A 144,179-nucleotide genomic window follows, 5' to 3' on the forward strand; every position below is an offset into this window, starting at 1 on the left:
GATTTCATCAAAAATTGAATAAATGGGGTTCTTTGATATACCAAATCTAATTGTGTATGTAGATTCTTCATTTTTGGTCCTGTTTTCAAATTGATCTACACTAAAGTCCAAAGGGTCCAAAATTAAACTTAGTCTGATTTTACAGCTTTTACATTAATGCTAGCAAGACAAATCTTTGTTTGGCTTGCTTGCTTTGTTTGTATCAGTGATTGCTCAAGCATGGTAATTAAGATAGGTGGGGCTTCAGCTTGTATACATCATACTTAGATTTTATTGGACGTTATGTCTGAGGTTAAGGATACTTAATTTTAAAACATCACATGACAAATACACTTTTTTCTTGTATGAGGCTGAGAAACTGGCCTTCAACATTAATTGACTTAATATTGTTTTTATAACATATCAATCTATTAGTTCAGTCAGTTATTTCCATGGCTGTCCTTCGATTATGCAACTCCAGAAAATATTCTAAAAAATGGGAAACAATTGTATTGAAAAGAGAAAATCGAGTGCACCTTTTCTTATGTTAGGGTGTGTTTGAGATGAATATTTTGTCTTGAAAATGTACAAAACAAGAGTATTTGATACATCATCTCGCTTCAGACTCTATCATTTTATATAGCAAAGCTACAGGTTGACTTTACAACATAAAAAAATCACAGTACTAAAAGATGAAATATAGGGGTCAAGTGAAATACCTATCCAATGGATCACAAAATCAGAGTGGGTGTGTTCGAATAGCTATTTTACTAAAAGTGCTTGACGACAGTCTTTAAGTTGGATCTCTGAAAAAAAAAATGTCTTCCGTTTCTACGATTGTGAAAATGAACAGATAATTTCGACGAAGTAGAAGCCTGTCTTTATTGTATTTTTACAGGTAAGGAAACATGTTAGAATATGTGTCATGTGATGTTTTAAAATTTAGTGTCCTTAACCTCCAACATAACGTCCAATAAAATTTAAGTATGATGTATACAAGCTGAAGCCCCGTCTATCTTAATTACCATGCTTGAGCAAACATTGATACAAACAAAGCAAGCAAGCCAAACAAAGATTTGTCTTGCTAGCATTAATGTAAAAGCTGTAACAAAAATTGAAATCTTGGGGTTCTTTGATATGCTGAATCCAAAAATGTACTTAGATTTTTTATTATGGGCCCAGTTTTCAAGTTGGTCCAAATCAGGATCTAAAATTATTATATTAAGTATTGTGCAATAGCAAGTCTTTTCAATTGCACAGTATTGCGCAATGGCAAGAAATATCTAATTGCACAATATTGTGAAATAGCAAATTTTTTTTTAATTAGAGTTATCTTTCTTTGTCCAGAATAGTAAGCAAGAAATATCTAATTGCAAAATATTGTGCAATAGCAAGATTTTTTTTTAATTGGAGTTATCTTTCTTTGTCCAGAATCAACTTAAATCTTTGTTATATATACAATATACAATGTATATTCACTTTTTACTACCAACTGATAAATTAAAATAATCTTTACCATTCAGTGATAACAAGCAGTTTTTTTACATTTTAATACTTTATGATGTATTTAAATGAGTAGTTATTGTTGCAAACTCCATTAGTAATTTTAATTGAGATTAGTTTTGGAATAAGGGAAAGGGGGATGTGATTAAAAATATTGGGTTCAATTTTTCTCATTTGAAATTTCATAAATAAAAAAGAAAATTTCTTCAAACATTTTTTTGAGAGGATTAATATTCAACAGCAAAGTGAATTGCTCTAAGAGAAAACAAAAATTTTAAGTTCATTAGAACACATTCATTCTGTGTCAGAAACCTATGCTGTGTCAACTATTTAATCACAATCCAAATTTAGAGCTGAATCCAGCTTGAATGTTGTGTCCATACTTGCCCCAACCGTTCAGGGTTCAACCTCTACGGTCGTATAAAGCTACGCCCTGCGGAGCATCTGGTTGTTGTTTGGTCTATTTCTCAGATACTATAAGCAATAGAGTAACTATATTTGGTTATAAAATGATTGCAAAATGTATATTTCAGGGTTCATTTGACCTTGACTTCATTATACAACTGCACAAATTTTTAGTCGTATATTGGTATCACATCATCGTCGTCGTCCGAAGACGGATGGTTTCCGGATAATAACTTTAGTAATTAGTAAATAGAAATCCATAAAATTTTAACACATTGTTTATAACCACAAAAGGATTGATTTTTGGGGTTATGGTCCCATCGGTTTAGGAATTAGGGGCCAAAGGGGCCCAAAACATACATTTATCTAGTTTCAGGACAATAAGTTGTGTACAAGTATTTCAATTACTCTGAAATTGTACCACAATATTTATACCATTAAGTAGAAGGTTTGGATTTATTTTAAGGGTTATGGGGCAAACAGTCTAGGAATTTAGGGCCAAAAACAAGCATTTTTGAAGTTTCTGGACAATAACTTATGTTTAACTGTATGGATCTCTCTGACATTGTACCACAAGGTTCCATATAATGAAGGGAAGGCTTGGTGTCAATTTTGGGTTTAAATCCCTGAACATTTAAGAATAAGGGGCCAAAAAAGGACCAAAAAGAAGCATTTTCTAGTTTACAGACAATAACTTGTGTTTAAGTGAATGGATCTCTCTGAAATTATACTACAAGGTTTCTTACTACAAAGGAAAGGCTGGAATTGAGTTTTGGGGTTCTTGCTCCAAGGGGGGTTTTAATAAGTGAAGGGCCAAAAAAGGGATTTTTGTAGTTTTCAGTCAAAAACTTGTGTTTAAGTGTATAAATATCTTTGAAATTATACCACAAGTTTTCAAACTACAAAGGGATGGTTATAGGGGGTAATGAATCAAATCATTAAGCAATTAGGGGCAAAAAAGGGGGGAACAAGGGTTTTTCTGGTTAAAAGACAATTTAGAAAATTTAAAAGCAGTGTAAGGGAGGTAATCCAATTCCAATTACGGCACTTCCATGAAAGCATGCAAAGCAAACCATTGATCAACTTGCTTGCTATGTTTGTTTGGGTGTTTGTAAACAACAGGTAGGTAGTTTTTTTACTATATACTGGAATTTGATTGGGCAGTAAACATTAACTTCAATTCATGTCCAATCAAACCCCAGTATATATTGAAACTCAGCCTACCTATTGTTTGCAAACATAGCAAGCAAGTTGATCAAAGTTTTGTTTTGCATGCTTTTATGGAAGAGCTTTAAAATTTAAAGAATACTGTTATATATATGTTTGATAACTTGATTACCTCCCTTACACTGCTTGAAAATTATGTTAAAGGAAGTGATAATTGTCTTGAGATGTGTAGCTGTAAATTTATTTTTAGAAGTTATTGTTAATTAATATTATTTTAACCAACACTGTAAGTTATTTTATATTTTAATACTTTATTTAATGAGTAGTTATTGTTGCCAACTTAATTAGAAATTTGAATTGAGATTATTTTCTGGAATAAGGGATTGGGGGAGGTGAAAAAATGGGGAGGGGTGGGGTGTAAAATTTTTCTCATTTCAGATTTCAGAAATTAAAAAGAATTTTTCTTCAAATATTTTTTTTTGAGGGGATTTATATTCAAGTGACAACAGCATAGTGTATTGCTCAAAAGCAAAAGATTTTTTCTTATTTTCGTTAGACCACATTCATTCTGTGTCAACTATTTGATTACAATCCAAATTCAGAGCTGTATCAAGCTTTAATGTTGTGCTCCAACTGTTCAGGGTTCAACCTCTGCAGTTGTATAAAGCTGCTCCATACAGAGCATCTGGTTTCTATTATGCAATTATGATATAAATTTAAGTAAGCATGTGCATTTTGTTCAACTGTACTAAATATACTATAAGTGATTAAAATTCTATAACAAGGGCGTCAATGCTATGCTTACCTCGGTTAAATATCTTTAAAAAGTTGTAAAGAAATTAAAATATCAAAGGTCTGCTGTCAACACCAAATTCTTTAAATAACAAAAAAAACATTGAACAGGCAAAAGTAGCAGGGTTAAATATGTTAAACCCCAACCAAGACTTAAATATGCTACTTCTGGTGGTGGTATCAATATTTGATTAGGTCACTTTAACTTTTGAGGTAGCAAGTCGGATTGAATTAAAGTGAATGAATTTTGGTAAGAGTAGTATTAGATTCAGTACATTTCATTTCCCTGGAGATTATTTGGCCTTGCTCCCTCAGTTTACAAGGAAGTTTTTGCATACTAATACATGTTGTGTGTTGTCATTTAAATTTTTAACATTTTCATTATAGGATTTATATATTTAAATCACATATACTGGTAAGTTTTAATATATAAATCCACTAAGCATTTGTTTGCAACAGTCCTAAGTCAGGAGTCTTATGTTCAGTAGTTGTCGTTTGTTGATGTGGTTCATAAGTGTTTTCATTTTCTCATCACTTGGCATCTGGTGTTGGGCGTCGTTGTTAACTTTTTACATTTTGAACTTCTTCTAGAGAACCACTGAATGGAATGGAACCAAACATGCCATGAACGTTCCTTATGAGGTGCTGACCAAGTGTTAATACTTTGTAGCGGATCCATTATCAAAGATGGCCGCCACCTGGGGGACATATTTAACATAGGACCCTATTGGAAATGCATACAAATGTCTTCATATAGAGAACAACTGAATGGAATGAAACCAAACATAGCATGAATGTTCCTTATGAGGTGCTGACCAAGTGTTGTTACTTTGTAGGCGATCCATCTTCCAAGATTGCCACCAGTGTGGGACTTAGTTTAACATAGGACCCTATGGGAAATACATACAAATGTCTTCTTTTAGAGAACCACTGAATGGAATGAAATCAAACATAGCATGAATGTTCAAGAGGTGCTGACCAAGTGTTGTTACTTTGTAGCCGATCCATCTTCCAAGATGGGGGACTAAGTTTAACATAGGCCCCTATTGGAAATACAGACAAATGACTCCTTTTAGAGAACCACTGAATGGAATGAAACCAAACATAGCATTAATGTTTCTAATGAGATGTGGACCAAGTGTTGATACTTTGTTGCTGATCAATCATCCAAGATGGCTGCCAGCAGGGGACTTAGTTTAACATAGGACCCTATGAGAAATAGATACAAATGTCTTCTTTTAGAGAATCACTGAATGGAATGAAACCAAGTACAGCATGAATGTTCTTTATGAGGTGCTGACCAAGTGTTGTTACTTTGTATCCGTTCCACCATCCAAGATGGCTGCCAGCTGGCTCTAGTTTATATAGATTACACTGTTGGATTTCCCATTTGAATGGTTTTATACTAGTCATTTCTGGGACCCTTTATATCTTGCTGTTTGGTGTGAGCCAAGGCTCCGTGTTGAATACCATACTTTGACCTATAATGGTTTACTTTTACAAATTGTGACTTGGATGGAGAGTTGAATCATTGGCACTCATACCACATCTTCTTATACCTAATGAAAACCTCCCTTAGTTTTCAACCAAGATCCTGGAGAATTTATAAAATGTTTACATACAATTTGATTTTGTGAACCTATCATTGTTAAGTTGTTTACAATTATTTTGCAATGTTCAATTCAAATTACATTGCAAAGTGATATAACTCCAGTAAAACTAATACATCAGCCTGAGTTTTGAACTCACTCAAGTCATTGCTGACACACCGGTAAACCTATGATATAGAATTCATAAACATCCTACCAGAAATATAAATATGAGACGGCTTACAATGCAATTTTAAATAATATTTCCAAGGGACATAACTATATTTTTTTTTAGGTGATCAGTGCTGATGTTTAAAAATGCTCATGAACCCTGGGAAACAAGTAATACTTAAAAGTCCCTGTATAGAAACTCCATCTGTTACTCTTCAAATAATGATTATATATTATCAAATGTGGGTCAGCAACAACAAAAATGGTACAAATTAGTATTTCAAAATAAAGGGATCCCAAAGAACTGTCAAGTGTAAATACAACATTAAAGGAAGATTTATTTATTTTTAATTATTAGATGGTTAAATTTCAATATAACAATAACAAACATTCAAAAATACAATAAACCACAAACAAACATTTCTCAACTTTTCATTATTGATCATATTTATTTTACATTTTAAATGTCACTTATCCGATCATATATTCTTTGTAATATAATTTTTTACAAATTATTGACTGCACAGTAATGTAAACCAAATTATTCTACTTTGCTAGTACTACATGAATAATTCATCTTTAAGCATATGACAATTTTCAAAAATAATCTAAAGTCAATGTTATCTCTGTAAAATGAATTACATATCTAAAGTCATGTATTCAATATACATGTAGTGATTTACTTTAAATTAACTTCCAATAAGCTTTTATTACACAGTTCTCCAGAAAAAGAAATCAAAATTGATTCTTCTTTGAAAGATTTTTAATTGAATTCTGTTTACATTTTAAAAAAAACAGGACTTTGTATTAATTGTATATTACTTTTTTCCACTTTGAATTTAAAACCTAATTTTCATCAAAGTTTATTAATCAAAAACCAGTTAAAATTCCTATAAAAATAGTGTGTGATTAGAAGGTGATTAATTATCGCCACCTGGACCTTCAGTTATACTAGCTTTTATAATATGTGAAATAACATTCAGTCTGTTGCACAGTAACTCTTTCTGCTTCAGGAGACTTTCTTCCAGTTGCTTGGCCTGCTCAATCATCTTATCTAATCGTGTTGGACACAACTTCTCAAAGTTTTCACTTTCACTAAAAAAAAAATTAACATCGCTTTGAAAATAAAAGGTTTAATTTGTTTTCAAAATACCAATGTAGGAACCTATGTCAATAATAAAACATTTTCTTTGAACTTCCCTTAACCATTAAAAATTAAAGGATTTTTATTCTAAGTTGCTCTATTGCTGGGATGTCTAATACTATGGTTTTAACTGACCAATCAAATCAGGTTTTGATTGGACAAACAATTTATGGAATTATAACCTTCTGTGTACCATTTATATCATGTTCCATTAGCTCTAACTGCAGATAAACAGAACCTTTAAGAGAATGCTAAAAAATGTTTAAAATCAAAATTATGAGTTGAAATCTACAGTTATGCAATGTTATGTATTAAGCAAGTTCATAGCTTTCAACAAAAACAAAGACCTTTAGGTATTTTGACTTTTAAAAGGTTAATACTGATTCTTCCATAAGAAGAGGTTGAAACAACCATTATTGTTTATATCTTTGTCCCTGGCCTTTATTGATAGTTGTTGTATTGGTGAGCTGAGCATTCCACATCCTCTTATTTTTATAAAACTCAGAAACACCATAATGATCTATGGTGAGCTCAACTAGCATGGTAGTTTGTGTATCAGAATAATTTGTATGAGTAAATTGACATGTCTAGTAACCTTTTGAGTTTGCATGTTAAAAACCCTTAGTGTCTGTCTTCTAGAACAAGGTTTTCATTCTTATACATCATTTATATCAATTGAAATTCAAAAGATGTAGACATTACCTAAAAGTTTCAGCCCACTGTTTATGTAGCATTTTACTATCTTGTCCAAGATCTGAAAGTAAACAAAGTTACATGATAATCATATTTTAACTCAAATTATCCTTTTATATTTTTTTATATTGATATATATATATCATTTTCTTAATTATGCACAAAGAGTTAAAAGAGGTAATTATTAAAGTTTGTTCTTATCTTTTCATATCTTATTCTTAAAGACCTATTCCCTCCCTCTCCTCCTTCCTTCCCCACCCTTTTTCCATTCACATTTTTTTAATAAAATCAATCTTCAAGTCTAACTTTGGGAATAAATTGCTATACAAAATATAAACAGAGACTTATAAAACCAAAACCAAAAGTTGTTTTTTTCATCACTACAGTCTTAATTTTATATACTAATTTATTTTTGTGCATCCCTGATAATTGGTGCTTTTATGTAAAATGTATGTCGCACATAATTTTCATGAATATATTCATTGTTTAAACCTGTGAAACATAATTGAACATCATGAATTATATTTTATTAATGACAAACTTAATTTCAGTTAAAAATAAATTATTTTATTGAATATTCCCTTTATATATTAATCAAATAAAACATATCTGACAGAGATATTGTTTTATTTAAGTATCTTTTTGCTTTCTGTCTACCATGTTTCCAACATTAAATTAATATATTCAACAGTAACACTGTTTCTTCTTGTTTTCCAACATTTGCTCTGGCTTTTATGAAATACAAAATATCACATGATAAAACGTTCAGAAATAATCATTAATTCTTGGACAAGGCATTTTGCCATTATATTATTCCCAGATTTTTTTGTCACAATGCACATATCACATTGTTTTAAATGCTACATACAACATGTACAGGGACTGTCTCAAAACATAAATCATATAATTATGTTACCATAATACTTGATATTAATAAACTTTCTCGTAAAAAAAATATATGTTTAGTCCAATTTTGCTGTATTTTGAATTAGGTTAACCTAAATATAAATTTTTAATGAAGAATAATTTTCTTGCTTGAATGCAGATTTTGGCAAAGCCACAAAATCAAATATCTATAAAAATACTATTTAGAAATTTTTGTAAAATTGGAACCCAGGAAAATAAATTAGACAACAGAATATGACATCAGTTTATATGAACAGGCAGAGAGATCTCTGGAGAATTACCTTGTACAAGTTCTGCCATACACATCATTGACCTGTCTTTGGGATCTTCATTAAACTGAGACAGACCTTGTAGAGATGGTTCACAGTGAATAGCCTCTGCTTCATAATGTTCTTGGTACTCAGATTCTGCCTCAAGTTCTGAACCTGTAATGTCAAAGTGCATAGTGACTTTTTCCATGTTTTGATTACATATCTGTTACAAGTTTGTAAAATACTCCCCCCCCCCCCCCGCAAAAAAAAAAACAAAAAAAAAACTTTTCAACACAAATCACTGGATAAGAAAAGATATCATGGGCCTGACAATGTAATGGAAAGCATTTTTAAGGGTGTACATACCTTTTCATCCCAACTTTCTGTTATTATGATAACAGAATATGCCAAGAAAACCTAAATTAATTGAAAATTATCAAAACGGTTCAGCAATAAATAACCCAAAAAAATCAATAAAAGGGAGATAATTTCTAAACGGAATGATGAAATCCTACAAAAATCCATCTGGTAAAATTCATGATGAGGTCTATCAATGGTTAAAATTGGATATTGATAACTCCAATAGAAGCGGTAGGAAGGCGTGCAAATGCTGGAAGAAAAATAAACAAAAAAACATTAGAAAAACAATAGGCGAGGAAAGATCTGAAATATAGTCCATTTATTAGGTTTGGTTGGAAGAATATATAATCTGTAATTATTACATGTTGGATTGTCAAATCATACAAATTTTAAAAAAGTAACTTGCTTTACTTATAACAGGCTCTTTTTATACATATTCTCTAAAGATTGATAGCTCTGATTTGAAAGCTGTAGGCTGAGTTGATTACACAAAGTATCATATTATCCTTGTTGAGTGTTGTATTTAATGGCTCATCATAGTTCTGTTTCCCAATTCAATAAATTAAGAAAACATTATATTTCTAAAAGTAAAATTTGTTCAGAAAAATAAAAATTTGTTGAATGTGTTCCTGCTAAGTAATAAGTGTTTAAACATCAGTTTTATTTCTACCAGGCATTTTCAAAAATGAATGCTTCTCAAAAAGAGTTATCTTATTTTATGATTTAGCTCATGAAGATTGTTTAACTATTTGGTTTACATACTTTAGCCACATCATTAAAAAAATTAGGAAATTCCTGAATTCTATGAAATTATATTAATTTGAGGGGAGATAATCTAATTCAATAAGTTGAGTTTTTTTTTTTTGTAAAGTACCAATTTTTTCACAAAACATATCTTTTTAACATCCCACTTTAAACAAAGATAACTTTGTAGGTATGTGTAACAATTAACCAAAGAATAAATTTTCAACTGTTTTAACAAAATCCAATTTTTAGTGTTATCTAAAACTAACCTATTATAATGCATCCATCTGATTATCAATCAAATTTTTCCAAGATTGAACACTGTCGGAGTTGATTTTGCAAAATTTCACTGATACACATTGAACATATATCTACTCGTGTTTAACTATCAAATTTTACCTGGCTTTTGATGAGGTGTACATTTCAAACAAATATATAGTGAAGCCAAAGATGGTCGAGTGGTCTAGCGGGTCGGATACAGTTCAGACAATTTGGTGTCACGATATCTCAGTAGCATGAGTTCGAATCCCTGCGAGGGCAGAACAAAACATTTGCGAAAGCAAATTTACAGATCTATATTTACATTGTTGGGTTGATGTTTAGACGAGTTGTATATATACATATATATATCTTTACCTTCTTGTGCATCATGTTTCTGTTGTCCATGTTGACTTGAGGTCAGTGGTATGTCTGGAGTAGCTGGACATAAAAAGCCATCTTTCTATTAAAGAAATAAAAACCAATGTTAATCTGTTTTGATAAAATAATATCACTGAAGCTTACTTCAAATTGAGATGAAAAGGTTACATCATTTAAAAATTGCAGTTTGTAAAAAAAAAAATAATATTATTTCATTTTAGTTATGTCACCCGATCGACAATGTTGGGTGACATATTGCTTTTTCTCTGTTTCTTTTTCTGTATTATTATTATTCATCCACCTATTTTGTTAGGCAGTTTTCTCAGAGCCAATGGAACCAATCTTGATGAAAGTTAACTATAATGAGGAACACAAAATTTCGGGTTGCAGTAGGTCTCAAGAACATAAAAAATGGCAACCGTTACCATGGAAACGGAACAAATGTGAAAAAATCAAGTTTTTGGTTTTGGTGAATTATTTGGACATAATTAAACTTAGAATCATTATATTTTAATACAATGTAGGTGCCCAGCATATACTGGTTTTGGATGATTTTGGCAATCATTGGAACTACTATGTTGCCATGGAAACTACACCAAAAATTTCAAAAATATCAAAATGCTCCAAATTTTTTGAAACTCCATAGTAACGATGAGCAACATTGGTAGATGTGGAATTTGGCGTTGGAATTTCGAAAATGTCTGCTGTTACCATGGAAACAATGCAAAACAGGTCAAAATGATTCAAAAACCTTAAAGTGGCATTTACTTTCTTAAAATGGTAGGTCAAATTGATCGAAACTTTGATGGTATGGTCCCTCCCATGTACCAATGTGGTATATGCCATTAAATTTTGGGAATGGTCTCTGTTGCCATAGGAACCATCACAAATGTCAAAAATTTCAAAAATTTCAAAATGCTCCAAAATTGATGAAACTTTATATGATTGTAGACTGGTAAGTCTGGATTTATTTTATGACTCCAGGGACTTAGAGATATAACCGAACGACTGAAATCCACAACTTAACAGAAGTAACCATGACATTGACGAACGACGGATACAGCAAGTGATGACTTATTCATTGTTAGGTCTGTTATCTATTTTCTGTGGTTCATTGATAATGATTCATGTACCTTGTTTAGCTGGTTGCCTCTTGTTTAGGTGTTCCTCATGATTCAGTAAACTGTGACCTTTTGAGAACTCCTCTTTTTAAGAGGTGTTCTGGGTGATTATTTTATACCCTGTATTTGTAGCTCTCTTGTTTAGGTGTTCTCTGGTGTTCTTTTATACCCTGTACTGTAACTTATTTCTTAACATACTCCTGAAGTGTTGACAAACTGACATTTAATGTGACCTTCAGACATAGACATCCCTATAAGATTGAAACCGAGAATCTAGTAGACCAAACATTATATCAGTGAGTTTGCTGCTGACAACAAGATTATTTAATTTCTATTTTTTATTAATAAAACATATAAATAATTTGGCCCTTGGGAGTCAAGTACTCAGCTAAGGGAAATTTAGCTCCAGGCCCTGTCGACGACACTTGGTGTAGATGGACCAAGCCCCATGGACATGGACACTCCGTCAACCAACCGGAACCAGATGAGTTCCTATAAGGGTATGAAGCGTTGCTCCATCTCATAGCAGGTGGCTACGATAAAGGGGGTTAGATTGACGGTGGAGAGAGAAATAAATGTAGATGTATTACATTTAATGACTTGGGGGAAATGAGAAATTAGACCAGTGGTCAATTTCGAAAGGGAGTTTTGAAATTGAAGAAAACCACTGGTTTGCTGAGACTGCTCCCATATACAGTGAGTAGTTGAAGTTGATTAAAGGGAGGTGGGTGGGTATTTTGTAACTTTATGACAACTTATGTTTGACTTTCCCTGTCAGCAGCAAAACTCAAAATGACCAACTACCTAGCATCCTTGTGAAATTTGAGAATGGAATGTATCACTACTTGCCTTATAACCAAATAAGGAGTGATCATGGGATTAACAGTACCAAAACCTGTGCTACACCCATGCAGATTATGATGTCATTAAATAAACAGCGCTTATATTTACATAATATAAGCTTCTATCAGACTTTTGATGTTGGAATTTCCAAAAAGACCACCATTGCCATGGAAACTGCAAAAATGTCAAAAATTTTCAAAATGCTTTGAACTTTATGAAACTTGATATTATTGTTAACTCGCAAGGATAGATGAGACTTGTGACTTTGAAAATTACAAAATGGCTGCCATTGCCATGGAAACGGCAGAAATGAGATTTGTTTTAAAATGCTCTAAATGAACTAAAAATTTACAGAAAGATGTATAGCCATGTATATTTGTGCATTCACTGTTTAACATTTTTTAAATAGCTGCCGGTTAGTGGCAATAGGGGGAAGGGTGACATCCGCTATTGCTTGCAATGGCAATTCTAGTTATTATTGTATTTCCAATCAAGAGTACTACTGGTAGGATTTGTAATATAAACATATCATCCTAATTAAAAACTTTAAGGCAGATATATATAGTGATCAAATTAGTAGTCCGGCACAGGACATTTGCGCTTTTTCATAGGACATTTGCACTTTAAAACATAGGACATTTTCGCTTTTAAAACTAGATGCTCTAAAGAGCCTGTGTCGCTCACCTTGGTCTATGTGAATATTAAACAAAGGAAGCAGATGGATTCATGACAAAATTGTGTTTTGGTGATGGTGATGTGTTTGTACGTCTTACTTTACTGAACATTCTTGCTGCTTACAGTTATCTCTATCTATAATGAACTTTGCCCAGTAGTTTCAGTGGAAAATGTTAGTAAAAATTTACAAATTTTATAAAAATTGTTATAAATTGACTATAAAGGACAATAACTCCTTAAGGGGGTCAATTGACCATTTCAGTCATGTTGACTTATTTGTAAATCTTACTTTGCTGTACATTATTGCTGTTTAAAGTTTATCTCTATCTATAATAATATTCAAGATAATAACCCAAAACAGTAAAATTTCCTTAAAATTACCAATTTATGGGCAGCAACCCAACAACAGGTTGTACGATTCATCTGAAAATTTCAGGGCAGATAGATTTTGACCTGATAAATAATTTTACCCATGTCAGATTTGCTCTAAATGCTTTGGTTTTTGAGTTATAAGCCAAAAACTGCATTTTACCCCTATGTTCTATTTTTAGCCATGGCGGCCATCTTGGTTGGATGGCCGGGTCACCCGACACATTTTTTTAACTTAGATACCCCAAAGATGATTGTGGCCAAGTTTGGATTAATTTGGCCCAGTAGTTTCAGAGGAGAAGATTTTTGTAAAAGATTACCAAGATTTACGAAAAATGGTTAAAAATTGACTATAAAGGACAATAACTCCTAAAGGGGTCAACTGACCATTTTGGTCATGCTGACTTATTTGTAAATCTAACTTTGCTGAACATTATTGCTGGTAACAGTTTATCTCTATCTATAATAATATTCAAGATAATAACCAAAAACAGTAAAATTTACTTAAAATTACCAATTTAGGGGCAGCAACCCAACAACGGATTGTCCGATTCATCTGAAAATTTCAGGGCAGGTAGATGTTGACCTGTTAAACAACAGTCAGATTTGCTCTAAATGCTTTGGTTTTTGAGTTATAAGCCAAAAACTCCATTTTACCCCTATGTACTATTTTTAGCCATGGCGGCCATCTTGGTTGGTTGGCCGGGTCACCGGACACATTTTTTAAACTAGATACCCCAATGATAATTTTGGCCAAGTTTGGTTTAATTTGGCCCAGTAGTTTCAGAGGAGAAGATTTTTGTAAAAGTTAACGACGACGGACGACAACGGACGCCGGACGCAAAGTGATGGGAAAAGCTCACTTGGCCCTTTGGGCCAGGTGAGCTAAAAAGGACACTTGCCCTTTTGAAATATTTGGTTTTCATGACTTCCCTCATCTTTTATCCGGGCTTTGGAATATAGATCCCATTTTTAAATCCATGAATGGTATAAAACTGTTTAAAAATTTGGGCAAAATTTAATTTTTTTAACATTACACATGATCATTCTATTTTCCCTATCATTGACTTGAAGAAAATTTTCGGATTTTGAGATCTGAACGGGATAACCTTCAAAGATAGAGTGAACATTTTCTCTTGACTTAGGCAAATTCCGTTGAGATTTTCTTCTTAATCTGTACACAGCCTTTGATACAGACTGTAAATCCTTAGGATGCAAAGAATCCTCACCCACATCTTTTAACCCAGCACGAATTATTTTTGATGGTCTCAGTGTAACTAAAGGTCCTCAACAGCCTTTCGTTTGGCAAACACTCTTAGCTGATGAGGCTCAATTTTTCTGTCATCACAGTGTGAGTGATTATGCTCATTATTTTACTCAAAATATTAGTAGTCCCACTGTCTGTTTTAATTCTAGTATTTTTATTTACAATTATTCATGGTATCTCCATGAAAGGTCTTAACGTTTGAGGGTCTGATCAAAACGATATAAAAATCCATCATGACATATACATTTTCCCCCTAAATACTAGTCTCTATAATGTCTATGACTATGTTAATGTGAACTAACCACCCACATAAATAAGTTGAATTGATTTAGAATTACGTAAAATTACAGGTAGAAAACTATAGGTGAAAAGCGCAAATGTCCGGTCAATTTAATACAGGTGAATCAAAATTTAAAGTGCAAATGTCCATAGTATTTGGAGCGCAAATGTCCTATCGTTTTACAGGTAAAAAAGCGCAAACGTCCTGTGCCCGATCATATACACAACAAAGAACTGTGCCATCAGGGCATGATACACATGTCACTTTTCAAAGAATAAAGTTCCATATTCTCAATGTGATATCAGAAATTTATATATAAAAAAAAAAAACTAAAGGGAGGTAATTCTAATAGAGATAAACCAGTCAACAAAGTATCATGATAACTGCTCAAAACACTTCTAAGTTATTGTCTGAAAACTGTAAAAATACCCTTTTTTAAATGAATAAAACCCCATAACTCGGATATGCAAAATCTAAAATTATTTAAAATCAAAACATGTTAAAGCAAACGTTTGTGAATAAACGACATGCCCTGATAAGACATATAGTACCATAATACAACATAAAAAAAGAGTTAAGTTATTTTTACATCAATCTTTCTTTTCTTTGGAGAAATTGAATCTTCAGTAATAAAGTCCTCTCCAAATGATAGTTCACTGAAAAATAAAAAACAGCTATGAAAATAATAAGAATTCATGTTTTAATAGGTATGGCACATGATTTTAAAAAAATAAAAAAATCATGAAATAAATGCATTTATCTAAAAGTGCTCACCCAAGACCCTAGAAATGAAACCTTGACCATTGACCTGAACTAACTATAAATAGCCTGTGTTCTGTCTTGCCCACCAATGGTATGTGCATCTGGAGACACTCCAACTAATGAACTTGAATAGATTTTATATCAAAAATCTCTCATATAAATCTAGTTTTGGTGATAATTTTTCTGTTATTAAACATTTTTAATCCATCTCTTTTGCGGTTTGTCCAACCAATAAAATGTAAAAACAAATGTTATTTAAGGGCGCCCACTCCTATAAAAGTCTACAATAGATTATGGCCAGATTGACTTATAAGTAAATCTTGTCTTGCTGATCATTTTTGCTATTTAAGAAATCTGTCTATCATTTAAAGTATTCAAGATAAGTGGTAGATATGCCAAAAAATAGGTACTCTTTCAATCCATCTGATCAAAAAATTTACATATTTCAATCTATAAACATTTGGCTCACTTGAGTAAGTTAATAATTCTCTTTCCTGTATCACACATTGTTAAAAATATGTGACACCTCTTTATTTTATCCAAAATAATGTATTGCTCAACACTAACTTATTTTTTTACAAGTTTCGAAAACTAATACAAGTTATCATCCCCATGGTTTCCAAAATTGATGATCTTAACATACCACTCAGGTTCATATGTGGTGTTGTTGTAGCTACAGACTGTGTCCTCCTCAGACTGCTCAAATTGTTGGCAAGAATTCTAAAATGAAAAAAAGTTATAAATAAAATAAAATGTTATTTATTCTTGTGTATAACTCAAAGGGATAAGTTGATTGCTCATCTTGTACTTGAGAAATCTAAAATTTATATAGCTTCTATCTTTTTAACCTTTACCCTTTTTTGCTTGTATATATATATATATATATATATATATATATATATATTTTTATTAAAGTACATAAATATTGGTTGAAACCATCTTAATTGCAACACATGACACACCTCTTTAAACACATTTAATGCATTTTCGTGTTTGAAATTTCATTAAAATTAGTTCGTCAAATCAATATTTGTTATTAAAATAAAATTTTACAACAATATTAATAATTGATACAAAAATCTACTCCGATTGACAAAACAAAAGAAATTAAAGGGAAACACAAGGCCATGATTGATATTTCCATTTTACCTTGTATACTTTATGGAAATAAATGTAGATGATAACTTATAATCTTATTGGCTTATAGTATAAAACACTGAAAAGCTAATACAATAAGGATTTCAGGATTTTATTTTTTTCTCAAAATTTTCTAACTTATTGGTTCATTATTTTCTTTAAAAAATTATCCTTAATGGTCAAAACTCCGGAAACATCCAATAATAATGAAATACATCTTTATTATATAAAATCACTGTAAAAGACCATTAGCTGTCAAATTAATGTTCACTAATTTGACTCAAATTCTCATGTTTGATGTAAAATGTATATCCAAATTAAAGAAGTCTAAAAACTAGTACTAATGCATGGACTCCATAATATTTATCAGCATTTTTTGTGTATTTAAGTCTAGACCCATATAATTAACCATTGAATTGAGAAGACAACCGAAGAGGGCAGAAATTCATTTAACTGGATATAAACATAAAATAAATAGAAAGCCACCAGCATGCAATTGGATTTTTCTAGTTCTGTTTGATTTCATGTTATAGGGTCAATAATTTTGGAGTCAATCAGCCATTGTTTTAACCTGTATAAATATGCATTTTTTTGTGAATCTAACCAGTAAACTGAATGGTTCATCTTTGTGGTCCTTTACAATGTTGATGTTTTTTTCCTATTAATAGCTGAACAAGGCTTTACATGCCTAATCTATCTCCAACTAAGTGGTTCAATTGAAGTTCACATGAATATGGATTCATATGATATATGGTCCAATTATTCACTTGCAACTTGCAAGTCAATAATACATCAGCAATGTTTTTGAGCTTATTTTGACCAATTTTGGCACCAAAATAAATGCTTTTAGAGAAATATTATATCAAAATTCCACTTTAATTAATAATTGATACTTGAATCTAAAAGAATTTGTACTCTTTAATTTTTGTCTAACTCATGTAGCTTATGTCCTTTAAAAGCAAATCTTTATTTCAGCTTAAAAGAACTTTGACTATGAAAGGGGGAAAATGAGAGATATTTATGAATAATGATTCCCCAGTATATATATGACATACCATAAAAGTATTTGATAATGAATGGCCATGCAAAAATGATTAGGGGGGTATCCTCCATATTATAAAGCTTCATATATCATATGATAAATGCATAGACATTTTAAGGAATAACCCCAAATGTTGGCTTGTCAGAAACCTACCCCTATTTCAAAATCCTAGACCTTTGATCCTGATCCTTTGGTCAATAATTGACATGACTTGTCTCTATTGTACTGAATATTCCTCATACAGTGCACCATTTCTCCTGGTAATTTCTCATGAGTACTTAGAAAATTAGTTTAGGGGCAGGATCAGGTATCAGGACTTTCTTGTTCATGAAAATGCCATGATTTAAATATATATTCCCCTATAATTTGTACACTTTTTTCATATGTTTCTCTCTTGATGGTGAAAGTATTGATTGAATGTCCAGTGGAATGTTCTTCTGTTGTTTCTTCTTCTCAGCATTCACAATATGGCATGAGGGATTGGCCTAATTGGTTTCTGTATTTGTTTAGTTTGCTGTAGCCTGTTCTTAATTCCGATAGTATTTTTCCAATTTGAGTTGTGGCAGTTAGGATTATTATGTCATTATTATTTCCTTTGTTTAAAACTATAAATTTCATATTTCTTTATTTAAAGATTTACATGATGCTTATTCAGTACATATTTGTTAAATAACATAGTTTTTGCTATTTGAATTCATTGGTTAAAGATATTTATTTCTATTGTAAAGTTTAATATTTGCACCGTCGCAAAACCTTTGATTACCTTCTTTGGAAAACTTATATATTTTAGATAATTGATTTGAAATCATTATGTTGAATCCTCTGAGGACTGACTATCAGTCCAAACAAAGGAAAGCCAAGCTTTCCAATCATCATTAAGGTTAGTACATTAGGTAATTTGAAGTCGTTGAATGCTCCATTTCTACTTACTTTTGGCATATAACAATAATAGTTGTACTTTGTTGATTAAATTTTATATTGTCTTCAGTTTTTGGTTTTCATTTACTTAGATATATTTTAGTGCATTGCATTTGACATCAGTCGTTTCTGTACACATCAGTTTACAAACTAGAATTAGCTGTCTGCATCCCGAATCTCCAGCAGAATTTTTCCTGCTACAGAGTGTTAGGGAGATCTAGTTGAACTATTTTCCCAAGATAGGTACCAGATCATATAGGTGTTTTCCTGTTTCACCAATTGTCCATCAGTTTTGTAAACATCTTGACTGCACTTCTGACATCTGACAAAGTTATGATATTATATTGTTCATTTAGTGATGAGGCCTCCTTTGCAGCATTTTTCACCAACTGGTCTGCTATCTCGTTCCTGGTTATATTAGCATGGCCTGGGATCCAAGATAGGGTTGTTAGTATGCTGTTTCTCAAGACTGTCCCCATACTTTCTTTAATGTCTGTTATGGTGTCTATGTAGTTTGAAAATTTCCAGTGCAAATTAAGTCAAGATGCCTACACCAGTCTGGCTATCTGATAGTATTTTGACCTCAGAAAACTGGTCCTTAATTGACGTAATAAAGTGCTCCAGAACCTGTAACTGACAAGGTATCTTAATAATTGATAACATTTGAAAACAAATAAACTAAAAAAGGAGTTACAATCCAACTGACAACACAATCCAACTAAAATTGTCAAAAAATTGAGCTTCAGGCTGGTGGACTCACAAATAAATCGTTAAGGCTGCGCTAAAAATAAAATGTTTGTCCTGTTTATTCTGTTCAAACCTGTTCAAGAGACATATAGGTGCTTTATACTGCGTACGTCGTCAACAGTTCTTCAGACAGATAACAGAACTTTCACACCAAACGGAACTTTAAATTGAAGAGCTAAATTATCTCCCTTCAAACAGTCACCACTTTGTCCAAGTGAAATCATAATTGTTTCGTTTAGTTTTGTTCTTAATCGACCTTCATTGTCCGAAATAAAAAATAAAAATGACCAAGTTATGCCGGCAACTAAAACACGAAGCTTTAAGGAATTTCTTATATAACATCATATCTTATAAACTATATAAGATATATTCTACATTATATAAGATATCTTATATATTAATGAGATATCTTATATATGACATATATTATATTAGATATCTTATATTGTTTATAAGATTTCTTATATTGTTTATGTTTAAAATATAGAGAGATTAAAAAACAGATTGGTTCAATTTTATTCGGGAATGATCAAATCAGGATAAAAAATAGCTAAATATAAAGTTTTCATTGCTTTGAGACTATAGACTTTAGCCGTTACTTTTCCCTTAAGCCTGATTAGTTTTATGAGTAATAGTGTAACAATGCTACAGCATGCCAGCGAATAAGCCAGCATAGTCACTTCTATGTATGTGTTGCATGGCCAGACTAAACAATCTGCTTTCCGTCATTGTTGAACTGTTCCATGCAGGGCAGAAAACGAGCCCTCACAACTGCATGACCTAACTGGCATGACTAACAGAACCATAGTATTTGTTTTATATTTGGATAGAATTGCGTGTTTGATTGCTTACTCTATTGTACATTTTGCCCCAATCTCATAAATAGACTATTTTTTTCACCTATGAAAGCTAGTATTATATTGTATAAACTGTTTGCTTTATATGCATGTCCATTATATTATACTATTATTGTAACTTTATATTGTAATATGTAGAAGACTTCATAAGTATGATTTAATTGTGTCTAATCCATTTTGCTTTAATTCAACAAGTAAAATATATTTAAACTAATAGACGTATAAGTATCAACCAGTGCTATTAGAATAATGCAAGGTTTTAACAATTTTTGTCTCGCCTTGACAGAGCCAAAAAGCGAGACATATGTATGTTGTTTCCGGCGTCGGCGGTAGCGTCAACAATGTTTTAATGTGTGATTAGGTCTAGTTTAAATGCAGTTGTATAAGTATTGGCATATCCCAAGGAGTTTATTACCCTGTCCCCTCAGTCATGGTCTGTTGATCTTGAAACTTTTGGCTTAGCTTACATGAGTATGCAGTTGTATAAGCAATGGCATTTCTCATTTCCATGGAGATTTTTTAGTTCACCTCACTCTTTAGTGATGGTCTTTTGTCTTTATTATTTTGCTTAGTTTACATGTATTAGTTTGTGATAAGATCAGTTTAAAATTGCAATGTCAATGATATTTGGTATTTAGATTTATTGCCATTTACCAGTATCGTTTCCATGGATATTATATAACCCCAGCCCCTCATCACGGTTCATTGACTTTGAAACTTGTACACAGTTTACAAGTTAATACATGAACAACTTATCATAAGTAAATAGTTGCAACAGCATTGGCACATATTATTTCCATGGATATTGTTTAACCATGTACCTTTAGTCATGGTTCATCGACTTAGAATGTTCCCATAACTTAAATGTTAATCTATTGCTATTTTGATTTCAACATTTGCATTATCAACAGTACAAAAAGGCGAAACATATATCTCTGTGATAACAGTTTATTTTTCTTTTCAATGTTTTTTCTTCATTTTTTCTTTTTTTTTTTTTTTTTGTCAACCCGCAATAGGAGACAACTACCTTCATGCCTCTGTGTAATTTACGCCCCAGGAATAAAGATCCAAACAACATATGGAGTCTTCAACGATACATTTATGTTCTATATGTCAACCTAAAAGTCGTCCATGGTCTATAAATTAAACGGGAACTATTCGAGATTAGCCTTAGATACCAAATTATCCGAATAGTCCAAACATATGACATTGTACATCCACTGGAGATCTAAAGGTTTCTAACTTAAAACATGAACATATATATGTGACGGGGTTATATTCCAATGACAAAAACTTCAGGACCATATTTCATCATATATCAAGAAACTATATTGAAGACCCAGTATTATGTTTAATTATATTGAAAAGTATCATGTTTTATTCTTTTGAGTGTGTCAATATAAAGCGAAAAAATGCTTTAAATCAATAAATTTTCCATAAAATCCATTGTTATTATTGGTATATACAATCCTGGATATCATCAATAATCAGTATAATACACTGAAATGACGGGAGCGCATGATTTGACATGGAAACTGGCTGAAAATGAAAAGAAATAAATACATATAGTATATGGAATTAGAGATAATTGAATAAACCAAACTTCAAGGTATGTTTAAGTATATAAATGTAGTATGATACAGTAGATGTATGTTTCTTTTTCTACTAACCGCAATATTTATTGCAAATCTCACTGATTTTTTTCTAACTGTCCTCATACTAGACTCTACTTGAAATTGCTTTTATGGTTTCTGAGATATGAATACATAAACACTGACTGTAAACACAAAATTTAGCTAAAGAAAAATTCAAGGAAATGAAACTTCTTTTACCCTTCGAATTAAATTTTTTTAAGTACTATTAGTTCATAATACAATAGTATAAGAAATCGTTTTTTATAGTTTTGAATTTTGTCTTCGTTATTCTTTTACCCCTTCAAACTTCTCTAATGTAAGAATAAACTAAAACAAATCTGTCAAAATGACATAGACTGCGTCATTGATATTACGATTTGAACCCCAATATTACCCCAAAAGGATACTTTGTGGCTTAGTGTCTTATATATAAAGATGTTGATGTGAGAAAAGTATTTTGATTTGGTTAGGGTTTTCTTGTACTTTTATACCCAAACCATGTGTAAAATGGCCGTATTCGATCAAATATGTGAAATCAGTTGCAGTCACAGTATATTTAATTTCTACTCTGGTGTGACCGTTCTAATTTATTAATTGACGAATAACATGACTTTGATAAGACTGAAGAGTTGAATTTTTGCAAGCTTTGGAGGCGAATGCTAGTATTTATCATATTTTTTTAAATGTGGTAATTTCCATTAGAACATATTTTTTTCTACCCGTATCCATGTCTACAAGAAGGGACACATGATATCGTCTTACTGGTAGTTTTTCTGATTCCATAAATCTCGGACTTCAGGCTTCAATGAACCAGGATTGCTCGCCTACAATGACTAGATGCATTGTTTAGCACACTCGGTCAACTTTCACGAATTTTGTGGACATTTAACCAACACTTATTTTTCTTTGCCTGAAGTGAGGTTACTGTTGGATAACAATACATATAATAACGGTGGGAGATTATTTATGTAACTAAGTATTATTTCTGATAGCAAATTCGAAACAAGTCAAGTTTTGTTCCAACTGCAAAGATGATAGTGAGGAAGAAACATTTGGAAAGTTCTCTTTTTTTATATACTTGTTTTTCGTTCATTTTTATACATAAATAAGTCCGTTAGTTTTCTTGTTTGAATTGTTTTACATTGTCTTATCGGGGCCTTTTATAGCTCACGGTATATATGCGGTATGGGCTTTGCTCATTGTTGAAGGCCGTACGGTGACCTATAGTTGTTAATGTCTGTGTCATTTTGGTCTTTTGCGGATAGTTGTCTCATTGGCAATCATACCACATCTTTTTTATAGTATATACTTTTGGAGTGCTTAGGTTAACTGTAAAGATTATCTTGGTCAACTGGTGGACTCACTAACAATTTTTATGCAAGACATATACTAATAAAATTGAGAAAGGAAATGGGGAATGTGTCAAAGCGACAACAACCCGACGATAGAGCAGACAACAGCCGAAGGCCACCAATGGGTCTTCAATGTAGCGAGAAACTCCCGCACCCGGATGCATCCTTCAGCTGGCCCCTTAAACTTAAACTAAGACTATTTCACCAAAATCGTTAAGTTTTTATTTCTAAAGTTATAACGACGATACATGTAAGGAGTCGATGAACCTAACTGACACAATGTTTCAACTAGTCAAACATAGAACTAAGTACTAGTATTTAGTGAAAATTAAATAAGTGTTGCCAATCGATCACAAGACAATTTGGGCAAAAAGAAAATACACGCAAAACCCGACTTAAAGCCGATTGCATTGAGTGTGTAGGTATAGGTTATATCTTTTAAAACTAGCTTATTTGCTAACTGAACCGTGAAGTCATAATTAGGTAAGGTATAAATACATAAATAAAATTCTTTATTTGACGTAAATTACACATTTAACAATGACATGTTAATCTTCCATGAGGCCTTCAAAAACTATTAACACAAATAGAAAAAAAAAAATACAAAATACAAAATACTATATATAGCAGCATAAATATTGAATAAGACAAGTACACACGAATTCAAGAGAAAAAAAAAATACATTAGAATCCAGCATCCTCTTTCTGTACAGTTAGAAAAAAGTTTGAACATTTGAATTATCTAAATTATTTATCTCTTTAATATTATTTGGTAAATTATTCCAGGTAATAAGACCAGAATATTTAAATGTTCTTTTTAAAAATTCAGAATTAGATCTTGGTACACGAAGAAGTCTTGATGCTGTCGACCTGAGACAATAGTTATAAAGATCAGTACAAGCAGTAAATTTAATAGATAGATAATCAGGTGCTCGTAAATATAGCCATCCATGCAAGCTTTTTAAAAAATAATCTTGATTGAAAATCAAAAGAAACAGATAAAACCAATCTTGCAGCACGTTTTTTGGAGCTAATGCATCTTCTCAAAATTACAGTTTGTGGTAAGACTCCATACTGTATAACAGTAGTCAATATTGGGTAATATATAGATATTTTTAAAAAGAGTAATCCCTTTAATGGTAAATAACATTTTAGCCGTTTTAACAGGTATATTCTGGGTAAAATAGTTTCACAGATTTTATCAATATGATTTGACCATGATAGATTTTTTTCAATATGAATTCTAAGAAGTTTTTCAACTTCAACATTGTTATCTAAAGTAATATTATCTTGTGCTAAAACACATAAACATTCATTGCAGCTTTCCAATTTTCTGTCTGATCCAACAATCATACATTGTGATTTCTTGCTATTTATCATCATATCATTTTCTTTACACCATTAACATTATAAAACATTGCCAAAGTCTTTATTCAAACATATATTTAGATTTACAATAGATTCAGATGACAAATGCAAAGTTGTATCATCAGCATATAGATCAGATTCTGAATATTCTAAGGTTAAGGTATGGAACCTTGAAAAACTCCAAAAGTTACAGTTTTATATTCTGATTCAGATTTTCCTTACTTAACTTTTTGCATTCTCTGAGAGAGGTATGATGAAAACCATTTTATACAGATTGGTCATCACATTTGTATAGTTTTAGTTTCGATAGAAATATATTGTGATTTACTGTATCAAATGCCTTCTTAAAATCTAAAAAAGAATAGCGGTAAAATTTCCATTGTCCAATTCCTCTAACCAATTATCAATTATTTCTATAAGTGCTGTATGCCAAGAATGTTTTTCTCGAAATCAAGACTGCTGTTGTATTAATAGTTTATGTGTGGGTAAGAATAAATATAGTTGTGTAAAACAGGTTTTTTTCAAATAACTTATATTGAAATGGGTCGATAATTGTTTGGAACCTCCTTTAAATATGGGAGCAACTTTAGCAAATTTTAATATATTAGGAAATATTCCTGTACATAAACTAAGGTTTATTATGTGAGCAAGGGGGCATGCTACAATCGATCTTGATAATTTTAAAATTCGTGGTACAACAACATCAGATGCGGTTGATTTAGTAGAACCTAAATATTTGTGAAAGTATATAATGAGAATTTAGCATCATCATTTATTTTTGATTTGACATAGTTATTAATTTTCTCAGATTTAAAACTTTTGTGAGGATTTGATATCAGCTTCTCACCCACTGTGCTAAAATGATCATTAAAGCAGTTAGCAATATCATTTTTATTTATAAGTGCTTTTCCTTCGTGTGTTAAAATGTCAATTTCCTGTTTTGTTGTTAAATTCATATCCTTTAACACTGTGTCTAAACCACACCGGCGAAATTTGTTCGGACTCGATGGTATCTAACATCCGGCACAATGACGGAACATTAATAGACAGAAGAAAGCTAGGTTTCTCCTTATTTTTTTATTTTTTTTATGATATCGAAGAATATATATACATATACAACTATTTTCTATTGTGAGATGCAATATTTTCTACAACCGTTCTGTATTAACGGAGAAATAAGTCAAAATGCATGTCAAAATGACGAATTGAGTGAACCTTGCCTCGAAATTGTTAATTTTCTCGTTAAATTGTTCACATTGTACGGAAAGAAAGGTACGGGAAGATAGATATTGACACGGAGATTGCAAATTTAGTTATTATGAACATCTCCATAATTGTATCTCTGTGTATGGAACGAAAGAAATGGGTCATGTCAAAATGGAACTGGCCGGTTTCGTCAATGTATACAACCCGGTTTCGTCATAGATTTCAAAATGCATAACCCGGTTTGGTCAAATAAAAAAAATCATAATTGCATTACATTATAATTGATTATTTAACTTCAGCGTTCAAAAGGAGTTTTGTGGGTCGTTGGAAAACAAGTTCGTTCGCCGGACAACGGCTTATTATTTATATGAGTCTCAGATTCAAATAAATAATAAGCAAAAACTTGCCATTCCTACTCTTATAGAACACAAATATTTTAATTTACTTTGCATTCCGAAATTTTTTAACAGCATATTGAGATTAAAGCTCTCTAAATATGCGTTTTCTATATGAGTTATGGGAAAATATGTTGAACATGTTTAAACTTGAAATTAAAGTTTACGGTCTTAAAAATCGAAACACACAATTGATATGTGATTTTCTCGCACAAAAGGATGGACACCTTTATAAGTAAACTAATCATTCTATGTATGTAATCTTTTCTACAATCGTTAAAAATAAATCTTCTTAAGGATAAATGTTGATATAAGACAACTGTATATGCATGCATAATCGACATAGAAAATGAATGTAGGATTACAGCTACCATGCATTAATTTTTTTTTTATCCCTTATTGTAACTATACTGCTATGTCCAAATTAGTGTAATAGTCTCAGGTCATCGACAAAATTCAATAATAATTATTTTGTTAACATTACTTAAAAAAACGAGTCTGTATTGTCGCCGTTGTGTTATGATGATCGTACACTGACGTTGGTCAATATATTTTGACAATATATACGGACAGACGGATTCAGTTTATTTCAAAGTGGACATAACTCGAACAACTTTTACATACCGCCGAGCGTAGCGAGTCGAACAATATTTTGATTATTTTTTGTTTTACAAAATCTTTAAATACAGGAATCAATATAGTTTTGGCAACCAAAGGTGGGGTCGGGGCGTGCAACCTATACGTCATCTAGATTCGCCACTTATCTTATAAAGTGTATACCGAATTAAAATATTGTAAGAAATGAGAAAACAGGGACACCCGGGAAATCGGATTATGTGAGTTGGATTATGTTTATTAAAATAAATGCCGAATATCAAGTTCTTTTTGTCGATTTCTATACATTTTTTTCAAATATATATAAAAGTTATATAGCAAAAATGATAAGGCAGACAAATATACAAATAAATCGACTTGGCCGATATCCTAATAAAACTTATTTACCTTTAATTACGAGTTTTTTTTTCCGATGATTTCTTTGCGTTTTTACACGCCCGTCCCAATTTTGACAGGACGTATTATTGTATACACCCGTCTGTCCGTCCGTCCGTCCGTCCTTCCGTCCGTTCCTCCATCTATCAGTCAGTCGGTCCGTCCGTCTGTCCGTCTATCTATCCGTCTGTCCAGCATAAACATGTCGCACCGTAACTTCAGGACAGCTTATCTGTATAAAAAAACAGATTATTTAAAAATGTCTATCAACATTAAAGTTCATACAAATTCCAAGCGACAACAACCCGACCATAGAGCAGAAAATAGCCGAAGGCCACAATGGGACTTCAATGAAGCGAGAAACTCCCGCATCCGGTGGCGTCCTTTAGCTGGCCCCTTCATAAATATTCATACTAGTTCAGTGATAGTGGACTTCATAGTAAACTGCGAATACATTTATATTTATTATATTTAAGGGATAATTTTAATTATGATACAAGTTTTGGCACACATCGCGCATTTACTATACAGGCTCTGTCATTGGACGAGTTAAGTTTTTTTCATCATTTTTTATTATTTGTACTTTTGTTGTACTGTTTGTGTCAGCGACAACACTTTAACTCAGTCCATTCCCGAATCACACGCTTGTAATTCCATGGTTGTCTTTGGTTGCTTTATACCATATGCGTTTTGAACATAAAATAGGCAGGTAGTTTTCTTGTTTGAATTGTTTTACATTTATAATTTAGGGCCTGTTATAGCTTGCTTTCATACAGTTTGTGTGTTTTTCTCATTGTTTAAGGCATACGCTGACCTAAACTTGATTAATTCAACATAATTTTTGTGTCTAAAAGAAAGTTGTCTCATTGTCAATGTTTATGGAATAAGTGGTTACCGTCACTTCTTCTTAATAAGACCTAGATATAAATGACGGTCATGTTTTGCAAACCAACTTTTATTCACATTGAAAATACAAAACTGTCAGATATTGTTTTCGAAAGTTATCTTGAAGTTTCAATTGAATTTGAACTGTACAAAAAATGAATTTGAACTGTAAAAATAATGTGAAAAACATGCCTATGAAAATAAATGTACCAGAAACGGGGAGAACGTTACAAATCTCACTGCTATGTTATGGATGCTTAAGTGTGAAAACTCTCTTTAGTGCGCAAGTAACACAGTATATATAGTACCAGAAAATCTGGCAGGACTGCATGCATGATTAATTTGTGTAGAACAGTATAAACTATAGTCGGTTTGGGACTGTTCGTCAATGATTGAATGCATAAATGTATTAATAATTGATAGTAAATATTGTAAACTAAGTGTATATAATATAGTATAGTAAATTAAAATTATGGCACAATCAAAACACATCCTTTTATTTTTCATCTTTACATACTAATATTATAAACAAAGAAAATAAAATAATGTTACCAAATAATTAGATACCAGTGTTTGCTATTCAGTATTTATATTCCATTTAAAATTAGTTTGAAGTTAAGTGAAATAAGGGATACGCATTTCATTAGGAAAATGTGTATTATCATAATTAACTATGTCCAAAAGTGCCCGTTTAAAATAGATTTAACACGCCAAGTTTACTTTACAATAAATATATATTTAAATTCTCGAAAGACAATGTTCAGATCCGTGCCAAAGTTTCTTTTCATAAATTGTTTGTTAAAAAAAACAAAAAAAAACGGGTGATATATATAGACGAAACCGGGTGATTGTGGAGTAACAACATTGACGAAACCGGTTTATTTTAATTTGACATGACCCTTTTCTTTCGTTCCATACACAGAAATACAATTATTCAGATGCTCATAATAACTAAATTTACAATCTCCGTGTCAATATCTATCTTCCCGTACCTTTCTTTCCGTACAATGTGAACAATTTAACGAGAAATTAAACAATTTCGAGGCAAGGTTCACTCCATTCGTCATTTTGACATGCATTTTGACTTATTTCTTCGTTAATATAGAACGGTTGTAGAAAATATTGCATATCACAATAGAAAATAGTTGTATATGTATATATATTCTTCGATATCATAAAAAAAATAAGAAAATAAGGAGAAACCTAGCTTTCTTCTGTCTATTAATGTTCCGTCATTGTGCCGGATGTTAGATACCATCGAGTCCGAACAAATTTCGCCGGTGTGGTTTAGACACAGTGTTTAAATGCCATCTATTGCATCCATAAAATATTTAGCCACTGCAGAACGAATTAATTTACTAGTTTTATTCCTATATTTTTATAATTTTCAGTGTCTTTCTTATTTGTGAAAATAAACTCATTGGAATTTTGATTTACTGATTTCATTAGTATCCATTCTGGTAGATATTTATTTTTTACACGTCTAGTAATAACAGGTGCATGTATATATATAAAAAAAAAAGATGTGGTATGATTGCCAATGAGACAACTGGCCACAAGAGCATGCAGAGGCGGATTTAGGGGGGCAGGGTGCCCGCCCCCCCCTTTTTGGGAAAAAATTGGTTGCTTAAATAGGGAATCACTGAAGCGTGACTGGAGCGGACACCCTCCTAGGCAGTCAGTGGGCCCCCACTTATGAACATTTCTGGATCCGCCACTGGCATGTTTATTTAAAACATTGACAAGTAAGTAATACCACATGTCCATTGCTTCGTTTGGATCATTGAGTTCGAGTATTATATCGAATGGTGTATACTACCCTCCTCCCGAAATAGTCTTGTCCGACAGACAGATAAATTGGTTATCTGTCGGACTAGTCTACTCTTAAATGTGGGTAGTTTACCCTAATAATATGGCTTCACGGTTCAGCTTGCAAGCAAGCTCACCAAAGATATTACCTTTACCTACACAATCAATGCAATCGGCTGTAAACCAATTCGTCTATGCTTATTGTTTTGGAATGCTGACTTACATGAAAATGAACTGTGAGCTAGATTCACATCTATCAACTCGAATATCTTATATATATATTCACGGGTGTCATTCGGTTTATCTAGAGAATTGATAGTGAAAGAATATCTAGTGGTGGTCAAGTATTGCGAGACGGATCGTGAAAGAAATTTAATACGAAATGTCCAGGGGCGGATGCAGGAATTTTCGAAAGGGGGGGTGCTAACCCAGGGCACCCAGGGCAAAGGGGTGGTGCAAAACATATGTCCCGATACAAATGCATTGATCGGCAAAAATAAAGGGGGGTGCGCACCCCCGGAACCCCCCCCCCCCCCCCCCCTGGATCCGCCACTGATGTCGGTAAATAATCTAATTTAATTAACTACACAGAGAAATTTACAACAAAATAAAACTGTCTGTCAAAATGGTTCAACATTATGATCAGTATGTGAGAAAATCCAGTTCTAAATGTGCATAGTTTTTACAAAACAATAAAAGGCAGATTGCTCCTCAACATTTCAGTGACATAAAAAATGTAAACAAACAATATTTTTTTCACAAATTCGAATGAATTAAAATCATTTTTCTCCAAAAAAAGGGCATTCTATTTGAATGAATAAAATGCTTCTCATAGTTATTATGTATAAACATAATCTGAATCTTGGTAAAAAAAGAAATATATACACAAAATTTATATTCTGGATCGTGAAAGATCACGTACCGGTTTTTGAAGATCGTGAAAAGGATCGTGAAAGATCTAATGCTACGAAGACGTTCAAATTATTCTTCAAATTATATGATAGTTAATATCTTTATTGGTATTGAAAAAAAAACTAGACTGACCCGGGTCTCATTTGTTGGTGAAAAGGTCTATAATCGTGCAATGCCATTGGATCAAATTATCTAATAATACCACACAGACTTGGTAAATTGTATCCATGTCAGTCTATTTGTCCGTCCTTTTTGTTTTCTTAAACATTAAGATGTTTTATTTTGTATTTATAACTTTGAATTCTCATTTTTATGCCCCATTATATTTATAAAGCTTATATACCTGTATGTTATATATTTGGCTACGGTATTTGGTGCACATGTCTGTTTGCATGTTTCATAAACAATTGCTTCGCATCACGATGCGGAGCTATTAGTTTCAGTCGACATACACGCCATCTTGTATTAATTACTAATCACATATATATTCCGATTGGTTGAATAATGATGGGGTTGAGAAATACGCAGTCTCTATTGGCTTAAATGAAATAAATAATTACAGACTTTTCTCGTCCAGGATAGACATCAAATGCCGGAAAATTAGCTATGTGCATTTCGGTTCCGATCATCAGTCATTAATTCATGATAGTTTTATAATGCACATATTTCACAAATAAATTCAAAATTGAAATATCAATTATTAATAAGTGCATGTGTATTTGCTTTGTTACTCTGCAATATGCACGATTTGCTTTGCTAGACAATGCTCCAATACAATGTTTACAAATCGTCCATTATCACTGAACTAGTATATATATATATTTGTTAAGGGGTCAGCTGACGCCTCCGGGTGCGGAAGTTTCTCGCTGCATTGAAGACCTATTGGTGACCTTCTGTTGTTGTCTGTTCAATGGTCGGGTTGTTGTCTTCTTCACTCCTTGATACATTCCCCATTTTCATTTTCAATTTTATTATCTGTATTTTATAACTTTTGACAATCTAGGTAAACCTCCAGAGAGGCACCTCAAGAGTCCTATCTATTTATAAGTATTTTAATTTTCAACAAGTAAGTTAAAATTTCAAAAACATGGGTATATAACGCACACTCTTAAAGAACATTCATTTTATATCAATCAATATCTTAAAGTACCACATTTTCAATACTAAATCAGCAACCACATGCACACATATTATCTTAAATTAGGATAGAGCTAAGCAGTTCATAGATTTTAAGTTAGCTCAAACTTGTATCAATTGTATTTGATATATTGAATGATAGTAAGATGTAGATCTGCGCTCTGGTATTATTTGGTCTGTAATAAAATTGAGAATGGAAATGGGAAATGTGCCAAAGAGACAACAACCCGACCATTGAAAAAAACAACAGCAGAAGGTCACCAACAGGTCTTCAAATATAGTTATCTCATTGGAAATCAATTCACATCTGCAACGTTGTATATACAGATACATACAACTTAAGAAAGTATTGTTGCACAAAACGTTGGTGATCGTTCAATCTTAAATTGTTCATAAAAGATGCTGTTTTTGCTATAAGTTTTATGGTTGATGGTTACTATAGCTTTTTGGTTTAAACGTTGCATACCCATATTATTGGCTGAATAGTGGCGGTCTGCCTGAATTGTACTAGACTGATTCTCAGAGTGAAGTGTTGAAAAACAAATGATAGCTTCCATGTTCGTTCTGATCAAAAAAGTTACAGATTTCAACCAGTTACAGGTATATCAAGTGGTAAAAGAAATATTGATTTTTATACCCCACCTGGCATTAGGTTTTCTGGTCTGTGCGTCCGTTTGTTCGTCCGTCCGTCCGTTCGTTCGTCCATCCGTTTGTTCGTCCGTTCGTCCGTCTGTCCCGCTTCAGGTTAAAGTTTTTGGTCAAGGTAGTGTTTGATGAAGTTGAAGTCCAATCAACTTGAAACTTAGTACACATGTTCCAAATGGTATGGTCTTTCTAATTTTAATGCCAAATTATATTTTTTTGCCTAATTTAACGGTCCGTGGAATATGGAAAATGATAGTGCGTGTGTGGCATCCGTGTACTTTGGACACATTCTTGTTGACTATTACTTCTGGTCTTTCACGATCAAAATAATGTGTTGCCTGATCTTTCACGATCAAAATAATGCGTTGCCTGATCTTTCACGATCAAGTTTGATGAAAAATTCAAGGTTTTCATAAACAAATGAACGGTTTTATGGAAATAGCATACTTTAATTTTACTGTACTTTCAGACACAACAAAGATTAAATTTAAAATACATCATGATATATTGAAATGTGACCATTATTGGTACAAAAAACGAATTTTTCTTAATTCATCCCACAGACATGCATTACGCCTTTTGTGCTTTTTTCATAAAGTGCTGCATATTTTCTTTATCCGAGTTATTGCACAGTAATGTTGAGAAAGTTGAATCATTTTGATAGACATATTTTTTGTTCAGATTTGTTACACGTTTTGAAAATTCAGCGATTTTTTCACACATTCTGAAGTGGAATTTACATTTAATTACATTCACGATCCGGTACCAGAGCTTTCACGATCGATGTCACAATACTTGACCACCGTTAGATATTTTTTCACGATCATTTCTCTCGATAAACCGAATGACACCCGTGATATTGATCATGCTGTAACTAAAATATATTGGTACCGTAGACATTAAATTTAATATTACAACTTTGTGCGGTTTTCTGGTACATAGGCAACCCGAACATTATCAACCAATAGCCAAGTTTCACCATCTTCTACATAATCACAACAGACGGGATACCACTGAAAGCTATTCCGACAAATGTTACGGGAAATGTTACAAATTCTTTCTCGATTCATCTCACGACTAGATATACGAACTGACTTTCAAAGGGTAAACAGTACACATATACACGTGTATGTTTTTAACTTTTTAAAAGTACTCTGAAGTTACCGTAAGAGTTTCGAAGATGTAGATACCCTGTCAGTTTGTTATAACGATACAAATACTGTAGTCTATACATGTCAACATCAGATTGGCGGTATTTGTAATTAATGTCCTTTTTTCAAATACGTTTTATTAATTTTTCATGTCATTCAGTATAAGCATATTGATTCTGTGTACTCCAGTTTCGTATTGAAATAGAGATTTTCCGATCAGATTTTTTAAAAAACAAAAATGTACGAGGAATTAAAGGCATATAAGTATAAAATCTCGTTAAATCAATAATGGAGGGGTTAAATTTCATGGTTTTGGAGATAATACGATTTCAAACCAGACAGCTTGACAAATATTGTATTACCGAACAGGACAAATAGTGATAATGTTAAATGCAAAGTAACTTGTTTTTCACACTTTTGACCCTGACGATAACTTGAAAAAGAGGCGAAAGATATATACAATAGGGATATTCAAACTCATAAGTTTGAAATAAGCTGACAAAGCCATTGCGAAAAAGGTCAAAAAACAAATATCTGCTCCGTTTGTCGTGTTGCAAATCAGGTTAAAAGTCTAGTTCGGTAGGTCACATTTGGGGAAAAGAGTACGGGATGTGGGTTTCGACAATTGAAACATGTCCGATGCATCTGTGTTCACCTGACCAAAGCTAAACACCAAAACATATAAAAAAAAAAAAAAAAAAAAACTAACAAAGGCGGCTTCTGACTTGGGGCAAATATGCGGCGGGTTTAACATGGTTTGTGATAAATCAATACTCCCACTTCTCCTCTAGGCATTAATATGCAACTATTTCATATATTTTATTAATTAATGCAAGGAATGTCAAATTTTGGGGAAAATGAAGCCACTTATATAAATTTGATGTTTCATGTTAGTTTAGATTTGTTTTGTATCAGAAACGGTGTCTCTCAGCAGACAAAGTATACTTACGACAGAACACTAGAGGTTATTCTTAGAAAGCATATCTGAAATATTATGAAAAATAAAGCTGTTCAGTCGATTGTACACTCGTTTTCGTATAATTTTTCCATGTTCACAATAGTTTCAAAATAAAATTACTATTGCCTAAAACTACATGTGATAATTAAGCCTATCTGAAACAATTTTGATCACTTTGACTTGGTATATATATCAGAACATTCAATATGATGGTTGAACTTACCTTTAGAATTGGTTCATTAAGAGCGACGACCAAAACGTTTACTTAAACACAATTGCGTATTTTACTTTTTTTATACAGTTTATACCGTTGGTTTTCCCGTTTGAATGGACACTACTATTTTTTTGGCCCTTTATAGCATGCTGTTCGGTGTGAGCCAAGACTCCGTGTTAAAGACCGTACTTGACCTATAATGGTTCACTTTTACAAAATGTGACTTGGATGGAGAGTTGTCTCATTTGCACTCATCATACCACATCTTCTTAAATCTATTGCATATGCCTTAAGTTTGTTATTCTGTGTACTTCCAGATGTCGATTTTATACAAAGGGAATGAAGAGATGTACATCGGATTAATCATTGGATTTAGTGTGATGATCCTGATATTTATCGTACTATGTATCGTATGGAGATGCCTTTGTATCAAAACAAACACTATGATTCAACAAAGACAACAACAATCCCAAGAAAGAACTCGTGCCTGGGGAGACGATAGCAAAGCAATGAAAAAGAGCTACACAGCAAAGAAGGATAAAGATTTCTATAATGACGGTAAACATAACAGAGTGGTGACAGAAGAAGGAAAAGTTCAAATGAATGAGGCGGAATTCTTACAAAAATATATTTAGTTCAAATCCATTACTGTAAAGAGTTCAAAATTCAAATTCAAATAAATGGATTTTTGTTAAACCTTAATGGTAAAACCTGTAATAATATCTAGCACCTTTGATACATTGACCCCCTTTGCATTGCACCACTAACGAATTGGATTACAGTTACTTAAATTCGTTTTGTTCAATTTGAGGAATATATCAAGAATTTTACATCCAGAGGTAACCTGACAATTTGTAAAAAAATTTGTGTGGTTAATTTGCATTACATTACATTTCATTTCATTAGTTTATGTTTATCTTTGAATTATAGTTTAACTTTGATGCTATTTGTTTGAAACACAGATTGTTTATCGATATACCTTTTATTATTAACCTTTTATTGAAATTTATATTAACCTTTTATTGAAATGATATTAACCTTTTATTCAAATATATATTAAAATCAAAAAAATATTGAACATTTTAATTGCATTTGACTAAAATTTGTTATTTGAAGTAGGTGGTATGGAACATGGCAAAGTCATCATTCATACTCTAAACGCATGACATTTTATTTCAATATATCCTTTTGATAAAAATAGTTGCCAATTTCGAATGATAAAGAACTTGGTTTATTTTCACCCATTTTCCATTTGTTCTTCAAAAGATTAACCTACTTACATGTGAAATATTTATGAAGATGTTTCAAAATGTTGTTCTCTAACAAACATATCTTGTGGACATCTTTGAAATATTAACCGATAGGTTCATAGAGACAGTATAGCATTCCATGTACGACGTGTTGAAGTGGGTTATTTTGTAACTTATACAAAATACATAAATATTTGATTACTTGTCGTTTGTCTCTTGATAGAAAAAAGCAGATCATTAATGGTTTTATCTTTTAAAAACATTTTATGGAAAAGTTTACTTTAGCATGCTGAACGAAAAAACTATCTGGATTTTATCTATGCTTAACCGAAAATTTCCAAAAAATATATTTGGGAAGGCATGCAAATTTAGGGTAGATAGGGATAAACTACTTGTTGTTAATTTCTGTGTCAATTGGACTCTTGTGGAGAGTTGTCTCAATGGCAATCATACCGCATGTTTATATATTATTTTGCCTCATATTTTTTATGTTTGATTGAATGGAGTTATTTTGTATGTCATAATGTTAAATTATTAAATGTTTGCTCTAGGATTTTCTTGTCAGCACGCTGGTTATCGCTAATTTTGATTAGTTTTATGTGTTTAAATTCCACATTATGCACAGTTTGTTACACATTTTCAATTGTTTATTCCAGTGAACCGTTAGTTCTTGTTACCGTAACTACAATACAGATATAACCCTTTAACTATCTTTATTTCTATCTAATCAACAAAGTACATGTACGACCATTAAACATACTATTAGATTTGATACTTAAACTACTTTTTGACTTGTTTTATATTCATAAATGTTTTTCATCATTTATAAGAATAATCTCTATTTTTGTTATAACTATGTCTGTGATATTCGGGTATGTTAACATTGTCTTTCATATACACGTATTGTGCGATCTCTGAAATAAAAGTTGTTTATCGACCAGAGTCTATTTTATATTTTAAAATTGAAAAAAAAACACGAATGGAACTTGTTTTAGATACATCTACAGCAAAAAATCATCAATAAATCACTATTTAATTAGAAGTTTAAAGCACAGAAGGAACAGAAATCATCGAAACTGCAACTGAAATAATTATATAGCTATAAAATATAACCCGGCAGTTACAGGAATGTATAAAATGACGAGATCTACCTACTGTTCACTTACACCAAAACTGCGAGGCGACTTCTTATAGTAGTTATTGCCTTTAAATGAAGAACATTTGCATTAACAGAGCAACATGACAAGATCCACAATATGTACAAATAAGTTACTTGACTAATCCTTGGAAACATTTATGTACGTTTCGGCAATAAAGTTTATTGACAAGTTGTAGGTAATCATTTGGGCACCAATTGGAATTTGATGCGACTGTCATACAAGTGAGAGGTTTAGCTAGCTATAAAACCAGGTTCAATCCACCATTATCACATAGGAAAATGCTTGTACCAAGTCAGGAATATGACAGTTGTTATCCATTTGTTTGATGTGCATGTTTGAGCTTTTGATTTTGCCATTTGATTAGGGACTTTGAGTTTCCGTTTTGAATTCCTTAGTTCTAATGATTTTACATTTTTCCCGTTAATAACAGACTTATTCATGTTATGCTATAAATCACAGTTTATTACCAAACTCAGAAAAGACCCGCATAAATTTCATTTCATTGATAAATTCAACAACACTTACCGTTATCTTGATGATATATTTTTGTTAAATAAACAATGAATCTTGAAAAAATACGGCCGAAATTTACCCAAAAGAACTTAGTTCTATAAATACATCAAATATTAACAGGAAAAACTGTTCTTTCCAATATACCTTTATATATATATTTCAGTTTTACACAAGAAACTCTTTACACAAAAAATTACATCTGAAGGGAAGATCCCCCCTTTTACTGTTAGTTTCCTTTTTTTCCCTTGTCACCGTGTTACGTTTTTTATGCAAGGTTTTTACTGCTCATGATTCGACTTAATATTCCTGATGCAGATTTCTGTTAAAATGAACATTTAGCTCATGTACAAGTTGTGTTATCTTGTTCACAGTCAGATTCAGGATGAAGGATATCTGATTAACATTAACATACCAAGGAGAAAAGAAACTAGTATTACATTATTATTTACCAGAATTCTAAGTTGTTAAATAATGTTGTCACTACAAGTGTTATAGTGTTATAACGAGAAAACTAATTTTCTAATTTATAACAAAACTATTATACATGTACACCTAATTAATAGATCATGTTCCCCTAGACTCAATTACCAATCAATACCTATTCGAATCATTTAGCCTACAATTGTTTTTTTCCACTTCATTTTAACTCTGTTTGAAAGTGGTCTTATCGACAATCATACTACGTTTCCTTACGTATTTTTATAACAAGATCTGCAAACAGGTGAACAAAGATCAAATGATCAGACAACTCCTTATATAAGTTTTGTACTTAAATGACGATTTTCATATTGTGAAAATAATGATGATTTTTTTTTTTATTTCGTTCCAGTTAATTGTACAATTTTCAAGATTACCCTTGATAATATATACGTTACAAGTTGATTAGTTCATGTGACGCGCAGATTGTGGTGTCCTGTGCAGTCATGGGAGATGTCTGTTGTTATTATGAGGTTTACATGTGATAATGTATTATTACATCATTTTGAATGGCAAAATTATTTTATTTATTAATATTACTTTTACTGTTATGTCTGTTTTCTGTGATACACATTTGACGTGACTCTGTACTTATGTATCTCATCATACTTTGAACCACACTATTATTTTATTTATTATTATTACTTTTACTGCTAAGTCTTTTGTTATATCTATTTTACGTGACTGTATTTATGTATCCCGTCATACTTTGAACGACAAAATTTTTTCATGTCTACCTGTGCGAATTTCAAACGCGCAATTTTATACCAGTACTTAAAAACCTCCATCCTTTATTGGTGCATTTTACATAGATAAATTAAATCGTATAATATACACAAAATGAGGTTGTTAAATTTGATGTATGCCTCTTTGTGCTTCTTCGTTACATTAATTGTTTTTATAGTGATTTAGATGATAACACAATGTTGACTGCTGTACTCCTATTTTTTTTACCTTTTTACCTATTGTGTCTGTTTGTTTTGTTCACGCATCGGTGACAATATAATGGAATTTAATGCGACTGTCATACAAGTGAGAGGTTTAGCTAGCTATAAAACCAGGTTCAATTCACCATTTTCTACATTTGAAGATGCCTGTACCAGGCCAGGAATGTGGCAGTTCTTGTCCATTCGTTTTTGATGCGTTTTGTTATTTGATTTTGCCATGTGATTATAGACTTTCCGAATTGATTTTGCTCTGAGTTCAGTATTTTTGTGATTTTACTTTTTATTTGTGTATATCTCTGTGGTGAGTGTTCTAGCGTTTGTTTGTACTGTATGCCTGTCACGCAGTGTTGTCAATTAAGCGGTATCCTTTGACATTAACCTTATAAGCGGGATGTTTGACTAGCCATAAAACCAGATACAATGCACAATTTTTCCTAAAAGTGTCCTGTACTAAGTCATGAATATGGCAGCTGTTATCAAATAGTTTGTTTCTGTGTATGTTGGCGCTTGTTTTTGTTGTTCCGTCGTTTTCCTCTTACAGTTTATGTGTCCTTCTCGGTTTTAGTTTGTAACCCAGATTTTTTTTTCTCTTAATCGAGTTACAACTTCTAAACATCATTTTACATTGTTGCCTTTATTTATTTATTTTCTATTTTTTTAAAACAACTAAGCAATGAAATGATCAAAGTTGTCGTTCTTTGCACATTTTGAACATATCACATGGTGAATTTTACACACAAGAAAGAATGATAGATTCGACCATATTATGCATACTTAGTTACTTACATGCAGTACTTGTAGAATTACTGCAAACACCATCAATGTCCTCAGCCGAGGCCATCCGTCATCATGTGTTTCGACCCCTAGCTGGGTTCACTCTTAGGACGGGGGGTCCACAGTAGTTATCAATCACTGCGCATTGGTGTTTGGTTTCCTGCTACTACTGACTCTCTTCATCCTTATCCAGCAAGAAGCTTTCTCTGCTGCTTGGCCCTGTTTCTGAATTTCTGCTCTTCTATTCTGGCCAGTCACTCCAACTGCAGAAAACATCCTCCACACTGACTGTGCAGGGAAGCCTCTGCAGCCAACATCAACAGGAAAGTTCCATGTCTGCCATCCTCTATCTCTATACTCTGCTAACAGTTCATCATAATGTGCCCTCTTTCTTTCATTGGCTTCGCCCCCCCCCCAAGGGAACCGTTAAATCTATGACTTCTTTTTTACTGCTGGTAGACCAGAGAACCATGTCTGTTCTTAGGTTAGTTGGCACAATATCAGGAAATTGCAGCTTCTTTCCTAGATCAACTTCTAACTGCCAATCTTTCGCCAGATCTAGCATTCCTGATATGTTTTATTTTTTATTTTTCTGGCCTACTTCACAATGCTTCACAAACTGGATCTTGATATGTTCGTTTCTAATATGTTTTGCATCTTTCCTCTGTACTCTATCAAGTCAGCAAGTTTCCGGTGTACTTGGTTGTATCGCCATGTACAAGAGCGGTATTGCAGCCTGAAAGTACATGTTGTACATAAAACCACAAGTTTTCCTAAAAGTGTCCTGTATCAAGTCATGAATATGGCAGCTGTTATCAAATAGTTTGTTTCTATGTATGTTGGCGTATGTTTTTGTTGTTCCGTCGTTTTCCTCTTATAGTTTATATGTCTTTCTCGGTTTTAGTTTGTAACCCGGATTTGTTTTCTCTTAATCAATTTAAGACATCTGAACATTGGTATACATTGTTGCCTTTATTTATCCATTTTCGAATTTTTTGAAACAACTTAGCAATGAAATGATCAAAGTTGTCGTTCTTTGTACATTTTGAACATATCAAATGGTGAATTTTACACACAAGAAAAAATGATAGGTTCGACAATATTATGCATACTTAATATGTATATCTAATGTAAAGCGATGTATTTGTTGAGAAAAAGATGGGCATTATTGTACTACAAGTATAAAGGGTTCATTGATTTCGTCCCTGTCTTCTTCTTAAATATTCTTTGCAATTGAACATGTTTTATTGCTTTTATTCTCATTTATTCTCAGCTGATTATTTTTGTCATTAATGTTACAAAATTAGGTTTCCAGATGCTAACAAAAAGTTGACCTTGTGTGGTTTTGATTCATGATATCTTTAGGTCACTTGATAATACCCCTGACAAGATAAGAAAAAAAGGAAATGCCATGCAAGTCACATGGATTCTTCCTGTTAAAAAGTATTTGACACTACAAGTGTTTAGGACTAAGCATACACACGAAGAAGCAAACAACCAAGATAATAAATCGGCAAATAGCTCTTGTTTAAAATTCATACAATCGTAAAGGTTAAATAACTATGTCAACCTGCAGATGTCTTCGGTTTTATTTTGATATTGATATTCACTGCCTGTTTTTGTTTAGTCTGTTTCCCGGCCGTTATTGAAATTCTTGTTATTATTTGTATATTCCGAAGGCATACTGGATACTTTACGGAGGGGTCCAACCTAGTTTATGTTGTACTTTTGGAGTCGAATGTACCACCTTTTTAGATGAAGTGGGTTTTTCCTATCAGACCTTCTAACTGTTTGTGTTCATATTGCTGGGTGTTTGATGACTTTATCAGTGTTCGCCTATGGAATTTGTATGTTGGTTTGTAATATAAAACTGGTTTGTCTGTTGATTTGTAATATAAAACTGGTTTGTATGTTGGTTTGTAATATAAAACTGGTTTGTCTGCTGGTTTGTAATATAAAACTGGTTTGTATGTTGGTTTGTAATATAAAACTGGTAAATTGTGTGGTGATTTTCTAAATACAATGCATTATTTTTGCTTTGAACTCATTTTTTCCTTTTTCTCGGTCTTCAAATGAATTTAAAATCTCTCTGAAAAAGACCAATGTTAGCTAGGTTGATGAGGTTTGAAAGCATCGTCAAATATTTTGGTCTCCGATTTAGTTGCTGTTTCTGACATGTCGTTGACGCAGACTCGAAACATGTACGGTTCAACATACTGTGAATTTATTACAGCAGAGAGTATTGATACTAGAATCGAGACAGTTATCATGTATAACACTATGCCTTATAAACTGAAGCAAATATTAAATGCATTTGTTGGTTTTAAGGTTTACGCTGTAGTATTTTTACTTGTTTTGTTAGTGGTTATGTTGCACTGTGTCAAACGCTTTTGCAAAATCAAGAAGGATTATAATTGTACCTTTTGCCATTCGATCCGTTGTACATGATTATGATTACATTTATTATATACTTAGTAGTAAATACAGATAAATTGTATGTGTAATACACTCAATGGCAAGCGTGCTGTGTCAGCCATCCGTGATGATATCGATATCAGCACGGTTGCAAAAGCTTTATCACACCTGTAATCTGTATGACGTCACGTCATCGATTGCAGTCACTGTTGCAAAGGCTTTATCAAATCCCTAATCTGTAGGACGTCATTTCAAACCTCATGTTACATAAAACACATCTACTTGAGGTATATGTATACAATAAAGTGTATATGATATGGCTTTCTCAATATCACACACCATATCAACCCTCAACCAATATAATCCCTCGACCAGAGCTTGGGATTATATTGGTGTCTCGGGTTGATACGGATGCGATATTGAAAAAGCCATATGATATTCTCTATTTATTACATTTCTGTTTTTGTCCAAGTGGTCCCTTATGTTATTTTGTTGTTGTTTGTAATATATATTTTTATTACATTGTATTTTCATATCATTCTCAAATCTCATCTACAGATAAAGATGTACAAACAATAGTTTTGTAAATTGAACTCATAGATATATATGGTTAAACCGTTATTGTTACTAAACTATAACATACTAGGTTAATTATAAAACACAGAATGCATCTTCATTGAGCTCTATTTCTTAATAAAATTATCAATATTTGACCATTTTTATTTTATTTTTATTGCTGTATTGGTCGAGCACAAACTCATAGAGACCATGTCAATTCTATAATAATACCTAAGTAATTCAATTGCTGCAGCAACAGACGGGACTATAAATCTTACTTTACATAGTTAAGGTAGCACAATACAAAGATTTTTTTACTTCCAATCACTAACCTTTGAAATGCTGTAACTTTCTTATGAATGCATAGAAAATAATAAAAGAGGTATATATAGATAGATAAAAGGTTAATCTTTTAAATAAATGCAATATTTTTATTATGCAATCATTATGTAATCAATTATTATGTAATTAGTGGCAAAATCTGGGTAAGTTCAATTGAATGAATTTAGCTCTATCATCTCTTTAACTATACAGAAAATTTTAACGAAATCTTAATCAACACATCATGGGCTTCAAAAGGGTGTCTCAGATTGTCTCTATGGTATTCTATTCTCTCATAAATCTCTAATTAGTGTAAACATTCTGACCACATTAAAGAAGATAATGTTTGATTAGGTGTAAAATTTGTTCTATACATTCTATCTGAAATCTGAGACACCTTTTTGTAGATAATGGCCATAGGAACAACATATAATAAAATCAACCCTCTAGGGATACCTATGCAGAAGCTAATTTCATTTGAAAGTGGAAATTTGGTGAAAAATATTTTAGACACAGTTAACATTATAATTGGTTACATAATTGTTACATAATACTAACATTGCATTAATTTGAAAGTGTAATCTGTTAGCTATCCAAAACTACCACTTTTATAAATTTTCAAGCATTATTAAGAAAGTTACAGCATTTTAAAACTTGGGAGTTGGAGTTATAAAATCTTTGTATTGTGCTACCTTAAACATATCTCTTCGATATGAAAATACATGTATCAAGAATATCTTTAAAGACATGATATTTTACACCCAATATTATACTTGATAAGATTGGATGAAAACTTATTTTACATAACTCTTCCAACTTTTAAGAATGATAAGCCGGAATGTTCGAATATATCTACATTTAAAAAAAGAGATGTATATATGTTTCTTTCGTTTCTGTACAAAATGTGCACAATTCTGTTTTTCTATACTTAAAATTGAGAATGGAAATGGGGAATGTGCCAAAAAGACAACAACCCGACCATAGAAAAAAACAACAGCAGAAGGTCACCAACAGGTCTTCAATGTAGCGAGAATTCCCGCACCCGGAGGCGTCCTTCAACTGGCCCCTAAACAAATATATACTAGTTCATAAGTAAAGTATTTGTTCCTAGAATTCTATGAAGTAATCTGTATTGAAATACCCTTAGTGTGGGATCTTCCGTTATAAGTAAAGGCAGACAAAAAAAAAACTCTATTCTTCGACCACGATATTAATTCCCAATTTTCTTTTCCATTTCTCTTGTATACGAGATGGGGTTTCCTTTATTTTATCTAGAAAAGTTTTATAAAAATGTTTCGATACTATCCACTGTTTTTATGGTGCTCCCTTATGTTACTGTGTACCATTAGATATTGTATGTGGTGGAGGTAATGCAATTGGAGATTAAATGCCTTTCGCATTTTTTTGAAAACGAAAATGTTTGTGCATATTTCCACTCTCGTGGGATTTCGTAGGCATTAAACGATGTGCGATACAGCTTTGTAAAAATTAGAGCAAGTGGATCAGCTGCCAGAAAAAAAGAAAAGCTAGGACCAGTTGGTATATGAGATTTAAGGCTTTCATAGCTTGGGATTCCATTGGTGTTAATTTAGATATCCTTCATATTGGAGTATAGACTTAATTAATTTCATGCCATTTTAAAGAAATCTAGGTTCATCTTTTAGTCTTTAACAGTCCTTTGCTTTTGACATTTGACCCGAACTTGTTTTTGTTGTCCTAATAATCAGTGCTGATTTCTTTCGTGTGATACTTGTTGTCTTACCTGAATTCCAATTGTATTCTGGTTAAAGTCTTTCATAACTAACTACGTTCCCTTTTCTAGCGTGCGTTTGGTTTCTTGTTTATTTTACGTCTAATTTTTTTTTGTGTTTTGTTTAGCTGATTTGAATATTTGCCACATAGATCCAACATTTCTGTCTCTGATGGTTTGAATGTTGCTTTGCAAGTTTCAATGTGTATTCTAATGTTTTCCATACATATATTTTCGTCTTACTCGTTATGGTTTAGTGGTTTACATGGCATACTTACGATGACGATATTGTGGTTTCTATTTTATATTGATGTTTGCGTCGTAGTTTAAATAAGGATGAGTAGTAAGTATGTACTCCCTAGTAATCCATATTTGTCTAAAGTTTGTTCTCAACTACAATATCTAGAAAAGTTTCGTTGATTATTGCTGCATGTTTAGTGATTGTTAGTTTTAGTGACTGTCTGGTAAATTAAATTCGCCTCAAATGAAAAACACTTCTTATGATGTTTCAATCTGATTGTATTTATTTCTTCCTTAATTTTGTTCAGGTGAGTTACGTATTTTTTTTTATCTGGAGTACGATATAATGCTCATACATGCATTGACTGTTTCCTTCTTAGCAGTTCTATGTCTGTGCTTTGAGTTTTTTTCCAATGTTCAACAGAGTGCGTGTTTTATGTATCTTATCTGAGAAAGCGAAGCTTGTTGTCTTCTCTATTTGATATAATATATATTTTTGCTGAAGAGTTGTTTGGTGAGGAATCCATTCTCTTCCTTTTGGCATTTCGTTGTTTAAATTCTTTGTTGACAGTCCTATGCAAATTCTATGTTTTCACTGGTCGAAGTCGTTACAAGCTATATTTGTATTTTTAATGTGCATGATATTTGACATGTTTTGAATTAAAAGTCGTCGTACCTAGGTTTCATTTTATACCATTCAGTAAGATTAACAAAAGTCTTTGTGTACTGTTTGTCCCTGGCGATTATATATTTTGGATAATTCATTCAATGTTTTTTTTAAAGAAAAGAAAATTGCAACAACTCGGTTCATTGAATTCGATGTTCAATTTAAATGTCCCCACTTCAATATCATTGTAAACGCAGTCCCGGTTTTTTGATTTGTATCTATGATATGTTGCTAACAACATATATGATTTACCATGAAATTTCTGCGTGTGAAAAGAGTATATGAAAGCATGAAGACAGTATAATAAAGTTGTTTATGCACCTACTAATGTAATTAAACAGAGGATGCTTCAATCTGAGTTTCCGTATTCTATTGTAACCATCTTCAATCGTCCACTTCAAAATTTAGGTTGATTATGGTGTTTTGTAGTGACCATAAAAAGCAGCAAAATTTGTTTGTGAAATAAAACATGATAGTAGTAATGCTAGTGTCATTATTCTTTCTGGCCATTCAAATGATCTGGTGTTGATGGCACCTCTTTGTTACTTTCTTTAGAATTCTATTTTCTTCTTTTTTACTGGTGTGGAAGTAGTTAGAGATCGAGTATATTAGAGTCACTGGTCTACTCTTGGATAATTAAGGTTGACGTCAGAAGTTGATAACGGGATAAAGGCTCCATCCATGTTTTAATTTTAAGCTCCACATTGTGGGATCTTGGATTCTTTATCCGATTTTTGTTGGTTTTATGCATAATGTACACTGGCATCAAAAAGACTTGAGGAACCTGTCTCATTGCACATTAAAAACTAAAGGGTGTCATAAATACATTCAATCAAAATTAAATATGATGAATAGTATAAAGTCACTAACCAACACTTTTAAATGATTGGACAGCAAAATAATAATAAAGACCATACATTTCAAACTCTTTAAGCCATATAAACCGTATATATAAAATGATGTAAACTGATTTCAATTAAGTAACAAACGCAAAATGCAATCTGAGCGAAACACAATGTGATGATAAAAAAAATAATTCAAATTATCACATGGTACAAGAATTCCAATGACTGAAAACAATTTGGTCATAGATGAATCTATTTTTTACAACAATCACAACGAATTATTTTCTAATGACTTATAATCTCCCACATGATTACGCACAAGGACAATTAAGACCACTGTATATTGTGACATCATACATTCGTTAGCCAATGTTTTGACAGCATCGATTATTGAAAAATCATCATAAGTCACAGAATCTTGCAGGAATCTACACAGACTATCCGGAGAAGATATCAAAGCTAACGGTATGTCATGTTTTATTTTTTTTTTAAACTTTATAATCATAAAAGTTACAAAAATAATAATATAAATACTGCAAAACTGTTGGTCGTAGGTAAAATGTGTAAGTTGATAGCCAAATGTAAACAAATTTGTCAAATATCTTTTAAAAAAATATATCAACTGCCAACAAGTGGCACAGAATAAAGTTTATTGAAAGCAAAACAAATTATTTTCTAATTTCAAATGAGTTTATATACATGTGATATCAAATTCTAAATCACGATGCACATTTTTTAAAGGAATGACTTTTTAAAAAGTGATATTAACACAATTCGATTATGTCTGTAAATTATTCCATCAGCACAACCTCTCGGAATAAAACATCTATTGTCCATTCATTCAGATAACATTTTTTTACTATTATATTGAATCTCATGTTTGTATTGTGCAACACTTGTTTGTATTTGTGGCCTCCCGATCTTTTGGTTTTGGTTGAACCTGATAATGTTTATTCCACAAATACAAGTTGTGCAAACAGAAATTGTATCATGTGTTTTTGTATCCTCTTTGCCGCATTCACATTCATACGAGTGAAATTAGTTTGTTGTCAAAATGCTCATCCCGTGCAGTGACTGCCTTATATTCATATCATTTCATGCTACATTAAAAAAAAAACATGAAACGATTTAATATTTGTAAATAAAAAAATGAAATATTGGTATATTATAGCTCATTATAAACCAACTATTGAATATACAAAGTTTCAGAAATTTACCGCATCCTGAATTTTAGTAAGAAGTTTTTTTTACAACCATGCTTAAGTTGCCATAATTTTATACATGTTATGTTCGTTTGATAACATTCAAAGTAAATATTTCGTTTAACTGTTGAATATTTTTATAACAGTTTATACAAATACGTCTTTTTTGTAAGTTTGTTTTATTCAGACGACATTTACTTCAAGTTACAGGATACGTGTATAGTTTTGTAGCATTAGTATACGGATATCTAAAACGAATATATTATGAATATCCATATACTTCCATTAGACAACAACAAAACTGAATAAAAAGAAAGACATAATGAATACACACAGTTTTTGACAATGAAAATAATAAATAATGGATAAATATTAGATATAATGTCAAGCTTTTAATCACTAAAATTCTACAAAAGAATTGCAAATGAATCTGATTTAAAATTAATCTATCATCAATATCACACTCCCTTTTCGAAAACACATTGAGTTGAATATCTTACAACATTTCCTTATATTTATATTATTACCAAGAAAAAAGTACTAAAGAATTTGGAAGCCAAGTAATTTTTTTATAAGTCGATAGGTTAAAATTAATATCATCTTAAATGTAGTAAAGAATAAACGAGGTGCACCACAACTGCCCTCCAAAACATGCATGTTACCATCCGGATCAGATGAACTATTAAGGTTAGGGGTTGATGAATTCTCTTAGCATAAAAGATGGTCAGCGAAACTTTTAAACAACAAAACAAAAAAAAACCTTATCAATCCTGTTGTATTTGTAACAGCATAGCTGCTTTCTATAACTTCAGATGTATACATTCTTTTCAAATATAAAAAAGCATATTGTACATTATATGTTGGCATTATATCTATATAAAATACTGTGGTGTTGTAGCGTCTTGAACTTATTTTGATATTAAAAATGTAATTTTATCTTTACTAGGTTTTGTCCCTTTTGTAGATGTACATTATATTCCCTTTGCAAAGGGATTTCCTTTCAGTATTTTAGTCAAATGGGGTCATTAAATTGTGTATGTTTTAGAGGCTTCACTAGAGTACCCACCTCTCGTCATAGTGCAATGAAAAGCATAGGAGGAGCATGTCCTCCGGAATGTTGGACTAATAACTGTATCTGAAATCTAAAAAAAAGTGAAAGTTTGATATTGTAAAATCACTTTACTTGAAAATCATTTGAATAGCACTTGATTGATTTCGTGTGTTCGAAACAATTTTCTTGATTTACCTCCGCCAGTACAAATTGAGAAATATTAGTCAGTTACTGTTGAAACATTTTTCAGTACTTTTAGTTAAAGGAATGCTTTGTATAAAGGAGTAGTAGTGCACGATCTGCAATACGGTTATTTACTGGGGATGTACCACACAATAAAAACGAAATGTTTTAATAACTTCATATTTTTCTGTGGACTAGACATAAGTGAACTATCCTGTAAAATAGTTATACAAAAACCTTGATGATCATTTATCTTTTGTGTTTTTGAAACTGAAATAGAAACTACACAAAGACAATATCTCCTTGTTATAAGATGAAAGTATTCATGAAGGTCACAATCTCCACTACAATGTTTATATTAGGATCAATTACGATCGTTCAAATAAAAAAATCAGTTGGTGCCGTCATTACAAAATATATAAGCCGATTGCAATGGGTCGAAACAAACATTTACATCGATCTAAATTAATCTCAATCTATTTTATCGTTCTTATTAGACCGAACTCGAGGTCTTGTGTTTATTTTCACCTAAATCTTAAAATGAATACATATAACAGGTGATTTATCTTGCATATAAAACTTTCAAAATTATCAAATATGTCAATCGAAGCTTTTGTTTTATATCTTTTGAGAAATTTAAATAAAAGGAGAACGTTTGCTTTAAATATGGTATTCTTTTAGTTATTTCATTAACAAAGTACACGCCCTCTCTCTAAACTCAAAAAACTAATACGGCAAAGTTAGATTTATGTAACTTTACAAGTTATGATGTTGAAATCATGAATTAGTTGATTGTTATTGTATATGTTCTAAATTCATATGTCAATTAATGTCAATCTGACCATGGATGCATTATATTGATATTACTAGATAGTACTGCCATGGTTTGACATCATTGTCATTGTGTGATGATCCTGTCTTTGACACACACTACGGGAGATTTGCCTGGAATCACTACACGGGTGATTCGTGCTTGGCATGATATGATTATCTTGTCAACATAACTGATCCCTGTCCTTTTGTAGTTCATACGATAATTGTTTTCGACCCCGTTTTGTCACTTTTATACCAAGACTAATGCGATCAGTTTACTTTCTTTATGTATAGGTCAAAGATTTGTTGATATTCAGAGCGATTCTTCACAAGGAGCTTGGACTTGAAGACAATGTAACAAGCAACTGATGGAAATAAAGAAATTTAAAATAAAAACAAAGATATTCAGAGCGATTATAATTTAACCTATCAATCAGCTTAAAAAACTAAATACCCGTTATATGACACAATCAATCTTTAAACAGAGAAACCAAAAAACCATTTGTAAAGATATAATATTGTTTTTAAATATCAGAGAAACTTCACATGAATATGCAGGAATCAAATTGTATATATCAATATTAAAGCATCTTTTGTATACTAATAAATCGTAGCAATGTCAAGTTTATCTGGTACTGATTCTATTTGATTCCAACTTTTATTGATGATACAAAAAATGTTATTTAACACTTAGCACCAAACTCCCTTAAGCAAAATGTTTTTATGGTATTTTTTGGTCGTTATCTGTAGTTCTCTTACTTCTTTTATATGTATTTGATTAAAAAAATACATTTACCTGGTGGCTATTTGGGTAAGTTTATTACAGAAACATTTGACCGTGAGCGTACACGAAGAAGTTTATTACAGAAGCACATGTCAGACGTATAAAAAGTATCAAATGTTCTATAACATGAAAGGAAATATCATGTTTACAAACATAAATAAAACAATTGTGAGAATTTGATATTGACAATATGAATAACAAGCAATCGTAATGAAATACTCATGATTTAATCTCACGAAACAGGAATTGAAAGGTAAAATACTATCATAAACTTCATTGCTCACATCACTTGAAGATTTTATATAAATTCCTTGTACTGTTATTTCAACTCATAATCTCATTCATTTGACATGTTTCTTCAGAAATACATTTTCATCATACTTTCGTGGTAACTGTCGGGATATCACATCCCTGCCTTTAAATTTATTGTTGAAGTTCGAATAACCCGATTTGCTATGAACCTGTTTTCTTTTTTTCAGACTACTTACTAATGTTTTAGGGTGGTAGTATTTGTAATCATGTTTTCTTTTAGATCAGTTGTCTCAATCTGTCTGTTCCGTTAGTTATGTAACTTCAAACATTTTTCTTGCTTTATGTCTCTCCTTTTTTCACTAGGTTTCTTTCTGTATTTCTAAACGGCTTTGTTTGAGCTTCTTAAAAACAAATAATACTCAAAAGATCTAGGTCAGATTTTGGTATATCCTCATTTAGTAATTATATAAAAAGTATGCGATGTACAAGAATTATTGTGTTAGTTCATTTGTTCCTTCGTGACTTCACTTTATGTATGCAACTCAAATGAACTCAGTGCCCATTTTTCAATGAATCAATGTCATAATATGCACACTAAAACTGCTTTCCTTAATAAACGAAGGACATACAATAATATTCGCATCGATATTGGTGATCAAAATACAAGTTTATTATGATTATTTTGTCTGTAAATTACGACGACCCATTCCCATATTTACTCAATAAGGACTAAAGTTAATAATATGTATTGTTGCACGATACTTAAACTGACTAGAACTTACAGCCTTAAACATATTTACTGACATTGATGTGACCTTATCAACATGAAATATGTTGTACTTGATGAAGGCACCGTGTATCTTGGATAATAAAACTATAAAAAAAGAATTGCAAACACCATCCTCTAAAATTGAATTAACTTTTAATATTACGTCATTTTATGTTCCCTAAAAGAGAAAATATTTAACTTTATTTTCTTTCAAAATTGGTTTTATCATTTAGATTATTGCTACCAATAAGAAATCCCAATTTATTGATATTGAGCTAAAGTCAATAAACAAATAGAAACCATAAAATGTATCAAAATACTTGATTAGAATAAACATAATTTACAATGAAAAAACTCAGATCCGTCTTTCTAAACATTATTTTAGTTCAATTAAACAAAAGTCTTCTCTCGGTATTGCAATAACAACACTCCTTACACAAGCATATTTATATCCGTGTTTGTTTTTTTTTTTAATTTGGTCTTTTACATTAGACAACTTCTGGCAAAACATATTTTTGAGTAAGGCTTTTGCTTATATTTGATTTTGCCGTATCAAGAATTCACCTTTGTCATCTCAAGAAAATACCATAATTTGGATTGGGTACTAGTAAGTGTCGAACATACTTTGAATCTCTATAATCCATGAATTCATAAAATTTGTTTTAGAAATTTAATATGAAAAATTGATTCCTAACTGTTTATGTGCAGTTTCTCGGAACTTTTTTTGTAGGAAAAATTAAACATTAATGATCATTTGGTTTTTATAGTTTAAATTGAGTCTGATTCTACCCTGCAATGGGTATTAAGAACTGTAAAACTGATTGAGATATTCATTAACTGCTAAATATCAACAAATCTTTAACCTTAACATAAAGTAAGTATACTAATCAATTTCAAGTGACAATCATACAGTTGAAACTAGTAAATACCGTGGCGAAATTATCAGCAACAATCTAACCTGGGTTAACACACAAAATTCAGTTCGCATATGTAATAGAACTTAATGAGTTATATGCCGATATCTCAAATGCTACACAATGCATGTAAAGGCAACTGTGTCTGTATCCATGGTAGGATCAGCAGTGCAATATAGATGCACAGTATGGAGTGTACCAACCCAAAGTAAGATCAAAGCAATAGAACAGGTACAGAAAAGAGCAGCACGATTTGCGAACAACAACCACAAAGACCGAACACCTGGATGTGTAACAAATATGGTTAAACTATAAAATGGAAAAATCTCTAAGAACACAGGACAACAAACAGACTACGCAGGTATTCAAGAGCCAGCATGATCTTGTATACATCAATATTAAACCCCACATGATAACCGGACCATCACCTCTTAAATGAATAATTACTCTATGGATGTATTCGATGGTCTCTTAAAAGCAGATTAACTTTACAAGTGATATACATTCATTTGGAGTGTTTGGTTTGGCTACCCATAAAATCAGGTTCAAACCCGTATATTTTCTTAAGATATCCGGTACCAAGTCAGGAATATGGCAGTTGTTATATAGTCCGTTTCTGTGAATGTTTGCGTTTGTTTTTGATGCAGTTCAGTGTTTCTGTTGTTCCGTTGTTTTCCTCTCATTGTTTATGTGTTTTCCTCGATTTTGGTTTCGGATCCAGATTTGTTTTCGCTAAATTGATTTTTGACTATTGATATTGAATAGCGTTATACGACTGAAGCCTTTATTTATTCATAACTTGTTTTGTGCACTTTAGCTGCTATTTTGTTTAACAAAAAGTTTCCTATAATCACCTATGTTTCAGAGCAGCATAAAACATTTAGACCTACAGATTTTTGTTTTTATGTTATTATTTCAATGACGTATACTTGTATCTAATTTTATTCGTACTTAAGAAATACTCAAGCGGTCTAAAAATTTTGTGTTTAAGGGTATTGATGTTTTACACCATTTCATGAAAACAATTATCTCAAGGTTATTTTTTCAGTTTAAAGGTCCCGATTCTATACTTTATTGTTTGTGTGATTAGACTTGTAACCTCGAAGGAATGTGCGAGATTCTGAAAGTTATTGTCATCCTGATTATAACATCAACATACCCTCTTACAATGTCACTGTATTAGTCCATTAATAATGTGACAATTAAAGAATTCCGTTAGGCATTTGAACACTGTTATTAAGACCACACTTAGAAGGTTTTGTTGTGGTGTTAATATAGTTGAAGAGTAATACATTCATAGATTTATTAACCATATAAATAAAATTTGTATTACTGAAGAAAATCTTTAGGTTTTCAGTTTACAAATACAAATCTCATCAAACAGGTTTAACCCATATCATTTTTGTGTCGGTCCTAAGTCAGGAATATCTAGTCTTTGTTATTCTTGTGTAAATTTTTAATATTTGGTCATTTGTATGTTTCGTATTTAGATTATGGCAATAAATAGTATACCGCCCGCTGTTCAATAGTCATGATTCGATTAAGCAAAAGCAAATCAGGGTTTCAAACTAAAACCGAGGGAAACACATCAGCTTGAGCCGAAAACCACGGAACAACAGAAACACTAACCTGTAACAAACGCAAACGCATAGATACATAGAAACGGACTGTAGATATTAACTACCTTATTCCTGGGTTGGAATAGGACACTTTTAAAAAAATAATGATTGGTTGAACCTAGTTTAAATGCCAGTCAAATGTCCACTTATATGACAATGTTAAGAATACTGCTATAATGACAGTATTATGTTAAAGAAATACAGTACAAACAAACACAAGAACACTAAATAATATAACAAATAGTACATACCAACTTGTAAACAGCAGAATAACAACAGACACATCCCATAAATTTACAACACCACACCAGTTAAGTGTGGTGTCCATTTCGCTGAATAAATACACATTATTTTTTATGGGTCAGGTATCCGCCTCGGCGTGTGGGATTTTCTCGCTGCGTTTAAAACCCCTTGGTAACATTGGCCGTTTTCTTTTCCAATTCTACAAAACTACTACACTATGGGTTAAATTTCCTTGTGTAGAAAATGGTGAATTAAACCTGGTTTCAATTCTTTGACGCGTTTTAGCAACATGTCAAATAAGAAACGAAAATCTTCTGTTTAAAGTTATAATTCAAATAATTCTATATCAGCTTAGGCCAACATGATTTCATCCTTTCTTTTTTAGTAGTATTCTTGTTGTTTCATATTTTCTTTTCTGTTGAGTTTTTTGTGGACTGTTTTTCCCCGACTTAAATCATTTGGCCATGGAGTTATCTGTTTTCTATTCGACTTGTGGTTTTTGATTGCATCTTCTCAATCTTCACTCCCTTTTTGATAAATAAAGTTTCACTTTGTTGTAAATAAAGTTCGTAACGATCCACAAGATTCTATCATTTCTCTGCGTTTTGACTTTTCATTTCGTTTCATAGTAATATATTAACATTTTAATAAAAGAACTATTGTTACAATTTCAAGGTGTTCTGCCCATTATTAGCATTTTTTTTTTGCAAATGACATTTTCGTCAAACACTCATATCTTTGGTTGAAAACATATCCAACGTTTGTAACCGATTGTTTCCAAATGTTTTTCCTAATGTCAACCGCAATATTGGTGTTAACTTTTTTGTGAAGTATATAAATGATTTGAAGGTACCATCAAAGCCAAATTGAGACAAATAACACCATCAATAAAAGTCACTCTTAAACAATGCCTGATTTCATTATTTATATGTTATGTAGTTTGATTAAACTAATATCTATTATACAAAAATGTGCCTATTTCTAGTCATGCTGAAAATAAGACGATACCTGCAAAACACTATAATAATATGAATAGATTTGGTCTTTATAAACTCTGTTCTTTGTTACTACAATGACAATAAAATGTGGAATGATTGCTACTAATGGGCAAAAGGTTAGCAACAATATAACATGGTAAACTTTAACAAGGAGCAAAACACAGACCGCATATATTATAAATAAATGTAAAATAATTCAAATGAGAAAAATAACAGCCTGATATTTGACTAAATCAGTAAACGAAAATCAAATGTGATATTCAGCAAAAAACGACAACCACTGAACTACATGCTCTTGGGAACAATGGTGTCTCGGTTTGATACATAATGTGATATTGAAAAAAAGAATTAATTTTCTCTTTTTATTTGGATTTTTGGTTTCGGTTTAATTGACATACAGTTCTCATTAGCATTTATTCATAATAGACAATTCTTAAGAAGTTTACAATTTGCGTTCAACAGTAAAATGAAAAATGTTTGTCTCTTGCTATAGACTGTCTATAAAATTACAAGATTCAAATTCTGTTTTAAACAAATAATTAATGAATCCCATGTTAATCTGCTCATGTCGGATATTTGGTATCTTTACGAAAAATCAGAAACAGATTTGCAAATGAGGGCTTTAAACATTTAAAGTGTTCATTTCGTTCTTATATTGTACTGTTACACCACTGTCCCAGGTTAGGGGGCGGGTTTGGATCCCGCTAACATGTTTAACCTCGCCACATTCTGTATGTATATGCCTGTCCCAATTTAGGAACCTATTATTATGTGGTTGTTGTTTGTTTATGTGTTACACATTTAGTTTCGTTCATTTTTTTGTACATAAATTAGGCCGTTAATTTTCTCGTTTGAATTGTTTTACATTGTCGTTTCAGGGCCTTTTATAACTAAGTATGGGGTATGGGCTTTGCTGATTGTTGAAGGCCGTACGGTGACCTATTTTCTGTGTCATTTTGGTCTGTTGTAGAGAGTTGTCTTATTGGCAATCTTAACACATCTTCTTTTTATATTGTTGACATATACCGATTTACTGCCAAATTATGACTTTAACAAAATATTTGTTTGATAATAATAATAATTTCTAGTTTTAATTTTCTATCATCACTCTCTGTTTGTATGTCAGCTGAATATACGAGACTAGTCTTAAATACTTGATCTATCTTGAATAGTATAAATGATTTTCTTAAGCTGTCTGAATATAAATCCATGAATACTTACTAGTTCTGGTTGAAACATTGTATAAACCCATTACTGTGACGTCAAAAAATATATACATCATTATTATTTCATTTATTATAATTGAAGACATTGAACGGTTACCAAAATATCTCTTGATGACACACGCAATAGGAAGATTCACACGTGCATTACCGGTATATTGAAGTTGATATTTGGAAAACGATTTAGTTTGCACATTGACATAGAATAGTAAAATATTCCTATTTCGGCGACAAAACCGTTGTGATATTATAGAATACAAATCGATGTATGTGTCTATTCTAAGAATTTAATTACATATCATTATTCACAGTTTATGATATAAATTGAACCAAGTGATAATCTGCTCGCCTTTATGTTAGAATTAATGATACTAACATCGAGTCACTAACCATATACAATGGGACTTTGACAATCTGTGAAATGAAATACTTCATTGTCAACCTTACAAGCAATCTATTAAAAAGCCCAATATCATGCTAGGTTGTTAATGCCAATCTATTATTTATATGAAAAAAAAACAAGACAGTATATCACAATATTGCACTAAGTGTTAATGGTAAAGTTAGAGTAAGCCAATAATAAGAATTGCCGTTATTTCGCACTTTAATCATACTTTTCATAAAAGTTCATATGTCAAATTGCGGAGACAAAAGTAATATGGTTTTATGCATTGATGAAAATTTCGAAACTTCATTTACCTGACTTCGTTTGTCATCATAATAAAAAAAAAGTATGTATGAAGAATCAAATATAAAGGCAAAGCATATACTCATTATAGATCTCACCAGAAACCTGCTAGGTGCTAATGTAAAGTATTGTGTAAATTGTCGTCATAGTAGAGCATGGTATTAACATTAATGTTTGCTTAGATAATTGTAAATATCTAAATGATAATAAACAGATTTCAAAACAAATCACTTTTTGTGGAAAGAACATATCTTTGTATTTTATCCGACAGGCTAAGATAGTTTAGTTAGATTAAAATTGGGAAGATTTGTAATATGTAAATTTTTGTTTTCCTATTCTTTGTTCTGATGATGGACTAATATCTTTTTAAAATAAGGAGTATGAAAATATTAGGGGTAATTACTCATTAAACATATTGAATGAATGAAGCAATGTTCTTTTAATGAATTTATTACGAATTTCGAAAGGTTATGTATAGTACTAGTAATAAGTTGAATCAGGCAAAAACACTAACAGACATTTTAGGCATTAAGACGGTTGTTGTTTGGTAAAACATTTGATTTGAAATCATGAAATGCGGCGACCAATCATTAGAATGACACATTTGAAAAAGTAAATAACGCAAGCAAGGATCATAGTTTATGCCTTGCCATTACGATATTTATCTGGTGAATTTAAATGTTTGGTTTTTTTTTAGTCGAAGGTTTTAGGTTCATAAGTGTGTGGTTGTCGGTTACATACTGGTGTTCATTATCACTGAACCAGTATATATTTGTTTGGGGGCACGCTGAAGGACGCCTCCGGGTGCGAGAATTTCTCGTTGCATTGAAGACCTGTTGGTGACCTTCTGCTGTTGTCTGCTCTATGGTCGGGTTGTTGTCTCTTTGGCACATTCCCCATTTCCATTCTCAATTTTACTTTTCATGAAAATATTGAAGTCAAACGTATGAAATTTAACATATTCGACAAATGTCAATTTAAAATGTTAAGTAAAGTTCTGACAGACATGTACAGCATGAGTGGAACAAAGAACGAGAGAAGTGACAATACCACTTCTTTAAAATAATTTTAATGCGTTTCGAAAAAGGTCTAAGACATATTTTAATAATTTTCACAATGAATAGGATGACAATAAAACCTAAAGAATACTGTAACGGATCGATGTGCAAATTTATTGTTGTTATCCTTGCCTCGAGTAAGTTAAATGAAAAATATTACCGAACTTATGATTTGATTGATAGATGCTCGCTTTACGTTCAATGGTAACTATTTAATGCGTATTCAGGACGAGGGACCATAAAACAATTATACAAAAAACATGTATTGTAAAATTTAAAACATTCTTTCAGATTTAATTTTATATGAAAAATGTTGGGAATTCTTTAAAAACTAAATATATGAAACAAAAGAGGGAACAGAGGTCATAGTACTCATTTGTAAAACAAGCGTAAATTCTTTCCTAGTCTTAACTTGTACTGAATATGTTCTACTTAAACAAATCAATGGATCCGAATAAAGTTCTTAAAACTTGTCTAGAAGTTTACATTGTTTAAATTATATTGGTTAATTGTCGTCTTATTGGTGTTTACCTAAAATCTTTTATTTATATTTGCAATAGAAGTGAACCATAAGTTTCTGAATGCCATATGTAGAGATATGTTAGTACAAACTATTATGAACCATGATTAAACATATTATGTAATTTATCTAGCTGTCCGGTATATTGACATTCTCTGGGTAAGACATTGAAGGGACGAGACTTAGAGATTCATAAATACTTTTACTCAAATACATTAAATCAAACCTGACCTCTTTCTGGAAAAAGTTGTCTTTTTGTATTCTTAATTTAAAAATGTCAATAACATAATGAATGAATGAATGAATTAATTAATTAATTAATCTGTTTGCAGTACACTCTTAGAGATACTTTTGTTTCACTATGGGCCACGAGCATCACTGAAGAGACATGTATTGTCGACATGTGCATCTGGTGCAAGAAAATTGGAACCGTTAATTTGATTATTTATAGTGTGGTACACTATTTTTGAAGTAAACTCATATAAGACCTTTATTTGGTTTCCTAGAGGTTATAGTTTAGGAAATTTGTTGATAATAAAATCATAGGGCCTTCTAATGTTTCTGTTAAAGTGTGAATATGTTTAAAGTGTGATAGTCAACTTTCAAGGCCTTCATACTTATATGTGTGAACAATTTTCTGGCAGTAATCTCATAACGTCTTCTTTGGTTGCATAGTGTGGTTGGTTATTTTGGAAGTAATTGTTTATAGTTAGAGCAATCATTTGATAGAAAACTCATCAAGCCTTCTGTAAATTCCTGTTTGTAAAGTTAGCAATCGTCTGATAACCCATGTCTTCTTTGTCTTACTTTGTTTAAAGTTTGAGAAATCTTCTGTCATAAAACACATAGGGCCTTCTTTTGATTTCTATGTTTATACTGTGATTCTTTGAATTGCGGTTTATAAAGTGAGAAATCGTCTGATAGTAAACCAATGTCCCTTTTTAACTTAGATTATTTATAGTTTTGGTATTCTTCTAATAATAAAACCTTAATTCCTTTTTTGGTTTCCTATGTTCATAGTGTGAGTAATCCTCTGTGGTAAAGGTTGGTCTCCTATGTCTATAGTTTGAAAAAAACTCATGTCTTCTTTGATTTTTATGTTTATAGTTTATGCAATTTTCTGATTGTAAACTCGTAATGCCTTCTTTGGATTCCTATGTTTTAAGTTTGAGCAATCTTCTGATATTACCCTGATATGGTTTTTTTTTTTTTGTTTGTTCCCTATATTTACAGTTTCAGTTATCTTCGAGTAATAAACTTTCATGGCTATCTTTGATTTCATATGTTTAATGTGTGAGCAATGTTCTGATAGTAATCTTTTGTTCCCTATGTTTATAGTGTGAGAAATCCTCTGATAATAATGTTTGGCTTCCTATGTTTATAGTATGAATAATCTCAGATAGTAAACTCATGTTTTTTTTCAATTTTATTCAAGCTTCTGATAGTAATTAGTAATCAAAGGTACCAGGAGTATAATTTAGTACGCCAGACGCGCGTTCATTCTACATAAGACTCATCAGTGACGCTCATATTAAAATATTTATCAAGCCAAACAAATACAAAGTCGAAGAGCATTGAGGACCGAAAATTCCAAAAAGTTGTGCCAAATACGGCTAAGGTAATCTATGCCTGGGATAAGAAATCCTTAGTTTTTCGAAAAATTTACAGTTTTGTAAACAGGAAATTTATAAAAATGACCACATGATTGATATCCATGTCAACACCGAAATGTTGACTACTGGGCTGGTGTTACCCTTGGGGACGAAACGTCCACCAGCAGTGGCATCGACCCAGTGGTGTAAATAGTTATCAAAGGTACCAGGATTATAATTAAGTACGCCAGACGCGCGTTTCGTCTACATAAGACTCATAAGTGACGCTCATATCAAAATATTTATAAAGCCAAAAAAGTACAAAGTCGAAGAGCATTGAGGATCCAAAATTCCAAAAAAGTAAACTCGCTATGCCTCTTTTGATTTCCTATTTTTAAATTTTGAGCAATCTTCTGATGATGACCTCATAGATTTATAAATTTACTGTTTGCAAAAGTATGAATTATTCTGAATAATAAGGAGGTTCTTATCCAAGGCAGAAAATCTTTGCCGTATTAGGAACAACTTTTTGAAACTTTTGGTCCTCAACGCTCTTCGACTTTGTATTTGTGTTTTGGCTTTCAAACTTTTTTGGTCTTAGCGTCACTGGTTAGACTTGTGTAGACGAATCGCTCGTCTGGCGTATTAAATTATAACCCTGGTACATTTTGATAGCTATTATTCGTGTGTTTCTCTGTCCTATATGTTTTCCCATTTATTTGTATTGTAGTCCTGTCATGTAATGTTGTCATTTTAATGTTATATTTAACATTGTCATAAAAGCGGGAGGTTTTGCTAGCCACAAAACCAGGTTCAACCCACCATTTTTTTCATTTTCTGTACCAAGTCAGGAAAATGGCCATTCTGTGTGTTACATTATAGTGGTGTGTTTCTGTTGTGTCGTAGTTCTCCTCTTATATTTGATGTGTTTCATTCAGTTTTAATTTATAACATGGGTTTGTTTTTTCTCAATCGATTTATGAATTCCGAACAACGGTATACTACTGTTGCCTTTATTCATATGGTCTTTTTTTTTTTTGGTCTCTTATATATATAGTTTCAGTATTCTTCTAATAATAAACTCGTAATGCTTTTTTTTCCTATATTCAAATTGTGAGCAATGTTCTGATAGTTATCTCATGAGGCCTTTTCTGTATAATAGGTAAACATTTTTTTCTTATAATAAAATTATATCTCCTTGATTACTTTGTTTACGTATAGTGTGAGATAAATCCATTCTTGCGGGCCATTTTAAACCTCTAACGTAGCATTTTTTTACTTTTTATATTGCAAGGGTATCAATCCAAGTGTTTATAAATTTATTTTGCAAACGAAGATATAATGACGTTAATCAGTTATATCAAATAACATGTTGGCTGTTAATTATGTGTTTATTTATTCAATTTTAAGCAAAGTCAAATGGCATAAAATGTCATCGAGGAGAACTGTTAAATTGAGCAAAATTTATAATGACAAAAAAACTCATTTTGTAAATCAGTTCAGTTTATTACATAATTTTCGACATAATCCAATGAATTGTCAATATTTTGTATGCTCGATTTCATTCTTAAAGATACAGGGAATTGTCCATTATATCTTTACAAGTGACACTAATGAATTTGCACATTAGTTGTAGGACACTATGCTTTGTTTAATATTGCATAATGTATTAGTCAACAATGCATAATTTCTTCTAACTGATATTTCATCGTGTGCAACCTTTTCTGTTGACTCTGAATAAATTCATGTACAAAATGTATTTATTTCATTATAAAGATTATTTAATTTGTGTTGTTGGATGTCAGTCTCCATGACACCTAATTGGAATTTCTATTTATTTACATTTGGTATGGTTGGATCATTTCCTTGTTTTCGTGATTATTGTAATATTAAAAATTTGCAGTTGGAACAATTTTTAGGACATATAATGTGATATTTAGTTAACATGTTGTATGAACCATGATCTGCAATTCACAAAAATGTTTACAGTGTTCCCTGTCGACTATTTGTTCTTTTTTGGATTATAAATAATTCAAATAAAAAAGAGGGGTTTAGAGACCATAGTAGTATATCTAATCATATCGAAATGTACAAATATATATTTGGGAAGATCTGGTATGATTGCCCATTATACAACTTTACACCAGAGACCAAATGGTCACAGTAATATTTTCACTTTTTGTGGCTTTGGTATATTCTTGTGACGCACAGTTCATAACTGTATTGTACTGTACTTGGCAGTTGTTATCAAATAGTCTGTTCCTATATATGTTTCAGTTTGTTTTTGTAGCGGCCCGGTGTTTCTGTTGTTCCCTTGTTTCCCTCATATAGTTGGTGTGTTTCCCTCGATTTTGGTCCTCGATTTTTGTTTATGAACCGGATTTGTTCCAGTTAAAACTATCTATGACTATTTAACAGAGGTGTAATACTATTGCCTTTATTTTTCAATAATGAGAAAAACTTATACCACATAGTAAGTTATTGAAGCCGTTTGCTTTGCTGTTTGACGTATGCATTCAGCCTTCTTTATTTTTCTCTCATTGCCATATGCCCTTCTCTTGATAGTGAAATTCTTTCTACTTATGCGTTTGATTTCTTTAAGGAGGTGGTTGGATTTGATTGTTTTAGAGAGAGCTATCCACATGAAACCAAAGGACAAGAATACAACATTGCATGCAAATAATACATTAGATTCTAAATATAAACCACAATTAGTGTCTGAAGACATTGCTTTAGACATAAGACATAAAATATTATCTGGTTATCAATCAAAAATAAAAGTTATAAATGCATATTACAAATTTCTAAATCTTTTTGCACATAGTATCGACCTTATTAGACATAGTATACACGTAACGCATACAGATAATTGGTTAGATCGGAAACCGATGTAAATATAAACTTTACTGGATGTCCCTGGGAGATAATGACTAATAAATCAATCACAAAACTCAATCAACTCATTATTCTTTACTTGAAAAGTTGATTTCATTTAAGATGCAGGGATTCAACCGGATATATTACGAGTCAAAAACTTCTAAATGTCTATTATATGAAGAAAATTGCATTCGATATAGATGAAACAAAAATCCTTGATAGCTTAATAGATCTATTGACAATTGCATTTAGGTACTTATTTCATAATTCCATCCCGTAGAAGTAACATGAAGACAATGAACTGTTTTATCTTATATAAATATAACGGTATATGCTTATCTAATTTGTATGATTATTTCTTACTTTAAAATGTTATCTAAATCGTCATGCCAATGGCATATATGATCAACTTTTTTAAAGATGGTTATTTTATTTACTATGAGACATGCTTTGTCCTCTAATTGAACTCTCTAATGGAACCCATTTTTAAGTTGCAGGTATAGTATTATAGTTTATATACCATTCTTTGTTAAATCTTTGTTTGTTTTTGTTCTAATTGAGATTGTTACACGGTCATTACTGCTGTACCCCTATTTTGACAATTTTACCTATTATGTCTGTTTTGTTCACGCATCGTTGTAAATTTAATGAAATTTGAACTGTCATACAAGTGAGCGGTTTAGCGCTATAAAACCAGGTTCAATCAACCATTTTCTACATTTGAAAATACCTGTCCCAAGTCGGGAATATAACAGTTGTTGTCCATTCGTTTGATGTGTTTTATCATTTGATTTTGCCATTTGATTAGGGACTTTTCGTTTCGAATTTTCCTCGGAATTCAGTATTTTATGTGATTTTACTTTTTACTAGACATTTCTTTCGAAAATAATAATCTGCATTGTACCATTTATCAAGTCAACTTTTACAATGAGAGGGTCCTATTTATTCATTTTTTTAAATAGTAGTGGTTGTTTTTCTTTAATATATTAAAACATATCAACTTAATGAACGACAATTTGATTTCTCACTTCACTCGTATTTGGCACAACTTTTTGGAATTTGGGGTCCTCAATGCTCTTCGACTTTGTACTTGTTTGGCTTTACAAATATTTTGGTCTGAGCGTCACTGATGAGTCTTGTGTAGACGAAACGCGCTTCTGACCTATTAAATTATAATCCTGGTACATTTGAACATTATTAACAAAATACAATAAAGTACACTATAGTGCAATATGTTTTAATATTTAAATGATATTGTTTAACATCTGACAATAATTGACACTATTATGGCATGTGATATTGGTAAATATGATTTATAGAGTTGTACTTGGCAATTACTAGTAGTACATTCGAACGGAATGCTGATGGAATAATTATACATTCACTTTATAGTATAAGAACAGTTATAACAAAGCAATAAACAAAAAACGACCGTTAGAAATGATATATTCAACAGCCCATGGTGACAAAACTTGTGCAGCCGTCATATAGCACATTATTGACTTCATATTAAAATATCTCATATTGACAAAATGTTAAAAATATGATTATTACTGTTGTTAACCTTTTCAGCTTCAAATCATGCCATCTATTTGATTGCGGACTTTCCGTTTTGAACTTTTTTCGGAGTTAGGTATTTTTTGTTACTTTATTTTTCATGTAAATATTTATTTTCATTCTCTATTCGAACATTCAAATGATATTGTTTAACATCTGACAATAATTGACACTATTATGGCATTTGATATGGGTAAATACGATTTGTAGAGTTGTCCATGGCTATCAGTACATTCGCACGCAATGTTAATGGAATAATTATGCATTCACTTTATAGAATAAGAACAGTTCTTTCAAAGCAATAAACAAAAAAACAACCGTTAGAAATGAAATATTCAACAGCCCATGGTGACAAAACTTTTGCATCCGTCATATAACACATTATGGACATCATATTAAAATATCTCACATTAACAAAATGTTAAAGATACTTATATGAATGTTGATATCCTTTGAGCATCATGCCATATGATTACGGATTTTCCTCGGAGTTCGGTAATTTTGTTATCTTACTTATTAATTTAAACATTTATTTTCATCTCTCTTTTCGAATGATTGAATGATGATTTTGATTTACTTTTTTGTAAATAGTTTATTGCATTCTAGTGTGATATGCCATATAAACTCAACGTTTGATTGGATGTCGTATGTCGTCAATTCTAAGATTTACACTCGGAGTCATTGGCAACATTGTTGCGCAATCAAAACCGACGCCTTTTGAATATTTCAAATGCTTTATTTCGATTATTTGACGAGTTCTCGTATCGCATAAGAAAAGGAATGAAAGCATAGAGAAGGTTTCCTCAGTCATATGGGGATTCAAAAACATCCGTTGTAATGACACAAATCCTCAACTGACGATAGCAGCTCTTCAGATACAATACTCCCTAAACGAATCATGTTGTATCTGTCTTTAATTTAATGGTTAATTAATTCTAACAGAAGACACTGATTACAGCTTAAGCTTAACATAAACTCTAACCTTAAAACGTGTACGCAGGAAATAGATTACAAGACGAACAGGCAAATCGACTATAAAATAAAGAACTTCAGTACCTCTTTGAAGATTTAATTAGATATTAGTAAATGACAATACAGTCAATTAGATTATAATGGAATCTATTGCATGATAGATCAGTCAGAGATTGAAGTCAGGTCCCATTATCATGGTAAAATCTAAAACTCATTCATTTTTATAATTAGCTTTTTAATATTTCATGAGGCCATCAACTTAAATATAAAGTAATTAACGCAATCATCATGGAAGCACAAAATAGTCGGTACAATTTATTTTTATTGACATTCGAGCTTTACGTCAATATCAACCGACTTCTATCGTGTATCATTTCATTACATACCTATTTTCTTATTGAAGTGGTTAAATATAAAAAGTTTCATTTGTAAGTGGGTTGATGACAATATTCATTCTTGTCTTCTTTCACTATTCATAAACTGTAAAATGAGTGCTTCGCGTGTTCACCATTCGCCAAACACAATGTAACATGAAGTCACATGATGCCACTATGTTTCATAGTTTTAAACTACACTTGCTCGGCTATCTTTACTTTTAGATATCGACACTGGAACTCTAAACCTTGTAACACTAAAGCGAACCTGCATAAAAAATTGTCAAAACATAGGATTTTTTAAAATGATCACTAAAGGTCAAGTAAATAAGCAAAAGAGGGTCGTATTACTTTCAAAAACATTTGTTCTGTTGACAATCAATTAAATGTTAAATACCTGTTGAAATATTCAAAAAAAATCCATTCTCAATTTTATAACACGACCGAATGAAAGAAAACTATTCGCTGGCTAACAACCTCTATAAAAAGACGAGTGTTCTTTTATTCGGACTTGTATGAACTTTAATATTAAGAACTAAATATAAGCATTAAACCACCTCCCTTTGTAAATTGTAGACAAATGCATGACTGGACATATAAATGTATTTTTTTCATTTAAAAAAAAATAGAAAAAATAAAAATCAAGATATTCAGATTCTTTAAATGTCACAAGTATAATTTTACTTATATGACAATAAAGAATTATTATTATTATTTAATTGACCAAAACCAATACATCTAAAGTTTTTAACTGACAAAACAATGATTATAAAAACAAAGTCAATTCTATGTAAGGTCACCTTTCCCGAGGAACCTCATGTTTTCTATGGAAACATTACTGAGAATATATATTTACCACAGCATTTATTAACTTCTTTTATTCTAATATCGTGTGGATAAGAACAAGAACAAATAAGATCAGCGAAAAGAATTTAAATAATAAAGAATATTAACACACACACACACACAAATAAACATGAGAAAAATTAAGAATAGAAAAAATGTGTACATGCTCCATGCGCCTGTTTGCAGCATGTACTGTTTACAGTAACTAGTGCACACCATGTTTGCCTATTGTTTAATATTGTTATATCATCGCTTTTATACTATCAAGGCCACCAAAAATGAGATTAAAATTAAAAAACAATCATTCCATTATGCAATATTTTTCACATTTTGTCGTCGTCCCATTGAACTTCTTTTGACATTTCATAAGAGCACTTAGTGAAAGCGCATTATGTAACGTAATGTATTGGAGCATGCCTCATTTCTAGTTAACATTTTAGTTTCTGTCTCAAACGTGATCCAATTATATTCTATACAAAACAGGACTAAAATATGTTTCTGTGTTGTTTCGTAAAAACAATTTCATGCATTCCTTTCTAAGAAATTGATCGAAAATTTAAATACACCAATTAACTGTATATCAAAAGTCTAAATAATATGCTTAGATTGTTCAGTATATATTCAAATGCCAATACATTCAAAACCTGTTCAGCCCTCTTCAGTGCTGACAAAGGCGTTTTGGATTTACAAAATTTTACATATTTTCAAAGTTTAATTTTGCATTAAAGCATATAAGAAACTGCAATGAAATAAAATATATCTTACACAGCGTCATGAACAGAATGTGTATAATTTTGATTTCAAAAACTTTAAGTTTTGGTTTGAAATGTTGTTTAAACATTTTAAAATTCTTTCTTCAATTTACCAAAACCAAATAGCAGATTTTATACATGCATAAAATGTATGATGACTAAGTTTGTCTACCACAACCCGCTCCCAGGGAATAGTTTGCCTTACCCGTATAAAGCACAATTTTCGGAATTTTCTGTTTCAAGTTTATGCTCTTTAAAATCGTAATCAATTTGGTCTCCTAACTGTCTGCAAATGATGAGCCGTATGTGAACGAAGCTTGCATCTGACGTGTCAAATTATATTTGATGAGTTAAAATCTGTATATAGAAAGTAAAACTGCGATACTTACTTCTTTGTGGTAAGCTAGGGTCCAAATCTGTATACGTACATTAGAAACTCTTTAATAAGAACTGAATATGAAAGAAAAGAAAATAGATTGGTGGCCTTGGTCTGTTTTCTGCTCTTTGTCTTTGGCGCAGTTTTCATTCTCAATTTTATTCCATGGTTTGAGGTCGTCTTTTGTCTTTTACTAGTATCATCAAATCATAAAAAGACAAACAACGCTAACGTATGTCAACCTCTATCTTACCGCTATGTATTATTCTTTAGTCTTAATTGTTAAGACCATTATTTAAGCCCGGATAAGCAACATGGCCATATCTTTATTTTTAACTGTTCTTAAGTCATTTGTCAAACTTACTTTTCTGTTTCGTTGAATTTGATTAGTCTTTGGTAGATGCAAAAATATATCCAATTTGTCAAATGAGAAAATATCCATTTGTTTTGAAAGCAATTCAAGAAATTGCATACTAATAGCTTTTGCTAGAAATTCAAATTTGTCTGCTAAGCACATTAAATTATTTTGATTTCAATCTACTGAAGAAACAGTAGGATTGCATGTTACAAAATTATTTTAAATACTTGCACATAATAAAACTAATCATTTAAAAAATAAATAATGATAACTAATGTAGGTAGGTTTTTTTCGCAATGATTGTAAACTTTCTTATTAAACATAGTTGACAATTTTAATATTCAAAAAATATTATACATCCGCAGACTCACATGCTCACATAAAAAAACACAACCACCACACAAACAAACAAAAATATTACCACCAAAAAACAAAGGATTAAAATAAATCATCATATGTAAGTAGAGTAAGAACAGGAATATCACCATATACTATACTAGTAGAATCCTTTTGCTAGTAACGCGTATTTTAAAAATAGTCAAGATTTCATCTTTATATTTTTCTGTTTATATAAGTGTCTTACAAATATCCAATAAATAAGTAGTACATTGTAAGTAGATAAAACCAAAATAATTGAGAAGAAGGAGCATGGTGGCGGTTTATATGGTGTGTTTGTTCTGTCTAGGAGGAGTTGGTTGTTGATGGTTAATGTGGTCTGTTGTATACTGTCTTCTATGTTTGATGATTCATAATTCTCATCTTGTTTATTATATCAAATAAACTCAATAATATCACAATTTTAAGAATTTTTAGAAATGAAATTTGATTCTTAAATATAATTACTCTAGTAATAGGATCAAATTAGTAAGATTATTGCCATTACATATGATGCAGAATCTTTCAAAATATTCAACATCACCAGACCTAATAAAAACACTCAAATGTAACAACGCAGAAATTCACTTAAATTCATTTTAAAAAGTGAAAATGAATTCATAATTGGATTCCTTGATATTTAGTATCACGTGTACTGCCTGTTCTATGCTGTGTCTATGGCCACTTTTAATGCTTTAGCTTTCATTCCTGTCGGATTTTATAAATATAATCAGGTTTTTTACCATCCATTTCAGTTTGATTTGTGATAAATTCAGTAGTTATATTTTTTTCTAATTTTATTTCAATTTTAGTCTGATTTGTAAGAAAGGATTCAGATCAGTATAACACAGGCTTATTTTTATTCGATTTTTATCAACAGTTAAAAGTTTTCTGTTCTAACATTTATGACTTTAGTATGATTTAATGGTATCCACTACTTGAATTCTCATTGTACAAATATACATGTGATTTAATTATCACCAGACTTTAGCATCTCTTGCTTTATATGATGAAATAAATGTGATTTGAAATTTAATTGGTTATTTCCTCGATAACTTTGACGATATTTAAACCCAGTAATGTATGGTTTCCTTTAGTTGATTGCTAACTAAGAACTTGGAATAAAAATCTCACCATTATTGGCTTTTACATTCACACTGGGAAATACATATGAGAAAAAAAAGAGTACGGACCGGAAGATAGGAAATACATTTAACAGGATATTAAATATTTAGATATTGTATTTGTGTTCTTCTTTTTTCTTTCAGGCAAAATGAATAGTTGGTATGCAGGAACATTCTTTGTAGTGGCGATGACCGTGTTCATTTCACTTATTGCTAATGTCGTCTCGTTTGAAGCAAAGGCTCAAGGTTTTCAACCATTCACCATGAACCGTGCTCAGTATCAAAAATGGAATGATCGCTATCAGAAAAGATTCGGATTTGGATATCCTTCATCGTACAACGGATTTAACACTGACAGTCGACAACTTATGAGCTTAGGTCAACTTCTACATCGTATACCCAAAGAAAAAAGAATGGGAAGATATTCAGCAAACAGTCCATTTGCATTTGATCCATACAGCAATACATACCAAAACTGGAGAGAAGTTTTCAGCGGAATGAAAAGAATCAAACCAAAGGAAAACTAACTTTTAAACAAAATTAACTTTTCTTGAATAAATTTCACATTTAAATTTATTAGCATGAACAAATGTAACTATAAAACTTTTTAAAGGCAATCATATCTTAAAAAATACTGTACTCAATTTTCAGGAATGTTAACAGTTTTGCTTATGTTTCCGAGCAGTTTGTCATTATTTAGGACTTTGAATAGACTAGAACAGTACGCATTGTTACGTAGTATGCGTGATTAAAATATGTAAACCACTAATGTCTTGATTATTAAATATTTAAACAATCGCAGGGATATAAAAAAAAAGTTTCTCAAGAGAAAGATCAGCTATACGATGGTAAAAAAAAAAGAATAAAGTTTAAGCATTTGTTTGGTAGCCTCTTACAGGAACACTAACATTAACAAATTATTTAGACAGACTCTTAATCTCTTGACGCTTATTTATAGACTACTTCTCTTCAAGATAATAAAGGTATTGAATATGATTTCTTAAACTATTGCTTATATGAGTTGAGTAAACCCAGTGGCTAGAAATGAAAATTTATTGAGACTGAACAACATGTCATGTATCCTGAGTTTGTTGATGCAATGAAGGAATAAAAAATAGATTTGGTTCAATTCAAGCATTCTATATTAACCCAGTAAATCTAATAATCAGATTCATGGTTGCTCAAGTGTTCAATCTTGTCTTACTTTATAAGTCATACAGGAAGTATATATTCAGTAATCAATCCACCAAATGAATAACGACATTTGACAAAAGGAAAATACAACCACTTTACGGTACGAAATGGCGATAACGTATGATAATCGGACAAATGAAAATAGTATAATCGGAAATAAACAAGGACAGAAACACTTCTAGTTCATATTGAAGCTCAAACTGAAAGAAAAAAGGGAGATATACTGCTTAATTGGTATGACCAAATGCATTTGTATTGTGAAAATTGATAAACGAAGCTAGGAAGAGGCATTCTGTCATGAATCTTTTTTTTATTTTAGAAATGATCTTAAAATGCAGTTGGTATCTTTTCAGAAATATTCAGGGTATAAGATAAAACTGGGAATCCTGTCTCTGAAAAGAAGTCAATTAAATTATGTTTGAATTAATAATGTACCATTTCAAAATACTATAAATTTGAAAAGTTGTGAAAATCCCCTTTTCCAATTCAGAATTTCAGACTCACCTAAGATCTCTTACTGGTATAGATTCTATATAAGAGAGAGAATGATTTGTATAAATTAAACTTTACTCATAGATTTTATATAAAAGAGAGATAATATTCCATAAAAGTTTATATAAAAACATGTATTGCACTACCAAGGTAAATTCAAAACGTTGGTCAAGTCCATAAAACGTAACAAAATCAAAATTTTAACTTATAATGTTATATCAACTAATGATGCGCATGTGATATTCATGACTTGGTATAGGCATATTCCGCAGCAAATGGTGTGTTCATTTTGGTTTTAGAGCTAGCTTAACCTTCCACTTGTATAACAGTTGTTTATAGTACCGTTATATTGACAAAATTGGATGCGCTACCAAAACAAACATATGTGACAGTTATTTTGATCCAGCAGCCAAAATTGTGTAAACATACATCATTAACATACAACACAACTGACTTTATACTCAAACAAACAAATGTACAAATAAATACGACAAAGATATGTTCTTTGATATGGTATTAGTTATTATTGGTCTTGTATTTACGTGTATTTTCGTAACTAGAATTCTCGCCAGTTATTTTCTTTGTCATAAATTGATAGTTTATTATTTTTTATATTATGGAAATGTGGTAATGACGGTAGATTTTTTACGGTCTCTGGTTTTATCAACAACTTATCATGACTGTAGCCGATTTAAAGCTTGATATTTTGTATTGACATCTGTCTATAATTGAATGTCGTATGTTCTTTTTTGTAGACTGGTGTTTGCTTTTTGGTCGTTTTCCTTGTTTTGCCATGACAATGTCAGTTTGTGTTTGACTCGTGAATTTGACCGGGAAACAGTATATCTCAATATGTTTGTTCTTGGTTTTTGCTATCATTTGAGTATATTACGGCATCCAGATATCTTTGGTGTTTGCGTCACTGTGTTTTTGTTTCACTGATGGATATCTTAAATCTTCTTTTACTAACATTAATACAAAAGATGAATATAAGAAGATGTGGCATGAGTGCCAATGAGACAACTCTTCATATGAGTCACAATTTGTAAAAGTGAATCATTATAGGCCAAAGTAAGGAGCCTTGAATCACACCAAATATGCATGAATTGTGACGAAGAACATGATGAAGTGTAAGATATATGACATTTCAAATTGACATTGAAACGCTCAAACGAATCTCATAATGTAAACACATCGTGAAAACAACAAGATGAGCCACATATAATGGTAAGGAATACAAGCAATGTTAAAGTCGGTCAAATTCATGAAAAATCATGAATCCTTCCTATTAATTTCACAATATAGTGAGTTAAATGATTTTTTTTTATAAGTCCTGTGTTAGTTTTTGTTCACATATTTGGACATGGTTCTTTGTGTCATTTTGTGCATTATAAAGACCAATTCAGCTAAAGATAAAGTTAAATCACAAAAATACTGAACTCCGAAGAAAATTCAAAACCGAAAGTCCGCAATCAAATGACAAACTCAAAAGTACACATCAAACGAATGGATAACAAATGTCATATTCCTGACTTGGTACAGACATTTTCTTATGTAAAAGCTAAACGGTTTATTTTTTTTTATGACAGTCGAATCAAATTCCATTATATTGACAACGACGTGTGAACAAAACAAATAGACACAATAGGTAAAAATGTTAAAAAAAAAAATAGGGGCACAGTAGCCAACATTGTGTTATAATCTTAAAATCACTGTAAAAAAAAACAAGTATGTAACAAAGAAGCACATAAAGCATACATCAACAGCCTCATTCACTGCTTTTTTATTATAAGAAATTATTTATCTATGTTAAATCCATCCTTAAAGGATTCAAATATTTTAGGTACGAGGACCGAATTCTTACCCTGCCAGGAACATGGCTAGCATTAACTCTGACATAGAATCGCGCGTTTGACGTACATCAGTTGATCAGCATGTAGACGTCACACAGGTAGACATAAAATAATTTAGTCGTTCAAAGTATGAACACAATAATAGTCTATGTTTATTTTAGGCATATCCAGTCTGCAGAATCTAAATGAGAAGTTTCTCTATATGCTTATTGTGCATTTCTTTTAGAAAGGGTATCAAAGAAACACAAAAGGGCATATAGATAAAGCATTAGCAAATATGAAAGACAAGAATACAAAAATCATCATAGAACAATAATACAATGGCGTTGGTGTTTAAGTACAGAGCCACGTCATATAATACAATGGCGTTGGTGTTTAAGTACAGAGCCACGTCATATAATACAATGGCGTTGGTGTTTAAGTACAGAGCCACGTCCTATGTTTCAATGAAAGACAAAAAGTCATATAGACAAAACATTTTAGTAAAAGTGAAAGATAAAAATACAAAAATTATAGAACAATAATTATAGAACAATAACGCAATGACGGGATGCATAAGTATAGAAACACGTCAACTGAATATCACCAAAAACTCACTAAACAGTAAAAGTAATAAATCAAATAAAAGAATACTATAACACGTTATTAACATAAAGATGTTAAGGATGTACTTAGATGAGGTTAGGTGAAAATTAATAAATTTAGAAGTTAAATTTGATACTACAAGCTGGTAGAGCATCAATTAAGGATAAAAATAAGCTAAACATATGATAGGTCATGGACCTCCTTTTCGAGATATTTGAGATTTAAAATATGGTGGGAAAAGGCTGACTCTGACTTTTACCTTATATTTGCATTGGTATTATTAGGTCTAAAAACAAAAGAAAGAAAATTAAGAATCTTCTAAAATTTTGGTAAATGACCTTGAGCTATTAAGTCTTATATGAAATAATAAATGGGTGTTATGGGGCAAAATATTTCACATTGTATTGTATGGAAAAACACCAAGGAGTCCGAACATTTGACACACATTCCAAAACCTCACCTAAGTACATCCTTAAACAACATCAATATCTATACTTCAAGACAATTGTGTATTATTTTTGAAGTTGATGCGGAATATATTTACCAACAAGGTCTTGGTACCTTCCGATGAACTTATTTTTTTAGAAAAAGGACGAGACTTTCTTTGACATACCCCTGGTTCATCAACTTTCTGCTCAGGCACTGGTGACGTTTTACAGTCTGAGGAGAAGCTGTAAGCTTTTGAATACCGAATAAGTTGGAAAATGTACATCCCATGTGCAAGTGAAGTTGGTAAATTGCTAATAAGGTGGGGTCATTTATAACTTCAAAATTAAAAGCATCTCGTTTGTCACAGATTCTGGTACTGAGATGACTGTGTGTGTCACAATTCGAGGTTTGAGTTTTAAAATGAGGCGGAGGAAGCCTTGTCTTACATTTCTAGTTCTGGGGGATATATTAATGAAACTCAATCAGAAAAGTTCGGATTGAGTGTTTGTCGTATTTGCTATTCTAATATGTGTTAATTTCGTTTTTTTTTTGTTTCTTTTCATAGTTTTTCTTGTGTTGTGCTTTAACACCCCTGCATCATATTAGGGGAGGGTAGCCTATAAACCAGTTTAACTTTGCCACATTCTTTATGTGCCTATTCGAAATCAGGAACCTTTGGCTGAGTGGTTTTCGTTGGTTCACGTCTATCATATTTGTTTTTCGCAAATCGTTTTGTTATGAATTAGAGCGTTAGTTTTCTCTATTGAGTTATTTCTTATTTTTCATTTCGACCAACTATATGGTATTGGGTTTCTCACTGTTGAAACACTAATGGTCGTCTATAATCACCAAGCTATAACTGCTTACATTCACTTCATTTGAAATTTTAAGGATAGTTGTCTCTCATTTGCAGTCATACCACATCCGTATCATTGAAAGTTTTTTTAAGAACCAAGGCTTTTTATTGTGTTTGTTAATTTGAAAGGGTTGATAAATGTTTAACATGACTCGATTTAACAGAAGGCATTTAAGGCAACGGTACAGGTATTCTTGTACACCCAGCCTATATGCTTGTTCTTCGCAAAATTACTGTTCTACATACAAAATAATCAAACCGAAACCCCGTCCCTGACAATAAAAGCATTCAACACATGATTTAACGTTAGTTACCTCTTCGTAAATAGTACATTATTAAAAATAGTTCAAATGAACTAAACACATAAAATAATAATGGGAAAGTAATTACTCAAACTCGAATGATAATTTCATTTGGTTTTCAAATTGCGTTCCTCTGATTTACTGAAGTATATAGTTGTAATCCATCGAGAAACAATTAAATTGTTCATTATTCCGAATGACCACTTCCCACACGCAATTTTGCTGAAGTTTTGGTTCAGACAGAGATTTATTAAGGCAAACAATTTCCTAAACTTGTTATTTGGACGTTTCATTTAAATATAATTACATTAGATGTATGTTTCATTATGATACCTTATTCTGATTGGCTTACTGAACATCACGTGTTATTCCGTAAGCAATTGCATTGCCCAATAAAACTTTTCATTCATGATAACACGTGGTCCCACAATAAAGTGCACAGGTGAATTAAATAAAACAATAATAAAATACGTGTTTTCATGATCATTGCTAAAAAAATGTAGTTATAAGTATTGAATGCTTCTTTTTGTAACTTCATAGGGTTGTAATAGCGTTAACCGTGCGCACATTTTTAGTATGAAGCGCGGAAAGCGCTTCCGCGCTTCATACAAAATGTACTTCGGTCAACGCTTTAACACCCCAATCAAGTTACAAAAAGAAGCATTCAATTCTTCAGTATTTTGCTAAGAGTAAAGGAATTTCAGTTATGAGTATTTTGTACATTAACTCACAGACAGTATCGTATCATTGATAGTTATATAAAGAGAAAAATACAACTATAACCACAAAAATGTGACACTTCTACTTATAAGAGGAACTTTGAAATCGACATATTTTCTTTATGACCTATTACATATCACTTCGATTAACTAGATCATTTTACGTCTACGCTTTCAGCATAGGTATATATATATATCAATGATAACTCAATATCCAGACCTCATATGTGTGCTAAAAATAATTTTCTACGGTATAGAAAACTGCATATAATTTTTCTCTTGGGGTTGAGATCGAAGTTGAGCAATCCAAACGTATTCAAAGGACAGGGAGTGCGTGGCCCTTAGGACTAACCCTGTATGCCATTCGAATCATCTTGTCTTGACAAACAGAAATATAATAGTATATGATTCAAGGGTGGGAGTCTCAACCATACACAAGATATTCGAACATTCTGAAATTGCAGGAAATTAGGTGACCATTGTAACTATATGTAGAACAATTGGTATACGTCATCAAATCAAGAATTCTCGTCCTTTTTTCTCTGATGGAAAGTTGTATGATTAGCAATCAATTTGCTACATGCTTTCAGAGCTATTGGCAATACATATTTATATAGAAATATTTTTTTATTTTTTATTATTTTATGAAAAGTTTATCTGTTTTAAAAAAAAAGATCAAAGAAAGAGAATTGATAAATGGAAATAAAGTAACCTCGCAACATATGCATTTCTTGGTCCCAAACCATGAACCTTTTCAGTAGTTTTCTTTGATATATGAATTTCTCATTTAGAGAAAAACTGTATTATTTATAGATACTTACTATTGACCACAACCTGTATTGCTTATATCTTAATGAGACCGTCGATCCAATTACAGTCTTTAAGAAGTGAAATAGAATATTTGCTTTTTCTAGTAATATTGTATGTGTTGTAATTTGTGTTTTTTGTTTCTTTGTCACAACCATTTAATGTCACCGTGTTCGAGCAAATACATATTGTCTATGTGATAAAGGAAAAATGCATTAAACCAGTCACATATATTAGAAATATATTTTAATTATAAAATTAATAAATTTCTTAATACATATATATTATGAAAAGCATGAAATTGTATTAATATGCTTGGTCAGTATTTAGCAGAGGACATTAAATGCTTAAACACGCATGCATAACCTATATATAAATGTGTTTTAAAGGTGAGACCCCAAAACATGTATGTTGTCTTGTCTTGTTTTGACCGAACCACCAAGTCCAAAACAAGTAATTTTCATTGTTTGATTAGCTTAATACTTACTGTCAGAAAGAAAAAAAATAACAACGTTTAATTGAGAAACTATCATCAATATGAAAATAGTTGCAGAAACTTTCAACATTAAAACATACAATACCCAACACAAAATATACGATGTAAGGATAATTTATCCATGAAACCAATTTGACAAAGCAATTTCAAATATATTGAAAGACTCTTTCTGAAAAATTTCGACGTCACGCCAAGCGAATTTTAACTAGACAGTCAACGATGGCTGGTTTTTAGACAATCTATTGCTAATATTGGTCTTTAAACGAATAGCATGTTGAATTGTGATTAAATAATAAAAGGTATTATTGACAATATATATCAAGTCACGTGACATAACTTACAGTCGAAAGATTAAATTATTTCTAACGCATGTGTGGAAGATCATTTATACCTTAAAATTACTAGAAGAAAACCATTTCTAAAAATAGTAGATATACTCTAGTTTTTCATCTGCCATGGAATACAATCTGAATTAAAAAAAAAACTCATTTGAAAGGTAGCAAATTGTTAAATATGTTAATAATGTTGTCATTCGTTGAGAACGTGTATACTTTAAAGTTATCATGACCTATATATATTATAAATATTGATAATTTCCGCATGACATATTACATTAGCATACAGTATCACTTAGTTCCCACATGTTGTAGGCTAATTTTAGACATAGCTAGTGTTCGCTTCATACTGTTGCATCATTTTTCTATCATCTTGCACGAGATACGGTAAGATTTTAACAATTTTCTATTTTCTTCTTTCTTTTTGTATAAATTTTATCAAATCTAAAGTTTTTTCTATAAATCGTGAACACTATAAAAATTTCAATTTTAATATAAATATCTGAAATTTGCAGAAAAAACAAAATGTGTGGAATCTGGGCAATTTTCGGGAGCCCCGATGATACTAGTATACAATGTAACGCTGCTCACAAGATAACGCATAGAGGCCCAGATGCTTTCCGAATAGAAACAATTCATCATTTCCCGACATGCTGTCTCGGATTTCATCGATTGGCTATTGTGGATGATCTACAAGGGATGCAGCCAATGAGAGTTTTTCGATATCCACATGTATGGTTGATCTATAATGGAGAAATATACAACCACCAACAGGTATGTTCAAACGATTTTTTCTGCTTTTAAAATACCACAGAAGGTGGGGAATAGGCATTTTTAATTAGACCTCCCCCTTTTTTTCAAAAACCGTTATGTTTTCTATTAGTTTTAATCATTTTGCAAATCCGTCAGTAAACTTAAAACTGATAGTAAATACCAAATAAAATTTTCTTGTATATCTAAATTCACATTAACATTAATACAGAAAAATTTATCGCAATTAATAAAAAAAAAAAAAAAGAAAATAACGAATTTTGGGGGAAAAGGGGGAGGCAAAAAAAAAATGTCCAGTCCTCACGAACATAGGCTTAATACCGCAAATACATTACCAACAGATGTTCGAATATAAACATTATCATTCTTTTAAACAATTTTTAGATTTATTTTTTCTTTCAATTTTGCCAGGCATTGTGCTTTACTGTCTCCGTTTAAATGTAAACATTTTTTTTCATATCTTGCTTTAATAAATGAGTAACGGGAGAGACTTTGTTGAAAATATTCCCCAACATATATATATATAACGTTATATATATATATATATATATATATATATATATATATATATATAAGTCAACTTATTTATTGGTATTGAATCTTCTCATTGCAGTTGCAGAAAGAATTTGATTTTCACTATGCTACAAAATGTGACGGAGAAGCCATTATACATTTATATGCACAAGGAGGGATCGAATTTGCTGCAAAGCATCTAGACGGTGTGTTCTCTTTCTGTCTACTTGATACTGCTAACAGAAAAGTTTTCCTTGGAAGAGATACTTATGGTGTCCGGCCAATGTTCAGACTTTACAATGACAATGGGTTTCTTGCTGTCTGCTCTGAAGCAAAGGGTAAGAGAGGACAAACAATGTTAAAGTAGAAGGGTGTTGTGTGATATGTAACCCTTACTTTTTTTGTGTGAAAGCTTGACAGAGAAATTATATATTGACAATTCAATTGGTAACCTAAACTTTATGCAACGACATTTGCTGACGTATACAACCTTTAATGACATAATTGTCCTTGCATAGTTTACAACTTTATCTACTGGATCTGTTAAACGTTCACTAAATCTTTTTCATCCCCCATCCGCATCAAGGGCCCATGTTTGTCTGTACGTCTATACATACGTTAGTCCGTCTATCCGTAAGTCCAAAAATAGTATACGTTTTCGAAATTTAGATTTTTAAAACATAAAAAGCAGGATTTATTGTATATTCTTCATATTTTAGCAGACACAAGCGACATTCCAAGCTCTTTGTACTTCAAAATTTTCGTTTATATTTGGATGTATCTCTGTTTGATTGATCAGAGTGTCAAACACTAACATTTAGCAAGACACCTTGACTCAATATCTGCCATGACATGCGCTTTAAGAAAAATTAAATAATTTCAACCAATCCATTCCGTAACAAAGCTGATTAGTTCTGTTATGCAACGAGATTGTTTTGAAGTTAATTAAACTAATTTCTTAAGGTCTTCAATGAACGAATGAATTTAATATTTTAATGAAACTGATTAAAGTGTTCTCTTTCCTAAATCCCCAGTGTGTTTGATGTTTTCTACATAACGAAATGAAAACATAATGATTAAAATGTCTCAAAAACAACAACTTTATTTGAAATGCATGTGTTGTTCACTTTGAAAATTATTTTCACTTCGATCCTAATTATTTTAATCCAACTATAGCATGTTTTTTAAGGACTGGGGTTTAATTCAAGCTAATTCTTTTGATAGGTGAAAATCTGCAAATAAAATACCCAGTTCAATTGATAATACAAGAGCGAAACCGACAACATGAAACATTTGAAAAATAAATATATTTTGTATACAATTTCAAAATAGATGCCTTGTATTACTATTTCTAGAGGGACAATTATGTTATACCCCTATATATTTTTCACAGGTTTAATAGGATTGTCCCAGGAAGCCTACAGTGAACATGTAGAACCATTCTTACCAGGACATGTTGAAACTTATAAACTAGACATGCTAGGTAAAGCTTCATTCGAAGAACGAATTAGATTCCACAAAATAGGAGAAACACCAGCATATAAAACAGTAGCTGAAATTCAAGGTATTACATATAGCATTTTGCGAAAGTAAAATTTTCAGTATATCAACGTATCGAGCATAGATCATGATATGATGAATACAAATGGACAGATTAAAAAAAGTTCAAATCCCTCATATAAGTTCGAATTTTTTGCTCTGAGCATTACCGAGGACGGTAATTAAATCCAAAAATGCTCATTGAAAGAAGCAAACAAGGTTTACTAATACCCAAACCCGCCACGAGGCTTTGAGAATACTTTGAGAAGACGAATAGACAAGAGTGATTGAACAATTGATTAAGTCCTCTGTAAATACTTGACAATTTTATGATTTCCCAGCCAGACAAAGTTGACCGAGGCTGACCAAAGGCCAAAATATTAATAGAAAACTATCGACAGCTGAAGCTTTAATGAAGCTTTGGAATCATTTCTTTTATTTACTTGTCTTTAGGGGCACGACATCGTCCTTTTGTTTTGTGCTTAAAAATAGGATTGAACAACGGTGGTGTATATTAGAATCTGTATGAGGATAAAATAGTCTGTCAAATAACCATCTACAATCAAAGTCAAATTCATATGTACAAGTCTTGTGCACGCCAAACTCAAGTATATTTAAACTGACAATTATATATATTTATTTATCTTTGAACAGATAACAACGAAGTAGAAAAGAATATACGCATCTTGTTTGAAGCAGCAGTTGAAAAAAGATTGATGGCAGAAAGACGCATAGGATGCCTATTATCTGGTATATAATGGATGAGTTAAATCATGTCTGATACACATATTTAAAGTACTACAATACTTGTTTCTCTATCGGTCTTATTCGTAGACTTCAATGAAATAATACATTGATATATGCTATTGCTTAATGTCTAGTAAATATAAAACCTTTTATCTTTTATTGTTACAAATTCAAATACATGTCTGATGCAATACAACATTATGGAGTAATATGTAATCATTAGTTATATTTTCTAAAGCATTAACTTGAAAATTTTACATAAGAAGAAGTATGCTTTGTTTATTTGTGGTTTAAGGCATTTAAACAGGACAAAGACGCATATTTACTATTAGTAATTGAACTTTATTTCCCCAGGTGGACTTGATTCTAGTCTTGTAGCTTCAATACTTGCAAAGAAGGCAAAAGAAATGAAACTGTCCTATCGTATTCAGACCTTTGCAATAGGAATGGAGAACAGTCCAGATCTGTTAGCAGCAAGAAAGGTGCAAAATTTTAGATATTTACATATGTTCTCAAATATATTGTTCTCTGTCTTTGGGTTCTTCTGAAGACATGGATATAATATTCATTCAACTTTCTTATAGTCCTAAACATGCATGAAATATTTTCCACTAGACGTTAAACAGCTTAATTACATGAGCATTGCAGTGGCTAATAATGACACGTTTGATATTCTAACACAATGATTTGGTGACGACCAGCTATAACCATTCAGCAGCAACATCATGTCCCCTGGTGTCGGATAGAAAGATGCACTATTACCTTTAAAAATAAGAGAAAACAATTATAGGCAACCGAACTGTCTTCAAAAATGAGAAAACTCATACCTTTTTGTCGGCTATAAAAAGAAAACGACATCAAAATTAAGAAACAATCCAACTGAGAAAACTAATGGCCTATAATTTTATAACAACACACTTTACCATAAACAAAGATGACGGACATGAACCAACGACAACCACTGAAGTCCCTGAGTTGTGACAGACGTATTAAGGTAATTTATGCTCATACCTACTCATTTAGTCTTGGAGGTAGTAAGTTGCTCCTCTACCTAGTAATAGGGACGAATGATAAGCAGCACACACACACAAATCTGTTTTATTAATAGCAAAAGGTCAGGAACCTGTTATTCAGTGGTTGTCGTTGGTTGCTGTGTTATATATTTGTTTTTCTTTACTTAGGGAGCTACCATTTGATTTTTATGGGGGGGGGGGGGGGGGGGGGGGGCCTAGGATGAAATTTGAAAAAAATAGGCAGGACAGGAGTTTTGAGTAAAAAAAAAAGGCAGGATGAGACACTTGCAAAAAAAAAAAGTCAGGACGACAATTTAGGTAAAAAAAAGTCAGGATAAACTAAAAAAAAGGCAGGACCGAACAGAGTGAAAAATAAAAAGGCAGGACAGAGATTACAACTAAAAAAAAATGCAGGACAAAATTTTTCATCCTAGCCCCCCATAAAAATCAAATGGTAGCTCCCTTATTTTGTGCATAAATTATACTGTTAGTTTTCTTGTTGAATTGTTTTACATTTGTCATTTAAGGGCCTTTAACAGCTGACTATTTCTGTGTCATTTGGTCTCGTGTGAATAGTTGTCTCATTGGCAATCATACCACATCTCCTTTTTTATATGAATTAAAGAAAATGATGAATTTGGCTTTTTTTTGAAAGTATGTGTAACACAGAAAAAAGAAGGGCTCATGCCAAAAGTACAAGTGCGAATGACAACATCATAAAATGAACACAAAATAAAAATAAGTTTTTTTTTTCAATTTGCTTCAGGTGGCAAACTTCTTAGAAACAGAACATCACGAGGTTGTATTTACCCCAGAAGAGGGTATCGCTGCCCTCGAAGATGTAATTTATCACCTAGAAAGTTATGACGTCACAACCATACGTGCTTCGGTCGGTAAGTTGTCGTATCTTAAGTTATGCAATGTAAGGTTTATATATAAAGTATTGCTAATTATGAAGTTTAACAAACAAAACATAAAAAAAGATTGATCTCACATATTTTAGAAATCCAAGGAATATGATAAAAATAATATAGTTCCTGTCCAAGTACAAAATGTATATCGTATTCGTATATCAATCTTAGAGAACTAATTTGTTTGATTCAACAATCAACAAAGGGACCACGACGAAACTTCTCACTGTGCTACTTAAAATGATTTTATTGATACAACCACGATTTATATTAGGAACATGGAATTATACTGGTAATATGAGTACTTCCAGAAATAGCAGGTGTTATTATGAATCCTTCAAATATTTACCATAAGAGGATTCTGAACAAAAACAATATGTCAAGTGAACGAGCACTTCTCTTTTCGTGTAATTTGTAATGTCACTGGTTATTATCTGTTCTATATATTGTATTCATCATTATGTTTTGTTTTCCGGTATAAAAGTGACGACTTAGATATGTGATTGATTTTTATACGACCGCAAAAATTAAAAAAAAAAATGGTCGTATATTGGTATCACGTTGGCGTCGTCGCCGTCGTCGTCATCCGAAGACATTTGGTTTTCGCACTCTTACTTTAGTAAAAATAAATAGAAATCTATGAAATTTAAACACAAGGTTTATGACCATAAAAGGAAGGTTGGGATTGATTTTGGGTGTTAAGTTCCCAAAAGTTAGGGCCAAAAGGGTCCAAAATTAAACTTTGTCTGATTTCATCAAAAAATGAATTTTTGGGGTTCTTTGATATGCCAAATCTAAAAGTGTATTCAGATTCTTAATTTTTGGTCCGGTTTTCAAATTGGTCTACATTAAGGTCCAAAGGGTCCAAAATTAAACTTAGCTTGATTTTAACAAAAATTGAATTCTTGGGGTTCTTTGATATGCTGAATCTAAACATGTACTTTGATTTTTTATTATGGGCCCAGTTTTCAAGTTGGTCCAAATCGGGGTCCAAAATTATTATATTAAGTATTGTGCAATAGCAAGAAATTTTAAATTGCACAGAATTCCGCAATAGCAAGAAATCTTCAATTGCACAGTATTGTGCAATAGCAAGAAATTTTCAATTGCACGGTATTGCACAATAGCAAGAAATTTTCAATTGGACAGTATTGCGCAATAGCAAGAAATCTTCAATTGCACAGTATTGTGCAATAGCAAGAAATATCTAATTGCACAACATTGCGCAATAGCAAGAAATTTTCAATTGCACAGTTTTGCGCAATAGCAAGAAATATTCAATTGTACAGTATTGTCCCGTTTTCAAATTGGTCTACATTAAGGTCCAAAGGGTCAAAAAATTAAACTGTTTGATTTCAACAAAAAATGAATATATGGGGTTCTTCAATATTCTGAATCTAACCTTAGATTTTTAATATTTGTGCCTGGTTATCAAATTGGTCCACATTGAGGTATAAAGGGTCTAAAATTGAATTCTTGGGGTTCTATGATATGCTGAATCTAACCATGTATTTAGATTTTGGATATTGGACCATAATAGGTAAATGTCCAATTTATTTTTTTTCAGTTTTTAAGTTTAAGTTCTTAGGCCACATTCATTCTGTGTCAGAAACCTATGTTGTGTCAACTATTTAATCACAATCCAAATTCAGAGCTGTATCAAGCTTAAATGTTGTGTCCATACTTGCCCCAACTGTTCAGGGTTCGACCTCTGCGGTCGTATAAAGCTGCGCCCTGCGGAGCATCTGGTTATTCTATGTCTTAGTCAGTTTCAGTAGTATTTTTGTCTGTGAAAAAGTGGTCTTTCTAATGTGCTTCTGTACCTATTAACAGATACAAATTTAACATATGGATCAAAATTATTTTATCGTGGACAATACACTTTCTTAGACTTTTTAAGCATACAAAAGAACCCAAAAATAAAAGAATGAAACAAAGTTTTAAAACCAATTTATGATAAAATACAAAAATAAAAGCAGCAAAACAAAAAAGTGTCAAAAATGTGGATGACATAATATTTTATGATAAACACAGAAATTAACAGACTAAAATGTCGTTGTATCTCACCTGTTCAAAGGGGTCAGTGCGAGCGATCACAATACTTCACCAATGGTATGAGCAAAGTTTATATCTACACATGTATATGTGTTTTTTTATAGACAAGACTGTCGCTCATGTTATTATTATTTTTTTTCGAAAACCACTACATGTTTGATTAATGCATAAGTATGATTCATGTTTAATTGACAATTGACATGACATATATATTTTAGTTTGGTACTAAAAATGACGTCGCTATGCCATACTCAGTGTTTATTTGAAATAATAATTAATAAACTTTTGAAAATATTGAAAACATTTTTTTTAATATTTTTATTCTTTTTTATTCAAATTCTGGGCCCAATGCTAGTTTCTATCAGACATTCTCCTCTGGTTTATATATATTATAAAAAGGGTTACGCAATATGATGGAAAAATTATGATAGAAGTCTAAATAATTTTTTTTTGTCATTTCAGGCATGTTTCTTCTTAGTAAATATATAAAAGAAAAGACCGACACAACAGTTATTTTGTCTGGAGAAGGGTCAGACGAGATAGCCCAGGGATATATATACTTCCACAATGCGCCATCGGGTGCAGATGCAGACATCGAAAGTAAACGACTTTGCGAGGATCTTTATATGTTTGATGTTTTACGTGGTGATAGGTCAACATCAGCATGGGGGTAAGTGCAAACTTTTTATTTTTATGAGACTATAAGTTTATTATAGCTAAAAGAGGTTAGTAATAAGTAGTAGTGCTTTACAAAGATATATATTAACAGCTTCCTATGGAAGATGTTTATTTGGGAAAAGCAAAAATCAAGTTCTTCATTGTCTAACTTTTAACATGTCTAACTTTTAACATGTCTAACTTGTAAATCAAAAGCTACATTCCTTATGGACGATTGAAATTATAGTAATTGTTTTTGAATTTACCCGAATTATCCGGACATGCATTTGCTTAAAACTGAAACGTAAAGCCTCAGTCACACCTTACCGGATAAGACGAACGGACGCCTAACGGATGAAAATAAAAGTTGTCCGTTGACAAAATTGTTATCCGTATTCGTTGATGTACTGACCAAATAAAACGGACGCTTCACTAATGCATAACGGACATGCAACGGATATGCAACGTACGAGAAACGGAAACGTACCGGACAGAACGGATGTCGAACGTACATCCAACGGACGAGTACTGCATAAAACGGACACCTAACGGAAGCGTACCGGATAAAACGGATAAACATGATATACGGAAAATTAAAGGAGACAATAATAACTGGTTTTGGTTTGTTCTTCAAAGTGCCGTCAATGGCAGTGTCTGGCCTGAATAAGAGCTGCTTGATTGTGAAGACGTGCCCTTACTCTAAGATCGATTATGAATAATAAGAATTCATGAACCTTAAGAAATCTAATTGTCATTTCTGACGCGAAATTTTCAATTGGCATTTATCCATTTCAGATCCGTTCATCATCCGTTTTATCCGTTATACGTCCGGTAGAAGTCCGTTAGACATTCGGTCAACATCCGTTTTATCTGTTAGACGTCCGTTAGAAGTCCGTTGGTGAATGTATCTGCCAGACCTCCAGCGGATGTATAACGGACACGTCACCGATACAAAACGGAAACGAAACGGACGAGTACCGTACAAAATGGACGCCTACCGGATGTTCCATGGACATTTCATCCGTTGACGTCCGTTCAAAGTTTTGAACATGCTCAAAATTTTCCACCGGACTGAACGTCGACGGCGGATAAAACGTACGCTAAACGGACATGCAACGGATATGGACGGACATCTAACGGATAAGAACGGACGTCTAACGGACATGAACGGATTGAAAAAAGTTATCCGTTAGGCATCTGTTCGAGCTATCCGTTAAGGTGTGACCTAGGCTTAACATTCTGAAAGGTCGAAGTGTCACGAAATAGAAATTCCTTCATAAAATAAGTTCCAAGAGGAAGAAATATTCCGTAACATTATTTTGACTGAAACAGATATTACAGTATTTGTTCCTATCGGAATACAGGGTATAGAATATGACTTTGTGTTCCAATTGGAACAGAAATGGGACTTCTGACTATATGTTGACAGACGTTAATCATCGGTTGTACTATTACCTTTTTTCAGGTTAGAAATTCGTGTGCCTTTTCTTGACCACAAGTTTAGTAGCTATTATCTATCGCTCTCGGACAGTATAAAACAACCACAAAAAGGGGTAGAGAAATATCTACTACGTTCTGCATTTGATGGTATTGATCTTCTACCAAAAGATATCTTGTGGAGACCGAAGGAAGCTTTTAGTGATGGTGTATCATCAAAGACAAGATCATGGTTTGAAATACTACAAGAATTTATATGTGAACAGGTAATTTAATGAGTTTTTTTTCTTTCAATTTTGAAATTTGATAAAACATATCGCACTTATATTTAAGGTCTGGAAATACATAGTATATTTACGGTTCTGAATCACTTTTGAAATTAGCGAATCCATTTTTTTTCTGTATGGCATAGACTTAAGTGAAAAACAAGAGGCTATAAATGTAGAAAGTAGACGCGGACTTGAGCTGTGTTAGTGTAAACCCGAGTAGATGCATGAAACTGAACCATATCGTTTTTCCTAATCAAAATAAATATCTGGGGACTACATTAAAATTGATTTAACAGGAGAAGGACTACCCTAAAAAAATGTACTCACAAAATTATTACTAATACATTAAATCTTAATTTCTGTTTTAGGTTAACGACAGTGATTTAGAATCTCTAGCATTAACATACAAACATAACACACCAAGGACCAAAGAAGCCCTTTACTATAGACAGATATTTGAGAAATTTTATCCAGGACAAGGTGATTGGATTCCATATTACTGGATGCCTAAATGGACTGGTGCTACAGATCCTTCAGCCAGAACATTGAAACATTATAAGCAGTAGATTATTCATGTTTCATTTTTATAATTACCATACCCATTACAGCAATAAAAACAATCATGTTGTAGAAAATTACATCAATTCATTTATTTTGAAAACGTCACCAATCAAACAATCAATCAATCATTTTGACATTTGTTCCTTTTTCTATTATTGTACTATTGCAGGTCAAGAGTGCAATAAAGGTAATCTTTTTAAAAGAAGAGTTTATATGGAGGTTCATTCAATATAAAAAAGGACGATATTGAATTACGACCAAAGGAACACAAATAAGGCTGTTAGTTTTTTCGTTTAAATTGTTAAAAATACATTGTCATCTCGGGGCCTTTTATAGCTGACTATGCGGTATGGGCTTTGCTCATTGTTGAAGGCCGTACGGTGATCTATAGTTGTTAATTTCTCTGTCATTTTGGTCTCTTGTGGAGAATTGTCTCATTGGCAATCATACAACATCTTCTTTTTTTATATAAACATAACCTTAGCTATATATCTTTCTTGTACGCAGTAACCCTATATCGTTATAAACGTAAGTTCTGCAATATTGTATCATGTCGGATATATATATATATATATATTATGATTCGTCTCAGTTGTCAAACAATGTTAAATCTTCAAATTTCCACCTGCACCGAAAGTTTTTTGTTTATATAGGACTAACATCATAATAATATATTTGTAAGCCTCAAATCTATGTCCGGCCTCAAATCTATGTCATTTCCGCAAATCTGTGTCCTTTTTAATATTGCGTCATAGACTTCCAAATCTATGTCCTGTATTGTCTCACATCTATGTCCTTTATTTACTCATATCTATGGCCATTTTTGGCTCAAATCTATGTCCTTTCATTGACATAAACATAACAAAACGTCACCAAGTAAACAATGACAATGCCATGACAACGCAATGGCAAAAAACCCAATAAACGACCAAAAGTCGAACAACAGTCCACACAAAACATACTTATCAATCGAATAAAATACATAAAAGGCCTGCGCTACAATTACTTACCAGTACCTACATTTTAATTAGTTTGGCTCGCTCATCTTACGTTCTAGAACCAAATCAAATGATAGAACATTGTATTTCGAAACACGTGCGCACTTAAATTGATATAGTCGGTTTAAATTTGTACTCAATTCCACGTTGATTTTTGAATCTATCTACGAAAAAATAAAATCACAAAAATATCCGAGGAAATTCAAAAGGGAAAGTCCTTTATCGAACGGCAAAATCATAAGCTCAAAACACAATAAACGAATGGATAACAACTGTCATATTGACTTTGTACAGGCATTTACTTATGCAGAAAATAGTGGATTAAACCTGCTAGCTTAACCTCTCACTTGTATGACAGTCGCATCAAATTCCATTCTATATTGACAACGATGTGGGAACAAAACAAACAGACATAATAGGTAATGATGTCAAAATTAGGGGTACAGCAGTCAACATTGTGTTATAATCGTAATCACTATAGAAACAAACAAATATACAACAAAGAAGCATAAAATGGCATATAGACCAGGCATATTATCAAATGGTTAAAAACCATTATACACAAATTTGCCATAGTACAAAAACACAATGAGGGGATGTATCAAAGAAACATAAAAAGGTATATAGACAAAGCACATAAGCAAAACGAAAGACAAGAACACAAAAATGTATGCAATAGCACAATAACTGGATATATAAGTGCAGAGCCACATAGTATGTATCAAAGAAACACAACAATGCATATAGACAAAGCACATTAGCAAAAATGAGGGACAATAATAAGAACCACGTCAAATGGGTATCAATAAAAGCAGACTAAACAGTAAAAATAATATTCATAAAGACAAATAAAATAATAGTATAACACGTTAATAAGGTGATAAAAAACGTTAATACCCAGAATCTGTACTTCAAGACCATCGTGTATTATTTGTGAAGATGAAACGGAATATTTATCAACTAGGTCTTGGTACCTTCCGATGATTTTTTTTAGAAAAATAAAGAGACGTTCTTTGACATACCGCGCGTTCGTCAACGTTCTGCTCAGACACTGATTTTACAAAGTCTGAATAGGAGCTAGCTCTTGTATACCGAATAAGGTGGGAAATGTATATCCCGTATGCAAGGGAAGTTAGTATGTTGCTACTAAGTTGGGGGAAATTGGCTATATCAAAATTAAAATCTGCTCGTTTGTCATAGAATCTAGTACTGAGATGACCGTGTATGTCAAATTTGATGTATAGATCTTAAATGAGGTGGAATAAGCCGTGTCTGGTGTTTCCTTTAATTTCAAGTTCTAGGGAATATATCAATGGAATCCAATCAGAAAATAGTGCATACGTGGGGGAGTTATTAAATAGTTTTACAGATCGCAATAATGCTAAAGAAAAATCTATAAATGTAAAAGTTTCAACTAAGTCAATGTTGCAAAATATTATAAAACAACTGGAGAAGGCCTCATATAGACATAAGTTTAATGTTAAACCTGTACAATGTTGTAACAAACGACATATTTTGTGATAGCTGCTGCAGTTTGCAAAACTGGAATTGCCATCTTTGATGAGTTTTAAGTAGCTATTGTCCATGATCTGGGGTTCAAACAGTAATTTGCTTAAATTTGTGTACAAATATTATGTTAGACTAACTGGAATGAAGCCTATAACTTTACAGTGACTAAAAGAAAACAAAAGTAACCTTTTATAATCCTGGGTTAGATTCATTGAAGTCTTGTGATGACTTATGTCATCAGATACGGATCCAGAAAGTTTTAAAATGGCGGATGGACCGGGGACCCATAAAGTTAGCATTTTTTTGGAGCGGGACGAGTAAAAGGTCTTTGCTTTACGCATATACTAGTATGTAGCTCCATAAGATGACATTTTACGTTTGTAATCGCCATAATAACGGACTAAACTACGAAACACTCCAGATGAGTTTTTCCTGGTACCTTTGATAACGTTTTTGAATAACAGTTCCAAATCAAACGAGACATTTATTTTTAAGGAACCAGACATTCTGATTTAAATCAAACCTCTCACTTGCTATCGCTTATTTATATATCGCGCTTTACGTAGGCCACGAGACATATCAGAAAACGGGAGCGCTGAGAGGTTTGATTTTAAAAAGAATGTCAGACTAGGAACGAAGAGGTAAACAAAGGAGATGATTTGATGATTTAATTTGAAAATGAAACCGTGTGAAAGTGTCCGAAGCTGCTCAATATTATGGCAGTTGCAAGGTACTGCGTGAAAAAAGAGATAACTATGGACGATCTTTTAACAAAAGATTGCAGTTACTAAGAAGGTGAAAAAGAAAAGAAAGACAAAAATGAAATTGTTCAGACTTTAGAGGAAAAACAGTTTCTTAGAAGAAATGTTCAGGTTAGACAGTTTGCACTTAATGAAGTAATGAGAAAGAATCTTGAACTGGAACAAAATATTGTAGATGATTTACTACCAATGACCAGACACAAAGAGGAAATATGGGAGGAGAAAAAAAAACATAGTAGTGAGAAAGAATCTTGAATTGTAGATGTAATGCTTTACTATAAAGGACCAGCTAGAGGACATATTTGACGAGAAAGATAGTCACGGTGTCAACGACGTGATTTTTAGAAATCAGGATGGAGCATGACCTATATGAGGGAAGATACAGGGTAAAAAAAACTGGAACTGAAAGAGATAATGAGATATGCAATATTTTTTCTATATAAGAAATTTATGGTGAACGAGCAACTACAGAAAAACAGATTGATATAATAGTTATTTTTACTTTACAGTTTTCCCCCTTTTTAGGAAAAGTATTGAAATTAGCATACAATTAAAGAAAAAGGACACATTCTTGATATAAAAATAAAATGTCAGAGAAGAACTCTGTGTCATTTCGGTCTCTTGTGGTGAGTTGTCTTATTGGCAACCATACCAAATTTTTTTGATGCCCCATTTATGGGTATTATGTTTTTTGGTATATGCGTCCGTTCATCCGTCCGTCTGTCCCGCTTCGGGTTAAAGTTTTAGGTCGAGGTAGTGTTTGATGAAGTTGAAGTCCAATCAACTTGAAACTTAGTACACATGTTCCCTATGGTATGATCTTTCTTATTTTAATGCCAAAATAGAGTTTTTACCACAATTTCACGGTCCACTGAACATACAAAATGATAGTACGGATGGGACATCCGTGTACTATGGACACATTCTTGTTTTATATTCAATAACAATAGAGCATCGAAACAAACGAAACCCAACATGCAAAACATTCATCGTTGTATCATTTAATGATTTTATTTGTCCGAAGAATAATTGTTTACCGAAAGATGATTACATTGTATATGTTTTATTCATAAGCTGTACTAATTGCAAGACGATGAATTACATTTGGGACAAATTTCCGAAGGCATAACTGTGAAATGACTGATAAAATCGGTAAAAACTATGTCGTTTTAAATGAAGATCTCTGTCATCCTCTTGCACTGGAATTGTTCTACGAATTTGTAATACAGATAATCATAATAAGAGCGATAACTCACAAGGTACTAGTATACCATCTCCGCTGGTTATGTCAGCGCTGTCTGGCCCTGATATTGCACATATGCATGCAAGCTAAAGAATTTGTAATAATGATGTCAAAATTAGGGGTACAGCAGTCAACATTGTGTTATAATCTTAATCACTATAGAAACAAACAAATATACAACAAAGAAACATAAAATGGCATATAGACCAAGCATATTATCAAATGGTTAAAACCCATTATACACAAATTTGCCATAGTACAAAAACACAATGAGGGGATGTATCAAAGAAACATAAAAAGGTATATAGACAAAGCACATAAGCAAAACGAAAGACAAGAATACAAAAATGTATACAATAGCACAATAACTGGATATATAAGTGCAGAACCACATAGTATGTATCAAAGAAACACAACAATGCATATAGACAAAGCACATTAGCAAAAATGAGGGACAATAATAAGAGCCACGTCAAATGGGTATCAATAAAAGCAGATTAAACAGTAAAAATAATATTCATAAAGACAAATAAAATAATAGTATAACTCGTTAATAAGACGATAAAAAATGTCAGTACCCAGAATCTGTACTTCAAGACCATCGTGTATTATTTGTGAAGATGAAACGGAATATTTATCAACTAGGTCTTGGTACCTTCCGATGATTTTTCTAGAAAAATAAAGAGACGTTCTTTGACATACCGCGCGTTCGTCAACGTTCTGCTCAGACACTGATTTTACAAAGTCTGAGTAGGAGCTAGCTCTTGTATACCGAATAAGGTGGGAAATGTATATCCCGTATGCAAGGGAAGTTAGTATGTTGCTACTAAGTTGGAGGAAATTGGCTATATCAAAATTAAAATGGTCTCGTTTGTCATAGAATCTAGTACTGAGATGATCGTGTATGTCAAATTTGATGTATAGATCTTAAATGAGGTGGAAGAAGCCGTGTCTGGTGTTTCTTTAATTTCAAGTTCTAGGGAATATATCAATGGAATCCAATCAGTAAATAGTGCATTCGTGGGGGGAGTTATTAAATAGTTTTACAGATCGCAATAATGCTCAAGAAAAATCTATAAATGTAAAAGTTTCAACTAAGTCAATGTTGCAAAATATTTTAAAACAACTGGAGAAGGCCTCATATAGACATAAATTTAATGTTAAACCTGTACAATGTTGTAACAAACGACATATTTTGTGATAGCTGCTGCAGTTTGCAAAACTGTAATTGCCATCTTTGATGAGTTTTAAGTAGCTATTGTCAATGATCTGGGGTTCAAACAGTAATTTGCTTAAATTTGTGTACACATATTATGTTAGACTAACTGGAATGAAGCCTATAAATTTACAGTAACTAAAAGAAAACAAAAGTAACCTTTTATAATCCTTGGTTGGATTCATTGAAGTCTTGTGATGACTTATGTCATCAGATACGGATCCAGAAAGTTTTAAAAAGGCGGAGGGACCGGGCCCCATAAAGTAATCATTTTTTTGGAGCGGGACGAGTAAAAGGTCTTTGCTTTACGCATATACTTGTATGTAGCTCCATAAGATGACATTTTACGTTGTAATCGCCATAATAACGGACTAAACTATGAAACACTCCAGATGAGTTTTTCCTGGTACCTTTGATAACGTTTTTGAATAACAGTTCCAAATCAAACGAGACATTTATTTTTAAGGAACCAGACATTCTGATTTAAATCAAACCTCTCACTTGCTATCGCTTATTCATATATCGCGTGTTACGTAGGCCACGAGACATATCAGAAAACGGGAGCGCTGAGAAGTTTGATTTTAAAAAGAATGTCAGACTAGGAACGAAGAGGTAAACAAAGGAGATGATTTGATGATTTAATTTGAAAATGAAACCGTGTGAAAGTGTCCGAAGCTGCTCAATATTATGACAGTTGCAAGGTACTGCGTGAAAAAAAGAGATAACTATGGACGATCTTTTAACAAAAGGTTGCAGTTACTAAGAAGGTGAAAAAGAAAAGAAAGACAAAAATGAAATTGTTCAGTCTTTAGAGGAAAACAGTTTCTTAGAAGAAATGTTCAGGATAGACAGGTTGCACTTAATGAAGTAATGAGAAAGAATCTTGAACTGGAACAAAATATTGTAGATGATTTACTACCAATGACCAGACACAAAGAGGAAATATGGGAGGAGAAAAAAAACATAGTAGTGAGAAAGAATCTTGAATTGTAGATGTAATGATTTACTATAAAGGACCAGCTAGAGGAAATATGTGATGAGAAAGATAGTCACGGTGTCAACGACGTGATTTTTAGAAATCAGGATGGAGCATGACCTATATGAGGGAAGATGCAGGGTAAAAAAAAAACTGGAACTGAAAGAGATAATGAGATATGCAATATTTTTTCTATATAAGAAATTTATGGTGAACGAGCCACTACAGAAAAACAGATTTATATAATAGTTGTTTTTACTTTACAGTTTTTCTCCCATTTTAGGAAAAGTATTGAAATAAGCACATCATTAAAGAAAAAGGACACATTCTTGATATAAAAACAAAAAGTCAGAGAAGAACAGAAACTTAATATAATAGCAGAACGAACCCCATTATAAAATTTGGCATTAGCATTTTATCGACCTTCAGATACAAATCAAGATGACAAACATAAACTGTGAGGGAATAACATAAACTCTAAAGAGGCAGGGTGCATTGAGAGGGTATCTATCGCTTGATTTTCGCCATATGCGATCAACACTCAGAGAAAATGCACAATCAGTCGACTTTTGTGATAAGACAGCGAAAATATGTCACGTAAGTGGAGACAATTCGAGTACAGGTCAACAAATTTGTGATGGTAACTTCAAAAGTTTCGATTTGAGACTATTAGATCATTTTTTTTGTCTGGATCACACCCCTTGCAATGATATCTGTATAGGGTGAGCATGCACGCTGGTCAACTGATATTTTGTGAAATGTTTACGCCATACGATGGGACAGAGAAAATGTTACTGCTGAGAAATAGCCGAAGACAAAGGGAAAGTTACGTTGAAATTAGCATAGATTTAACTTTGAAATCCATCAGAGAAGATATTGAGTTTGGAAGTAGACCTTTTGGTTTAGGTAGAATTCTTAGTATTATCTTTAATAGTTTAGGACAAATGAGATGTAAGCACTGAAATGCAGGTTACTGAGTGATAAGACATCATCAATGCCTCATATATAGTGAGAGTAAAATTGGGGAAGAGCTATGTCGAATGCTTTCTCAAAATGTCTATGTACGGCAACCCATCTACAAGATCAATAAGATGAGTGTCCATCACAACTATACAAGGTCAAAGTTTCTTTGGCGCCTCTAGGCATTTGTGAATCAATTAAACAAAAAAAAAAACTCGCAAGTTTTGTAAACAACCCTATTTTACCAAATGACTAAAATTCAAAGATATGATGACGTTTTGTATCTTATAATGTTCGCAAAGATTATTTCAACTCTATCAGGACTATAAAAGGTCCCTAAATGGCAATTTTTAAACAATTCAAACGAGAAGAGTAACGGCCTAATTAATGTACAAAAGAACTGAACAAAAAACAAATATGTAAAACAGAAACAAACGACAACCACTGAATTACAGGCTCCTGAATTGGGACAGGCACTCGCATACAGACTATGGAGAAGTTAAACATGTAAGCCGTATCCTATGAATACATAGGGTGAGGGTTGGAATCCCACTAACATGTTTAACCCTTCTGTATATATGTGTTAGTCCCCAAGTCATGAGCCTGTAATTCAGTGGTTGTCGTTTGATTATGTGTTACATATTTGTTTTTCGTTCATTTGTCGTTTTCTGGTCTGTGGCTCCGTTCGTGGGTCCGTCCGTTCGTCTGTGCGTTCGTCCATTCAGGTTAAAGTTTTTGGTCAAGGTAGTTTTAGATGAAGCTGAAGTATAATTTATGCCCCACTTACGATAGTAGAGGGGCATTATGTTTTCTGGTCTGTGGCTCCGTTCTTGCGTCCGTCCGTTCAGGTTAAAGTTTTTGGTCAAGGTAGTTTTTGATAAAGCTGAAGTCCAATCAACTTGAAACTTAGTACACTTGTTGCTTATGATATGATCTTTCTAATTTTAAAGCAAAATTAGACTTTTGACCCTAATTTCACGGTCCACTGAACATAGAAAATGAAAGTGGGAGTTTCAGGTTACAGTTTTTGGTCAAGGTAGTTTTTGATGAAGCTGAATTCCAATCAACTTGGTACACATGTTCCCTATGATATGATCTTTCTAATTTTAATGCCAAAATAGAGTTTTTACCACAATTTCACGGTCCACTGAACATACAAAATGATAGTACGGATGGGACATCCGTGTACTATGGACACATTCTTGTTTTATATTCAATAACAATAGAGCATTGAAACAAACGAAACCCAGCATGCAAAACTTTCATCGTTGTATCATTTAATGATTTTATTTGTCCGAAGAATAATTGTTTACCAAAAGATGATAACATTGTATGTTTTATTCATAAGCTGTACTATTTGCAAGACGATGAATTACATTTGGGACAAATTTCCGAAGGCATAACTGTGAAATGACTGATAAAATCGGTAAAAACTATGTTGTTTTTAAATGAAGATCTCTGACATCCTCTTGCACTGGAATTGTTCTACGAATTTGTAATACAGATAATCATTATAAGAGCGATAACTCAAAAGGTACTAGTGTACCATCTCCGCTGGTTATGTCAGCGCTGTCTGGCCCTGATATTGCACATATGCATGCAAGCTAAAGAATTTCTCATTGATATCTTGTTCCAGTGCTGTCTCTTCCACGATCTTTGCATGCAGTGTATCCTTTTCATCTGATAGAAACTTATTTTCTTGTGTTAAGGCAGGAATTTTTAGTTGAATGTCACACATTTTCTTTGAAACTTCTTTTGTTGATTTTCTAATTTTTGAAACTGAAAGGATAGTTTAAAAAAAATACAAGCATTACTATTTCTTTGCGTTTTATATATGCAATGGCGTAATACTAAGCTATGTTTAGAAAAAGGCAGAACTTCATGTATACACTTGTCGCATCAAAACAGTCTCACAAAAACTTTATAGATCCTTGTACTTCATATAAACCTAGAATACAAATTACATTTAATTTTATCTCATGGATCAAAATCTCTTCGTGATAAAGACAGTTTTAGTATATACATATGAACGGAGAAAGAAAGACCAAGGAGTTGCGATGTTCCCCTAAAGTCAGCATATTTGATTTAATTGGCAGAATGAAGCTCAAATAACTAAGTATAAATCTACCATGTATTCATAAGTTTTTAGAAGGTAAGAAAACCTCTGGTTCTTTCTCAACCTAATTATGCTGTATAACTTACTCTTAGATGTAAACAGCTTCCTGAACTGTCGGATGTCTTTGTTAATCTTGGCGAGTTTTGAGTGATGATTGGATTTCAAACGTTCTGTTAAATCGTTATAGTCTCTATGGTCTGTCTGCGTGTCAACTGATATCTTTTTGATAGGTTCCTGATGATCTTTTTTGTTGTCATCAACGATTTTATCAAATTCTGTGGGCACTTCCAACTCAGCAAAAATATGATTAGAAAATCTTTCTGAAGAAGAAGAAAAAAAAGATAATTCTTCAAAATACGAACTGAGTTACTCATATAGTTTTATGATTTCTTTGTATAAATAAAAAGAGAAAGAACAATACAGCAACAACAACAATAAAAAAAAAACCATTTACATATAAATGACAACAAATGATCTTTAACAGTAGGCATTTTTTTTATATATATATTTTAGCTCTATATCACCCCGATTCATTTAAATTCTGAAAAAGTCTTAAACAATATTGGTATATTTGAGAAAAGAATAGCTCGCATCTAACGTTTAAACAACACCGTGTCGAAGATGGCTAGCAAATTCATGTCTTATTATAAAAAGTTATGAGTTATGCTTGCCAATGAGACATCAGAGATAAGAGAACAAACATTTAAACAATTGCAGATCATCGTATAGTACAGTCCTCGATCAACAATAAGCAAAACCAAGACCGTAAAGTGAACTTTTAAAGTAATTGGATGACAAAATGAAAAAAAGATAAAAACAACGACCTTATTTATAACTATAAAAAATCTTTTTCCAGAAGACCGCAACCAATTACATCCACTGATCTACGGGCTACTGGCTTGAGTTATGCCAATAAACAAAGTGGTCAGGTTTAAGAATGAGCCTTCAATGCTCGTCCTTGTATTAGACAGTAACGTAACAACCAACGCACGAACAAATCATCAATAAAAACTAAGTTTGAAGGGACTTAATTCATTAGACGGGCAATATGATCACAAACAAACACTATAGTAAAAAAAAAAAAAACACTCACAAAGTTCCGAGCTAAGAATATTTGCAATTACACAGCAAAACCCTAAACAACTAAGGATTTACAATTAGAACAAAATTTAGAGGAAGCTGGCATTTGGTGTAATATTCTTATAGCAATTTCATAGGGTAAGTTAACAAAGGAAAGGGAATCCCAAAAACACATAAGGTAATTGTTCACCAAAATTCTGAAAAGGATATCGCCTGGCCAAAAAAACATGGTATCTTGCTCGAACCAGTTTGAGGTTGCTAATCATCTCCTTTTGGGGGGTACCTATAGATGTTTTTACTGAACACTTTATTTCTCTTAGGCGGGTCATAAATTCTGAATCGATATGTGAAAAAAAAAGGTTTTCTTAAATATGGATATTGTGGTAAAAACAGATTTGAAGCATATTATTTTAATCTATTGTGTTTAACATTTTAATATATTGTGCCTAACATTTAAATATATTGTGCCTAACATTTAAAAAAATAGAGTTATCATTTTGGTATTTTGTGTTTAACATTTTACAATTTATGTTTATACAGTGACATGCTGTTTAAATATGATTTTATAGCATACATTTTTTTACTTTTATTCATTTTCTTTATTAATAAAACTATTTCTTCGTTTCAGTTATTATGTATAATCCCTGACGTTTTTCTAGTGATTATACATAATCCCTGAAAATTTTAGTGATTATATATAATCTCTAAACTGGCCAGTGATTCTACATAATCCCTGAAAATTTCAGGGATTCTACATAATCACTGATTATACAAATTCATGGTAACGTATATATGCCGTTGTCAGAAAATGTATTTATTTTGTATTCGGCACGAAATGATAGAAGAGCTAAACCTCGCACTTCCCGAGTTTCTTAGCCTCATACAAAAACTTGTTTCACTATGAATAAGGCCATTTCTTTCAATTGAATATTTTATCATTCTTCATGTCGGGAATCTTTTATAGCCGACAACACGGTATGGGATTTTGATATGCATTTGAACTTCGATTGATAGTCGTATCATTGGCAATCATACCACATCACCTATTCTTATATCGGAAGAATTTACCTTCAACTTTCCGTGCCACTGCAATGCATGTATATACCAGTAAAAGTGATTCTAGTAAATACCACTGAAAAAAAGAAACAAAACATTCAATGGCCTCCACAGGAATTCGTCAATAATTTGCTAAAATTAATATTTTCATGAAATGTGATTTCATTTTAACAAATAATAAAAAAATTACAGAACTGGCTTTTTATATTACACATTTTATGGTTGAGGTAATTTTGAAATCACTTTCTTATGAGAGATATTGCATCTATATGTGCTCAATTACTGTACATGTATTTGTATACCAGTAATAAGAAAGGAGAAACGAAATTTACATATATATAGTTTGGCCCTTGTTGGCCCTACTTATTTTTTTCATAGTAAAGTTAATACCTTTGATAATTATTAGTTTCATATCAATGTTCTACCTTCTTTTTCATTTAGGTTTTCTACACTTTATTGTTAGGGTTTGTTTATCGTAATGATTCTTCTTAGCTATCTATTACATACGTACAAATACTGAGCTGTGTTGTACTTCTCCTATTTCTCGAGAGAAATCTCTACCAAGAGTAACTGCTGCAATGAACATACTTCCAGAGACTGACCAGTGTCCCCACCATTGTGAAGTCTCTGCCTTTTCTTTTCCTGGAGAAACGAATTACTATGAGTTCATTTCTGTATCATTCTAACTATGCCAATGGTGTGCACCCAAGAGTTGACAAGGGTATAGAAATATGGTCATCCCTTGGTATTAATTCTCTCGCGAAGATGTTAAACCTTTACCGAAATTGTGTCGTCGGTTTAGCTGTGTGGGAAGTCTGATTGTGTATGCATGTAATTCAACGTTATCCACAAAAAATGTAAATTATGTCTCGGGACAAACAATTAACTAATATTATTTTTATTTGAAAACTTCAAAGATTATTTTTTAAATCACCCGTAAAGATACTGCATAAACAGAGAGGTGTTTCGCTGAAACATGAAACTTCGGTCCTAACCTTCTGTCAACTAGATATGTTAAAAAATATCAAATATCAAATAGCGAGTTTTAATTATTTTATGCGAGCATATTACAAAGAAAAACACGCACACAATTTTAGGGAGCAACCGGAACTACCATTTAAAAATGGATACAAGGACTGTTCGTTTGGGTCTACGAAATCCTATTTCAGAAAATTAAAAAAAATGGATTCCATTGATGAACCACACCAGCAAAGTCACAAAGAGTGTATGCTGTAATACCCTCAGTTGTTGCCAATACAAACTTATAAAAACAGTATGAAACACTTACCTGTTATGTCCATGATTATTACAAATGACGTCGGAATCGGAAGTAGCAGAAAACGCCGCCAATTGGTGTGTGCAAAAATTTCACCATTTTTAGCGTTCGAATTTTTGGTAGTTATCATGAACATTATGTTTGGGTTTCGATTTAAATATTAATAGCAAAATTTTGGTCACACGGTAAACATATGATCGATTGCCTACACAAGATAAGGAAAGGAGTTTATTTCATATATATTTTTTTCTTAGCAGTTATTTGAACGCGTTGGAAAAAACAAGGAGCACTAGTCGTACACATAAAAGGAGCTCTAGTTAGATAGTTTATTCTCATAAAAAACATGCAAATACAAAGGTTGCAGAGGAGTTAACAAATAATATACATAAAAATAGAAATGCATTAAAAATGCATGAAATTCAAAATTTCAAAATTTCGGATGAGATAACATATACTGTTTTTATAAGTTTGTATTGGCAACAACTGAGGGTATTACAGCATACACTCTTTGTGACTTTGCTGGTGTGGTTCATCAATGGAATATATACTTATTCATTGAATCCCAACAAAAACTGGATGATTTCATCAGACATGCAAACAACGCCCACCATTCAATTAAATTTACGTATGAAATTTCCGACTCTAAGATATCTTTCTTAGACACAACCACATCTATAAAGGACGGTGTCATATCAACAGACCTCTACTGTAAACCCACAGATAAACATCAGTACCTTTCTCCCCAAAGCTGTCACCCCAAACACTGTACAAAAAGTATCCCGTACAGTCAAGCTCTCAGAGTCAAGCGGATTTGCTCCTCTGAGGAGGCTGTCACGAAACGGTTACAGGAACTTCACGGATTTTTGACAAAACGAGGTTATAAGAAATTGGACATAGACAAGGGGTTTGCGCGCGCTTACAATAAAAGCCGCAATGACCTCTTACAGTACAAACGGAAGAGGCGCAGCAAAATAGTCCCGTTTGTTCCAACATACAATCCAGCCTTTACTAACCTTTTACGTTTGATCCGTGCCAATTGGCAAACTATTGCCAAACACCCTAAATTATCCAAGATCTTTCCCAATCCTCCTGTCTTAGCTTTTCGGAGACCAGCAAGTCTCAAAGACTTATTTGTTAGAGCTGACGTCTCCTCAAATAAAAGCTGTTTAATTGCAGGATGGTGCAAGTCATGTGGTAACAGACGTTGTCTGACTTGTCAACAAATACTAAATACTCAAACATTAACTTGCCACTCGACTGGGTCTGTGTACACTATATTTTGCAATGTAACTTGCAAAACCCAGAATGTTGTATACCTCCTTCAGTGTCGATGTGGCATGCAGTATGTTGGCGAGACAGAGCAGCCATTCAACAAACGCATGAATGGTCATCGAAGTGACTACACTTGCAAGCCCGACCTACCCGTAAGTCGTCATTTGAGATCACCTGGGCACACACAAGCTGATCTCAAAAATCTTACCATCACAATCATAGACCACAACGAGGGTTGGTCGAAGGTCGCCAGAGTCGCTCGGGAAAGATTTTGGATAAGAAAGTTACGGACAGTTTCCCCAGAGGGCAACAATGAAAAAAACATAGAATGAGTCCCTCATTTTCCTTTCATCACTTGTTTCCAGTAACTCCGGCTTTAGTACTGGCTTCACAGTTCGAAATTCGTTTTAAAATACCAGTTTAAATTACAGGGCTTCAGTCATTCGGGATGGATGTATAAGTACGTAGCCACGTTCAAGTATTTTACCTCATTAGATCAAACTTATTTTACTAATCATTATTAGACTGCTACTCGTTTGGGAGGCTTAAATATGTAGTTTCTGTTGCAATTTCCCTACCGTTGTCAAATTTGAAATATCCTACAAACTTGGATCGGTTAGGGCATTTTTGATTTTTTTTTGTTTGAGGACTGCCCTCAATGCAGTTATAACATCTAAACTGTCACAACCTTTGGAAATTTAGAGTTGTGCCAGTTCACATCGAAAATAACTATTTTCATTTGGCATATCTTTGTAATCTTTGCGCCGTGTTTGGAAATTTTAAAATTGTATCAGCGTCTGTGGTGTTCGCTTAAATTGTATAAATTTCAAGATTTAGAAAAAGTTTCCCAATTTGAATATTTTGACATGATTCATTTGACTATATATTTAATGTTCTTTATCCATAAAATATCATCACCGTTTGTGTGATATCGGAAATATACAAATTTATATAAGATTGATGATAACTGATTTTCATCTAAAAGCAGCCTGCAGCAATATGATATCATTCGACATTTAATGCTTATTTCCAATGGATATCTTCCAGTTTCACCGTACACAATCATGCTTGGGGTAAATTTCTTTAGGTGTAGTAAATGCTTTAAGAATTTAAGGTGAACTTATTCAATGATATCATTTTTTCCAAATCCCCATACTTCACATCCGTATAAAAGAATTGGTTTCACAAGTTTATCAAATAAATCTAATTGGCATTCAATTGATAAATTACACTGCCTCCCTTTTTATACGCCCGTCAAGTATTATGGTATACAAATGTCATGCGTCCGTCTGTCTGTCCGTCTGTCTATCCGTCTGTCTCTCCGGCGTAAATATGTCGCTCTGTAACTTGAGAACGACTTATCCAAATTTCATGAAACTTATTATAGTTGTTTCTTCTGATGGTCAAATGATCTGTATACTTTTTGGTGAAAATAGGATTAAAACTTTTTGAGTTACGGCACTTTGTAACTAAAACAGGGGTGTGTTTTTTTTTTTTTTCACATGTCGCAATGTATCTCAAAAACGATTTTTGATTATTGCTTAAAACTTTACACACTTCTTAGTTATATTAATCTTAAGATCTGTATACTTTTTGGTGATGATTCAAAATTTCGTTTTTGAGTTATTGAGTATTTTGTAAAAAAGGGGGAGAGTTTTTTTACATGTCGCACCGTATCTCAAAAACGATTTATGATTATTGCTTAAAACTTTACACACTTCTTTGTTATATTAATCTGAAGATCTGTATACTTTTTGGTGATAATTCAAAATTATATTTTTGAGTTATTGAGTATTTTGTAAAAAAGGGAGAGGTTTTTTTTATATGTCACACCGTATCTCTTAAACAATTTATGATTAATGCTTAAAACTTTACACACTTCTTTGTTTTTATTTTAGTGATATTTAGTTTTTTTGTGAAAAAAAAAAAGAGGGGGTGTGGTTCAATGTCCCGCCGTATCTCAAAAACAATATATGGTAAATGCTTAAAACTTTCTCAGAAACTATTTATGATTATTGCATAAAACTGCCACACAAGACGTCGGGCGTATCATGCGCTCATGGCACAGCTGTTTATTTAATAAGTTGTACATAGCTTTTGTTGCTTTTTCTGATAGACTTTTCTTTGCGGTATTGGAGGATCCAGATCTGGTTAACAATAGTCCAAAGTAGTTGAATTCTTTCACTATTTCAATTTCATTTTCATACTCCTCTAGTAATATATTGATTGCAATAGTAAGACAACTATAAGTGCCGACCGACAACTATCCACCAATGACCAGACAGCAAGGAATATGTGAATTTAATCATGCTATCTGATTCAGATGTGGCTATATGTTTTCATAGAAAAACAAAGGCTATATATATGGAGTATCCATCCATGACACAAAATATGTACATGCACAGCAACGTTTGTATAGGTTTTTAATCTTCATTTCATTCATTTGTTGCACGAACATGAAGACAACCCCCATTCTTTTGAAAAAAATAGGAAATTGTATTATATCAGTATGTGTAGTGCATCTAAAGATTATCTAAACAGATAATAAGACAAGACAACATTAGTGTTTTAGATATTTTTAACTTCAAGAAAATTATGAAAGAAACGTCAAAGAAATTGCTTTAAGGTCCAGGCTAATTTTTGCCTGATTAAATCAAATATGTAATAAAAAATATACCTTCATGTGCTACTTTTTGAGTTAAATGAGGTCGAAATTTTGTATATTTGCTCAAAATTCGGATTTGTGGCCGTATTTTTCCTTTCGAAAGACAGACATAACTAACAAAACAAAAAAAAAATATTTCTTTCTTTCGAAAGGAAAAACATAGCCTATATGGAAATTTTCATCAAACTGCAAATACGGGATGAAATTTGAAAAAAAAACAGGAAAGGAGTCTTGAGTAAAAAAAAAGGCAGGATGAGAAACTTGGCAAAAAAACAGGATTACAAAATTATGTAAAAACAAACCATGACAAATTAAATTAATAAGAAAAAGGGCAGGACCGAATAAAGTGAAAAATAAAAAGGCAAAACAGAGATTTTATTACTATACTATATATAAAAATATTAATTTTCGCGAACCATTTAGGTCACGGAAATTCCAAAATATGGCATCAGTAAGGAGAGTTATACAAACAATGTAAATACACAGAACCCCATCCAAACTTGCTTTAGCTAATAGTATTCATCTTTTTCTATTTTATATGTACTAACAACATTCCATTTTTCTATAATTTCAATTAAAAAATTCCAAAATCTGAGTCCAATGCCCCAAATAAACGTTGTCTGATTGGTTGAAGTACTGTGGCGTCGATGATAAGCATAGAAAGCCTCGATGTAAAGCACACGCTTCACAGGAATAAGGAGAGTTTTACAAATAATGTGAATACACAGATCCTCCATCCTATTTATGTTTTGCTGAAAATGTTCCAGTGTTCATCATTTCTGTTTTGATTCTGCTAACAACATTCCATTTTTTCTATAATTCCGATTTAAAGATGTGGAAACCCGTAATAAAAATAGATGGCCTCAATGATTTAAAAGCAACGCAAAAAATTCCGTTAATACGACCCTGAGTTCAACCGGGGTTATATAAACCGATTCACAAATAAAGATCTTGCGCTCAAATGTAATTCTTAGTGAAGTAAACTGGTAAATTCGTTTACGGAAATTTTTACACACTTTATCATTAATATATTACCAGGCTTTTGCATATTCACGTTTTTTTATGCTCAACTTTAGTCAAATTCAATTCTATACATTTTTTTTACGTAAAGCAATAGGAGTAAGAATATTATTTCGCGCCAATTTAACCAGCATCATCAAAATTATTTACCGTTATCTTTGTGAAATTTCAGTTATAATATAGTTTATTAATTAGAGAAATTTTGGTAAGTATTACTTATTAATGTTAAGTTCTACTGATGTGCTTCTCTAGACCTTTTTGACGGTCAGTGTTATTCCATTTATCTCAATATTATCAAAAATAGGTCGAATGCCCCAAAATAAACATTCCCTGATTGGTTGAAGTACTGTGGCGTCGATGTAAAGCATAGCAAGCCTTGATGTAAAACACACGCTTCACAGGAATAAGGAGAATTTTACAAATAATGTGTATACATAGACCCTCTATCCAATGTATGTATTGCTGAAAATAATCAATTGTTCATTTATTTTCTGTTTTGATTCTGCTAACATTCCAATTTTTTCTATAATTTCGATTTAAATATGTGAAACCCCGCAATAAGAATAGATGGCCTCAATCATGTCAATGGTAAAGGCAACCGCTAAAATTTTTCGTTAATATGTTAACATCTTAAACTTTGACCCTGGGTTCAAAGGTATTAATTAATAAACCGATCCACAAATAGAGATCTCCTTGCGCTTAAATGTAATCCTTAGTGAAGTATACAGGCAACTTCGTTTACAGAAATATATACACACTTTATCAGTAATATATTGTCATGCTTCTGCATATTCACTTTTTTTTTAATGCTGAACTTTAGTCAAATTTTATTCTATACAAATTTTATTACGTAAAGCAGTAGGAGTAAGAATATTTTGAGCGCCAATTTAACCAGCTTCATCGCCATCAAAAGCTATATTTTGTATTAGAAAACTGTTATTTTCTGAAGATATCAATGTATTACCTCACTTAAAGCTTTTTGATGCTTGTGTTAAACCTATACTTCTTTACTGTAGTGAAGTTTGGTCTCTGTATATGATAAAAGATATTACAAATCTAGAGTCAAAATATTGGTCATTGGCTACCATCAAAGTCCAAATTAAATTTGCAAAAACTTTAATAGGAGTAAATAAATCAGCTGTCAATTTAGCAGTACTAGCTGAACTTGGTATGTATCCAGTTTTTACAGAAGCTTTAAAACTGTCAATTGGCTTCTGGTTGCATGTGATCAAATCTGATAACAATTGTTTACTAAAAGATGTATATTGTTCCAACCTGCAATTAACCAATGGATTTGCTAAAAAGATTGAACAGTTACTTGCTACATTAAATTTTTCACATGTTTGGAAAAATCATGATACTATTTCAAAAAGGCGTTTATTATATGCAATTCATACCAAACTTAATGATAGATATCTTAATTATTGGAAAGAAAATATATTTTGTGATAATAAATCAGTACATGGTAATAAGCTGAGAACATATAGACAGCTTAAAGAAAATTATAAATTGGAAAACTATTTATTGTTAAATATAGACAGAAAAGTAATAGGGCATTTTGCTAAAATTCGTATTAGTAACAGTGTTCTTAGAATTGAACAAGGGCGTCACACTAAAACCCCTGTAGAAGAAAGAATTTGTCCTTTGTGCCTCTTAGAAGTTGAAGATGAATTTCATTTCACTTTAAAATGTACAAAACTAAATATAATTAGAGACCAACTGTTTTCCAAAATTAGTGAAATAGTTCCCTCTTTTTTAAATATGACTAATGAAGCAAGATTTAAATTTTTATATACGTGTGTTGAGACTGATATAATTAGAATTATTGTTAAATTTATAAGCGACATGTACATTTCTAGAAATGCTTTATTAAGCACTAAATAACTTTGTGGTACCACCTCCTCATATAATGTTTATGAAATTGCTATGATATATATATGTTTGTATTTTTGTGGATAACAAATTTGTATTGTCTTGGTATCAATCCTGTAATTTTGGATTTTAAACCAATAAAAATTACTTACTTACTTACTTACTTACCATCATCAAAATTACTTATCGTTATCATTGTGAAATTTTACTTACGTAAGATTTATTAATAGAGAGTAATTTTGGTAAGTATGGCTTATTAATTATAAGGTTCTTGAGATGTGCATCTCTAGACATTTTTGATGGTCAGTTTAACCCCATTTATCTCAATATTATCCCGGATGACAGAAATGTCAACCCGACCTATTCGTGTCAAAATCTATTTGATGAACTAATTTCTTCTAAAACTGTACATGCATTAATTCTGTATTATTTGATAACCAATTACATTCACTTTACATGTTTGCATGATAATGGGTTCTGTATGAGTGAACTGTAGTGTATTGCAAGATCAATGCAAATTGTGACGTATGTTATTTATGTGTCTGTTTTTAGCTTTGCATATTAGATGATCAGTAGTCGAAGTAAATCAGGCTTCGTGTCATTTTTCCTGTTCTGAGTTGCATTTTTTGTATAGAATTAGAAGGTAAGTCTAAATAAGTCATTATTCAAGAGTGGGATTGGAGTTGTCCTGATCACGAAATCCTAACATAAAAAATATGAAATCCTGAAGTCCTAAATTAAAAAGATATCAAATCCCTACATCCAGATTGAGAAATTTAAAAAAAAAAGACACACACCGAAAGGGTCAATAGAACATGGGTTTGAACGCATGAAATCTCTACTCTAAAAATGCCAGTGATAGAAAGATAAACAGATAAGCAACTGTCTAGGGCCAAATAAGGGAGGGGAAAAAAACAGTATTAGTACTATTTCGCAGGACTATAGACAGATGCATAGACAGACCAAGGGGGTGGGGGAAATTAAGTTGATTATATACACGTAGGAAATCATTGAACCATGACGGGAGAGGGCAACCCTCTGGTCAGTCAGAACCCCCCACCCCTTTATGAGAAGTTCTAGATCCGCCACTGAGATTTGCAGGTTTTCTAGGTAACGATACCTTAAAATATCACCAACTCTGATTGCATGAGCACACAGTTTGATTAATTTTAGCTCATTAGCTGGGCTCACTTGCTAAAAATGTTCATTGTGGTTCACTGGCAAATATTTTTTGATAATCATGTGCAGGTAAGCTGATAATTTAAACATGTGTGCGAGATAGAATGATAAACAGATAATCAGGTTTTCTTCATATAGATCCCTTATATATCCCCCACTGAGGACACAATTTGATTCACATTAGCTCATTAGCTACACTCGCTCGCCATTAAGTTCATTGCGGCTCACTGGCTTATATGAAGAAAAGCTGATAACATGTACATACATGAGGGTGGTAATGCACTTAAATTTACTGTCAGGTGTCAAACAGTCATTCTCCGCTACCCTTAGCTTCAAATTAGTTTAAATTTAACTCGCTGTGATTAGTGAAAATATTCTGAAGGTGATTCTCAAATAATTATCATTACTGTTATTTTTGCAAAACATATAGCGTGATTTGTCAAAATTCAGCTGATTTTTTTATCTTCTGAAAAAAAGTGTACATTTTATCCTCATGTCTAAAAATTACCGTTGTTTTCATTTGGCAAGAATACTTCAATAAAGTACCCCATTACTACCCTCATACATGTACATGTACATTTGTATATGGTCAGATCATATGTTTTCATATGTCATTTGAATTTGTACTTCGCTTTTTCAAATGAAATTGTGACGCCAGAATGCATTCTTAATAGCACAATAACTGATGAGAAGAGGACACATATGTCAACCAAAATTTTTGCAGCCACGTCAAAATGTGTGAGGACACCCTTTCAAGCTTGCGTTCATGTTGTGTGAAAATTGTTTTAGGAAGCTGAAAAATACCAACAATAGAACAATAAATAGATAATCGGTATTGAAAAATATCAATGCATTGAAAAGCCAATGATCTACATACATGTACATGTACAAATGTATATACATAAATATGTCAGCCATAAAATACAACTGATTTAATTTACACCACACCTGTTGGAAAAAACCTTTATGTTTTTTACTCTCTATAACTTATCTCATTCTACAATGTAGTCCATTCAACTGACAGAATAGGTGTAAATTTCATGAATTCTTTAATATCATGTACATGTCTAATCATGGACTATTCTCTATATGTTGTTTTTTTCTATGGTCAGGTTGTTGTCTTTGAAACATTCCCCATTTCGATTCTCAATTTTATCGATAGCAATTGTATCTGTTAGCCATTTAGGGGTCTTTTGCATTTAAAGTTAAGTTTTAGTGGGTTTATTTTGCAATAAAGAACTCAATTTCCAGATCACAGTTAACATCTTTTTTTTATTTTGCTGTTTTAAAATGACCTAAATATAAACATGATAAAGGACAGTATATAGACCCAAAAATGGTATATCACATTCTACACGCAAGATTTTAGCTGAAAAGACTGCCATTGGAGTATTTAACCATTGCAACTTTTTAATTTGATCTCCTCCACTAATTAAAGTCATTGAAGTAAAATACTTAATGTAAGTTTGTCCACATTTTTGGAATATATTAATACATGTATAGAAATAATGTTGAGCCTGTTCCTAGATGCCTGAGATAGACTTCAATATTTATTATTTATTGAAAATAAATGGAATCAATTTTTTCAGAAAAGTCTTATTCTATGGAAATGTATCCCCCCTTTTATAAGTTGGAAAGGCTCCATAGAGGTCATATACGGTCTCGAACAGAAAACAAAAAAAGGAAAAATATTGTGAATTTTGGAGAATTAATATTATTAAATTAACATGCATTTGAAATATTTAAGATCTATTGTTTCAATTTTTTTAGTTCCACCTAGATACCATTTTAGAAAACTGGGATTTCAATGCTAGTCTATTAGAGGGGTATTGATTTTCATTGGTTGTAGATATTGAATATTATTCAGTGGCAATTGGAAAATAGACACTGACAAGTCTTAGATAACATTTTATAGTTTTGTCAGTTGACTAAAATTGGCGGAGGTGTGTTCTTATTTCTGACAGAGGGGCACTCAACCTATATCAATATGTGCATGAATTAAAATGGATAGTTGCTAGATACTGAATGATTATACCACAAGAAAGTTTTAACCTGTGCATATATACTTAAAATACGATAAAAAAAAATCATGTCTTTTTCAGGACTTCTGAATCCAACCATGTACATGTAGTATGGAATGTTATTGAGATATGGTTTTGGTGGATGGATGTTCATGAAGGACCTGTAGTACAAAGTATATCACTGGATTTAGCTCTTTGTCTAAGTGTATTATTAAAGTACTTTGCTTTGAGCTCAGTTCACTGTTATGCAATTCATTCTTTGTGAAATAAAGATTTGACAGACAACTCTCATGGACAAGGATTTGTCAAAGTAGTATCACCTCTATGTACAATGTAAGTATTGGGGAGATAAAAGCATTCTATTTTGATTTGAACCAAACATTTTATGAAAAAAAAGAACAAATTTACCCGACAATGCTACTCCCGCTACTTGCAATATGATGCTAGGTTGTTTTAATACATCTGTACTGCCTGCTGATGACTCGGTCCTGAGTATAAATGGTCCTTCAATTATTTTAAAAAAAATTATAAGGCCTATCTAGTCTAATTTATTTCTTAAACTATATTTCATTGTACATATTCAACATTTTTATACAACCACAAAATGCGGTCGTAAATTGGTATCCTGTGCGAAGACGGATGGTTTCCGGATAATAACTTCAGTATAAGTAAATAGAAATCAATAAAATTATAACACAATGTTTATAACCACAAAAGGAAGCTTGGGATTGATTTTGGGGGTTATGGTCCCTAAGGTTTAGGAATAAGGGGTACAAAGGTGCCCAAAACAAGCCTTAATCTAGAGTGTCAGTACAAAAAGTTGTGTATAAGTATTTCAATTGTTCTGAAATTGTACCACAATGTTTCATACCATAAGTAGAAGGTTTGGATATATTTTGTAGATTATGGGGCAAACATTCTAGGAATTAAGGGCCAAAACGTCCAGAATGCCCGAATGGTTATTGAATAACCTAAAACCAATGCTTTATGATATTTCCTTTGAAAATTAGAGTTATCTTTCTATGTTCAGAATAGTAGTTTAATCAACTTAAATCAATGCTATTTATACAATATACAATGCAATATTCACTTTACTACCAACTGATAAATTAAAGCAGTCATTAATTACCATTCAGTGATTACAAGCACTTTGATTATCATTCTAGGGTTATGCCCTTTTACAAATGGAAAGATTGAAGAATTTTTTATTTTCTGATCTCTTAACTTAAGTTTGTCTCCACTAAATTAAATGAAATGTGTATATAAGGCTTATTACCTCTAAACTTAGTTTAAGTTTAATATTTGGCAGCTTCACTTTTACAGTTCTTGAATTATGTCCCTTTATAAAGTTGTTTGCTAGCGGGGACATCATCTTTGTCCCTTCGGACACATTCCCCATTTATTTTTTTAGAAGTTACTATTAATTATTATTAATTTTAACCAAGACTGTATGACATTTTATATTTTAATATTTTATGATGTATTTAAATGAGTAGTTATTGTTGCAAACTCCATTAGAAATTTAAATTGAGATCATTTTTGAATAAGGAAAAGGGGGAGGTGAAAAAAAATTTGTGGAGGGGGGGGTCAATTTTTCTCATTTCTGAAATTAAAAAGAAAATTTCTTCAAATATTTTTTTTTTGAAAGGATTTTAAATATTCAGCAGCATAGTGAATTGCTCCAAAGCAAAACAAAATATTTTAAGTTCATTAGACCACATTCATTTTGTGTCAGAAACCTAAGCTTAGTCAACTATTTAATCACAATCCAAATTCAGAGCTGTTTCCAGCTTGAATGTTGTGTCCATACTAGCCCCAACAGTTCAGGGTTCGACCTCTGCAGTCGTATAAAACTGCACCCTGTGGAGCATCTGGTCCATTCTTTTGTTTATTTCTTAATTTGTGTGAATTAACATTGTTACAGTAAATGATAATTACTACACTTTCATACCACAACAAATATTGTATTGGTAAAATGTACATGTATCACTTATATTTGTATCCATATAACAAACAAAAAATGAAAAGGAATAACTTTGCATTACCTTTTGAATACTATGACTTTTTAGATATTTAGACATATTAAGACTAATTAAGTAGATATTGATAATATTGGGTTGACATGCGTGAAATTCTATCAGATTACTTTTGGAGCAGTTATGAGTCTTTGAAGCATGCTCACAAAAGTTCTTTTGATGAAATCATTTTCATATTAGTCAAAATTTTCTTTACTTCGACCAGCTTTGGAGGAAATATAATCAAAGAATTGATATAAATCAGCACAGAGGTTTACTGCCTAGCTCATCTATCCCCAAGCATCATGTCAGGCATTGTCATTACTAAAAACCAATAAATGTATTCTAATCTGAGGAACATATGAACATTTTAACAAAACTTTAACTAATGATACCGAAGATCCACCACAAAGTAATATAAATAGAACCATACCAATAGTAATCAAATACATATAAAAAAAGAGGTGGTATGATTGCCAATGAGACAATTCTCCACAAGAGACCAAATCGACACAGAAATTAACAACTACATGTCACTGTATGGGGATAAACCAGCAAAGTCAATACCTCATAATCAGCTATAAAAGGCCCCGGAATTACAATGTAAAATAATTCAAGCGAGAAAACTAATGGCTTTATTTTTTGTCAAAAAAATAAACAAAAAACTAATATGTAACACATAAACAAACGACAACCACTGAATTACAGGCTCCTTATAGCATGTTCTCAAAACTAGATATCATGTCCCATTTAGAAAAAAACACGTGAAAAAAGAACCTAGCTATTATGTGTTGCTCTCCTAGCTACAAAATGTATCCAAAATCAAAGATGTAGAACATATTATATCATAATAATTTGGTAACTAATGTAATTACTGTCTCCTACATGACTTGAACATATATTTTTTTTTAATAAATAACACTCCTAATGCTCAGATTGGTTTTCATCGTGCAACACAGTTAATAACACCATATAGGAAAAACATAGAACTCTTTTTGTCATAAGACACTGTCAAACATCCAAACATACTATCAGGGGCGGATCCAGCCATTTTAAAAAGGGGGGGGTCCTAACCCAGGACAAAAGGGGGGGTTCCAATTACATGTCCCCATTCAAATGCATTGATCGTCCAAAAAAAGGGGGGTTCCAACCCCCGGAACCCCCCCCCCCCTCTGGATCTGCGCCTGTACTATCCACACTCATCTGTGTCCACACTTGTTCAATAATAAAATGTTTAATAACAAAGAGCAATTTATTCTAAGTTAGTCTTAACGTTTTCTAATCTTATAACCATATATAGCCTACAAACTTATGAAATCACTGTATGAAATTAACAACAAATCCAAGATGACGACGCATTTATCGACTTTTATAAAATTCCATAGCTGCATATGATCAACATCTGTATAGATTATTGATTTATCTTGACTTTTACTATGTATCAAAATGTGTGATCCAGCTTTAAATGACACGTTATATCGATGACGTTTTGCTTATTGTAATAAATATTATACTAATGCCACCCACATATTTTATACGTTTTAAAGATGCAAAGTTATTAGTCGGTCGCCAAACCCGACCGTATAAAACTTAACTAACCACAAAGTTATCAACATAACTTTCACGAATACGGTTCCATTTGTTACATAGCAATTTGCCGAAAAAAAAAAGATGAAGAACCAATTTCACCAGCATTTGTTTCACTATAAAAGGCGACGGAATTAAAAAGATACTTAATCGTACTACATTTTAAAACATTTAAGAAGAGTCTGTGTATTATCAGGGATTGGTATAGTAAGAAATATTACTATGCAAATCCTAGAATCATCCTTGGTATCATTCATTAAAACAATATTTAACAAAAACGCTATTTTGACTTCATCTCTTTATAAAAACACTGGAACAAAATACGATTACCATAGTGACATAGCACACTATAGAGTGGACCTACACTAATGATAATATGTGGTAAAATAACTGATACTTTGGTGCTGACATTGTAGCCAATAACTTACACATATCAACATAATGTGTAATTTTATGCTTGTGACAAAATTTTAATATAACACTTGTATTATTTCATTGACTTATGTAATAATATGACATCGAGTACTTTATGACCTATAGTATCCACGATCGACTACTGTATATAATAGTACAAATGTAGTCTATACGGCTTTTTCGAAATTTTAAAAAAGAACTAAAATAAACGCCAAACTATAGCATAACTTAATGCATTCCTTTTATGACGTCGACATTCATTGTACTTCAAGTGACGTCATACAAAGCTTCAAAAATGGCCGAAACTGAGCAAAATGGAAGCATAAACTATACAAATGTTGTAGCAACTAGTATTGCACTAGAAATGATAAATGATAGACATGCAGAAAGTTATAAAACCGTAGATTTAGCAACTGTAAAAGAAATGCCAGCAGATTCGGAAGACTCCAATGACGAAAGAATACCTCTAACTGAAAGTAGCGATGACCAATCGATGCTAGCAACAGGTAGTACAAACCCAAACCCAAACCAAAGTGACACAAGTTGTACAAGTAACGAAAGTGCGGGATATTTCACGGAAAATTCAGAAAATTCTTTACAATTTGTTGATTTTCAACAGCAATCTAACGGAGTTACTGCAATACCATATCCTGTCCAGCAACACCACCAGCAAACAATGTCTTATTACATGCACAATGGACAACTTTACAATGCATTAACACTTTATCCTTATACACAACCAGCGACCATGTATCCGGTATTTGATGGACAAAAATTGATTTATTACCCGGTGCAACCATTTTATGCATCTGCCTGTAACGAATATGACCAAACAACGCCCCCGAGTTTCAGCGAGAACACTGAATTGACACCAGATGATGAAAGAAATGAAGGTTCAAATAATTCTACAGACACTGCTTTAGAAATCGAAATAAAAAGTGATATCGACGTCGATTCAATTGAAATAGACAATGGGAACAATGGCGAGGTTTCAAACACAATAACAAATACAGATGGCCAACAACAGTCAAATAATCAACAGCAAAACAATTTTCAACAAGTTGAACGAAATTCGTTTAATTCAGAAACGACCAACTCTTTCAATCACAGTGTTTATAACAATCAGCATCCAGATTATGCCTACAGGAACGGAACTAATATCGCTGGTCAACATACTACAGCTGGTACACATCAACCTGTTTCACATCAACCGTACGTTTATTCCAACTTTCAACAAACTGAGACTAATACTATACAACCAAACATTCAGTATTCTAATGCAGTTTTTAATCAAGTTCAAGACAATTATGGACCAAACTTACATTCTCAAGTTTCAGAGAAACAGAAGTTTCAATATCCTGCTATTTATGTTTCAACAACAGGACTTATTACCGTACTCATGAAGCATGATGTATCGGTGGAGACCACTATCGACCAAACTTTGCGACTGGTCAGTCACCAACAGAAACTTGTTGTTTCGATAAACAATCGTGGAAATGCAAGTTATTTGTTTCACCCAGCAGCACATATTATGCAAGATCTGACGACTACAGAAGCCGAAATATTTCTCGGTAGGAAAGTTAAAATGGCAACCGATTTCATAACATTTGCAAATAACTTTAACTGTTACAAGTTTGATCATGATCAAATTGATAAAACGACTCCTCAGTTTTCAGATTTGTCAAAAGATAGGTCTGTTAATTTTCTATTTACAGACAATCAGTCCAATCCAGAACTGTTACAACAATGTTCAGACATCATCTCAAGAGCAGAATACGAGCGTAACCAGAGAGGTGGAATCTGCATTAGAATCAACGGCTACAAAATTGTTCAAACTGTTAAAGGTGACGTGATAGTATCCGGAAAAGGTAAATACCTCCGCATGTCTCCTATCACTTCCGTGTTGCGGTTAGATACAAATTTTGTTACAATGGACGTTGAAATGAACTGGAATGTAAGGATAAAGAGAGGCGCCCATGCACTAAATGCTAGTCATTTAGGTTTAGTGGTTTCAAACGGTAAAGTTGAAGCTGCATTTGACGAACGGAATAAAGTGCACGCGTGTAAACTGCCAAGTCGTCGGCCTTTATTGATAGGAGGAGCCAACAACCGTAGAAGTAGAGAACTTTCACCAGTCGATTGATTATGGTCAAGATATGTAAAATATAACAATTGAGAACTGTTGATCAGTATCTGTGATATTTTATTTATACAAGTTATACAATAAAAGCAGTAAATCTTGGGAATCGAGCTAAATGTTTTTGGTGCGGATTTCTTTATCCATTTGAGAGCTGTTTTTATAAATTGTATACTCTACACTGGGTCTTGGTACGATAATCTTCCACGAATTTTGTATGATCAAACAACAAATAACTAAATTCGGTGTTTTGATCACAAATACTGTACTAACATCATGCTCGAACATGAAATCCGGCATTTTGATTAATCGATTTTTGAGTGCGAGAGTTTTTTGAAGTCTTCAAGAATCTATTCTTTCTTTTTTTTTAATTTTCGTCGAGGAAGGCCCTGTATATGACTCAACCCTAAATATATTGTTAGTGATTTTTGGACTTTTATACTTTTTTTACACTCAAGGATTTTTGTATTCATAACTCACGAAATTGATTGCTTCTTACATGAGTTGAATGATTTGTGTTACTATACGTTACCTTTTAATGGAGGATGTTCATTTGAAATGATTTTCCTCATTCGTACATCAATTGCTGACCGTTACCAGTTCGTAAGTCAATGAGACAGAAACCAAACAATACATAACATACTAACACACAGTATGGGAAATTCGTATTTGGATGAACGGGAGATGTGGGGTATATGTCAATGAAACAGAAACCAAACAATACATAACATACTAACACACAGTATGGGAAATTCGTATTTGGATGAACGGGAGATGTGGGGTATACGTCAATGAGACAGAAACCAAACAATACATAACATACTAACACACAGTATGGGAAATTCGTATTTGGATGAACGGGAGATGTGGGGTATATGTCAATGAAACAGAAACCAAACAATAAATAACATACTAACACAGTATAGGGAATTCATACAGAGCTTTGACGGAAGGAAGTGTGGGTATACGTCAATGAGACAAAAACTAAACAATAAATAACATACTAACACAGTATTGGAAATTCATACAGAGCTTTGAATGGACGGGAGGTGTGGGGTATACGTCAATGAGACGGAAACCAAACAATAAATAAATAACATACTAACACAGTATGGGAAATTCATACAGAGCTTTGAATGGACGGGAGGTGTGGGTATACGTCAATAAGACAGAATTCAAACAATACATAACATACTAACATAGTATAGGGTATTCATAAGAAGCTTTGAATGGGCGGGAGATGTTGGGTATACGTCAATATCAATAAGACAGAATTCAAACAATAAATAACATACAAACACAGTATGGGGAATCCATACAAAGCTTTGAGTGGACGGGAGGTGTTGGGTATACGTCAATGAGACAGAAACCAAACAATAAATAACATACTTACACAGTATGAGAAATTCATACAGAGCTTTGAATGGACGGGAGATGTGGGGTATACGTCAATGAGACGGAAACCAAACAATAAATAAATAACATACTAACACAGTATGGGAAATTCATACAGAGCTTTGAATGGACGGGAGATGTGGGGTATACGTCAATGAGACGGAAACCAAACAATAAATAAATAACATACTAACACAGTATGGGAAATTCATACAGAGCTTTGAATGGACGGGAGATGTGGGGTATACGTCAATGAGACGGAAACCAAACAATAAATAAATAACATACTAACACAGTATGGGAAATTCATACAGAGCTTTGAATGGACGGGAGATGTGGGGTATACGTCAATGAGACGGAAACCAAACAATAAATAAATAACATACTAACACAGTATGGGAAATTCATACAGAGCTTTGAATGGACGGGAGGTGTGGGTATACGTCAATAAAACAGAATTCAAACAATACATAACATACTAACATAGTATAGGGTATTCATACGAAGCTTTGAATGGGCGGGAGATGTTGGGTATACGTCAATATCAATAAGACAGAATTCAAACAATAAATAACATACAAACACAGTATGGGGAATCCATACAAAGCTTTGAGTGGACGGGAGGTGTTGGGTATACGTCAATGAGACAGAAACCAAACAATAAATAACATACTTACACAGTATGAGAAATTCATACAGAGCTTTGAATGGACGGGAGATGTGGGGTATACGTCAATGAGACGGAAACCAAACAATAAATAAATAACATACTAACACAGTATGGGAAATTCATACAGAGCTTTGAATGGACGGGAGGTGTGGGTATACGTCAATAAAACAGAATTCAAACAATACATAACATACTAACATAGTATAGGGTATTCATACGAAGCTTTGAATGGGCGGGAGATGTTGGGTATACGTCAATATCAATAAGACAGAATTCAAACAATAAATAACATACAAACACAGTATGGGGAATCCATACAAAGCTTTGAGTGGACGGGAGGTGTTGGGTATACGTCAATGAGACAGAAACCAAACAATAAATAACATACTTACACAGTATGAGAAATTCATACAGAGCTTTGAATAGACGGGAGGTGTTGGGTATACGTCAATGAGACAGAAACCAAACAATAAATAACATACTTACACAGTATGGGAAATTCATACAGAGCTTTGAATAGACGGGAGATATGGGGTATACGTCATATCAATAAGACAGAATTCAAACAATAAATAACATACTAACATAGTAAAGGGTATTCATACGAAGCTTTGAATGGGCGGGAGATGTTGGGTATACGTCAATATCAATAAGACAGAATTCAAACTATAAATAACATACAAACACAGTATGGGGAATCCATACAAAGCTTTGAGTGGACGGGAGGTGTTGGGTATACGTCAATGAGACAGAAACCAAACAATAAATAACATACTAACACAGTATGGGGAATTCATACAGAGCTTCGAGTGGACGGAGGTGTTGGGTATACGTCTATGAGACAGAAACCAAAGAATAAATAACATACTAACACAGTATTGGGAATTCATACAGAGCTTTAAATGAAAGGGAGATGTGGGGTATTAGTCAATAAGACAGAAACCAAACAATAAATAACATACAAACACAGTATGGGGAATTCGACCGTACAGAGCTTTAAATGAACGGGAGATCACGGTGGGGTATACGTCAATGAGACAGAAACCAATCAATAAATAACATACTTACACAGTACTAGTATTTGAAAAACATACAGAGCTTTGAAAGGAAGTAAATGTTATAGCATATATCAATGCCACAAAACCAAACAATAACTAACATACCAACACAGTTTTGTGAATTCATACAGAGCTATGAATGACAGAAGATGGTGGGTATACGTCAATGAGCGGATAACACAAAGACACATAAAAAAACAACTGTAATAAATTTTATATTTTGTTCAAAAAGCATGTTTTCCCATGTTTTTGATTCACTCACAGAATCAAAACAAGAAAATCAAGGAAATTGTGTTCAACTAAGCGTATTTGACAATTTATTTTTTTAACGTGAGGAACATAACATACTAGCACAGTACGGGAAATTCTTATTATTGAAGAATTGAATGCTCCTTTTTGTAAATCTATTGGGGTGAAAAAGAGTTGACTGAAGTACATATATATATGCATTCTTAAAATGTGCGAAAAGTCAACGCTTTTACAACCATATAAAACTACTAAAAGAAGCATTCAATACTTATCAATAATTACATTAGACGTAAGTTCCATTTTTAAATACGTTATTTTGATTCGCTAACAACAATGTCGCTTTTCTGTGTTACTTTTCATTTTAAAATGAAGGTTAGTTTCAGAATGACGCGAGATTGCTGTTAGCCAATCAAAATATTACATACATGTAATGTAGTTATATAGCTATGAATGAAAGGAGATGTGGGGTGTACATTAATGAGACAGATACCAAACAATAAATAATATTCTAACACAGTACGGGGAATTCATACAGGGTTTTTAACTGAAGGAGATGTGGGGTATAAGTCAATGAGACAAAAAAAAACCCAATAAATAACATACAAATACAGTATGGGGGATTCGTAAAGAGCTTTGAATGGAAGGAGATGTAAGGTATATGTCAATGCGACAGAAACAAAACAATAAATAACAGTGGTGTAACCGTAAAACGTAAGAACGAACTATGAAAATTAGTTGAAAAAGGCATAACTCATCAGATGGATATAAATACAAATATATATAACAGAGAAAAGTGGAGATTGACCGGGTACTTGAACATCCCTGAGATTAATTACTATAACACATGTGTTATAGTAAACTCAGTACATCCCAACAACCGCATTAGTTCCGGAAGGGTATGAACTTCCTTTTCTATGTGTTGGACTCGTCGTGTTGCTCGGGACACTGGTTAGTACATTGTTAACATGGTTAAGGAAATTTAACAACGTCACCATAAATAGAATTGAATTGTTCAATTCCTAAATTCATTATTGTGTTCATTGTGTTGGTTTGATTGGTTGATTTATTGGTGTTTAACGTTATTTTAACGGTATTGTGCCATTACGTGGTGGTTAGTTTTTATTTGTGGAGAAAGTCGGTGTGCCCGGAGAGGACCACCGATTTTTGGTAGGAAAAAAACAATACTAGTCAATTAAGATTGGAGTAAGTTTGGAGTCGAGCGCACCTGGCACGTGCACGGGTAGAATTCGAACTCGCATCAGTGTTGACATGCTAATGATACAGTAGTTAAGACTACTTAGACCACTGGGCCAGCGAGACCTTTTTCCATTTTCATCGTGTTTGGCAAATGGTCCCTTTTTTTTTAACTCGAATCTCCCAATAAAATAGAATCGGTTACATCCATTGCATACATAATATAGTACTTACACCAAAATTCAATTTGTGTCATTTGTATGACTCACAAATTGTTATAACTTCAATTGCATATACTATAGCCACCCAAAACACCCATATACACCCAAAAGTCCGTACATAACATTTAAAGACTAATAGCTGTTCCTATAACTTCCATCGTATGGTGTAGCTTTCTACTATTTTCATTGGATATAACGAGCACGTGTTAAAAATAATATTTTACGTATCCGTAGCCTTGTTTCTATTTTTTCGTATATTGACGCTATGGTTTCTATATACATGTATACTGGTGGTGAATTTACAAAAAAATGCTAAATCTAGATTTATATTTTTTTCATTATATTTATTAAATAAATGTTGTCATCTTGCTTGGTTCTAACTGAGACTACTATAACAGTTGAGGCTCCCGCAGGGTCAAAAACGACCTGCGACCTCTGGGCTTTTTAGAGGCGACTCCCGACCTGAGGGCCTTCTAAACACGACCTGCAACCTGTAAAATTTGGAAAAAACGACCTCCGACCAACTTCCGTCCTCTGTGTTAGGAAAAACGACCTGCGACCTGTACATTATCCTTAAAAACGACCTCTCGACGAACTTAAAAGCGGCGACCTGAGGGGGGTACCCCGTGGGAGCCTCACAGTTAGTCTAAGGTTCCAAATATAAATGTAGTATCTATTTAAAATGATCTATAACGTTAGGTCCATCGAAGGCTAGTCAAATCGGCACCTGGTTAAATCGGCACCCGGTATAGTTAATTTGGCACCTGGTTAAATCGGCACTTGATATAGTCAATCCGGCAACAATGTTAGATTTGTTAATATAAATTTTTAACAGTATTTTAAGCAAAAACAGTAAAAATAAGGAATGGGTTGTCCAGAAATTTTTCAGTATTTACGCAAGAAGAGTTAAACTAAGGAAGGGATTGTCCAGAAATATTCACTTAATTTTATTCACATTTTTTGGGGTTGATATATATATTTTTTTCTCTCAACTATTAAGATGTGTATTTTTGATTATATATATATATATATATATATATATTAGGTATTGGATATTTTTATGCATTTTTTAACTAGTTGAGCATTTTGCAGGATTGTTTGCTTAAATAATTAACATTTGTGCATGATAAAATCCAACCCCCAAAATAGACCATTTTATTGTTTAAATTGGTGCCGATTTGACTAGATGTAGATTTAACCAGGTGCCGATTTGACTTTTTCTATGGGTGCCGATTTGACTTGTACCCGGTCCATTGGGCCGGGTGTAATTTAATTGAAATATTTCAATAATGTACACACTCTGTACATATTTTATTTTACACAATGTCCCTATAATAAACATAATTATATTGTATTGTGTTGTACAAATAAATCCTGAAAACCGGTAATTAGCATTTTCTAAGACGGCGTCGCCTAATAAATCAAAGGTGTGTTAGGTGCAAGATATTCCATCAGCACTGTCAGCGCTTGCCTGATGTTTTCAAGTTAGAGTTGTTTCCCTTGAATCTGAAACAAACAAATGCTTGATTTGAAATGGACTGAACTTGGAAGCACACTAGACAAAAAAGATGCCTTAAATTAAGACTATAGAACCGAAAAAACTGCAAAATGTGAAAGAATGGGATTTATATTAATTTTTTTCTATGGAATTGTTTTTGTTCAAGGAATACCCGCTGTAAATTCTGGTAAGATATCAATTTTTTTTTGTCATCGCTGTCAAAAAATCGATACACGTGAAAACATCAAAGGATATGTTCTTTGTAACTGAATGACTCATCTTTGCATCTCATTAATTATTATGTTTCATGTAGCATAAAAAGAACTTATAACACGAACAAAAACTCGTATAATATTTTCTTGAAACCATTCATCTCTGTAAACATGTAAAAAGACACAATACCTGTACCTATATTTAATTTTACACCTTTGCCAAACAAAGCAATAGTATATTATTTCAGAGACAAGTTCCTATGTTTGCAGAGGAAAGTTTCACCCATTGATGGATATTGACAAATGAATTGTTTTTTCTATGTTTTAATTTTAAAATATTGCTGCAGCAACTTTCACATTTGTGTACAAGTTGTAGGTGGGTAGTGCATATATAGTGTTATAGTAGTCTCAGATATACATTGTACCTTCCTGACAAATAATGGTAAAAATTCTTGCCTAATGACATTTACGGTGATTTTTGAACTTCACTCTAAAAAAATTCCAAAACTGACGTAAACAATAAATATTCGTGACCTGCAACAAATTACTAAGGATCTTGTGACAAATCATGTTAAATTTTTACCAATTTGACGCTAATGGTAGCCGAAAATTCCTGTTTGAAGCCTGACGGTAAAGGGCATTACTACCATCTTGTAGGAAGGAGTTAAACACGTGTAGCAGGAACAATTCTGCCTAAGATTCAGGGATGCGGACCACAGCTAATTCTAGTTTGTAAACTGATGTGTGCGGAAAACGACTGATGCCAAAAGTGATGCACTATAATATATCTAAGTAAATGAAAACCAAAAACTGAAAACAATATATAATTTATTGAACAAAGTACAACTTCTATTATGAAAAGCCAAAAGTGTAGAAATGGAGCATTCAGTGACTTCAAATTAACCCGTACTATGGAGGCATGTAGCAAATGCACTAGCCTAATGGATACTTGGTTGGAAAGCCTGGCTTTCCTTAGTTGGACTGAATGTCAGTCCTCAGAGGATTCAAAATAAGAATCTAAAACTAGTTATATAAAATATATAAATTTCTCACAGAAGGTAACCAAAGAATTTGCAACGATGCAAATATTAAACTTTACAATATAAATAAATATCTTTAACCAATGAATTAAAATAGCAAAAGCTATGTAATTTAACAAATATATCCTTAATAAGCTTCATGTAAATTAATTAACAATGAAATACATCAAATATGAAATTTAGAGTTTTACCAAAGGGAGCTAAAAATTAACTAATAACTCTGTCTGCTACACACGGTTAAGAATGGTAACAGACTTCATACCTGTATCAGTTTTCTGCATTTCCAGTCCACACTTATCTGGTTCAGCAACAGACTTATCGCTTTTTGATACGAGACAGCATGCATATGACAAACAATGAGTTACATAGATAATAAGTGTTTGTGTTTATATGATTAAGGAAGGCAACAATGATCTAAGTTTGCAATATTCTTCATTTTGCTAAAAAAAAAAAAACAACAACAATTAAGTCCGTCCATTACCATGATTACCAACTTACAAAGTGTTACAGAAAAAAATTAAATGACTTTCAAGACATCATAATTATTTTGACTAGTATGGGACATATATATCTGTTGGATTAAAAATTATATAATTCAATGATGATGAGAACTTTAACATAATTATATACTCTCAAGAATGCCTACAACAATGTAGATTCTGTGTTTAATAAATTACATGTGTAGAAATTTTCTAGGATATCAGTAAAAGTGAATGATCTACATGTACATGTACAATGTATGGTGTAAATGTTACTACATAAAATGACATCAAGTAAATGCACACACTTTAACGAAAAAGCAAGTTGTTGCTGTTCTTCATCTTTATACAACATGTACAATGTATCTCAATGAGGTTTGCAACATGGAAATTCCGAATTAAGATGACCCAGATGCTGTTGAGATGTTTTTGGCTTACTAAATGTAACAGTTCAGCCATAGTTGATTCAGCTACACTTCTTCATATTGACATGTCCTTATATAATTAACATATACATGTATACCTTTTTGTTTTGACAGAAGATTGTTAAAAACTAAAAGAATTAAGATTTTAAAAAATGTATTTGCTACAGTTTTTGTACATGTACATTGTATGTGTGCATCTGCTTTTAAAGTTTTTACATGGGAAAGTTATTCCTTATATTCATGTTCTTTGATAGATCTTTATGATAAATTTTTGGCTAGGGGATCATTTTCAATCAATACAATGTAGCAATGATTCTGTTTTTACAGTAAATCTCTCAATACCAGCACAAAACGATTTTTATCTGAATCAAGCTTTGATTTATAATTACACTGGAGCACACATAAGTTTGTTTTTGTGTGATTATATTTTTTAACATGTAATCTCATGTGCAGACCAGGCATGGGGTAATCGTAATCAGTAATCGTAATCAGCTGTAATCGATTACAGTTTGCAGTGTAATCCTATGTAATCAGTAATCATGCCATTTCTGATTACAAGTAATCGTAATGCAATCGATTACATTGCAAAAAACAGGTGTAATCATGATTACTTTTAGATTACTTTAAGATTACATTCATATGATTACTTGCCGATTACAATCTTGTATATATATGAAAATAGTTTTTGATAGACAAGATGAAAATAAGAAAATGTAAAGCTTGAATGAAAAATCATGAGACTAGTATTCACAATGATGGGACCTTGTTTAATGTGATAAATTGTATCATCTATATAACAAATTTGTATAACCAAGTGTTTTATTTTGTTAACAGTTTACTAAAAGTATACATATGGCATAATATTACAAACAATATGCATATATATAGTAAACAATAGGTGACATCAGAAGTTTCATCGTTACAAAATATCTTTTATTTCAATAAACTGTGTATTTAAAGAGAAATGTATATACTTTTCTAAATACAAAGCTGTTTTGTGTTTTCACCTGGCAATAATTCTATTAATTAGATCAAGTAATAAACATTTTCAAACAAATAATGACAATCAACCACTTTTAACTTAATTGATATTGTTATTAAGACAATACAATTTTAATACCCAAGCTCACCTATTGTTTGTTAAAAAAAATGGAAGTTGTGATTAACACCTGTAAAAACATTAATGGATGTGTCAATTATGTCCCAACAGACAATAAAACTATACTTAATTAATTATTTCTTTATTTGTTGAGGTTTTTTGTTAATTAGGCAGTTGGTTAAAATTTGTAGAAAAAAATAAAGTTTTATCTTTTACACAGAGAAAGGACACTTGTCTATAGCTATTTTATCAAATTACACATGCTACACTGTACTTGTCTATAAATTCTTTCAAATAAGATGAATAAATTAAGGCTTTTAAAAAAATCACCAAAAATAGCTTTTTTAGTGAGGATAAAAAATTATAAAAAAAACTTTGATACTACAATATACAATGTAATCATAAGTAATCTAAAGTAATCATGATTACTTTAAAGAAAAGTAATCTAATGTAATCGATTACATATGAAATAGGGTGTAATTGTAATGTAATTGATTACATTTTATTAGCTAAGTAATTGTAATTTAATCGATTACATTTTAAAGTAATCGACCCCATCCCTGGTGCAGACTATGTTACATGTATATCAATGTATATATGAATTTTTATTGTAGAATCAGACATAGCTAAGTTACTGGAGCATCCCTACAATAAATACCTTTGGGATAACATTCCAAGACCATTTGAAATTATATTTCCTAAAAGAGTCCATAAGAAAGCAGACCAGATTGCCATCTCAACTCGTGAAAAACAGATTAGACATCATGTAAGTTCATATTCATTGATTGAAAAGGATGAAATAATGTTAAGTGTTTTGTTAATTGAGAATAACAATGTTTTTTTTCTCAATGAAGACTTCACACACGTTGTTGAAAAAGTGCATTTTCAAAAAAATTGAGACTGGAAATGGGGAATGTGTCAAAGCGACAACAACTGGACCATAAAGCAGACAACAGCCGAAGGTCACCAATGCCTTTTTTCAGGAAATTAGTATGTCTAATTTGAATGAAAAATATACTACACCTTCTTGAATATTCGTATTTCCATTTGCATCAAAATCATTGACCCTTCAGAGCTTCTAAAATTAAATTATCGAAAGAATGCATCAATATTTAAATATTCTCTATCTTGGGGCAATAGTACATGTATAAAAATTTATAAGCAGATTATGGAAATGAAAATAATCCTTCAGACTATTTGTTTTCAGTGTCATATATGTTTGTTTTTTTTTTTTATCAGATATCAATATACATCATGTACATTTTAAAAATGTTCTTAGATACAGAAAACATAGAAATACTTTCAAAAGCAAATATTAACAAGTAAATTTAGGGAGACAAATGGGGAGTTGTCTCATTGGCACTCATATAACATCTGCTTATTTATATCTCTAGACTTTAGAATGTCCCTTTTGCCTCTCCTATCTCTCTTATTTTAATAGAAATTTTGTCATACATTGTATATGTAACATTTTGGCCCAAATGACTTATCCCAAGTTTTGATGGTTGCCTTAAAATGTCTAACAGAACTGAGGAATTGGTATACTTAAAGAAAAAGTAATGAAACTGTGATGAGAAAAAAAATTGACCAGCTAAAAAATTGGAACAAGGTTCCTCCTTTTAGCCCCTCCACTGTTAGAAATAAATGCAATAGCCAATAGCACCCTACAGTTTATTCTGGTGGATGGGAGGTCGGGATATGGAACTCTTTAAAAAAATATTTGGATCACAGTGTTGATGAAGTTTTGATAAAAACTATTAGAAATTAATTTTATTTTCTAAAAACATTGTTCATTTCAAGTCTTGCAAGTGGGTCATATTTAATAATTAAAGACTAGGACATAAACATGATAAACAATATGATGTATGTAATAATTCTGCCTATTTCTATAACTAAACATTAAATTTCTGCAGGGAACTCATGAACATCTTGAGCATGTCACCTTCCAGTTGATGATTAATGGACAAGGACAAAAGTTAAGACTGAAAAAGAATGAGTAAGGATACATTTATATATAAAATGTGACAATGTTCTAATGTATATGGTTTCTTAAAATTACAGTTCACTCTAGCTCTATATTTGTATTAGACAACAAATTAAGGGTCACATCTGTATATTGTCATTCAAAAATATACATGGTATACATGTACGTTTGTGTACAAAGAATGTTACAATGTGTTTATACTGTTTTCATAGAAAAAATGTAACTCTATTGGACACTATTATTTTCAAAGCATGATAAGATAATTCTTTATGGATATGAATTTTTATGACCAATCTATCACAGAATGGGGAATTAATTATTTTCTGGTCTGTACTTCTAATTGTGTTTATCTGTCCATTTGTCTGTCATGTATCTGTTTTTCTTCAGAAAGTTTAATTTTTGTTAATTTAGTTAAATACTGATCATTTTATGTGGATTAGAGAGAATTCTATTGATTTAAATAAATGTATATTTTCAGTGCTCTGCTGTCTTCAGGAATTCAGGTCAAACATTACCTGGAAGAAAACCAACAAATTATTAGCAAGGTATATACTTCATTGATAAATAACATTTGTCTTTGTTTTCACTTGAGTCTTCAATATTTATTTTGTTCAGTTTAAATAAATAGCATGCAGTATTGTATAATTACAGAAAATAAATGAGAATTTTAGAGAACAAATTGATTGCTTTGGTTGTATAGTTGAATTATACCCTGACAATCGCATTAGATTGATCCTAAAATCAGCTGTCAAATCTTAGAATTATTAATTTCGATCCTAAATATTTTCCTACGAGAATGGAGAAATATGAACTTTAGAAGTTTGTACTCTTATTAGAATTCTTATGTCAAGGTATAATAGAATTAATACTGTTAAACTATGATAGATATAACATCGATTTTAGATTAACTTTCTTCTTGTTGCTGGGAGTTAATGATAAATGATCATCTTCCTGGACTAAATAAAATCTAAAGTCTTTCCTGAATCAATACAGTCAAGCTTGAATATAAATCTTGTGGAGTGCATAAATTGTTGTTGGAATTCTTTTTATATCCTAATAAAAGCAGAAATTGATTTCCAGATACATGTATTGTAATTTAAAAATGGGTATTTGCATTGTTTAAAGGTAAACATGTTCAATATATTTAGAGAATAAAGGTAAATAAAATACAACAAAAAAATTACATTAAGATGCATGGTACTTGTATAAAGTCATTTCAACACTTCATTAAATAGAACTCAGAGTAAATCAGCTGTATAATTCATCTTAAAAACAAATTAGAAAAATCTCTAAACAAGATTGCAGGACAGGTTCTCTGGAAAGTTAATACATATATCATATAACAGATACTTGTTGCAGTACAACAATAAATTTAAACTAACCCAGTACAGATTTTTTGCTCCAGACACAAAATCCAGTAATTTAATAGGTTGATTTCTAAATCTGAGTAGAAAAAACAAAATGAAGAGAAAATGATGACAGGGTCTCCACCAGTTTTCTGCCCAAAAATTCTGAATCATTTATTTTTGTGAAATAAGGTTTTTTGTTATACTATATATCATGTTTCTATCAAATAATGTTCAGGGTGTTCTAAATATTTAATTGTTCTTGTGATGAGCCACATCTTCAGATGCAGATTTTGACTGTAATAGAATCTCCTGATATAACAGGTGCTTTAGCATAATCTTATAGAAAGTTGCCAGATCAGCTGTTAACTCTGCTCAATTAACAAAGAGTTCATCCATGTAATGCTTTACTTTGTTCTTATTGCTAGGATGGAACTGTTTAATTAAGAAAGTTTTACTCTAATTACATTGAAAGTCGACATTGAACAGATATCTATATGTTTAGTGGGTTTAAAAATTTAAGAATTAGGATGATTTATCTATCCAACAGACCTATCACCATGAAAAAACTGGACCTGCAATTAGTTGGTTTATGGCCATGGTCTCTGTTGTAGAATTTGTCATACCTTTCAAAAGTTCTGGTATACAAACATTCAAGATCACTTGATGAACGACACAGAGGTGGATATTTTTAATTAGTTTTAGTATTACCACTAGAATTACAAGTGACGTTAATACATTTAATCATGTAATAGAGCCACACAACCATGCAATTTTTATGTCCAATGTTTAAAATATTGATGTTCTTATTTAATTGTTTTTAGTTTGCCCCAAGTTGATCGTGAAGAACAGGATCTAGGACAAAATGAAACTTACTAGTGCAAGGTTCCTGAGAACTTTTACTTATTTGATTAATTTGTTATCTCCATTTATGAATTGCTCAGGAAATCTGGTATTAATGACAAATCTTTGGTAGTTTGCTTATTGTTGAATTGACCTTGAGATGGGTTGCTGTCTCATTGACAAAAAGTATGTTTTCATTCATTGATGAAGATTCCTGATGAATCCAATCATTCAAACTGATTCCATGTATTTCAATGAGGGTCCCCTTAAACCATACAATCAACACCATGCTAGATTGAGTGAGTGAGGAGTGCACCACATAAAGTTATATATCAACTTTATCAAGGATCATTGCTTACATAAGCAAGGCACAACACATAGAATTATTTTACTTGATCATTGTAACTTTGTTTATTTTAACTAATATTGCCAACAGCCCAAGGGCTGCAAGTGGGTCCCTTTGATTACTTAAAACTCTACAAAGTTTTAAAAAAGGCTTGCAGACCATATCCTCCCAGACATTGTTCCTCCACAGGTAAATTCTTCTAGTTCTGTTGAACAATGTCAAAGATCCTACTGTGTTAAAACTGGAATCCCTACAGATTACAATCCAATTAACCTTTACTGTTACCTATAAAAATATAACAATGATTCACTTTACATAATAGATATTCTATTTATCCATTCCGTCTATTACCTGTTGATGAGTTATAACCCTTTGATCTGATATTATCTCTTTGATCTTTTCACCTGGTTGTTTAATAAGTAAATGTTGAATGAAGGTGATCCTAGTTAATAATAAATGAATGATTTATATTGATTTATAATCTTGAAAATTATGATGTCGTGAAATACAAAAATATTATTCTGGATTCCATTAGGCTTGGGTCTAGTATATTTTTTAGTCCACAATGTTATGATGAAATACCCTATGAATAACTTTACAGCCTCTAACTTAATTTAGGTTACCTCTTTTTGTTTTTGCAAGACTATTATTTGTAGGCAAACTTTTACAATGTTAATGTGTCTGGGAAGGTCAAATTAGTTATCTTAAAAATTCAAATTTGGATGACCAGAGGTCCTAGGGTTTAACATGGTATGGTCATATGAAAGAGCAATCTATTATGGGTAGGAAACAGGCCTTTTCTGTGAATTTTATAGTGGTACTAAATAATTGTGTAGCAGTGGATAAAATATCATTTACTTGTTTATCTAAGTTTAGGACCATTCATAATTTACATTGGGAGTCTAATAAACCTGTGAAAATGTCCAGCTTGATTGATTACTAGTAAATAAAACAGGTATCAAAAGTTTGTTGTTGGTCCATTGTCTTTTAAATCATGAATGGGTGGAGGAACATAAATACTAAATAACTAGTAACATGGAGGTAAAGAATTTGTAAGGGTTCCAAGGAACCCTATGTCTCGTCTACTTTTGCTATTAGTCGCAGGCTCAACAAAAATGGAGAAAAAATTATTAAAAATGTCCCTCTAGATACTGATCATAAACAAGCTTCTGTCCAAGTTTGGTAGAAACCAGGATAGTTTAAGAAATTAAAGTTATCAAAATTTAAAAAAAATTTAACCACAGAGTGAATATTTGTGAACGCTGCCGACAACAGACTGTAGGATTGCTATGTCTCACTTTTGTAATATAGGCTGCTGTCTTTTCAAAAATGAATACCCAAAATTGACAATTTGTGATTGTACCTTTTATATTGCAGACTGTAGAGCATTGCTACTATCAGGGTACAGTTAAAAGAGATGAATGGTCTAGTGTAGCTGTCAGTACGTGCCATGGGATAAGGTAGGTAGAATTGTACAATGATATGCTGGTTCTGAGGTAGGTATGATAAGAACAAATTACTACTTATAACTAATAATAAGGTCTCAATAAATGATGGTAATTTTCTGGAATAGCTGCAAATGTTTGTCATTGAAAGAAAGTTTAGGAGCATTATTTTTTTCTGTCTGTGTGTCTGTTTGTTCGTCCGTTCATCCTTCAATTTGTTTGTCCGTTTGTCCTTCAGTCCTGCTTTTGTTTAAGTTTTTGGTAACAGTACTTTTTGATGAAGTTCAATTCCAATCAACTTCAAACTTAATACACATGTTCCCTATACTATGATCTTTCTTATTTTAATGCCAAATTATAGGCTTAACTTAAGATAGAAACACATTATGTTTTACGTGCATAGCCATAGTGTTGGAACTTTTGTTTGATTCTGAGTGGTAGCACGTTGAAAAACATAATCTCAGACAATGGGTATGTCATGATTAATAAAAACAAAGTTTTATTTATAGTGTTGAAATAAAAAATTATTGTTCACAATCAACAAGCAAGGTCAGAAGAAGATGAATGAATTAAAAAAAATGGACAAAGAACAGAAGTAAAATGGTTTCTTTTCAGATTTAAATACACTGTTATTCAGTACTCGTTTAATAATTCAAAACAGGTCAATGTACATGGCGTCTTTTCTTTAGCATCCATTTAGAGAATATTTTGTTTTATCAGAATACTGGAGACATCTCTGGATCTGGCAGTTATATTTCCAAACTCAGTAGGATAGTAAACATAAGCTTGTTTTGTGACAGTTATCATATTGATAGACATTATGTCATTTGAGTATAATTGATAAAAAACAGCATTATTATTGTGATAATAGGCAACCTCACTTTGTATAATGGATTACCATATACCAGGTCTTTGTTATATGGGAATTGATGGCGTCTGGATTTTATTTCACAAACTCATATATTATTGATATGAAGTTAATATTGCAATAAAGTGTTTGTTAAATAGTTTTATCAGTGGAATCATTTTTCATTGACGCTTTCTTTATATCTAAGCTTCAAATGTCCATGCTGAGTTAAATTGAGAAAAATATGTTGTAAATAAAAACAAAACATCAATTACTTGGTGTTACTAACAAAATTAGACTCCTTGTGGCTAAGAAATTAACTAGCAATATTTTCATTTGTTTGTATACACAAATAACTTAAACAAAGAAGCAAATTAAATATTTCTTGTTTCTTCAAATGCACATAGTTTTCCAGTGATCAAATAGCACCATAAATCTCATTGAATCATGCTACAAGTATGTACTTATATAAAAATAAAATAATGTGGTATGATTAAATAAGAAGATGTTGTATGATTGCCAATGAGACAACTTGCCACCAGATACCAAATGAAATAGTAGTTTGTTCAATTATATGTCATCATACAGCCTTCAAGAATGAGCAAAAACAATACAGCATAGTAAATATGGTATAAAAGGCCTTGCAATTACTACAAAAATGTAAGTAGTAAGTAAGTAAGTAAGTAAATTTTATTTATAGTCGGGCATGACATGTATAATTCAACAAGGTAAACATGAGCTCTGTAGAGCTCTTAACCGACTTTATATTTAAAACCAATAACAAATTACAAATTATCATGTACATGTATTTGTTTTATTGTTGTTACATAAAATTGAGAATGGGAACTGGGAATGTGTCAAAGAGACAACAACCCAGCCAAAGAGCAACAAACAGCCTAAGTCCACCAATGAGTCCTCAACACATTGAAGTAATCCTGCACACCGAGGCGAGGTTCAGTTGGCTCTAAAACAGAAATGTATACTAGTTCAGCAAAAATGGTCATCTCGCTAAACTCTGAAACACGAAAATTGACATAATTAAATATATAAAAGACTTACAAAGGTCAGAGGCTTCTTACTTGGGACAGTCCCATAAATGCATACGTGTACATGTTTGTTTTTGTTCATTTAAATATCTAGAATGAAAAATATGAATGTCTAAATAACATTCTTTAATTAGATTAGATTTTTTACCCTCAGGTTGATCAATTTATGCATTCTTCCCTAGTTTTTTGGTTGCAATTCACTTATGTGATATTCTTTGTTATGGAAACTTCTATTGGTGGTCTTAATTCAGCTGTTGTCTGCTCTTTGGTCAGGTTGTTTTCTCTTTGACACATTCCCCATTTCGATTCTTTATTTTATTCTAAAGGTGGAAATTAATAGAAATTTGAGATTACAAAAAAAAACCCTAATGAATGGAATGCAATATTGTACAACATGTTTGTTTGAAATTGCATGTACATATACCTTATTGTATGTAACTTCAAACTGAAAGTAATATATATTTGAAACTTCTTTAAGTAACTCAGTTATGATGAGTTTTAAGTAGAAATAAGATTAAAGATAGGAAGGCATGCTTCATAAAGTGCTTCAAAACATTGATCATAAAAGTGGAAATTTCTTCAAAATTATCAAAATTATCTTCATAATATTGGCAGGAGCCAAAGTCAATAATTTTAACACATTGCAGGTTGGCAAATTGTCAATCTTTGAACTATAATGGTTGTGATTCTAGGTCATACAGTTAAACTGCTAGGCCAAACTTATAGCATTTTCTGCTACATGAAGCAACAAGATTTGAATGTTGATCAATGATTCACTCCAAATGCTAATTTGAAATAAAAATACAGATTTATTGTTATAAGGAGTTGGAGTAGGAGTGACTTATGTTTTGAATTGAACTTTCGTTTATGATGAGACAGAGACATATAAAAGAATTTTCACTATAATTGTACTCCTTATGACTATTTTAAGTCAGGCCACAAATACCAACACTACATGGTTTTATTTTCAATGAACATATAAATCAACAGCTTGTTATATTTTGTTATATTTTGTAGACATATATGTCTATTGTTGATAACTATTGTCTTCCTTTTATTATTTTGTGTCACTGGGCTGCTGCCTCATTGACTGATTCAACATATCTCTCTTTATGGATAGATGTTTTATTAAAAATCTAGACTTCATGATAAGCTTCCATGAATTATTCATGATTATGTATCGATAAATATCTTATCTTATAATGCAACACATAATTTTCAAAAGTTAGCTTGTATTACAGCAGAACATCTGAAAGGATTTTGCACTTTAGATAGGAGTTAATTATATCCTAAGAGACTTTTTTCCATTCTGTAAAACAAGAATTTACAAGCCTTTGTGATAAGTCAATAAAATTATGTCATAACAAGCGATGCTGTATTCTGATTTATGTTGTTAATGATCAGATATCATTGGTACAAAACAAATTGAAATTGAAATAATGTTCTTTAAATGATCTAAAGCATGGTTATTCCATTCATGCTAAAAGTCAAACAGCCATTCAACCATGTTCCTATTGTATCTGTTTCCTGCATCAATGTTATCTACAAATTGCTCTTAGTTTTGATTGAGTTGTGAAACAAGTTTGTCAATACTAAAACACATTTAAAACATGCATTTTGTAGGAGTAACGATTATATGGCTTTACAATGGCATTATTGTTTAAGAAAGAGTTAATTCCATCAACAATCAATTTTGTCTTCGAAAGGTTGTTGAATTATCTTTCATCTATGATCCAAGTTAAGTTTAATTAAAAAATCTTAGGGTTTTTTTTGCCCGAAAAATAAATGAGAAGTTTAAAATCATATAAATATTAAGAGGTATATTGTAGGAAAGACATTTAACAGGAGTTTGCTGTCAAAACCGGGAACATCAAATACTGTTTCTCTATTTTTTAAGCATTTTTAACCTGAAACTGCAGAATAATTTAATGTTGTGTAAAGCGATTTAAAGGAGGCTTGTTATTGATTTTCTTGCTTCATGGAAAGATATTTTTATGTGCTTTACATCAAGAGATCTTGCATCCTAATTGATTTTCTTACAACACACCAATTAATTTTAGAAGTAATCTTAATTGGAAAACCTTAAGAAAGTGTGAACAGTTTTATTTTATATGTCATGTTTACTTGTGCTATCACAATAAAGAATTGAGACTGTATTACATATTCATGGAGTGTGTGTCAGACAGGCCACAGAATTCTTGATAGATTATCATTGATCATGATCTCAATGAGATTGAATTTTCTCGCTTGTACAGCAAAAGTGAAAAAAGTAATGAGTTGAGGTGACCAATGATAATCTGTTTATTGCTGAATTTTACCTATGACCACATTGTCAAATTGGGAGAGATCCGTTTGCGGCAAAAATGCGTCTTTTTGCGCCACAACTTTTTTTCTCCAATGCTACGTTTGCGCCACATGTTTTAAATTTACATGGTATCATTTGCGCCAAAAATAAAACATACGATTGTGCCAATTATAAGAAAAATGACTTCTCTACTCCTTTATTCGGACTTAGAACCGGCAGTTTACACGGCAAATGTTTCCTTTTCTGAAACATAATTTTCTCGTACTAGTGCTGCATGGGCACTTCCCATTTGATATATGTAGTATTGTAACTTCACTTTATTGTCCAAAACCACAAACATTGAAGGATGAAATGCATAAAACAGTTCATAATAATTCCTAATAATAATAAATCCCATACGCATGGTGGGAACAAAACACTGTGTCATCAACATATGTGGTTAAAACATAATCAGCAAAAGCTTCTATTTTCTTCTCTATTGGCATATCTTTATTAAATTTTCAGCAAAGCAATAAGTTTTTCTCTTTATATGTACATTGACTGTCTGATGCATTTTAAGTCAATTGTATTCAGATGCTCATCTTCATGGTGAAATATCTCCGAACATGTGATACTTTTCAAGCCAAAAATAAAAATAAATATATATTAATCGTTAATATTTATGATAGATATGTGTACAGGTAAATTGGCGCAAATGAGTTCCGAATATTGGCGCAATTGATACATTTGGAAAACAAAATTTGACGCAAATCATACCCCTGAAAAACAGTAATTGGCGCAAAAGGACTGCTGCCGTCAATTTCATGTCAATTTCATTAGCAACGCTATGTGACCCCTAGGGATAATTTTTCATATCACTTGACTCCTCTTAGAAAGGAAATTATCAGTCAGCAAGATCAAAGGAAAATAAATAAAAAATTTCTGCACCCATTGTATAAAAATATTTAATCAAAGTGTGGGTTGATTGATCTCAGTTCTGCATTGGTTAAAATCCAATTATGACGTCGAATTTTCTTGCTTTCCTCTGAATTTCCTATTGTGACGGCATGAGAAAAGGCCACCATGCCTGATGTCGTCAAATAGAAAGAACACATCTTTTGCAGATCATTCAAAAAGAAGGAATAAGTTTGCCTGCATATTGTTTGAAAATCATAAGGTCCAAGAACACAATTAATTTGTAGTGCATTTCTTTTAGAACATAAATGAAAATTTAAAAAATCCCACCTGCACTTTCTCAATGAAATTTTTACAGTGTGTTGTACTACTTTTGGGACAAATTATATCAAAATTATAGAAAACTTCATCGGCTCTAACTCAAAATATGGACAATTTTATGTTTAGGGTGTCTTGAAATCTTTTGACAGCTTCCGAAGTGCTAATTTTTAACCTTTTCCAGCTGGACCAAATCACTACTTTCTTTTAAAATTCTGGACCCAAATTTTTTTACAGTGTAATTTCACCCCCCTACTTCCAATTTGAGGCATAAAACATGGAGAAATAAATTTGGAAGGGGTATGAAAAATATTGGCAGGTAACCCACTGTCAACACTAGGGACTATATTCGTGAACAATGAAAATCAAGGGACGACAATTGTGGTCCCGGACCATTAGAGAAACAGATTCCACCACCAAATCTCGTGTAATAAGATATTTATCCACTCTCTACAGTTAAATTTTCAATATTTAAAATGCTAGGCGTGCTTCACGTTTTAAATTTGAAAATTTAACTGTCTCGAGAGGAAAAATATCGTTTCACACTCAATGCTGTCATAGAATCTATATGTATATATGTTTATATCTAAAATGGCTTGGTCAATCTTTATCAATCACCATAACATGAGAGGGCTGGCATTTTTTTAATATCAGTCTTAGAATTATTATTTTTTTGTGTTAACTGCTGCCATCATTCAGTTTAGTTCTGATAGTTGTGATATTAGTGATAATAGTTTCAGTCTTGTTTCAGTAGATTGTTAGTTAAATGAGAGTTTTAGGTGTCTGTTTAACTGTTCTGTTTCTCTTTTTAAGTCATGTTTACACTTCCCACTGAATTTAAGATTAAAGACAACACATAATGGTTATAAATCTGATTAATTATTGGTTGTGTAGCACTGTGTTAATGGGGACTGATGAGTCATCAACGATTTACTTGTAAATATCAGTTTAAAGCATAAATTTCTTAAGATCTGACTGAGGAATGATGTTTACCTGGAAATATAGCAGATAATAGATTTAATCAATTTTCAAAGAGCTAAACTTAACTGTTTAATAAGAGGTGCTTAAGATAAAATTAACTATTGTGTCAGTGTCGCTGAGCTATTATTTCTTAAAGGATTTAGAACTCCATCAATATTACATTCAAATGTAGTTTGAACATTGAAATTTACTGAAGACTGAAGCTTTGCCATCTCTTGTATTTTTTCTGATAAAAAAAAACCCATTGCCCTTTATGTATTTTACGACATGTATAATGACCCTCCTTGATTCACATTGTTTGTCATTATCTTATATTCCATTTCTTTCTTTGTCAAGGAATAATGTGAAAGATTATATGTTTTGGAGTTTAGTATTGCCTCCATTATCACTGAACAAGTACACATCTTTGTTTTGGGGCCAGCTGAATTATGCCTTAATGGGTGCAGAATTTTATCGCTGTGTTGAAGACCCATTGGTGGCCTTCGGTTGTATTTTGCTCATTTTCAGGATGTTGTCTCTAAATTGACACATACCCCATTTCCATTCCCAATTTCAAGATTGAAAATGTAGTCTCAATATTAGTTAAATAAGCTTAAAAAAACAAATTCTTGTTTAATTAGCATTTTTATGCAATTGATATGTATTATAAGATAATATTATGTCTGTAACACACCTGGATCAGATCAAAGAAATTCATGGAGGTAAATAAAATAACATTTTGTTTGGCATCAAGTAGTACCATCAAAACATGTTATTGTTTATTGTCAGTCATGTCTGGGACAGTTCATTAAAAGGGATTTAATGTTGAGAATCTTTAATACCATCTCAGAATAAAATGTAATAATTCATCACCATTATTTGTAGATACTGAATGATTAAAACAAATCATGATCATACTATTGATTGATTGATTGTTGGTTGGTTGATCAACAGCTACAAATAATACTTAAAACAAAATCATCTTAAATTGATAGATGTATAAGGCCGTGTTCACATTGACCTAAACTTGGTGTTGTGTTAGTGTAACTCACACATAAACTAAACATAATTACGTTCCCATTGATAAGACTCAATGTTTACATGTAGTTTAAATCATGTTGTGTCTACATGCAGTCGATAGTCGATGTAGGTTAAGTGTACACCAAACTAGGCATTTAGAACTTTAATTATCCCATGTATGTTTCAAATAGAAACGATTTTTATATAAAAATAGATTCTTATAACACTTATTTGATAAAGTTCTTTACAGAAATATTTGTCTAAACTTGATATATTTATTCTTTATAAAAACACTTTACGTAGCCTTATTAACCTCTAAATTATCAAGACTCATTCATCATCATTGCCGAACACATAATTCATTTGAAAAGGTCTTCCTGAATCGACTGGACGTACACACTGACAGAAATATTTACCACTGGTATTTACTCAAACAACGATTCACTCATAAATGCATAACTGAAAAAGGGCGAGGTTAATTGTTTGTTTGTGTAGTATGTCAGATCCGTTAAAATACAATTAGAAATAAAAAAAAAAAAATTACCCCCCTCCCTTTGCCACATTCTAATTGGAGAAAAAAATACCATTTGAAACAAACAGAAAAGATAGAAATGTACTAGAAGTGATCCTTACCATCGCAATTCTTTTTTCTTCGTCTGTAAGTATGCTCATGCAGCCTACGTTTTTAATGCGTTATCTAGACATCTTTAAACTACTGCAACTCATCCAAAATGACTTTCTTAAAGGAGCAACCACTTTACTTTTTTTCAAAAAAAAGGGGGGGTTCTGAGTAAGAATTTTTTCGCGCGAAAGTTTATATTTAGTTTTTTTTCAATGGTACCAATTCAATATTTAACATGTACACTATAATGTATGGGGAAACTTAGGATTCTAAATAATTGTTCATTCTAATCATATACCCGATTTTTTTTTAATTAAATTGTGGCAAAATCCATCCCCCCTTTTTTAAAGTCAAATGGTCGTTCCCTAACTGCTAGAAAAGTTGTTTAAAGATTTGAATTTGGTTCTACGTAATAAACATTTAAATGACATATAGTTTACAAGTGTGAACAAATCGTATGTACAGGTAGCTAAACAAGGTGTATAGATGTGAACAAATTTAATATGAAACTAGTGTGCATTACATGAAACTAAATGTAAACATGTTTACTGTACACAGCGTTTGGTGTGAACACGGCCTAAGATTGGACAGAGTGCTTTAACTTTCACAGCAATGAGATATCAAATCAGCCTTACAATAAACCATCTATAAAGCACCTTCATAACAAAGATTTGTTATTCAAAACTGTGAAACACCCCCATGTCTGAATTTGTGAGTCCAAACTATGTAAAGCTTTAGGAAATACTTGATCATGTTAAATAAGCACATACAAAATTTTTATCAATGAACAATGCCAATATTTAACAAAGTTCATGTAATACTCACTTCTGGAGACATTTGAGTGTGTAAGAGTACTAATTTTGAATGCATATTGTTTAGCAATGAAAGCAATGTTTTGTAAAAAATATAGGAGGGAAATACCACCCCCTTAGATCAGGTATGAGTATCAGATTTGAATTAGATTTAAAAAAAAAAACTTTTCTCATTGTTCATTTGTTCTGTTTGTAACTTTATTATGTGAATCCTATGTGCTTTCCAGGATTTGATATTCTTGATATTCTTGTGCTAGTGTTCTTCAAGTTGGTGTTCTTTACAAGATGCATGGTTTACCAATCATGTTTAGTTTGTTTACTCTGTTATGTTATCAAAGGTTCAAAATTACAACATATCTCTATAATCAATGTTAGAATGTCTGCAAAAATAAAGTCAGAACTGTAATACTGTGTTTCTTTAAATAACTTGGTTTGTAATTCAAAAGAATATATAAAAAAAATCATATTTGTAGTGCTGTCAGAACCATAAAAACTGTTGAGAATTAAATGGCATTTTCTTTTGACAGTTCTTCTGTTGAAATGTGGGAAAAGCCACTTTAACTGTATGATGTTCCTTCCCATACAACCACTTTATATTTCTATGTTAAAAAAGATAATTGATACAAAGATCTTCCATTTAAAACAATTATATATGATAAGATTTAGTATGATGGTAATATCATTATGTTAATAAACAAAATCTTGGAAGGGAAATATTTTTTCAAAGTTTAAATCAATAGATCAGTACAGTTATCAGTGGAGCTTTTGGCTGAGATAATGATCTTTATTAGTTATTTTTTATTAATAGAGTGTTTACCAAGAAACTTATGCCAGAAAAAAACACATGTTCATCTTTATTAGATAATTACCTAGAGGAAATACACAGGCCATGCTGAGCTAATTTTTTACAGGCTAAATATTTGATTCATATTTGATGGAAAATATTTTCTTCATGATGTTTTTACTGTATGATGATGTACAATTTATTAAACTAGTGAAACATTTTGTGGGTTGCTGTGGGTAAAATTACAATAAATTAAGCAGGGTCTATCATTTGTACATGACTTTAGTAAAACACCACCATTTAAGCACTGTGCTAATCTCTTGTACTTTACTGAAAATGGGCTAAAATATAATATGTCAAATGTTTACCTAACTTAGCATGAGAAAAACCATTAGAAAGAACAAGGCCCCTGTAAATTTGAGGTTTAGTAAGTCATTTACAATTAAATAGAAGCAGAATTTTGTCTTCATCATAACCAAAACCATTAGTATCTGAAAAAAAAACCAAAGTGTTTCTTCTTCTTTAAACCAATAAAGATCACAAATGTGTTTATGATCAATGGTGCTTCTAGAAATTTTAAAAAGTTGATTTCCTAAATTTGTGGTGCCACGGCTTTGTCTTCTGTATAAATCTTATAGGTATTGCTTTAAATTACTATAGAGATTTGTTATAGTAATAAACAGTCAGTGTTGTCTGTGA

The 144,179-nt window shown here is 32.0% G+C and overlaps 5 protein-coding genes and 2 long non-coding RNA genes across 12 annotated transcripts in view; 5 read left to right on the forward strand and 2 right to left on the reverse strand.

The window, feature by feature from the left end:
• Positions 1 to 5,937: 5,937 nt before the first annotated feature.
• On the reverse strand, positions 5,938 to 19,660 carry LOC143065094 (uncharacterized). Its single transcript, XM_076238439.1, has 7 exons — positions 19,578 to 19,660; positions 16,304 to 16,380; positions 15,488 to 15,554; positions 10,341 to 10,425; positions 8,631 to 8,774; positions 7,453 to 7,504; positions 5,938 to 6,701 (listed from the first exon to the last, which is right to left on the reverse strand). Exons 1-7 carry the CDS (start codon positions 19,590 to 19,592, stop codon positions 6,527 to 6,529), a joined length of 615 nt encoding a protein of 204 aa, XP_076094554.1. The 5' UTR covers positions 19,593 to 19,660; the 3' UTR covers positions 5,938 to 6,526.
• Positions 19,661 to 21,750: 2,090 nt separating this feature from the next.
• On the forward strand, positions 21,751 to 37,204 carry LOC143065096 (uncharacterized). Its single transcript, XR_012975400.1, has 2 exons — positions 21,751 to 21,970; positions 35,335 to 37,204. It is a non-coding gene; the product is annotated as an uncharacterized LOC143065096 (long non-coding RNA).
• A 9,953-nt stretch (positions 37,205 to 47,157) lies between these two features.
• On the forward strand, positions 47,158 to 71,450 carry LOC143062473 (uncharacterized). The gene is made up of 2 exons (XR_012974770.1): positions 47,158 to 47,399; positions 70,599 to 71,450. It is a non-coding gene; the product is annotated as an uncharacterized LOC143062473 (long non-coding RNA).
• A 7,167-nt stretch (positions 71,451 to 78,617) lies between these two features.
• On the forward strand, positions 78,618 to 89,072 carry LOC143065097 (asparagine synthetase [glutamine-hydrolyzing]-like). Of its 2 annotated transcripts, none has more exons than XM_076238443.1 (10): positions 78,618 to 78,683; positions 79,038 to 79,296; positions 79,907 to 80,144; positions 81,200 to 81,370; positions 82,000 to 82,095; positions 82,447 to 82,574; positions 83,872 to 83,998; positions 86,534 to 86,741; positions 88,194 to 88,431; positions 88,803 to 89,072. In XM_076238443.1, the coding sequence occupies exons 2-10, from the start codon at positions 79,048 to 79,050 to the stop codon at positions 88,998 to 89,000; spliced, it is 1,653 nt and encodes a 550-aa protein (XP_076094558.1). In that variant the 5' UTR covers positions 78,618 to 78,683; positions 79,038 to 79,047; the 3' UTR covers positions 89,001 to 89,072. The 2 variants fall into 2 exon arrangements, with proteins under 2 accessions (XP_076094558.1, XP_076094557.1); XM_076238442.1 differs by lacking the exon at positions 78,618 to 78,683 and adding an exon at positions 78,791 to 78,909.
• Positions 89,073 to 97,917: 8,845 nt separating this feature from the next.
• Positions 97,918 to 123,189, reverse strand: LOC143065099 (uncharacterized). Of its 2 annotated transcripts, none has more exons than XM_076238446.1 (5): positions 123,169 to 123,189; positions 101,422 to 101,552; positions 100,923 to 100,986; positions 98,861 to 99,094; positions 97,918 to 98,437 (listed from the first exon to the last, which is right to left on the reverse strand). In XM_076238446.1, exons 2-5 carry the CDS (start codon positions 101,494 to 101,496, stop codon positions 98,217 to 98,219), a joined length of 594 nt encoding a protein of 197 aa, XP_076094561.1. In that variant the 5' UTR covers positions 101,497 to 101,552; positions 123,169 to 123,189; the 3' UTR covers positions 97,918 to 98,216. The 2 variants fall into 2 exon arrangements, with proteins under 2 accessions (XP_076094561.1, XP_076094560.1); XM_076238445.1 differs by lacking the exon at positions 123,169 to 123,189 and adding an exon at positions 102,199 to 102,276.
• On the forward strand, positions 116,513 to 118,477 carry LOC143065098 (uncharacterized). Its single transcript, XM_076238444.1, has one exon. It carries the CDS (start codon positions 116,527 to 116,529, stop codon positions 118,372 to 118,374), a length of 1,848 nt encoding a protein of 615 aa, XP_076094559.1. The 5' UTR covers positions 116,513 to 116,526; the 3' UTR covers positions 118,375 to 118,477.
• Positions 123,190 to 124,654: 1,465 nt separating the features above from the next.
• LOC143065100 (disintegrin and metalloproteinase domain-containing protein 23-like) overlaps positions 124,655 to 144,179 on the forward strand; it is a 58,389-nt gene continuing 38,864 nt past the window's right edge. For 3 of the 4 annotated variants that reach the window (XM_076238447.1, XM_076238448.1, XM_076238449.1), the window contains exons 1-5: positions 124,655 to 124,840; positions 128,523 to 128,674; positions 129,822 to 129,904; positions 130,371 to 130,437; positions 133,805 to 133,887. In XM_076238447.1, coding sequence (XP_076094562.1) covers positions 124,774 to 124,840; positions 128,523 to 128,674; positions 129,822 to 129,904; positions 130,371 to 130,437; positions 133,805 to 133,887 — 452 coding nt within the window. In that variant the 5' untranslated portion in view covers positions 124,655 to 124,773. The remainder of the gene's footprint in view (positions 124,841 to 128,522; positions 128,675 to 129,821; positions 129,905 to 130,370; positions 130,438 to 133,804; positions 133,888 to 144,179) is intronic. The other variant, XM_076238451.1, reaches the window with a different exon arrangement.

The sequence above is a fragment of the Mytilus galloprovincialis genome, chromosome 2, assembly GCF_965363235.1.
Source record: "Mytilus galloprovincialis chromosome 2, xbMytGall1.hap1.1, whole genome shotgun sequence".
Taxonomy (NCBI): domain Eukaryota; kingdom Metazoa; phylum Mollusca; class Bivalvia; order Mytilida; family Mytilidae; genus Mytilus; species Mytilus galloprovincialis.

Bases quoted from the DNA above. Each gene is read 5' to 3' on its own strand.
- LOC143065094 (XM_076238439.1), bottom strand. The intron at 10,426-15,487 runs GTAAAAATAACT...TTTCTTTAATAG, and splicing joins CAAAGAAAAGAAAGATTGAT to AAAGATGGCTTTTTATGTCC. The intron at 6,702-7,452 runs GTAATGTCTACA...TTTTTTTTTTAG, and splicing joins CAGTGGGCTGAAACTTTTAG to TGAAAGTGAAAACTTTGAGA.
- LOC143065097 (XM_076238443.1), top strand. From the start codon at position 79,048: ATGTGTGGAATCTGGGCAATTTTCGGGAGCCCCGATGATACTAGTATA. The intron at 86,742-88,193 runs GTAAGTGCAAAC...ACCTTTTTTCAG, and splicing joins AGGTCAACATCAGCATGGGG to GTTAGAAATTCGTGTGCCTT. The intron at 88,432-88,802 runs GTAATTTAATGA...TTTCTGTTTTAG, and splicing joins AAGAATTTATATGTGAACAG to GTTAACGACAGTGATTTAGA.
- LOC143065099 (XM_076238445.1), bottom strand. The intron at 100,987-101,421 runs GTACGTATGTAA...TCTTTTTTTCAG, and splicing joins TACAACACAGCTCAGTATTT to TGGTATTTACTAGAATCACT. The intron at 99,095-100,922 runs GTAAATTCTTCC...CTTCTTCTTCAG, and splicing joins AGTGGCACGGAAAGTTGAAG to AAAGATTTTCTAATCATATT.
- LOC143065098 (XM_076238444.1), top strand. From the start codon at position 116,527: ATGGCCGAAACTGAGCAAAATGGAAGCATAAACTATACAAATGTTGTA.